The following is a 144,179-nucleotide window of genomic DNA, read 5'->3' as shown; positions in this document are numbered from 1 at the left end:
ATGGACTTTGAAGCCATAATGAAAAACAGCCAGCCTCTCCACGTTTATTGTGTCTGAACAAATTGTGGGGATGGTTTCCACCAGGAATGTCCCCCTCCGGCCGCTGCAGGATGTGGTGATGGAAAAACAAAAAAAAGATAAGATTTTGGTGAGAAGTCTTGTGGTGGTTATAGAGAGGTCAGCGGTCAAGGCTGTTTATGCAGAGGCTGAGTACCATTCAAGTGTTCAACAGGAGAATATCTACTTTCCATAGGGTCAGATGAATACCTGTAGAGGATCATGAATCATCTGCTCTGTCACGTGTCATCAGCTTTTACTCTGGTCTCACCAGCTCTCTCCAACTTTCCAGGAAGGTGATCGAAGTGAGATATTGCTCTGTGCCAGGAGTGGAAATTACAGCAGGATGTCAGCGCCAGTACTCTGGGCTCATTGCTTTACTCACCTTGATGACTTGTGTCTGGTGCCTGGCAGCACCATCAGGACCGGGTCACAGCCAAAGGAGAGAAGTTTTAAGACACATGCATCTACTCCCAATAAAAGTCTCAGTGGCAGGTTTACGTTGCATTAGTCCACAGACTATTGCAGGAAATAAAAGCCAGTAGAGGGCAGAGTGAGGACAACGCATAACGAAGAGAACTTAATTCGTGTTTTTCTTCCTATGATCAGTCACAGTGAGAGTCCCTCATCTTTAGGGGTGCAAATAGCACCATCATAGCCACATGTTAGCATCTCTTTTTTTCTTTTCGCTTTGTTCTTATTGCTATGGACTACACCAGCTGCTCAGAGAATAGTTTTTTACATACAAGAAACAAGAGCAAACCTCCACTAAGAGCTAAATATCATCTTAGACAAATACTGGCAGTTATCTGGACCAGTGATAAAGAATTGTAAGAAATTATTATCCAACGAAAATCTATAGGCACTCATGCTTTTTTGGAACGCTCAAGATGAAATGTGCAATCCGGATCCAATCTGGATAAATCTTGATGGGGTAATTAAGGAACCAATTTGACATAATTGAGTAAAATTTCATAAAGATCAGTCTTTTACAAACCGAGATATGAATTTTTGAAATTTTGCCGATGATGGTAGATAGGAATTTTTCGATTTTTGAAACCGATCCAGGATCAGTATATTGATCTGGATCCCATCCAGAATGTCATGGAATCTTCCATGTCGTAGGGTCTATGTTTGGTTAAGATTCTGTCAAAATCCTTTAAGTATTTTTGACGCAATCCTACTAAATATCCTGATAAATATACTGCAGTTAAAATATTACCTCTTATATATATTCTACAACTTTACATCGCACCCTCACTGTATAACAATCTATTCTTCCCCCACCCTTTTTATTTCCTATATTGAGTCTCTCCTCCCTGCTCCCTTTTCCCTCCCCCTCCACTTAGGTGTAACACTGCTCTCCCTTTTTATATCCTCCCTATAATAAAAGATTTCTTAATCCTTCCTTAGGGAGGGCTGGTGATGGTCACAATTAAGCAATAAAATAAATCAATTTATTTTATTGCAATAACAAAACATGCGTTGCTGTCTCGTAATGATTGCACTTCTTGTAGTGTTGACCTTTGACAGCATGTGCAGACAAGGAGAAAAAATAAATAAAAATATTACCTCTTAGACACCTTTCAATAGTATACATTTAAAGGTGCGTTACTATGCTATTTTTCACCCATCACCATTTGTTCTAAGAACCCAAACAACATAATATTTGAGGTGTATTTTCCCAAACTCGCCTGTTTTCTGGAGTTTTAACCCTGTGAAAAATCCATTTCTGAGCAGATCTAAAAATGGGCTGTTTTACTTATACATATTCATGAGTAGGCGTGTCTGTAGATGCTATCCACACACTCTTTGTTATTGTTTTAAGCCAAAAGAAACCCTGCACCTTATAGTAAAACACATGGCTATTTCAGCAGCTGTTGTGATTGTGAGTCAGAAAAACAACGGTTTCATAAAGCGTGTGCTCCAGCAGCAGCAGCAAACGCAGCGGAGTTCAAGTACTTCAAACACCGAAGCTGCTAAGTCGCTTTCTTGTCATCATCTCCTCTAGTGATTACAGGAATAGTCCACTCAAGGTGTTTTGTCCAACTGCTGCGTGTGTCACTAGCACGTCAGTTCCCAAACTAAAGGTGATGTCACACCGGGCAAAATTCAACTTGCCCGTTTGGAGGTGACTTTTTACAAAATGTGGAATAACAAAGAAGGGAGAAAACATAATTTTTTCAACTTTGGCCCTCTGAATGAGGTTAAAGGGATGTATATCACTGTAGCAAACCATTATAAAGTGATTTTTTCCAATACTGCCTCTTTAAGGTATATCTGTTTACTTCTTTTGAGTTTGAGTGACACAGTAATGTTTTTACTGTTAATGTGTCAACTGCATATTAGACTCCCACATTAGGAAACCATCAAAAGCGCTTACCTTTTATTTTGTTGTCCTCCCAAACTCCTCTCCCCTTGTGTCACCCCCACCCCTTCCCCCACACTGGTGTAACACTACCCTCCCTTTTTATATTGCTCCTCCAAAAAAAAGTTTACCCTTTGGTTTGGTGACGATGCAATGGAGCAAAATTACACAGTATTATGTTGGTGGTTTTTTGCAAGAATTTTGCACTTCCTATAGAGTTAACCTTTGAAGACATATGCAGACATGTTAAAAAATACAGCCTGTCGTTTGTCAGTGTCCCTCCCAGGTGAGCTCATGATATAGGCCTCCAGCACCACCACCTAGGATGAAAAATGGTGTCCTCAACTCTCATATTTGACTCACATAACATGTTGCAGGTAGTCGAAGCTAAACAATGACTTTCTCTGTCGGTTCTGCTTAGCACAGTCATGACCCCGAACTTCAACTTTTCTGGGAGAAATGATAAAATGTTGTGTTGACAGTGACAAATTTGGGTTTTCTTAAGGATTACTTGAAAAAAATATATGTATAGGCTATAGTATGTTTTAGTTCAACCTTACAGTATTTGGCTGGCAGAATAATAATAGATGTAATGTTTGAATGGGTCAAGTAGCCTAATAGTGTCGTTGAAATCAACTTCAAGCAAGAATATGAATTTCCTCATGGAAATCATATAATTTTTTGCCAAAAACACCTACGAAATCAAGGCTCACCAGCTTTACCAATGGTATTACTGGGCTTTACATGTACTGAAGGATCATAACCATCTCTTCAACTCACTTGTATCTTAAAATTGATAAAACAACGCCCTCTAGTGTCTGAGATTTTCACTGATTTCTAACAAAAGCTTCCAAACCCCACCAGATGGGATTAGTAATAATAAATTGATTGATAGATTGATATTTTAGCAGCAATCAGAACACGTGTGTGGGGCGTTTTGCCTTCCAGTGTCATTTTGAACAGTCAATATCCATCCATGCAGACATGGCTAGAAGATGCTAACACCAGCCATTGCTAACTGTATCAACTCAAGGTTCAAGGCAGAGTACAGCCTGGTCAGTTTGCTAGTTCTTTACATTAACAAAGGCAATTTAGAGACTCCAGTAAACCCACTCTAAAGGGTTTTGGACAGTAGGAAGAATCCATTAGGCTACCCTGGAGAATATGCAACCTCTGCTCAAAGACAACTGGGCTGTGTTCAAAATGGCATAGTAACGTACTACTAAGTCTGACATCAAAATTAGTATGTACTGTGTTTACATTAGATAGTATGAAAAGATTGTGTACGTGAGGTATACTATATTGGGACATTTTTAAGTATGCACGGTGAGGCACACTAGTCATACTCGACCGCCCCACGAGACATGTCATCGTCCTGGGACCAGCTTCAAGCTAAAAGTCAAACTTCCTCTTTTAAAAACAAAAGCATCTCTTCTTGTCTCCCATTAGTTTTATTTAACACTTTTGTAAATAGGGCTCTTGTTTTGAAGTTAACCTGCATGTTTTGTCAGTAGCACAATAGAGGGTCTCCGAAAATCTCCAAAATGTCGGCATAAGATGTGTTTCTGTGAGTTTTATGGATCAAATTACCACATGTTGATATTCTACTTGGTCACTTTATCATTTAAAATGCTTTCAAAACTTTCAAACGGATATATTTAGCCTCAGTGTGCTTCCGATTTTTGTCGTTATAGGTTCAAAATGCATCTTGGGAAACTTATACGTATACTTCAGCGGGAATGGCCATCATCAGTCAACATCCTAATCATATTATAGTAGCGTATATAGTAGACAGTATATACTCATTGAGTTTGTAGTGCAGAGTGTGCCATTTCGAACACAGCCCATGTCTTACAGCTGAGAGAGTATTTTCCACTGATCTTGTTTGCATATTCACTAAAACCAATTGGGATTTTCCTCACTGATCTCCTTCCTGATATCCCAGAGGATTGTGAAACTGTCACGTTGTTTCATCTATTGTTTCTTGCGTGCCAACTTGATATGACTTCCTAGTTTTGTTTTGTTTTTCCGTGCTACTTGGAAGGAAAATATGTGTCAGGTGGATAAAAATCACACCAGGAATCAAACCCCTGCATTTTATATATATAAAATGCTGGAAGGTTTTGCTTCTTCCATTTAAAAACTGCTTTATTTTAAATTCATAAATACATCTTTATTAATACACACATAACAATGAGGTAGACAACTTACAGCAGAAAGATGTGTTGTTTAGGATGTGTGTACTTCTGTGAAGTTTGTTGCTGTTTGTTTGGCCAGTACATCAAATCACAGAATATTTACACAAAAAAAATCTAATGTAGGGGATTTTTGTGAAAGATTCACAAAGTTTTTCTTACGCACACTGTATAATTCGGCGAGGACAATCAAGGTTGCATAAAGTTCGTTATTCTCCTTGTTTCAGTTTGTTTTCCAAGTCCATCCACCTCATCTGCCACCCTGTTCTTACCTCTGGGGTGCAAAAGGAAGTAGTACAATAGGAGACACACCAACCCCAGCACCAGCCCTCCAATGATCAAAGTACTGAGCGTCAAAAAGAGTGTAGTCATCTGCAGTTCTGGCTTCAATAAAGCCAACAATAAAAGAGCTGTGAGGTTTATGATGAAGTGAAGACTGTAGTACAGGAGCATGGCTGCTTTTGTATCCTGTCCTTTCACATTGAAGAAGGTGAAGACGAGGATGACCCCGATGACGGCTCGGTAGAGAAGCTCCAGGCTCTTTGATGAGCAGAAGTTGGTTTGAAGCAGGTGTGCCCATATTGTTCCTATCAGCCAGAGGACGATAAAGCCTACTGTGGTGTATGTGCTGAGCAGGAGCAGGAGGCTGTAGCTGAGGATGAGGCTGGTGATGGTGCAGAGTTTATATATGAGGTAGATAAATGTGGGGATACCAGAAGGCATCTCTCGAAGGTGGGGAAGAGATCTACGAAGGCAGCGACGATAGTCCACGAGCCCCCAGGCCACGCTGAGGAAGGAGAAGGCCAGAGATATATCTGAAAGAAAAGTCTCATTTACTTCTGTTCCTTATCACCTTTTCCATGTTTGGTGTTTACTGACTTTTACAAGATTAGTCTTTTTTAACCTATTTTAATATCTCTCCATTCCTTATATTTTCTATCTTTGAACTTTAGAAAAAAAAGGAGAATCATTTGAGGTTATTGTTAAAAAATGGGACAAAATTGATGATATGGTTTTGGGTTGTTGCCATGGAATTCATATGGGGCGCCTATTGTACAGCAACTTTTTGCAACATTTAGCAAAAAACAATTTTTTTATGTTACTTTTGACCAAATTTACAGCAATATTTGTGAAATTTGTGATATTTACTTTTCTCGTAAAAATATAATGTTAAAACTAAATCTAAATGTCAAATATTACTGTAAATCTAAATGTTAAATATGAAATCTAAATATAAATGTTACATTTAAATATTAATGTTAAATCAAAATCAAAATGTTAAATATAAATGTTATGTCTAAATTTAAATCAGAATGATAAATCTAAATGTTATGTCTAAATTTAAATGTTATGTCTAAATTTAAATGTTATGTCTAAATTTAAATGTTATGTCTAAATTTAAATGTTAAATCTAAATGTTACATTTAAATATAAATGTTAAATCAAAATCTAAATGTTACATCTAAATCTAAATGTTACATTTAAATATAAATATTAAATCTAAATGCTAAATGTTAATCTAAATGTTGAATGTAAAGCTAATTTACATTTAACATTTAGATTTAACATTGATGTTATATTTTACGAGAATAAATATCACAAATTTCACAAATGTTGCTGTAAATCTGGTCAAAATGTATGCTGTGTGTTTGGTGTTTGGGGATTTTCTCTCCATACAGCTGGTTTGCTTCCATCAGCCCAAAAATTGGTGAGACTGTGAGATTTTTAATCTGCAATGAACTCTAACCTGACTAGAATATAGCTCTCTTGTGTTATTAATAAGCTCCCAAAGTCACCAAGAACTGAAGACAGGGGACAGGTTGATGGCAATAATTAGGAGTAAGATATATCGTGTGACAAGATATCACAATATTAAAACGTTGCAAGATATATTGTCAATGGTATAGATTGTGTTGCAATACTGTAAAAGCTCATACCCAGAGTAAGTATATAAGCATGGCCAGAATTAAAGTCAAATAAAAGCCTGTGAATTTTTTCAACTTCATTATATTTTTATGTCTTTTTTCCCTTTCCAATATATCGTCTTGTATCATTATGATGAACCCAGTATTGTACAACGTCCCACCCCTAGTGAGAATAGGTATTTCTCTTAGTTAACATACAAAAAAAAAACCTTACATTATCATATTGGTTCATTTTGGACTCACACTGCATGTACGAGCCCTCTCCGTGGCACAGTTGTATGTAGAGCTGTAAAAGAAGCTGAGGAACACTCTCTAGAAAGGCCTTGAACAGTTTGAGCATGCTCAGATCAGCGGCTGCACAAAACAGCTTGTTGTGCTCGTTTCTAATCTCCTCTGCTGTGCAACAGTTTCTCCTTATCCAAAGGACTTCAAATCCTCTGTGTAGTAGGTGGAAATACCTACCAGGAAGACAAACACACAGAGAACAAAGTCAAACACGTGCAGGGACATCCAGCACAACATTTCTTACTCGGTTGTTGTTTTTTTTTTTTTTTTTTGTCTTCTCTTTCTCTCATTGGTGCAGGACCATATTGTACAATCTAGGCCTTCCTTGTCAAGCTTCATCCACTTGTGACTCAGCATATTTATTAAGCAGCAGGGTTACTCCATTAGCATAGCATTATTAGGTTAAGGTGTTCACTTCTAGAAGAAAGCATGAAAATACATATTTTTGAGTATGCTAAATCCATTTTTAATGGGATCCACGATGGCAAACCAACGCTTCCCACTCAAAATCAAGGAATCCGAGATGGCCACCATCCGTATTGCGACTTTGGATATTTTGTCAGAACTTTGGTTCTTTGGCCATTTCATCACAATGCTTGTCCTCAGACACCTACATTTTGCCACAAAGATCTTGTTTTTACGTCATACAAAACTGAAGTTAATGTAAGATTGAAATTCGCCATTCGGATGGGGGCCTTCTTGGATCTTGCTCTGAGCGCAATTTACGGTATTTTAATATATATTATTGATATCCTTGACCAGGAAAACCTGTAATTCTTCACTGAGTTTATGATTCTATGTAAAATACAACCAGAGTGGTTACAAAATATACAAATTGGCAAAACAGATGGTGGCCATCTTGGATCTGAGCACAATTTACGGTATTTTAAGATATATTATTGAATTCCTTGACCCTGAAAACCTATAATTATCCACTAAGATCATGCTTTTATGTCAAATAGAACCAAAGTTATGACAGAATATCCAAATTGGCAATACGGATGGTGGCCATCTTGGATTTCTTGATTTTGAGTGAGAACCGTTGGTTTGCCAGCATGGATTCCATTAAAATTTGGATTCAGCATACTTAAAAAACAAAAAATACATGAATAAATTGACATGCTTTCTTCCAGAAGTGAACATCTTTTTGACATGTCAGAATAGTCATTTGGTTGAAATGTTACCTGGTGAAGACGCCTAGCCCACAGGCATGTAGTACAGCCAATTCTCTCTTTGACATGCCCGACTGTTTTGTTTTCTCGTCCGGTTTCATCATAAGAACATCATTTATATCGTCCCAGTACCAGGAACAGCTGAAGATCTGCGTTACCAGTACACCAGTAACAACAAACAGTAGAGTCAGTCCACACCAGACATATTGTTCCTCTAGAAAATAAGTCAAAGCCAGGCCGATGTCCGTCCAAATGTCACATACGAACAACAAGAGGCCAGCTATGGTTAACAACCACCGTGGCTTAGAGTACTGACTGTCCAACATTAGCGTTATGCTACTTTAGCTTCTCTAAGAAAAGGTTTAGACTTTGTTGGGTTGTGCTCAGGTATGTTGAGAAGATTTATCCAGAAAAGCTGATGATGATGTATTCCTCAACGTCTCCTTTTGATAATCTATAAAAAAAGAAAAAATGTTATTCAAACTTTAATCACCATTGTATTCAGGTTGTATTTACCCCTTTGCCACTTTATATTTAAAAATGTATTTACAATACTAAGTAGAAAATTTTAATTAAAAAAGGCCCTTTGTAAAACCATAACATCAGCCCAATGAGACATTAAAATAAAAATAAATACATGTTAAATTTGTGTATTTAATAAAAAAAAATGTAAATTGAATTAAATGCACAGAATTTCAAACATTAAAATAAAAGCAAACAGTCAAATAAAATAAAATAAACCCTGTGACCCTGAAAACAGGTACAAGCGGTTCAGAAAATGAATGAATGGAAAACAAAATGAAATAAAATACAATACAATACAATAAATATGAAATTAAAGACACAGAATTTGGGGAAAAAAAGGCTTTATGTAAAACCATAACATCACCCCAAAAGCATAAAACATTCAAATTTAAATTAATTTAAAAAAAATATTCAATTAGATGCATTACATGACATTCAAATACATTAAATTAAAACAACATTTATAGTGACAAATGACACAGCAAATCAAATACAAAACGAGACATTTGTTGATTTCAAAATCCTACGTCCTTATGAAACACATATACTCAGACACACATACACGCCCATCATTGTTCACAATGTTCCCTGTCACACCTATTCTAACAGCACGTGACTGCGTCTTGATCAATAAAGTTAACCTTTAGAAATGAAATCAAACAAACATTTCATCATGACTTTAGACTTAGCAGCTTATTTTCAGTAGTATTTCATTGACTCCATCTGGAAATGCAACTGTCATAAATTAAAGCAAATTTACACCGTGTACACTCTGCTAAGGTTAGAAACCATCAAGTCCTGAACAAACCATGTCAGAAAAGTTTTTTTTATCACGTCAAAGCCTGTTAAAAAGCCCACTCCTATGTTTAAGATAAGCATTATCAACACAGTTACCAAACTCTTACATAAGCTGGGTAGTGTTACAGTATTTACCCCTGGAAAACAGAATTGCATCACAAATTTGACACTCAAGTAGAAACTAATACTTGCTCACATTAAAAATGATCAGGATTCAGTTATCAGTTTTGTATTAAATGTACCATTTAAGATTCAGCTTCAGTTATGCATTATAAAATCAGATCTTGCCTTGATTAAACACACTGTAATCATAACACACAAGCATACAAGAACAATATTCAGAATGTAGTTCCACCTGTAATTTCCTGATAGTGTAGATCAGTTAAGTAGTCACGGACGCATTCAGCACTGCAATCCTCCTTCTCTTCTTCCTCAAAACCAGTGAGAAGTTCCACCAACAGCCCAGACACACTGAGCTAACATTTCCATAAGAGGAATGTAATTACATAACAGTGTGTGTTCCTGTCTCTTTGAACCTGCATGTGACTGCTGATAGATTACAAGTGACTGTTTCCTTAAAGTATGCCAGTTCACACCCAGGATTTCCCGTCATTGCTTGGAGATTTGCAAAAGAATTGACTGTAAATACCTTACATCTGTAACCCAGAATACATTGATTATCAATTTTATAATAGTTGGATTTTTTTAAACTATGTTTTCTGATTACCTCATCAGTGTGCAGTGTCATACACAGTACTATTATGGACTTTTTATATTGATTAGATTGATTTCTTTCAACCAACTATTTTTAATCTATGGCTATAGAGTCTTTATTGTCATTGTATCAATTTGTATAAAGACACAGTAAACATGTAAAATTGTAATAGTATTGCAATGTTAGTAGCAAAATATCAAACAGCAAAATATGAAATACTATTGTGAAGTATATTCAAGAGGACGTGAGAATTATGTACATGAGAATTGCATTTTTCAGTGGCTCACAAACATTTAGGTGGTGAAAAAAAGAAAAGAAAATTGGATTTTCTATCATTTTTGAAGAAGACATGCAGAAATAATGTTTATCTATTCACACCAGCCAAGAAACCTTTGTTAACTAATCATTTTCTAAAGCACAAATATTTTTAGTATATAATGACTAGGCCATCAGGAGAAAGCCTCATTTAGTGTACTTATATTGATGAACATTGTATTAGTTACAATTTGTTGTGCTTATGGATAAAAATGTAGGGAAGCCCTAAGTGGCCATGCATTCATTCTTCTTTGTTCTTTTTTCTTCATGAAATCAAGATAATTTTCTGCTGATCTATAGTATATAAAACAATATATATATACTATAGTATATATCTATAATATATAAAACAGTATATATATATAGTATATATCTATAGTGTATAAAACAATATATATACTACAGCATATATCTATAATATATAAAACAGTATATATATAGTATATATCTATAGTGTATAAAACAATATATATATACTATAGTATATATCTATAATATATAAAACAGTATATATATATAGTATATATCTATAGTGTATAAAACAATATATATACTACAGCATATATCTATAATATATAAAACAGTATACATATTATAGTATATATCTATAATATATAAAACAGTATATATATAGTATATATCTATAGTGTATAAAACAATATATATACTACAGCATATATCTATAATATATAAAACAGTATATACAGTATACTATAGTATATATCTATATTATATAAACAATATATATACTATAGTATATATCTATAATATATAAAACAGTATATATACTATAGTATATATCTATAATATATAAAACAGTATATATCTATATTATATAAAACAGTATATATATATATATAGTATATATCTATAGTATATAAAACAGTTTATATACTATAATATATAGTATATAGTATATATCTAGTATATAAAACAGTATTGGGAACAATGGGCAACTGGATTAATTTTAGCAAAAAAAAAAGGAAAAGTATGAATTCCAACATGAACATCAGAAGTAGATATGAAAAAAAAAAATGCTTAAATCCAAGGTTAATGTTAAACCAGACACATTCATATGAACCTGCTGACACAAATAAACAATGCATAACATGAACTAAGGCACAAACTTTTTTCTGCTGTGCCTCCCATCGTAAAGAAAAGAAGAAAAAAAACTGGTATAAAAAGTGATACCTTTTTTGAAAAGGATATAACAATAAGGGTGAGAGGTAGGTACTGCTTCCCTCTAGAACTTCACCCTCGTTTTGGTTGATCACAAAACTGCTTTTTAAATGTTGCTCTACTGGTATTTTCTCTGTAACTGGCTCATTTAATAAATATGAGACTATTAAAAATTCTCATTGATTTTGGTCTGAGCTTGTTAAATAGGACTTTATACAGAACAGTTGAAAAAACAAAAAACAAAAACAATGTTCTGTGCAGTATTAAAGTAAAGTGATGTTTTCCTCCAAGCCTGTAGGGGGAGTCAGAGAGTCTCTGTGCTGTGGTAGGTGAGGCGTAGAGCCGGCTCTCTGTAGCTCCTCCCTCTCTCTCCACAGAGTGACACGCCATTCAATCCCTGCTGCTACTGCATGTAGGAAGCAGTCGGTCACTTTTCCACATCACAGCCTCACTACACCCTGAAAAAAAGGAGTGGAACCAAACATGGGGATTAGAAAGAAGAGCAACAAGAACCCGCCGGTGTTCAGCCATGAGTTTGTCATCCAGAATCACGCAGACATAGTATCATGTGTTGCTATGGTGTTCCTGCTCGGACTGATGTTTGAGGTGAGGACTTGTTGAATGGCTTTGCTCTCTTCCTGTCTTCTTTCTCATACATCTTTGCTTTTATGCACTTCCTACAGTCCCACTAAGTTTCTTCCGCTCTTTGGCCTCATTTTTTTCAATTCAAACCGCTGAAATATCAACTTAAGTTCCAATTTGAACCCGAAATGCATTATTCTCACACAGGTTGTGTTCGCTTTCCGTCTGTCTGCTTCCCCATCTTTACTATTCCCAATTGTTTCAGGTCGACGCTTTTGTCTTCGTTAAGCTTTAAAAAAGCTGCAATTCCCTTTGTCTTTGTTGATTTTTACCGATGCGTTTAAAAACTGCAACATTACATCGAACTGCTACATTTTGTAACCCGATGCTCTCAGTTAGTTTGGACGCAGATGTGTTACGTGGCAATCACACAGCGACTGTCATCAGCGAGTCCCGCTTTTTTTTTACCACATTTCACTTTAATACGGACTTCCTAAAGCATTTCAGAGACAATTTATTCCTCAGGAAAGCATTTAGTATCCTATTATTAAATATATTCGTCTCTGGGTTACACTGTGGTCGACTTTATTTCAATTTAGTTCACATTTTCGTGGCGTATTTCAAGTGGACACAACGTCCAGACGTCTTAATTAAAACCTCTTCCGCTTCCTGTTTTTCAAAATAAAACACTTTAAAGAGACGCGTTCATTTAAGGTTAATGATCAAATCTAGTAATGATGAATTCCGTAATTACGATTTATTTTCATAATTTCCAAAGTAGTTTGCCATATTTTCCCAAACATAACTGATAATTGAAACAAATCAGTTGTAAGTAGGTGCAATTACAAATACATGTGCTGTGGGCTCAATTCTTAATGTAACATTATTATTATCATATTATTTTGTAATAAAAAATTAATTTTCTTAGATAAATATGTTATTAGTTCCATTTGTCTTTGGCTTTTATTTATACTTAATTTAGCACCATGCACATAAATTACAAAATGTAAAAAGCTCAACTCAACCATATCAAATAGACATTGACACAGCTGATGTTTTACCCCCATTATTTTCCTACCAAATAACCAAAGTTATTTAAAACTTAATGTTGGTCCTGAAAATAAATATTAGATGTGAGGCATAAGCTGTTCTGTAATTAATTCATATAATTATTTGATTTGTTTTTTAAAAAAAATTTGACATCTTTGAAGGAAATCTTTATAATGTTACAAACAGACACAAAACCGACTTTACACTGCATGTTTTATTTTTAAAATGCCTTTCGGGGTTTTATTTTCAGATTTTATTATCATTTGGAATCTTTAAATGAAGTTCAAGTACGATTAAGCCAACCTATTCCTAAATTTATTGTGAAGGGCGGATGTGTTTCACTCCTACTTTCAATCTTTACTTTGTAACTTGATGCACTTCTTTTGATCACTACTACATGTTTCATTTTCCAGTTCATTCTTATTATTAAAACAGTGATCAGACACAAAAATATCCAAACAACATTCACATTTTCTTTAAACGAACAATTTCTGTCCATTTCTTTTCAAAAACAAGGACCGTGTTTCCTTTTTTGTGGTGACATATGGTGTATTCTGTATTCCACCATATGTTAGAGAAAGAATGTATCAACAAAGTGTTGTAGAAAAGGCATTCCTGCAGTATGAAATAATTGTGGTTTGGTTCAACATTAATGTGCTTTTTTTTTAGTTTGCATGACTATTATAATATTCTTTTTAGTTCCCGTACGATGTAACTTAAGTTTGCTTGTATTTTTTTCTTACATGTGCGCAGGTCACTTCCAAGTTTGCAGTGTTGTTCATTACTGTGCAGTACAACGCCAACATATCAACTAATGGTAAGTCAAACGTTTCAAGGTGACGTGTTGAAACTTTGGCTTTAACAGATGTTGCAATAGTTTAAAAAAAACTTGCTGGAAGCCACTCATTTGAATTCAGTGCTTTCGTGGCCTTAAACGAACCCATTTAAGAGTGTTTTTCCCTCTGTGGAGCTAAATTTAGTTGGTCTATTAGAACGTCTCTGGTGGTGAGGCAAGGTTGTGTCAGGGAATTGTAGGTCTTGAATGTCAAATGCAGCTTCCTTAAAGATGAAGTATTCACTGTTCAAACAACTTAAACAATGTTTAGTGCAGGATGCCAGCAGGTGATTAGATTTATATTTATAAGCATTCGTCACTCACTTCATCTTATAACAAATACCAAACGGCACTTAAAATCTTACTTAGAAAAAGATGTTCAAATTTAATTTTGATTTATTAAAAAAAAAAAAATCATCTCAAATTGACTCTCTAATAAAAACCAAAGTGTATTACTGGGATTAGGGGAGTGGCTAACTACAAGTTTTCATTAAAAAAAAGAATGTAAAAAAAAAAAAAATTATATAAAAGTACAAGAAAACTCTCAAATGATTAAAAATTCAAATAGGATAAACGATGAGAATAAAAAATAGAATTAAGAGGAATTAACTGATTTAACTACAAAAATAGATTAAAATAGTGGAAAGGTAATTATTGATGACAGGTCAAAAAAATATTTACTGAAATAAAATAATCACTTTAGTTAAAAGACAAGTACTCTCTATTGGAGCTCTTTAACCTAAATGATGATTTTAAAAATCAAATATAACTAAGTGTATTATTGTTATTAATTGATTCTCAAATTTACTGTTTACCAAAATAAATAATAAGTCAATGATTTATTTGTATTACTAAGCAGATTTTGAAGTTTTAGTATTTTTTTTTTTTTTTTTAGAATTTAAGCTTGTTTTTTTGTTTTCTAAATCATTGAGTTTTTATGTCGGGTGGTCAAATGAATGTAAGTACTGTTTATAATGTTCACATTCATCTGCATTGCTACCCTGGAGCTAGAAGGTCTTTTTTGAAGCTTTTCTGTGCAAAGATTGAATTATGTGTGTATGTGGGGGTTGTGGTCCTGATAAACTCTTCAAAGTCTATGGCAATAGTAGCCGAAAAAAAACTCCTACAGTCAGTGAAGAAAATTGAGTGTTTGAGTGGGAGGAGCAAACAAAACGAGGACCACCATCTCCTCACGATTAGTGACCTGAACAAGGAAACAGTAATAGTTATAAAATCTAAAATTATAAAACATGTTTCCCTTTTTTTCCATGGTGCCTATTTTGTAGAAGGTTCAGAGGAGGTGCCCGTGAACCTCTTCCACCATGGATTCAAAGACCTGGCCACCATCTTCTTCTACATGCTGGTGGCCATCATAATGCACGCCATCATCCAGGAGTACGTGCTGGACGTGAGTGCGACGAACACTTTTACAGCATCTGAACAGGCCCTGCAGTGTTTACTGTTGTTTGCTTTGAATAGAAAATCAACAGGAAGCAGCACTTCTCCAAAACCAAACACAGCAAGTTTAATGAGTCGGGCCAGCTCAGCGCTTTCTACCTTTTCTCCTCTGCTTGGGGCGCCAGCATCCTGCTTTCTGTACGTACATTTGTTTTCCTTTATTTCAAAGTCATTTGTGTGGGATGAAGACTTTATTGAATGCGTCCTTGTTCTTAGGAAAACTTCCTGACCAACCCCGTGTCTCTCTGGGAGGAATATCCACACACTCTGATGCAGTACGTAAGGCACAAGTGTTGGGAAAATGTTTCATTTTATGGCTCCATTTAGACTGATTTTTTTCCTTCTTCTTTTGCGTCAGATTCCAGCTGAAATTCTACTACATCTGTCAGCTGGGCTACTGGCTGCATGCGATCCCTGAACTGTATTTCCAAAAGACAAAAAAGGTAATGTCTGTTCTGGGGGGACGACTTTTTCCTTACCCGAGGCTTTTTTCCTGTTGACTTCCTCAGTAATTCAGCATTGTTTCCCAGTTCTGCTCCTCCTGAGTGGATACGCATACACACGGCCTCCCTCTGCTGTAAATATTTAAAAACTCTGTATATGCGTGTGTGCTGTGTAGGAGGATATTTCACGTCAGCTTGTCTACATCCTGTTGTACCTGGTTCACATCGCCGGCGCCTACATTCTCAAGTAAGAAAAGCGACTTTAAAAAAACAGAGATGCCCTGTGTTTTTGCATGTGTTGTAATTAACATAAATCCCCCATTTCTCCCAGTCTGAACCGTCTGGGTCTGGTCCTGCTGGTTCTGCACTACTTTGTGGAGCTCCTGTTCCACGTCTCGCGCCTGATCTACTTCAGTAATGAAAACAGACAGACAGGGTGAGAGCTCGTGATCGACAGCAGGGTTGGGGTCAATTACATTTTTCAATTACAATTAAGTCTTCAATTATTCATGTTCAATTACAACTCGGTTAGGATTACAGTTTGACCGGCATATTTCCAATTACAATTATTTTCCACCTGAAATTCATTACAACTATGTTCTCATTACAAATGTAATTAATCACAATTATTGAACCCCATAAAAAAAAATTCTGCCTGTTGATAGCCTTATCTCAGAAAAATAATTCAATTTTTTCCCCCATTTTTTGTTTTTCAAATTTTTCTCATTTTTTATGTCATGGATTTTCACCCTAGTTTAAGTGTGCGTATCATATTTAACTGCTGTAGTTTTTAAGTTTTTATTCCTTAGCCTTAGGGCAAGGCATATGTATTTGTATAGCACATTTCATACACAAGGCAACATAATGTGCTTTACATGAACAAAAAGTGCAGAAAACATTCAACAGCTTAAAAATCAATAAGAACATTAAAATCAGCAGCAAAAACATTTAATCAACATAACATGACCAAAAATACATTTTTCTGCTTTACTATAGCGTCATCTAAAAAAATTCTTTTGCACTGACAGTTTCTATAGAATTTCCATGACAATTACAAATACAAAGTAACTATGATATGGACAGCAACAGATTTTTGTTCAAATAAAATTACAATTATAACTACACCGTAATTGTAATTAATGATCAATTACGCGATTACATTTATAATTGACCCCAACCCTGGTCGACAGTGCACTTTTTTTCTGGATGTTTTACCGCGACACAGAACACGTTCTCACAACATTCTGCTCCACTCACAGGTTCACCGTGTGGGCCGTCCTGTTTGTCATCGGAAGGCTGCTCACTCTTTCCCTGTCAGTCCTCACTGTGGGCTTTGGCCTCTCCACGGCGGAGAAACAAGGGCTCGATTTGGCAACGGGAAACTATAACATTTTCTTTGTTCGGTAAGTGTGTTTAAGAAGAAAAAAGAGAGAAACAGATGTCCTTTTTACTTTAAAAAAACAAACAATTGTAGCAACATTTTAAGCTACAAATTAGGGATGTAACGATTAATCGTAAGGCAGTTAAAAATCGATTCATAGGTGTCACGGTTGATATCAATTTTCTGAAAATTGAATCTCAGAGGGCGCTATATATTTATCCTTTTCTTGTCCAAATTCTGAGGCTGCGGGCGGAATCTGCTACTACTTTCTTTCTGGCCGCCTTATACTCTTAAACATGTTCATAAATGATTCATTACCCCTTTAGCACCGAAAGAATATCTGTAATATTACGTGAATATCTGTAAAAGTCACGTTTTTCTATTAGCTCTGTCTGCTAGCATAGCATCTCTTCTTCACTGCACAGAATATCTGCATCCCAACCGAACACTGGGTTACCAGCGCCCTCTGCTGGTCCAAATAAATATCTGACGTGAATATAGGGCAATTACTTTTTTTTTTTTTTTTAAGTCCAATTGTTAAGGCACAAAATACATTTTCAGTTGCACTTTTAAAAAGAAAAAGAACTATTATCCAGTTTTGCATTGTTTACTATAGAACCAGAATTTAAATTAATAAGCTTCTTCATTTGTATTATTCCTTTATTTGTTTCAATAAAGATTTATTTTTAGTTAAATTGCATTGTTTTGAATAGTTTATCAAGGGATTCTTTTGACAATGAAAAATAAAAGGAAAATAGTACAGTATTTTCTATTTTTTTTCCCAAAAAAAATAAAGGAATATTTTTCAATCATCATTTGTCTACAGTCCCATTTTGTAAAATAAATCGTGAGAGAATCGTATCATGAACCCAGTATTGTGAATCGAATCGTATCGGGAGTTGAGTGAATCGTTACATCCCTACTACAAATGAAGGCGGTAGCTGCAGGATTAAAGCTTTAACAGCAGTTTTCCTCAAAGTTCATGAGCAGCAGCCGTCTCACTCTAGCAGACCTAATCAATCACTTGCAAAAACAGCTTAATTTGCGTAAAACCTTACATTACATTAGAAGTAGGGGAGTTAGTATTGTACAAATTATATATTATCATTGTCGCTAAGCAGCAGAACATTTTGATCTTTGAATGGTGTAAATCAGTTAAGATTTGCATGCAGCATGACAAACAGGGTCACTTTAAAAATTCATATACATTCATTTTGTCAGAGTGCAACCTGTACAAAATATATAGATTTGTAGATTAGAAAGTGGACACCATTTTGGTGCTAAAATTGTGTCTGAAATATTGACAGAGATATAGCCATTTACAGTAAAGTCATAAAACCTAATATTACATTAAAACTAAATGTTAGCATTGATCAAGAATTGGCAGAGTAATGGCAGTTAAAACTAGGTAACACCTGTTTTCGCAAGGAGAATAAGTATTTGGCAATTGAAAAAATAGGCAAAACCTTGACATTTTGGCTCCAAAAAAGGTCAAATATCATACCTCTATTACCAAATACAAATATGGTCGGAAGAATAAGAAAATGTGCATTCCCACAATTAGAAATACATGGCCATGGCTTCAAACCCGTGACTACAAAGCTTCTTATCTCTGCTTATGTGGATTCACATGGATCTCAATGGTTGGCTGTAAATAACACTTCTCTGTTGCTCACTGAAAAGAGACACTAGATTCTGTGATGTCTGATGACAGATTGTTTTCTAAGAATCCCACCCATTGATCACCGCTGAAGCAGACGAAGTGAACATGATGTTGAATGATACTTCTGACCTGTAGCCTCAGTACTTTGGTATGAAGTGTATATGTATGCTTTAAGGCGCTGACACTTTCCACTGCTCTCTAGGATAACCGTGCTGGCTGCCATCTGCCTCACACAAGCTTTTATGATGTGGAAATTCATCAACTTCCAGCTGCGCCGGTGGAGAGAGCACAGCCAGGCTCAGGTGTCGAAAAAGAAGCAAGTTCCCTCCAAGAGCAAATCAAAGAAAGACAAAGGTATGGCAGTGTTACTACTTAAAGCATTAATACGGTTTACAATCAGTAATGCTGGACAATCAACATGGAAAACTGTCATGGAGACATTTAGGATCTCTTTCTTTATGTGTATATATATATATATAATATTTTTTTTTTTTCTATTTATTTTTTTAGAAAAAAAGAAAAATAAGGAGAAAAAAAATAGGATCTCCTTTTTAAAACATATATATATATGGGTTGGGGTCAATTATAATTGTAATTGATTATTAATACAGTTAAGACGTAATTGTAATTTTAAACAATCTGTTGCTGTTGTAATCATAATTAAATTGTAATTGAGTTCAGATGATTGATGTAATTGGTATGGAATTTTTTTATAAAAACTGTAAATTACAATTTATTTAAACGCAAACCTGTGAAATGATGTTACAGTTCTATAGCTTATAAATTAAAATATATTAAAATATGTTTCATATTAACGTTTCCCTCTACCTGTCAGGGAATCTTAAGGATCATTTTACAGTTTAAATAATCTATAAATCCATGGGTAAACTGACAGAAAAAAGGCTTCAACACCCACACCAAAAATATTAACACCAATATTTTAATTGATTAGGAAGCCTAACAAGATACCCAATAGATGAGAAACAAATCATATGATAATATATTTTTGTGTATTTTTCAGCTGATTTAAGACATGGGTCAAAACGACTCGTTATCATAAGAGATGCTAACAGAAAGCTAACACAAGAGGAAAGTTATGTTTTATGGGCTTATTTATTAAAGGCTCGGTAATAGTGATGAATTGTAATTGAACTTTAGTAATTGAGAACGTAATTATAATTGACTTTATGGGGAAAATATTAATTGCAATTTTTATTGTAATTAAGAATAATGACAGACGTAATTGTAATTCAAAAATATAATTGACCCCAACCCTGTCCAAGTGTTCCCTTGTTAACTATGTAGTGAATAAAATGTAAATGTTCAATTAAATTGTAACTTTATTTATATAATGCTAATTACAACAGTAGTCATCTCGAAGCACCAATAAAATATGAAAAAGAAAAAACCAAACAAATCCACAGGAACATGCAGAACAAGCAAATGTTGGATAAATAAAGAAGTAATAGATGTTAATGGTTAAAATTAAAGAATGATGATGAGTGCATATTTGACACGTATTAACCTGGATGTTTGTTTGTGTTGTTTAGCTAATGGCGTTAATGGAGTGAGCTCTCACTCAGCGGATTCACCACGAGCCAGAAAAGAGAAGTCCTCATAAAAACATTCCCCTTCGCTCTTTCACCACACACACACACACACACACACACACACACACACACACACATACATTTCAGCCTCCACACAGGACTGAACTCCTTGCTGGACTTTAAGGACCAGAATGCAATCGGCTCCACATCTTGCCATCCAGGACCCCTTTCATTTCCCACTTTTTGCTCTGCTGTGCCATTTTCACACTTCAAAATAAAAATAAAAAAAAGCTACAAAAGATAACTTTATTTAAAAAGTGCCTATTGAAACGATTGTTTTGTACAGCGTGTAATTTTAACATCAGTGTTCCAATCATTTCTTACGTTGACTTGATCCTGCATTGTTTCAGCTTCCTATCGCTTTATATTTATAACAGCTGGCTAAGCTCCGCCTCTTTCTTCGCTGCTGACCTTTGACCTGGGAGACGTTATATGGAGTTTATAACTTTATCGATAAAGCCTCCTGTTTTTTTTCCCAGTACATTGCTTTAATGTTTTTATCCACGTGTAGGTGTGATTATGTAGTGCGCCAGAAAAAAAAAAACCCCTTTTTAATGGAATAATTATGAGTGCTGAGGAGGAATCGAGGTCGATGAGTGTTTGTGTGTAGTATCGGAACGTGGATTCACAAATTGTGCAAAGCTGCCAACAAAGACGTACTATGATGTAGCAATTTACTAGAACATGTGTCAGGAAATGTCTTGTACTAATCTGTATCACTGCTATGGATAAGAGCACTGTGGGGGGGTTGATTCCAACAATGCTATTTTGTTATGAATAAAAATCACTATCTGATACGTTCTGGATTTCTCCATTTATTTTGAAAATCAATACAAGGGAAAAGTAATCACTTTTGGTTGCATGTTCAGAGCATGCATTATTATTATTTTTTTTTTTCTTAACGCCACTCCTGAAGACGTCACGTGGTGATCAGTGCCTCTAACATTGTGTTCCTTTGATTTGTCCTGAGTTTATCCTGCACAAATGGAAATAAACTGTTCAATAAACACATGATGGTGCTGTGAATACTTTGCATGTGTCGTGATTAATATTAGTCCTTATTCCTGGGGATGCAACCATAATATTAGCACAGCTTCTCCTACAATAGCTAAACTAGCAAATTGTTGTTTGAGGGATTTATTTATTTTTTAAATAAACGTCTCGTGCATCTTATTCACCCTGTCTTTGTTTCAATCAAAAATTATCATCAGTTTAAGAGTTTAACACAGAATAAAAGATAAAATTGGTAAATATGTCTATAGTAAAATAACAAGGCTGTTTAAAAGCAACTAAAGGTTCAGATTCTTCTTGTTCAAAGACACTTCAACACATTAATAAACTTAAAAAATGGTATATATATTAAAAAAAAAATAAAATAAAAATACAGAAAGTTGGGAATAAAATCACAAATATAACTGGACTGTTCTACAATCTACTACAGGAGCCAAGCCTGGGAGATAGATAAAGAAAAGTGGCTTGTTGATTTCTTTTCATTTCAGATTAATCTTTTATTCTCACAGCGCTGACATTTCCTTTCACAGAAACATAAACTATGGAGAAATGGTGGATAAACTACGATGCATGGCTTTCAATCATGCAGCAATATTTTATCCAAATGTCCGCAGTGTTCTCTACTAATAGCGAGTGTAGGACAAAAGCTGTCAGAACCTTTGGTGAGGAATGATTTACTTTCTCACATGACATTTCCACTGAACGTTTTGTTCATCTTTCAGCTTTCTACCACTTGGTGACGCTGTTTTATAGCTTTTCAATGACATTACTTTCATCAGAGACAAGTAGATATTTGGGGTACACTAGTTTTGACCCGGTTGTGTTAAGTTTTTCCAACATGTCATCACAAATTTTCTGTTTATTATCAAGTTTATAAGTTAAAAAGTACAAGATGAATCAAAACAATGTGGCATAATGTGCATGATTAGTTCTAGTGAAAAATCTTAGTATTTATTAGATCACGATTCGATAGACGATAACGATATAATATCGTGATATCTTGTTGCACGATATATCGTCCCACCTTTAGAATGTAAGTATGTTATGATTCTGATTACATTTAGTGGGATCTAATTGTATAAATGTAATTCTTGTACAGGATATTAATTTACCAAGGGATCAGATTTCTATAAGATAAGTACAGGTTGAGTTGGTGATGGTTACCTATTTACAATTGTTGTGTTTTTTTCCCATTAATTTGATCCATAAAGTTATAGCATTTTCTCAGAATGCTGTAAAGCATTATTATTATTATTATTATTATTATTATTATTATTGTTATTATTATTATTATTATTATTATTATTATTATTGTTATTATTGTTATTATTATTATTATTATTATTATTATTATTATTATTATTATTATTATTATTATTATTATTGTTGTTGTTATTAATTGTATCTCACTTCATTCTTTGCCAATGTGATGGACTGGTGAACTATCTTCGGTGTTTCTTTCTGCAAAATGCTCTGAAGGTTGTAAGTAATAGATATATGTGGTAAAGAGCAGTAATACATGTGTCTGAATGTTTTATCATAAGTCCATCATGAACTTTTGCTGGCATATGTAGAGCAGGAACATTATGCCATGACAGCACAGTTGAACTTTACTTTAGTTTCCTCACTTTCATTTTTTTTTTCCCACTTTTGCATAATGAAATTGTAACACTTCACATATATCTTTATTTTGACCAGAACAGTCATAAGCAACTGGTGGTCCAGGGGCCACACGCAGCCCTCAGTCTAATTCTGTGCGGCTCCTGAAGTACACACGCAAAAAATAACTCAGAAAACACCAAAAAATGACAGAAAAATACACCATAGGGCATCAGAAATATACAAAAATGACAGTAAATTGAATTTCTTTATTTAGAACAAGTAAAAAAACAGAGATAAACAAAATACAGTCAACCATGTGAAACTTTTTTTTAAAAAGAAAATGAAAAAAGGAAGGTGAACAAATCGCAAACTGTTCAAATGTCAAAGTAAAATAAGTTGGAAGAAGTTTAAACATATTTAATCCTATCTCGTTTTAACCCACAAAATGATAACACAAATACACGAAATGAGTTAAAAAAAAAACACACAAAATCTAAAATGACAACACAACTACCCCACATTAGTTTACAAATACATAAAAAAGACAAGAAAATGACAATTAAAACACACAAATCCTCTGTTCTGTAATGATCAGATTGGTCATTATTCAAAATGCTGATATGATTGATTTTTGATAACGTGGCCGTCAGATCAGGTACAATTACATTATTGTGACCCCCACTGTGATAAAATATGCCCATCTCTGCTATAGAATATTAATACTGTATTGATCACGTAATATTGGAATTTATTTTATTTGACTGCAGTCAGTAATGTGTGGAAGTTCATTCCCACCAGTAAAATAATAATGTCAATATTATCTCATAATTGTGAATTTTTTATCATTAAAATAAATCTAGGAAAAGTAAAATAATAATAATAATAATAATAATAATAATAATAATAATAATAATAAATAAATATATATCAGTTTTTAATTATGAGATACTAAGTCATACTTATGAGATACTATCTCATAATTATGATACTTTTTAAAATTATTATTATTTTACATTTCCTGGTTTTGTTTTTGTTTCTTACTGGCGGGAATGGGCTTCCACAGTAATGGCCAAAATACATTAATAACGTTTTAAAATAAAATAGTCACATTTGATAAATACTAAGTACGGACAAGTCACCCGGCGGTGACCGGGTGGATAGAGCCGGAGCCCCGTGGTGTGCCTTGGTGTGGGGGAGGATAGAGAACTACCAGCCAGATAAACACTCAGCATTGGTTTGCAGAGCAGGACTAATATGGCGGCACGGTTAGCCAGCAGAAATGTTGTTCCACTACCGCGAAGGTCAGCGCTGCGTCGGCTAAAGGGAATTTAACAGCAAAGACACGCCTGAAACAGTAAGTAACCACACGGGTTGGTGTCCACAGCGGGGGTGCGACGCTGTGTTTTCGGGGGTGAAATCCTCCGTCCGGTGCGAGGGCTTCAAATCTCGGTTGAGGCTGGCACAGGTTAGCCTGTTAGCACAGCAGCGTTAGCTGGTTGGCTAAGCTCGCCGTCTGTCAATAGTGTTTTCTGCAGCAAAGTTAACGAAGACTGCGCGGACAGTGAACGTGCAAAGCGAGTAGTTGCAGAGTAGCCTTCTGACAAATGTGTTAGGTTGACTTTAAGTGAAATAAAGTGATATGCATTGCACTTTCGCGTGTTATTGTTTATTTTTAAGTGCTGAGTGAGCGGATGACCGTGACTACAACACCGGGCGAAGTTCGTCTGTGTAGCAGGAGTTAGCAGCAGCTAGCTGGTTAGCTTCAGGCTAGTCACGTCGTGTTTTTGAACTGTGTCAGAACACTTCTCATCAGCGTGGCTTTAAGCGGGCTGTGAACTTCATTTGTTGTTGTGTTAACAAACAGCACATTTGAACCATCACCTTAATAGGTAAGTGGACAACTGTTGTGGGTTATATATATATGAGAATTAAACTTTTTCTTTTTTTTTTTTTTTTAAACAGCACTTGTAGTTGCTTTGGATTATCGAGGTGCTGTACTAATGAGCCTGAGCACAATCTAAATACCTTTATAGCTTTATGAAAGCCACCACAGGAACTCATGCATTTATCAAATTAATGAATGTTTTAAATTGTGAATTAGAAAATCACATTAAATGACATTTTACACAGTTTGCCACTATAGATTAGTCACTAATGTGCATTCTAGGATGAGATCAGTTTACTTAAGACCTTTAATTTTACATCATATCTCAGGTTTAATGACAATACATTTTAACAACTGTTATTTCACTATTGTGTAATCTCAACCAGAATTGCATAGCATTTGAACTTCTTTTCAATGCTCTGCAAAAAAAAAAAAAAAAAGTATTTGCACATCTAAGCCCTGAAGCCTTGCAGTCAAGGTTGTAAGAGAAATGTTTATGCAATTCTTCTGCAACCTTAAGAGAGATTATCTCTCAAACTATGCTTTAACTCAGGGAAACTAAAGGGTGGAGAATTAATGCATTTGTCCTTGTGAATATTTTTGACTGAGATTTTTTTTTTTAACTATTTTAGACTAAACTTGCACGAAACCAGATAAGAAATGGAGTACATTAGTATGGGTGCGTGCAGTGATAATAGTTTTCAATGCTGTTTAAAAATGTGTGTAAAATGGTTTAGAAGAAAAATATGCCTTTTATTATTAATAATAATAATGTTTTATTTGAAAGAGCTTTTCTAGAAACTCAAAGACACCTTACAGCAGAGGTGGGCAACTTTTATTACAGCTGGGGCCGCAAAATGTGTTGTTTGATCATCGAAGGGCCACATTATGTTCATTCATGTCAGCATTTAGAATAATGACCAATTAATACAGGAAGGTATTTTAAGTTTTTTGAGTAACTTTGTGTGTTTTTTTTGTCATTCTGTTTATATTTGTTATTGTTTTGCTTGTTATATGTATTTTTTTTGCATTTATGTTGTCTTTTTGCATGTTTTTCCTATTAATTGTGAGTTTTTTGGAGTCATTATGAGTTTTTGTAGTCCTTTTTTGTGTTTTTTCGTCTTTTTTTGTAGTGTTGTCATTTTCTATAATTTTGTATGTTTTTTTTTTTTTTTTTTTTTTTTTTTTTTTGAGTCATTTTGTGTATTATTGTTGTCGTTTGGAGTCATTTTGTGTATTTCTGTTGTCATTTTGTTCATTTTTGTAGTAGTTTTGTGCATCTCTGGAGTATTTCCTGTTTTCTCTTGTTTTGTTTTTTTTTACTGTGTATTTCTGTAATGTTGTTTTTTTTTATGGTATATTTTAGTGTGTAATGTATTTTCTGTCATTTTGTGCCTTTACTTTTGGGGGGCAACACAAAATTAAACCGAGGGCTACCAGTTGCCCATGTCTGCTTTACAGGTTAAAATAACAACAGCAAATACACTGATTAAAAAAAAAAAAAGAAAAAAGAAATTTAAATCAGAAAAAAAGAAAGAACATCATTAAAAGGCAAGAAATTAGTGGATGGTTAAATATGTTGAAGAAGAAACTTGATTATTTATAATTGCACTTTTGCAATGTGTGTGTTTTGGGAGGGGGAAGTCACATGATGAATGCATTGCCGTCCTGGTAAAGGTCCCTCCTTGCTTGACTGATCCAGGACTAAACACTAAACAGCTTCAGCTTGTACCATTTTCAAAGACTCGTCATCAGCTCCTCCACAGTAATTCCGCAGGAACGCATACCGCCGAACCAGTTGAGCAGTTTCTGTTGCATCTCTCTGCCCACCTGATGGTGCGCGGGTGCTTGTCACGTCAACCACATGAGATTTAACATGACATGCTGTTCGGCTGTGGTTCCACTGCAGGATTATCATGCCTTCATGAAAAAAAAAAAAAAAAAAAAACGTGATGCGATGGTTTTTTTTGTCAGATCAACCTGCAGATACGGATGCTTTTGTGGAAACATACATGTGTTTATGAATCAAGGCTGTAGGACCAAGTAGCAGAGGTTTATAGGTTTATTTAAAGTGCATGGAAATGCTGTTTAAATTCAGATGTATAAGTGCAACCACAGCGATTTTTTTATTTCCCCAAAGCTTTCCTAAATTGTGCAGTACCTACTTTAAGAACATCCTCCTTTCATGCCATGGTGTCAGTAGTTAGTGTTGGTTGTAGTGAAACAAAATTTGTGCCGTCTACATCAGAGACGGGCAACTTTATCACAGCACAAAAATGTGACTGTCTGATCTGAGGGCCACATTATCAACATTTATGTCTGCAGCATTTAGAATAATGAGCAATCTGAGCACTAGCACAGGAAAGAACAAAGGCTTTGTGTTGTTTTGTTGTCATTTTGTTTAATTTTCTTTTATTTTGTCTGTTCGTTGTTTTGTGGTTTTCTTTAGTCATTTATTGTGTTTTTGCTTTCATTTTGTATATTTGTCTGTAATATTGTCATTTTCTCTCATTTTGTGTATTTTTGTCAGTTTGTATATTGTTCTGAAATTTTCTCAATGTTTCTCTCATTTAGTGTATTATTGTTGTCATTTGCATAATTTTCTTTCATGTTGTCTGTTCATTGTTGCTTTGTGGGTTTTCTCTAATCATTTAGTGTATTTTTGCCTCTGTTTTGCATATTTGTAATGTTTTTTTCTCTCATTTTGTGTATTTTTGTTGTCAATTTGTATATTTTTCTCTCATTTTGTCAATGTTTCTCTCATTTAGTGTATTGTTGTTGTCATTTGCATAATTTCTTTTGTGTTGTCTGTTCGTTGTTGCTTTGTGGGTTTTCTGTAATCATTTAGTGTGTTTTTGCTTCTATTTTGTATAATTGTCTGTAATGTTGTTGTTTTTTCTCATTTTTGTATATCTTTGTGATTTTGTCAATTCTTCTCTCATTTAATGTTTTTTTGTTGTTGTGATATTGTATGTTTTTCCTCTCCCTTTGTGTGTTAATGTTTTTTTGAGTAATTTAGTGTGTTGTTTTGTGTTTTTGGAGGTATTTTGTGTATTTTCGTTTTGTGTGTTTTTCCAGTCATTTTCAGCTTTTTGGTTTTTGGATTTTTGTTGTCTTTTTTTACAATTGTGTGTACACTTGTTGTCACAGTATGTTTTTGCTGATGTTTTATGTATTTGTCTGTCATTGTTTGTTGTAAATTTTTTTGCGCTTACCTTGAGGGGTTGCACAAAACTAGAAGGGCCAACCGTCAATGTCATATCTACGTGCACGGCCATCTGTGGATAGATAAAAAGAGATCAGAGTGTTCATCCTTGAAACTTAAAGATATCCACCTGTAATGACCTCATTTTAAAGATAAGAAAGTATCAGATGAGGACACAAGGGACACATGTGATGACTGTTTATGACTTAGAGAGAATGTATTCTTGTTTATATGCAAGCATGCATTCCTAATGTATGGATAATTCATTTCCTACGTGTAAGGCTTTGTTTTGCTTTAAATCGGAGAAGTAATAAATTATATTAAACGTATATACAGGCAAAAACAAGTAAGTAAATGGTCTTATGTGGTTTTAGGCCCCAGGGTGCACATAAGTTGTTAAAAGTTCAGTTTATGGATGTTTTTACAAGCTTAACTGGCTGGAAATGTCTCGCATTCGCTTGGCACAGTCTGCGCAATGGGTGTCAGCTTATAAGTTCAATAATTCGTCTGACCACATAGTAAACTACTGTTACAGCAATAGGTGTGTAACATTAGTAATGTGTTGTGTTTTTTTCATAATGCTGAAAGAAACCACCTCTTACTGGTATGTTTGTCTTCTCTCTTCACAGTTAAGCTCCCTCTGTTAGTTATACACCTTTTTGGCTTCCAGACATTCTTTGGCGTGTGTTTAATGCCTTTTAGAACAAAGAAACTCATAGCAGTGCCATTACAGAGCGATTCTACCCCAGTATTAGGGGACTTTTGCCCTCTGATGGCCTGTTTTGTTACATCACCTGAGTGATACTATAATCTTTTGACCCTTGCTCTGTTGAAAACTCAGACAGCTTATAAGATCTGGATGTTTTTTTTTAATTTGTGTTTCTTTTATTCTAGCCTCACAACAAATAAAGTATGCTAACAGGGTACATGTTATATTCTATGTTACTTTTGAATGTTGACCCAACAAATCCTAAGTAAAAACGACTAATTTTCTATTGATTTAGCTTTTTAGTCACCATCGATTGAGTTTTTTCTTCTTTTTTTTGTTTTTAATAATTAAACTAATTTGATTCAGTTCCTGAACTCATAGTGAAAAGCAAGACATTAGCAGGTGATTACTTATTGTAAAATAAATCTTCTTGCATTTTCTTGAACATATAATAACAAAGTGATTACTAGTGGATTGTCTACCATGACTATAATAGTTATTATCTTATGAAGAAAAGTGACGTCTCTTGTCTGGATGATTTTTAAGGTCTAATTATTAAAATTACCACTTCTTTTGCTCTGTCCTTTCTTTAATTATAACTTTCTTGCACTTTTGAGGTCTAGTGGTTATACTTGCAATGTTGTTTTTTTAGTATAGGTTTGTCATCTTTTAATTTGCATTCATTGCTACATTTTTTTATAGATCAAAATGGCATATTGTTGAAATTTGTAGGCTTGTTTATAACCAGGTGTAATAAGAACATTAAGGTGTTGACTTTTTTTCAATTTTTTTGTAATTAAACTAGCGCAGTGCCCGTAGGAAGTATGTATTGCTATAGAAAAGTGGGAGGTTAAGTAGCTTTTTCATGGATGGCCAAATGAGGTTGTGTTTGAAGGTGGAACGTCAGGGACATTTAGGTTTGTTGTGAAATGTGTAGAGTAATAACTATTGTTTTCATATATTTTGCCTTTTAGCAAGGGCACTGTAGGGAGTTGAACCCCATCTATTTTGATTCCAGTTTGTTGTCCTCGCTGATCTGGATCTCCTCAGACTGGAACAGGCTCTGTGCGGACTCGGTTAGTGTCATTAATCCACATCAGTCAGTTTAAATGCACACGGTGTTTGTAAAGCGTTTATGAAATAATTTATTAACGGTATCATTGCAGTCCAAACAAATCTGACGATGCACACTTTTGAACCAAGCAGCAGCCATGTTGAAACTCTCAAGTTAGTCTGATCCTGATCTGCAGAGATATTTGAGGAACACACACACACAGACAGACAAAGATTACTTGCTTTTATATAGAGATAGTGCTTACATTTTACACAGAGTAGCTCAGGGTGCTTTCATGTTCCTGTTTTTCATGCTGATTTTGTTTTTGGTCCGCTGTCTTGCTGAACTTTTATGGATATCAATCCATGGAAATATCTTATTAATTTGTTATCCACGCTTACTTCTCCTGTAGTTTTTTGTCAGCGTTGCTGTTTATTTACCGCAAATTCTATTTTATTCAAAATGAAAAAGCCAGTGGTCGAAATATACATTAAAACATTCCGCTAATCACTGACATTTTATTCTATTCTAAGGTTAGTTTAAATGCAACAGTAAACGTGTACTTAAGCAATGATATTACCTGTGTTCAATCTAAGATACTTTAAAATATTAACATTATATGTTTCTGTATGACTTGGCAAAATAATTTGGGGGCAAAACTTACAAAAATAAATCAGAAATAATAAGTTTTACTTTTTATCAGAATAGAATCAAATTAATATAACAGTTGAACTCAAACACAACCCTAACCATGCTGTATTGCATTTCAAATATGCTATGGGATACTTTACTTCGAAGCCGAAGCCGACTGTTGGGAGTCACTGCTTGGAGCCACGTACCCATTGTTTACACACATCAGCTGTTAGCACTCCGTGCTAATGCTACACTAGAATATGCAGCGAGACCCGGTGTAGTGTAAGCAGGAAACGATGGGGATGTTTCTGGATTTGTGGCTGACAGCGCTAAAAACGGACTCGGTTGTGGAATTGGATGGTTTCCAACTTTTACGCGGTGACGGACGACGGAGAGCGGTAAGGAGAGAGTCTGGCTGTGTTCGTGTGCAGAAAGGAGGAGCTGTTGCTGCTGCTCTGCTCCTGCAGCAACACGCACACACTTTTCTGACTCAAATTCACTGCACGTTGTTTGAGTCCTTGCGTCACACGCTACTATTCGGCCTTGCTTTTAACTCACTAAACCAGAGGCCGACAGTGGCTTTTTTTGCAATATTCGGCCGAATATATTTGGCCACCGATAATTTGGTGCATCCCTAATTTTACTAAAACAATGTTAGTTAGATTTCATTCAATTTGGTTGAGTAATCTGATTGTTCTAATTAGAGTTTGTTCCAGTCAGATTGGCCTGATTTGATCAGATGAAGTTGGTTTTATGACAATTTAATTTGGCTTTTAATATTTAATATCTATGTAGCTACTATACATGTCAAGCATGGACCTGTAGGCATTAAATGATGCAAACAAACTTCTTATATTTGTTCTACACACTTTCTTCCATAAACTACTTGGCTAAAGTAGAAACTTGTGTCTCCTTGTGCTACTTACAATACAAATATTGAAGAAGAGCTTTGAATGCTGTAACTTTATTAGCATGCTTGTTGACAGGATTGGTCATGGTGTCTGATCAATGTACGATAATTAGCTTTGTACATTTGAGTGTTTAAATCTGCAACAGGGTTATTTATCCCCCCTTATACCCTTTTTTGAAAACCAGACTGCAGCAATGTTTACAGACACCCAGTAAGTGTTTACTCAGGAAGTTAGCGCAAGTTTATCACTTCCCACTATGTACTACGGCAAGCTAGTGGAAGTTCGAGACCTTTTTAAACAAAAAAAGTCAAAGTATTTTGTGATTTGTCGACTGCATATTTTCAAACTGAGTTGTTGGTTGCACAACTATTTATCATGCATCACTTTTCACCCATCTATTGCACTACACTACTACATACCCCCCTTGTTGTCACCACCTGCTTCTCGTTGCTAAAACAATGAAGTTGACTCATTTGAACTAGGCTGGAAAATGACATTGGGCTCCTTTAACTGCAGCATATGTCTCTTACACAGGGGGATTTAATGTGGAGTATCCTTTAAACACAGTGTCAGATTACAACACCAAGCAGGCAGGGGTTAACCGAGTGTTGAGCTTTAGTTTACGATGCATGGTCAAATCGGCATGTTCCCTTCAGTGAGATTGGCACGTTGTTACTTTATTCAAAGCTACTTTAGAGGCCAGTAAGAAGGGATATATTGTTGACGATTAAAGAATTATCCTGAAAGACGAGCATTTGTTTGCAAGTACAGACTAGGAAAAAGCCAAGCCTGGGCCCACATGTTGTGTGTTCTAGTTTAAATGTAACTGATCAGACGACTTTGTGTTTTCTGTCCATCATGCTGCATAAAAGGACTGCCGTGTATTCTTGACATGATGCACCCCTCCCCCTGGTATCTGTTTGCCTTGTCTCTCTGGGCATCTCACCCTGCTATCGCTGCGTTTGTGTTGTCATGGAAACAGCAGTGTGACAGGTCCTGGGTGGGCGTGAGGGATGAGCTGTGGGGTAATGGCCAGGTTTTTACAGCAGAGGGAGAGAGGATGGCGAGGAAGCTTTGGGTAAGGCATGAATCGCTGTAGGCAGACGTGGTCGATGGGATGCTGAGAGGGCTTTGCCTCCAGAGGAGAGGAGAGGAGAGGGGAGGGTTTCCTCCCTCTTTGCTCGCAGCCTTGTTGTCATTGTGCTATTAGTTGACTTCAAGTTGGCCGTCCCATCTGTTCACAACAGAAAGAACTTGTCAACACCAACCTGCACAAGATGTGTTTTTGGGGTTTATTCCAGAAATGATTTAAAAGCACTCTTAAGCTGACATGGTTCAAGACGTGTGTTCCAGATGATGCCTTTCTTTTTTAAATGTCTTTATTTATGTTGCTGTCTGATGTTCCACCAGACCAAGTGGGATGGACGTCTGCCCAATTTTTGTGAGAACATTAATAAATATTAGTGATACTACTAGTCTGCCTTTGATGCCCAATGCTAAGGAATTTTAGACAGGGTACACACATAAAGATCAGGCTGATTTTTCGTCCTGATTTCCCCCTTCCCAACCAAGGATGGCAAACACTATATAATTTTATGTCTTTTCAGATTATCCAGTGGTCTGAGGTCTGTTAAGAGTGAAATTGTCCCTGTAATTGGCTCCGAAACGTGTCGGGGTTGACGATTGTAATTGTTCAATATTCACGACCAAATGTCTTTGTGTGGAGAAAGACAACAACTACCGACTCATGACCTTGTGACTTGTGACCTGATACGTTATGGAGCCAATTTAGAAGCAAAGTTGTTGAGATAAACGTAAAACAGCGCTTCAGGCAATTCAGGTATCGGAATTTCCGAGTTATAAATTCTGATCTTTGAGGTGAGCAGAGTGCAGCAGCAGTACGTAGACATGTCTCAAACATGGCTGGCAAGTTTAGATAGTTGCTGGATTTGTAATACAATCAGAATTAAAACTGGCAGCATCACAACAAAGCCTGCCTTATGAATATTGAGCCTCCTGTAAGGGCTCTTTCTGCTCACAGGCAATTCAATGACTTCAACCGTCCACACTTCCACTTATGTAGGTCAGCCACAGTAAAGTGCATATTGATCTCAAGCTAAATGATATTGTGGGTAGTCTAAAGCTCATTGGTAAGAAGGTGCCCTCCACCAGTTTGGCTTAAACAGATGAGACAGCAGAGGTCACATGATTGTGCGACAATGCTTCTGCAGCTAATTTCCTCCATGCTGCAAGTCTGCTTTTGCTTAGTTGTTCAATATGTTAGATTGAATAACTGATACAATGTTGAACATATCAGTGGCTGGTTTTTCTCCACACTCCAAGCTTTTATTAGATCTTTTCGCAGTCATTGTTGCTTTAGCACATGGTGGGGTGTTAGCTATGAAATAAGAAGTAGCGGTATAGATGATGAATCCTGAGCTTTGGCCAGCTAAAGATAGGGCTTTCAAACTTTTGAAAGCCAATTAGTGTGTTTGGCTGAATTGCAGTTCCCACTGCCACATTGTGTTAGAACCACTGGATGATAGTGAGGATGCTAGCATGTGGTTGGCACCCATCCCACTGCCCAGGGTGGAATCCTTGGCACTGGAGGAGGGAGGAAAAACTTGGACAGAGCAAAGCTGCCTGTTGTAGTGGGTGGATGGTCAAGAAATCAAGCCAAGTGAAGCAGTTCAGAGGAAGCCTTGTGCACACTCTTTTTTTTTTTTTTTTTTTTTTTCTCCTCCTTCTCTCTGGGAGGGGGTATGTGGCATGGCCCATTTCAGATGCTGCTGCACCATGGCTGAAGGTAGCATGGAATAACATGTGCTGAGATGCAGCATTTTTCACTAGCCTGTAATAAAGCCAGAGGAATGCGGGGGTTTCAGTTTCAAGCTTTTCTTTTCTGTGCACACTAAGGCTCAAAACCCTGACCAATCTCTCTTTCTCTCTCTCTCTTTCTATTTCTGATGACTAAGCAGTGATCTCTTTGTGACCTATAATAAGACTGGATGCTTTATCTGTTCTTGAGTGGGTTGAGTAGAGTTAACAGACCTCAAGTAAGTCAATATTAGAATTATTTTGATGTAAATCAAAGTGCAAACCAGTCTGTTGTCCACTTATTTTGGTGATAACTATTTAACAGTTTTCATGTTTAAAAGCCTTGTGTGATACTCTCTCTCCCCTAGTATAAAGTGAGTGAAAATATCTTATCAGAATAGGTGAACACAATATACTGTACATAATAGCTGAGGTGCATATTATTAATCTCCTTAGCTACATGGTACAAAAAAGCCAGCACCTCTTGATGGAACAATGGCAATAACTGGAACTAATCATGGCGCTTTGATTTAAGGATGTTATGTTCCGAGTAGTGGTCATGTTATCCTGTGACTGAAAAGATGCTGTTGAAGATACAGTATTGTGTTGTAATGAACAAGTAGTTCAGATAATTGATTGCATTCAAATCTAAATAAGGCACGGGTACAAATACAGGTTTAGCTGTTGATGTATTGGTACGAATGGTGATAAGTTTACCTGGTGACGCGTCACAGCAGCATTGCACCTCCAATTACACTGCTGCTGTGCAGGGTTTCATGCAAAACTTGAGGGTGATGCTCCGGTTGGCTGTAATTAAAGATTTCTCTAATTATGTTTTGGGACCATATCAAGCATTTCCATGGCCTTTTTCCCATTAAGCAGGTGTTTTATGCTGTAGCATTGTGGCTAATGTTGTTCCTGCTTGATTTCAGCGTAACTATTGAGCTTTTGTAAATCATCTGAAGCATAAAAATGCAAAATTAATATTAGTTGACCCTATTTAGCATGTTTGGTACAATTTTAGGAAATTTAATTGACAGTAGAGTCATCTAAACAGAGGATGATGATGAAACGGAAACAAAACGGCAAAGTTTAGACTGACGCGGAAATAGGTGTACCTGAAACAAAATTTGGGACATTTTGAAACAGAAAATCTCCCATTTAATTGTGAAAGTGATCAGCCGTTTACCTTTTTTTTAATTTATTACAGATTATAAAATCTTTCTAACATAATTCTCAGTTGGCTGGCTACATGCAGACCTTTAGTTTAGCTGACAAGAGTAAACGGTTTCTGTTGCGTGGAATACACAAAAGTTTAATGTAACGGTTCACTTTATAAACTTGGATTAGAGTCCAAAGCATTTTTATAGGTTGGTTAAACAGAAACAGCTTGCACGTTGTATAAATATGTCACTGGGAGTTGGTTCTTTCTGCCAGTAGCAATAAGATCAAAGATAGTAATGACTGTACGCTACACATGCTTTTGAAAAAAACTCTCTTGGCTTCTTTGATATTTTGATATGAAAAGCCCCGCATACTGTACATCCTAAGTAAACTCACAGATCACTAATATTTGTTTTTTTTAATCCGGTGAACTGCCATGTGTTTGCATGCTCATTTTCAAAGTGCTTTCATTCATACATATTTTCTGTCAAGGTTTGCGGTTTTGGCACTTGTCAATGAAGGTTGTCAAAACAAACCTGCTTCCCATCAAGTCAGACATTGGAGTACAATAGAAAGGCACTTGTAAGACAGGCTAGTAATGGTCCACCAATGCTTGTGCTGCTTGAGCTGAAATAACATCTCCGCCCTAAAAATATTTATCCAGATAAGATATAAAAAAAATAAGTGACGACAGGTGTAAAATCATTACGTTATCTCTGGTGTAACAGAACTGTTAGATGTTGGAACAGTTAGGGCTGAAAATGTATTTCTAAGAATACAATTCAGTAAATTGTTTTATTCTGGAAGAAAATAGAGATTTTAATTGTGTGGGAACAGATTCATTTAAGCACCAATGTGCCTGTTAAATATGCATGTTGTATGTGTGGCAAGAAATTAGCAAAATTAGCATGTGTTGACCCCATGATCGTGTGTTATCAAATTGAAGTTGCTTTATGTAGCCTTTCAAATACATTAACAAAAAAAAACTTCTTTATATAACATTGTGTTCATCTAAACTGAGATGTTTGAAGATGAAAGATACTGTTTTGTTTCTTGATGTCAATTTATTTTATTTTCAACTATTTTTAAGTTTCCATTTACATGATCATCATAAATCACATCAAATTAAATCAAACATTATTCTATATAATTTTAACTGTATAGAATTTAATTCACTATTGTCTTCACTGAGAAGGTATTTTTTCGGCTCCAGGTGAGATGAGGTTAAATGGTTCCTTGTAGAGTAAAGGTTGCAGACCCCTGACCAGGGGAAGGGGGTTAGGAGACCCCACTATAAGAGCTGGACCCTCTGAATTTAATTCCATAGGGTGAAACAATGCAGATGCTAAGTTTGTTATGCTACTATAACTTAATTCCAGTACAGCCTTTCTGCAAAATAAAAAAACAGAATACATGTAATCTGTTGTTATGCTTTTCTGTTATTTTAAAAAAATGTTAAATCTTTCAAAATTATATAAAAGAAATGACCTGTTATTTCAGCCGCTGCTCATTGCAGAAAAACTTAATATTGACGCAAAAATATTTAGCAAATATATCTCGAGTCATTGTCAATCTTAACTTCTTACGAAACTGCGGTACGCCAGTTAAGTCAACTATTCATTAGCATGCATGGCTATGCTGTACACACTCCCCGCCCCTGCTCAAAAAAAGGAAAAAAAAGGTGCAACCAAATCCTGTGCTGGTGCGACCAACTGAGAAAGTTAGTCGCACCAGTGCCACCACTGGAAAAGTTAGTGTATAGCCCTGCAACTAGTTAAGTCAATATAAGATTATGTTTATTAGTGCTGCACATTTGCTACATATAAGTTGTGGCACTAGGTAGGGCTGGGCAATATATCTTGATTCAAGATATTACTTTTCCACTTCTGATATGATACCGATATTGCATGCAGTCTTGCGTATTGGCCGAAACCGATATTGATCAACGATATCAGCACGAGTCATACATACCTTTATTATTTATTTTGTAGTGTGGAATGTTAGAAAAGGCTTGATCAAGTGATGTTACTCAAACAGAGAACAATAGTCAGCAACAGAAGGTTACTTGGTTGGAGTGCGAACCACAGCCACGATCAAGTTCGATATTTTTTTCTGGCTGATATCGGACCGATATCCGATATCAATATCGGATCGGGACACCTCTAAAAAAAATAACTTACAAAATGACATAAACAACCCAACGACACCAAAAACACACACACACACACACACACACACACACACATCAGAGAGAGAATATATTCAATAATACCATCAACACACATAAACGACAACAAAAATACACAAAATTCAGAGAGAAAAATATACTCAATAGAAATAACAGACAAACAACAAGAAAATACACAAAATGACACAAAAAAACCCACAAAATAATGATGGAAATTATCTTGATTAGAACATGAACTGAAAATACAAGAGTCAGTCTTGGTCTCACATTAGGAGGGAGATGACCAGAAATGATAAAAACTATAGAAATACATATATCCAGGAGGCTCTAAATACTGTTTCATTCCACTTATTTACAAAATGTGATTCTTTAAAATGTGTGTTATCACTCATTCATTCCATCATTATGCTCCAAAGTTATTTTTTCACACAATTCTGAGGAAAATGTTGCAGTCGGACAGAGGGGGTACTTGCATTAAGAAATAAGAGAAAGGGGGTACTTGAGCCTAAAAGGTTTGAGAACCACTGTTCTACAGATTATCAGCCTCTGCATGTGCATCACTGTGAACTGTACCCAGTCACATTGTCTCACTCTTTAGCTGATCCAGTGACATAGTTGTGTCAGCTGATCTCCGCTCTCTCCCTCTGAGTTAACATGGCACCTTATTCAGAGTTTGCTTCCACTGCACAGCCTCAGGCCCTGCAGGAACTAATTCCACATAAACTGGGACAGACAGTACAAGGGGAAAGACACACAAACCCAATCTGAAAAGACACACAGCTGACAAACTAGCCAATTAAAATACAAGCACGATTAATCAGGGTTAGCTTCTCTTGCACATTTTTTTCCTCTCGTTCTCACACCTGTTCTTTCTGCTTTTCTGTGATTGTTGCAGTAACACATTTGCTTTCACCTTTCGTTGTGACACATGGTTTACAACAAAACTTAGCGGTCTCATTTTGTTAGTTACACATTAGTGTGTGCTGATGCTGATGCTGCAGCTGACTGAGTTGGTTGTTGTTGCTATAGGAGCAACAGATGTGGAGGCACCTGTTATTAGGCTGCTGTGGAGGAACTCAGTATGTGCACAAATGACCAACTTTGTTCCTTCTTTCAGATTTTCTCAAAATACAAATGACTTTGACTTATATGGAGGATTGACTAAATGGTGTAAATGTTTTTGAGATTAGAAACCAGGGGCGTCCCGATACAACTTTTTAACTTCAGGATTACTGTTACCAATATTGCAGCCTCGTGTATTTGCCAATACTGATACTTAGGGCTGGGCCAAAACAAATAAATTTAATTGATTTATCGAATTTGTAGATAAGAAAACTTTTTTTTTTTTTCTTTGCAAATTCGAGTTTAAAAGATACTTGTTTTTACTTATTTTGTTTTGTGGAATTTTGGAAAAGGCTTGATCAAGTGATTTTGAAACAGAGAACAAAAGTAAGCAACGGTAGGTATGAGAAAAATGGACCCATTTATTAGTAATCAATACACAAATTTCAACATTAAACATTTACAATTTAAAATAAATAACAATTTAGAAGACCCTTAAAATCCTTCAAATGTCCTAACCCTAACCCCGAAATCATTTGATACTCGTTTTTTTTTTTTGTTTTTTTTTTTTTTTTTTACTGATATCACACTTAATAAAGCCTTATTTTCAATTTCATTGTCCTGACCCAAAGAGGCATCAACAACATACAGTATTCAAACACTTGCAGACAAATTTACAATGAAATAACAAACAAGCTCTATTGCATTATAGCGGAACCATTGGCAAAATGATTTAGGTTCAATAAAGCAATAACATTTAAGGCACTCTTTGTGTTTTTCTTCTTTCTTAATATCAAACCAATAAATAATGAATTCAGGATGATCAGTTTAGTAAGTTTTAAAACCCATTGCAGTGTTTTTTCTCTCTAAAAAACAAAAGATTTTCTCTCACTGATATTCTTAATCAGTGGTAGTTCCGGTCTCGATCTGTGCCCGTAATTTATGTAATATTAAAAATACCTGAGCAAAATAGTGCTTTATTTCCCCTGTTTGTGCAGTGAAACCACCCTGCCAATTGCTGTGCACCACAGAGAAGCAACTCATTCTTTTAGCATTAAGACACGTTCTTACTTTCAACAAACATCACTCATTTATTACTCAATGTGCATCCTTTTACAGTTAAACTATTAAAAGTGCCGGTATGAGGAAAGTCTGATTTGTTTCACACAGCTCTAATAAGTAGATCATCGCTTTAAGCTGCTGCTGCTCATGTTTCTGTAACCTCTAAGCTGCCTTTAGCTCCACACCCTCAACCCTGTGGGTGGCAAAGCTGGTAGACCTTGGTCACCCGGTTTAAAATTATACACTGCAGGATATCTGTTGTCTGAATAATCTGATTTGGTCATTTCCATTACATCCTCCACTACTTTCCGCCCCCACTGAAGGTATTGATTTTAGGTTAAAGACGATAATCTTGGTCAAACACCAACATGACTAGAACTGAAAAGGCAAGGTATTATCATTAGGGTAGACATCATCCTGGATTATTATTGAATTGATGGCCATTAGTGGGCCATTCAAAAGGCACCCAGAAGGAAGTCCATTGGTGTTTGGCCTCTTTGTGACCTGGCTATTATGTTCAATTTCTAGCACATGAACTATCTACCCTTTGTCTTTTTAGAACCTGATTAACTGGCTCATTAGTATTGTTAACCTAGCCTGGTTGACGAGGCCTTGTACTGCTCAAGTTTCCGCTTCTCACTCCTTTTCCATAGTACTTATTTACCTTTTTATTTTATATTTATATGTGTTTGTGAAGTGAACTTGAACCATTAAAATACCAAATTGTTTGCATCAATTGCATTAAGGTTAGTGTAAAGTTCTGGTCTACGTAATAAAACTCTCTATTACCAGTTACACTCTAACAAGCGATGGTCCGTGTAAAGGGAGCTTGAACTTTTAACCTGGTGAACTTTGACCTCTGTAACTACCAAACAGATGGTTTTGACTGTGAGTGTGTCGTACAAATCAGTTGTCCTCAACCACCGAGCTGGACCATTTGGTACCAGGCCACCAAGGCAATGTAAAGTTAAGAAAAATTCATTTACGTCATTCTAATGTATGTTCAGGTAGACAAGTCTACCAAATGCTCAGATTTTCCATTTCAAATTTCTCCAATTTTGTTTCAGGGTTTAGCAATTTTAGCGTTACGTCCGCATCACTTTACACTTTGCTACTTTGTTCCTATTTCATTGTGTTTCCCTGTTTAGATGACTTTACTGGTGATTAAACTTCCCGAAATCGTACCAAACATGCAGAATTGGGGTAATAAAGTCCACTACTGTTATTCATTTTACATTTGTTCATACGTAAAATGGAACAGGAGGGTTACGCTGAAATCATGTGCAAGTGCGTGGCCGGAATTTAACTTGTCCATTAACTGCTTGCTTTACGTGGAGAAATGTGTGATATGGTCACAGAATCATTTTTGTGAAACCTTTTACTACCAACCGGTGAATCGCCTTCAAGGTTTGCTCGAAATCTCAGAATCCTGCTACACATCGACTCACCATATCTCCAGTAATAAAGCTCCAATAGAGTTTGATCACTGAAATTCCATCACAAAAAAATATGAATTTTAGCAGTTCCAAATTCGGATTTATACCATAAAAGCATCCACACAATAATAATATTCATTTTGGTGTCCCACTGTAAACTTCTGTAGTAACAGTGTTGGGCTCTTCCACTGGGATCCTGAATGCAAGTTTTCAGATGCTTTTACAGTCAACTGCACCAGTTATACCACTTTTATTTAGGCTGCGCGGTACTGTATACCGGTTCATACTGAATACCGGTATTTATTTTTGTTATATGAAGTTTTAATATACAGCCGTACCGATGTATTTGATTGCACAACTTTTGTAGCGCTTTCAACGTTGCTCTTCTAAATAGGAAGGTAAACAGTAGCGCACTGGTGTTAGTTGTGGTGTAAATCATACGTGTAAATGGATAAGAAAGACTCAATTGAAATCTCTGATGCTGCATGTGAGCATGTGCCTGCATGCGCATGCCTCTGCTACAGGAGAACAGCACTCACGGACACAGAGGCACACTTGGCTTAGCATGTCGGCAGTTCGGCAGCAATACACAAAAAAAAAGGAGCAAAGGATCGCAATTTGTAATTCCTATAACGTGGAAATAAGTCCTGGTGGAGCTTCAAACATAACGCTACCTTATTCATCATAACAAACCACCACACCAATGAGTATGCAGCATTTGAAGCTAGAAATCAAGCTAATGCTAAAGCTAAGCTAGCGCGGCAAAGAGCCATTGGGCTGATGTTGCAAACTTGTATTACTACTAGACCATCTTAAGTCAATCTACTGCAGTCATTCCTCTCTCATCTTACCTTTATTTATTTTTATCCTCTGTTCTTTATTTATCCCTTATCCTTATATTTATCATTATTATTATTATTATTATTATTATTATTGCTGCTGGCTTGTGTTTTTTGTTTTTTTGTTCCACGCACCGACTACTAAGTCAAATTCCATGTGCTGTTTTTTGTTTTTTTTTTTTAAAAACTGTACTCTGCAAAATAAACGATTCTGGTTCTCAACCAGTAGAAAATGCTGTGAACACCTGATTATACATGAATAGAAAAAACATACCGTGAAAATGACAATATATATGATATATTTTTGGTCATACCGCCCAACCCTACTTTTATGTTGTTCCTCTAAAGGAGAAAAGCAGTGGTTTTACTGATGGTTTAGGAGGGATTACTTGATCTGATCTTCTTGACATATATTTACAAACATAGAAAAGATTCATTTATTAGGGTTTTTCCTCTGAGCTACTTAAAATAGACGAGTGTTTGTTTGACCAACTTGGTGGAGTTTGCTCACACTTTTTCTGTCACTTGGTCTGCAGATCAAGGGCTGGACTGAAACCAAGGCTGAGCATGTGATGGTATTAAAGGTCAGAGGAAATCCCTCCAGAGGATGGGAACTCAGAGCAATGGAGAAAAGGGATCCAGAAAAAGTGCAAAACTTGCTCAGATATAATGTTATAAATGTTCTTAAAGATCAGAATAATTGGAGGGATTAAAAGCTCAGCATCATTTACAAGTGCCTACAGTTTCACTATGGGTTCTCTTCAGGATTAGATGTGATAATGATTTCTAAAGTTTTACAGGTTTGACTTATTTGTGTTGATGTAAAGCAGCTCAACATACTAGATTTTCCACATTGCACTTATTAGGTTCAGTCAGTTTATGCTGTTATGTCACTTTATGACATCACTGGGGTGCATTCCTCAACTAGCTCTCTTCACATGTACTTTTGATAAATACTGTTTTTTTTTTCTTTTTCTTTTTTTTTTTAAACAAAAAAACAGGTTTGTGTTTTTCAGTTGGTTTGTGCGAAGTGCTTCTGTCCTGCAAAAATTAGCATTTTGCAATTACTGTTTGAAATGAAAAGGTTTTTTTTTTCCTGGTCTAATTAATCTCGCACTATGATTAAAAAGGCATACGGTGTTCTACAAAATAATATGCTTTGAGATCCACTAGACTGAATTGTTGAACTCACACAACCATGATGTCGATACAACTTGTGACAGTTCACTGTGAATCATAATATGACAAATTGTTATTTCTCTACCTTTGAGTCATTTTGATGAAGACTTATTTATTATTTATTTATTTATTTATTCAGTTCATTTCCGACATGGTTGCAATCACAGATAATCACATCATTGTTTTTTTTGTTTTTTTTTTTGTCCTTTTGCATGCTGGAAAGGGCGATGGAAAAAAGCATTTTGCTTATCCAGATTCGTCCCCTGATTTGAACACAGATAATTTTACATCAAACCTCATTCTCATCTTCTTCATACCATAATTTCATCTTTTCATTAACGTCTCTTTTTTTTTTTTTTTTTTTTTCTTTTTTATGTGATGTGTTCTCCTCTGCAGTCATTGTTCCTGTTGTTACTCCTCCTCACTGTCCTTTTTCTCCGTATCTCCTCGAGCTTTCTTTTCCAGTCGTTGTTTACGTTCCTCCAACTCTCCAAACGAAAAGTTCTTCTTCTTTCGGAGTACCTTCATATCCTCGGAAAGTCGCCTCAGCATACGATGCATCAGAAAGGCACATGCACATACACATACCCCCATCATTAGCAGGCCAAAGCTCATGACCCCTAGCAGATAGATGTCCTCCACATCTTCCACTGTCAGAGGGGAGAGACAGAGCATCTGGCTTCTCCCTCGTGCATCCATGACATATCCACTTGGGTATGTGTCCTTTGGACACGCTGGTTCGTGCTGTAGTAATTGCCTCGTCGTGAAGATTTTGTTGATGGCGCTCAATGACCAGTTGATGAGTTCCCTGTCGTCGCTGTATAGTTCGATGAAGAGTTGACTTGAGACCTGTATGCGTGTAGAAATATCCTCCGTGTTTTCTCCTTAAATCCTTTCAGATTTACGGATTGTTGTCTCTGCGTCAAGGCTATTCCAGAGGTTCATGGCTCTATACACAGTACTATGTTTGCCAACGTTCGATTTGACCCTGTCTGGTCTGAGCACATTATTATGTCTGAAGTCGTAGGAATTTTGATTGTATGTGAAACGTTTTTGTATTTGATGTGGTAGTTTTTTAGATGAAGCCCTAAATGCGTGTATTTGTGTGTTGTAGTGTATTATTTCTTGCAGTTTTAGGTATTTTGCCTTCTCGAATAATTCGTTTGTGTGTGCGTTGTGTGGTGCTATATGTAAAATTCTTATAGCTTTTTTTTGTAGTTTAAATAGTGGTCCAAGATACGTTTTGTAGTTATTACCCCATATTTCAGAGCAGTAAATTAAGTGCGATGCTATGAGTGAAGAATAGATTGTTTTAAGTGATTTGGTATGTAGGATTTGTTGAAGCTTCCATAGGATGTAACTGCTTTTGGCAACTTTGTTTTTAACTATTTGTATATGTTTTTTCCAGATCAGCTTGTCGTCCATCCACACTCCTAGTACCCTATATTCTTTTTCTTGTTCTATTATTTCCATGTTTAGTTTCAGTCTTATATCTCCTGTTATTTTTCTCTTTCCGAACTTTGTGTAAAACCTGAGTAGAGGTGGAGATGATCCTTCATTGTGGGCTGTAAACTGGTTGAGTGTTAAATACTGCGGAGCGTCCATTCACTTTTCTGCTTTTGTATAATGTTTGAATCCTTCACTCTGCATCTGGTTGCCCTGATGGCGTAGAGACCGTGTCGAAAACAAGATGACATGATGGTACACGGCTGCACTGACACGTTAGACTTTCTGTAATGGATATTTGCAAGCAACAGAGCCTCTGCCAGGTTGTTGGAAGTATGTGACCTGATGTCTTACAGACACAGGTGATTAAGGCACTATGGTGTCATTATGATATCACTGTAATAAACAGCAGGAGAAGCTGTCCATTGAGGACTTTTGTGCATATTTTGATCCATATTAGGGATGTTCAATATTAGCTTTCTTTCCCCCAACATGCAGATATTGTCCTAAATTTCCATTATCAACTAATACCGATATATACACGGACCCCTTCCCTTCCCCCAAAAACTAATAAATCACATAATATATCTCTCCATTGAAATATTAGGTTAGGCTACTTACAATGCAATGCACCACTGGATGTATTCTATAAATAAACATCATCTGCAAAATAAGAATTCTTATTCAACTGTAGTCACGGAAAAAGTGCCGTAGTCACATACTCAGATTTTTCAACATCTGTGGAAAAACTGATACCGATGTAAACCGATATTACAGTTTATGCCTAATATCGGGCAATATTATTGCCCATCTCTAATCCACGTCATATCTGTTCTAGAACTGGGCAATATATCGAGAGTCGAGATATATCACCAATTTCTGTTTTTGCTATAAAGAAAATTACAATATTGCCTATATCTATATTTTTAGTTTATAGCTTTTGAAAAAAAAAATACTAATTTTAGGAGTCTCTGCATGAAAAGCACAGTTGGATGGATTGCTGAGTGCATTCTAACCCAGACTTCCCCTTAAACAAGCCACACTCACTCACACATGCTGTCCCTTATAGGAGAAAAAAGACTGTTTATTAATAAATGTGCTTGTGTGGCATTTTGCATCAGCAAATTTATCCCTGAATTGTATTTCTAATAAGACTTTATAGAGTTACAAATATTGAGATTTATATTGTATATTGTCATTTTGACTAAAAATATTGAGATATGAGCTTTGGTCCATATCGCCCAACCCTAATCTGTGCACACAATGACATCATGAGCTGGTCTTGCTTTGTTGCATTTGTCGAATTAGTTTTTTCATTTTTGAAAATATTGCAACCCCCCTGCCATACTACTTGTCTGTGGTTAATTCATTATGCAAGTAGAGGCTTGTCCTGTGTTTTTATTTACATTTTTTTACTTGACTGCAGGTAAAGTAAAAGGCTCTGCACCATTGGGACTTAGTGATATAAAAACTTGCAACACAACGAATAGATGCTTCAAAATGTTGGCAATAATCAATTGTATTGGTTTGTTGCTGCAGCCCTATAGTTGGGTAAAGCAGTTCTACAGTCTTATACAATTCATACCTGGTTCACAGGATCCACAGTGAAAAGCATTCATATAATAATCCTTTAGTATGAAGTCTGGCTGCAGTCAGATGAGGGCAAATGCATCAAGTGTTGCAAAATAGGCCTTGCAACTTTTTATAATGGCTGTCGAAAGCGTGTAATTTTCATGACATCAGTAAGTACAGTTTGAAATAGTTTCTGTCCTTCTGTTGTGCTTTAAATGTTGTGGCATGATAACATGTAGGAGAATGCTGTATGACATGCTGAATGTAAGGCTGTGCGTGTAGCTTTTCTGCCCTGGTATTTTTAACAGCTGAGAATTCTCCATGGCGGCACAGCAGTGCAGTGGTTAGCACTTTTGCTTCACAGCAATATGGCTCTGTATTCAGTTCCCAGGGTGGAAACTTGATGCTTTTCTGTGTGGAGCGTTTACATGTTCTCTCCATGCTTAGTTTCAGCAAGATTCATTTTGTCTTCTTTTTGATGAACAGTATGTTAATTTGAGGTTTAGTTTATTCAGACAAGGTTTTTTTTTAATCTTGTCTGAATAAACAAAACCTCAACATACTATTCAAAAAGAAGGCAATGAATTACACTGGAATATTACACGGAAGTCAAGTGAAACTTCAAAGGAACCATCAAAGGCAATCAGCAGAACTCCTCTGACGAAGACTGGCAGTTGAAAGTCGAAACATGTCAGGAGATAAAAATTTCCTGAAAAATGTTGTCTGAATAAACGAAACCTCAACTTAACATACAATTAAAAAAGACAATTAATCTTGCTGGAACTATTGCATGGAAGTTGAGTGAAACTTCAAAGGAACCATCAAAGGCCATCAGCAGAACTCCTCTGACAAAGACTTGCAGTTGAAAGTCGAAATATGTCGGGAAATAAAGATTTGCTTTCCTGGGTTTCCCTTTAGTACCCTTTCTTCCTCCTACAGTCTTAAAGAAACAAGTTAAATGGAATATCTGAACTGAATACATTAATAAACTATTCTATCACGTAAAAAATAGCTTTCTTGAAGCACAATAGCATAGATCTTTTGTCCACTTGATTGTTTTTTGCAGCAGTTTTGTAATTATTTTAACTTCTGTTTTTGCAACAACAAAAAAAAGTGTTTGACAAACCTCATAACTGTGGGATCATAATTGTGTCTTTCTGTAACAAAACAGGCAATAACAGTCTAAAATGTCCATTGTTAAAGAACCTTTAGCCTCACATTGCCACCCTGAACACAATGCAGCTGTTAGTTTAATAGAATGTCCTCACCAGAGGCTTTTTCACCTCTGTGCTGAGAGGATGTGCTGCGTTACTCCATGTACTGTACATCACATTGTTGCTGTTTTCTTTCTGTAGAGATAAGTGGATGATGCAGAAAGGTTTCCTAACATTAGCAGCTAGCAGAGATGGCCTGAGGGAATTACTGGACTGAAACCAAGGTGAGACACAAAACCGGAGCCAGAGCTTTTCTAACTCTATTGGGCTGTGCAATATGGCAAAGACACTCATCGCCCAACACCAAATGTTCTGCTTTTCGACTGAACCCAGCTTCTGAATGATGATAAATATGCCTCTTTGAGTCATACCCAAGAATTATTTTGGGGCTCTTCTTGTGATTCTGTGTAAATTTTTTTCTCACAATATGTTTTTGTTCATGTCTTTTATACATGCCCTGGCATTTCTATTGCACGATATATCAAGATGTGAACTAGAAAATACACCTTTTGAAAGATTAGTATATCGAACTAGTGAGAAAGTGAAGGTTCAGTTCCCTGTGCGCGTGTAGCCTGCTTTCCCCTGACGGTCTGAAACGTGTGTTGGGTTAATTGCATTGCTGTCTCTGAGTGAATGTATGTGCCCGTGTTTGTGTGGGAGTTGTGACGACTATTGTTGCTCTGGGAATAAACCATCGGCATTTGGCAGAATCGATCTTACCCATGCGTTGGCTGTTTGCTTGATTGAGATGCTTCTTTACTGCAAAAATAAAGGAAAAAGGTGAAAATTGTAGTTTTCGTCTAAACCGTGAACATGTGGTTTGTTGAAATTTTTGTGCATTGCATTGTGGGATGTGGAATCGCGGAAACAGGTGCATAGAGGCGTTTTTGCTTTTTTCTGATGTGACGGGGAATACTGGAAACAAACTAGAACAAAATGAAATTGAGGTAAGAATAAAGTAAAAACACTGTATGCATCTATTTAGGGGACTCGACATCCCACAATACAATGCACGAAAATGTCAACAAATGCCGTGCTTTGGCTTCCACTATTCACTTTTTGCCTGTTGCTGCTCTCCGTGGAACTTGTTTTCTCAGATTACCTTTTACCCTTATCATTGTTTAAGATGAAATACAATGATTCTGTCGTGTTGTTTATCTAGGATAACAAATACAAAATGAAACCTGATTGAAGCATTGCTCAGCTGCACTAAAAATAAGTTTCTATTGCATTTTAAACTTAAACATGCTGGGTTTTTTTGTTTTTATTAAATAAAAACATATTGTATGCCTCTTAGATCAATGAATCCAACAGCATTTACTCCAAACATAAAGAAAAAAAAAGATCAAAATTGCGGCTTGAAACAGAAAGTTTGTTTTTATCTTCACCGTAAACATTTGTTGACATTTTTGCACATTGCATTGTGGGATGTGGAGTCTTATAAATGGATACATAGAAGTGTTTTTACGTCATTGTTCCATTGATATTAGAATTAAATGAAAACACTTCTATGATTCTGACTCTGCAACTCCAAATCCCACAATGCAATGCACAAAAATGTCAACAAACGGTGTTTACGGTGGAGATGAAATCAAACTTTAAAGCAGCAATTTCCACCTTTTTTTCTTTTCTTTTCAGGAGTAAACAATGTTGGATTCATTGATCCATGAGGCCTACGCTATGATTTTATGTAATAAACACTTATCGAGGGTAGCAGCTTTAATCATAGCTTAGTGAACAGTAACTTCAACCATATGGAGTGCTCAGATTGGTAGAGTGATATGTCAAAGTTCCCCGGCAGCGCTCTCTATCTCAGATGAAGTGTGGACTAGATTGTTTGTCAGGAGATTTTTTTTTATTTTATTTTTATACCAGTTAATCAACTTTGCCATCCCTTGGTGGCTGCCACTCCAGTTCACCTATCCCACCAATCTTCTCCTTCCTGTGTTCTCCTGACAGCCAGAGGCCGCCGCTCTGTGTTCATTATACAGAAAGCCCTCTCTCTGCCGTCCTGTGACGTCCCGAAGTGACTGCCAGTGTAAAAGATTGATGAGCATTATCAGCTTTCAGTAAATGGGGGGAGGGGGGGAGCTGGCTCTTGGTTGCACTCTGGCACTTTAGAGCCATTACCCTGCAGTGATTCCAGAGTAGGAAGACTCTTGAATAGCACTTGGTAGAAGGTAAATTGTGTGGCTCTCTGTTGACTAAATCAGCCATAGAAAATTTGAATAATGTGACTCTTTTTCAAAAAAAAAAATATTGGACAAGATCATGATTTGCGTTGGTACAAGTGTGTTACAATCTTTACTCTGAGTTAGCATATCTGTCTTGGCTCATTAGTGTTTGAAGGTCACTGGTTTGTGTCCATTCTTTTAAAAATTATTCAACCCTCCATCCAGGGCTGGACCAAATTTCATATGTCAATATTTGTATCTCAACATTTATTTTCTCAAAATGAATGTAAAGACCTTTATTAGGAAATTTGCACAGTTTCAGCAGCAGATAAATAAAATAAAGTAAAACAGCACAAAATGGAAATATATGATATCTTTTAACTCAAAGTATGACCAGAAAGACAATTCTGGGTAAAATTTTCTTCTTTCTTGGTTATTGGCATGTTGCAACCAAGATGAATAGGTGCATACCGCCAGCTACTGTACATGTTTTATTTCATTACTTATTGGTACCAAATTTTGGTGTTTTCTCCTATAACTATATATATATATATATCTTTTTTTTAAACCTTTATTTAACCAGGAAAGTCTCATTGAGATTAATAATCTCCTTTTCAAGAGAATTCAAGGGGACTTGTTCAAGGTTTCACAGTGATGGGAGTGGATTTGAACCTGCAACCCTCCGATTACAAGCCCACATCTGTTGCCACTAGGCCACCACTGCCTAATATATAACTATATGTCCTATGCTGTTCAGATAAGTAGAGAAAACAGCAACTCCTAAAACAAGTATTTTAATAAAAAAAAAAAAAAAATGCTATAAAATCAAAATATTTTTATATAGGTGATATTGTAATTTTCAATATCACCAAAATGGAAAACTCGATGTCTTGAATGTCTATATATTGCCCAGACCTAGACAAGATCATAGTCTCTGTTGGTGCAATCTTTACATAGGGCTGGCCGATATATTGTTATTCAAGATATATCCAGTTGTCCATTTTGGTGATACATAAAATTACCATATTGCCTGTATCGATATACATATTTTTCATAGCTTATTTTGTTTTAAAATACTCGTTTTAGGAGTTGCTATTTTCATTACTTCTCAGAACTGCATGAAAAGCTCAGTTAGATGGATTTCTGGGTGCGTTCTATCCCAGATCTTCACCTAAACAAGCCACACGGCAGAACTCACTCACACGTGCTGTCCTTTTATAGGAGAAAAAGCCAAAAGTGTCACACATTGTTCAGCTGTTTGTTAATAAATGTCCCTGTGTGGCATTGAGCAACAGCAAATTTAAACCAGAATTGTCTTTCTGCTTGGAATTTATTGAATTGAAATTAACGAGATTTATATCGTATATAACTGTTTTGAGAAAAAATATCGAGATGTGAGTTTTGGTCCATATCGCCCAGATCTAAGTTACCATATATGTTTTAGCTCCTATAGATTAGTCCTCTCAGTGTTTGAAAATGATTCAACCCACCATCACTTCTCCTTTGTCACCAATCCCCCGTTTATCTCTGACTCAAACTCTGATTTTGCAACATGTAGATTAAGCTAAAATTAGCTGTCAGCAAGGCCAGAGTTCATCACACACATACTCCACCCACACTGCCTTCCGTTGTGAGGTTTGCGGCATCATGTTTTACCTGTGTGTAAGACAGAATATTGTTTTGTGTTTTGGGACTCTCCGCACTTTCTCCATACTCTCAAATATTGAGATGTAACCTAAGAAGACTGGCAGCCCTCCGAGCTCCTCCCACCCTTTGTGGGAAGTAAACAGTCCATGTTGCAGGACTCCAGTAGCTGCTTTTATTGGCCCTTCCTGGTTTTTCCCTCCCTCTCTTTTCCTGTCCGTCTCTCAAACGCAGAGAAGCCATGTGAGGACAGATTACAGATTACACACTAGGAAGACGTTGTTCAGTGCTCCATGCAGGTTTCTGCACTTTCTGGAAGCCCCCCCCCCATCACTATCATTATAGCAGAGACTTCAATCACTCTGTAGTTTGTGATGCAGTTAAATGCACAGTCATGCCCAGCACTCTGAGCAATAGAAACGGCTGGGTGTGTTTCTATAATCAAAGCCCTGCTAACCCACATGATTACAGGAATGGTGCACTGACACATGGCCTCTCTGTTTAGCAGACACAAGAGTGTTCCCTCCATGCTGCTATTCTTTTCCACTCCATTGTGCTAGAGCGGGAATGACTGATTTATTCATAGCAAAGATGATGTGGCCATCTTTTTCTATTTAGACATGTGTGATAGCTGCACAGTTGGAAAACTTAAATGGTTTCAACTAAATTTACTTTACATATCAAATAGTAGCTCTGTGCATTGCCATTAATCTGACGATACAATACGGTTCATGGTTTGTATGTCACGATATGATATATCCTGACACTAAACAATACGATATACAATGCGATATCAGAATCTTAATATTTACAAGTATAAAATGGTATGAATAAAGTATTTCAAATTTTTTAAATAAATTATCAAAAACAAGTGATATGTTTATCAAACTGTGAAATTACATTTTTCAAAAAAGTTTAACTGTAGCTTCTACAACTCATTCTGATTTCGTTAAGTTCTTAAATTCTTAAAAAAAAAAAAGTAAGCACATACATCTATAAAAGTGCCCCGTATGTATGAAAATAAAATGACTTCCAAGCTAAAATGCATTGAGCAGTGAAGTAATTTAACTAGGTCTTATGGTGCGTTCACTGACACCTAGCGATCGTGTGTTTACGTGCTATGCATATGCGTTAAAGAAACATGGTTTAAAAAATTGATTTGGACATTTTTTGGATCGATACAATAATTTTGTAGTGAAATATTGCCAATTTAATTTTTTTCTTACACCCTTGAAGCTGAATCTTGCTGTTTACAAATCTAATGTATATTTTGTTCAACAAAGTAGAGCTGGATGTGGAAAACAATAGTGTCCATCCATCCTGACATATTTGGCAAATAGTGTTGTGTAACGTCACATTTGGTCAGCACTGATCATTCCCTGTGTGATAATTCATTCCTTCCCTGGCTGAATGCTGCTTGTCATGTGCTGGTTGAGTTTGACTGGAGGAAATGCAGTCGTCTCCAGCCCAGTGATCAGCAGCAGGCCGTCAGTGCCAGACTGGTCGGCTCCAGCTCCGTCCTATAGAGTCTGCTTTAGTGACAACTAAGATATAAGCAATGACACACACCTGATCACCCCCCCACCCCCCATCCTCAAGTGCACCCAGTGTTTTCAAAGTCAGTTGATTTCTCCAACTTTGTCTTTCCGTTCCAGTGGTGTTGTACTACCACTAACTTAGAGTGTGGACTGAATGTGTCCCTGAAATGACCTGCATGTGCAGAAGAGCTCCTGATGTAACATGTGACCACGCAGGGCCGAGGGGTGGTGAAAAAAACGGATTAATTTTTGATTCTATTGTTTATGATTATGAATCAACCCTTAAATTTCTAAAGATTGATTAATTACATTTTTCAAAATTGTAATGCAATCCAGGTGAGTCTTCCCAACAGGGATCGACCAATATGGATTTTTTTAGGGTCGATACCGATTTTTTTTTTTTTTCTTCTTCTCATCAGCTTTAGCCAATGACCGATGTGGACTGTCGATATTTGGAGCCGATACTACTTTTGCTTCCTCAATTTACAGCATAAAAATTAAACAATGATGATAACAAATGGTATGAGTCTCAATTTTTTAAAAAGGAACATTTATTGAAATTAACAAAGGTGAGGTAGAACAACAAGTAAAAAATATTTCTGCCCTCTGAAAATAATGCGGATCGGCGAACGCAGCAGCCCACATCAGCCGATGCCGATACACGTAAAAAATGCATATGGATAATCGTTAATAATCAAAGATCGGTTTGTAATCCAATCGAGACGTTCAATAATCAAATCTGTAAATTGGGATGATTAATCACCCTTAGCAGGCACGCACTGTTTACACCAGTGTTAATCTGTTGTCATAGTTATCATGAACTACTACTTTTTTGTGACAATAACTTGACTATGATAATTTTTTTTATTTTTTTTTGATGAAAACTATATCAAAATATATATTTTGTATTTGTGTTATACATTTGTCACATGAGGTAAAATCCAATCTGAATCCATGTCTGTTTATTTATTAACATTGAATAATACAGTTCAATATCAGGTTGATAAATGGTAATTAAATCTTTAATAAATGTATAAATAATAATTTAGTGCACTATATCTGTAGCAGACTTGGTGCACTAAAATCTTAATGTGATTTAGTTGAATAAAACTTGACTGAAATAGTCCTGATGAATAAAACGGACTTGCATTTTAGTCAAAAACACTAAAACTAAATCCAAATTTTCCATCAAAATTAACACTGATTTACAGATGTATTTATGGAGGAATCTCCTCTAGGGGTGTGTGTTTGGCACTGATAATATGTATATTTAAATATTTATTAATTCTAAGACTTCACTACTTCACTTCCTCCTCCACCATAGTTAGTTTTTTTTACCCCACGTCCTCGTCGAACGCAGAATTGTTGCATTCCAGTGATGTATAGATGTGATCGGATTAACCTGGTCGTTCAGACAGCAATTTATCAGATTAGTATCCGATTTTGGAGCACATATGAAAGTGGCATGTGAAAAAAGAAAATTGGACTGTCTTCAACAGATCAGATACAGGTCGCATATGTGCAAAACAAACAAATAAATAAATAAATCAAGTGGGCCACATTTGTCTGCAGTCTGACAGTGACAGTAGTCTGGTCTAGTCTAAGCTTGTCTCTGTGCGCGCGTGTGTCTGTGAGGGAGACGAGATCGTCCCTATGGAGGTGTTTATTTATGTAAATAGAGACCTGAGACCGTCTCAACTTTAAAGCAGCAGAACAACTTCACAAGAAGGTTTTAAGCCCTGATAAAGTTTACGACCAGGCACCATTTCTGTCACTTCTTCTTTTCAGTGACACAATTAGAAGCTTACCAAACAAACATTGTGAGATCATAACTGGAGTATAAAAGGTCTCCTCTTTCAAAAAAAAAAATATCTCTCAAAGAATTACAAAGTATGAGCTGACTGTTTATTAACATTTGATTGTTTCATGTAAATATTTTATCATCAGGGAAATAATGTGCTTAGGATTTTGTCCTTTTTTCCCCCTAATGGACGTGTTGTGGCTTTATTCTTGCCTGAAAGAAACTCAGTAGCCACGATTTAGCGATGACTAACATAAGGTAGCAGTAATGACACACAGACCATATGTCCCAGCTTACAGTACTAATGAACTTAATGAGCTGACAGCTTGATGAACTGTGGTTTTGATAGATGCCTTCCAGAAGATGCCAATCACTTCTATGCATAATGAGGTTATTTATCCAACCCCCACTTACCCTACATTTCTCCGGGTCATTGATGTCCTCAGCACAGCGGAAGTGCAATGTTCATGCATCGTCTCATTACATGACCTGCATTAAAATGTAATGCAGGCAATTAAAAGGATGTTTCTGTTTCCGGTTTGATGGTGAACCGCAATGAAGTTTTAGACGGTTGGAGTCGGTGTTTAAATTTTTAATTAATATTTGAACACAGTGTGCTCACAAGACGGAAGAAAATAGTGTATTAAGTATTAAACTTCTGGTTTTAGTCTGAGATGAGTGTTTTTTGTTGTTGTTATTTTTTAAAACCTGGATCTGATCCAAATGAAACTCAATGGTATAATACAGTCAAGTTCCATAAAGATTAGTTCATTACAAACTGAAATTTCACCAATGATGAGTGAGAGGGGGTTTTCAATTACATTTAAACCGATCTAAAATCAATCTATTGATCTGGATCCCATCCAAAATTGAATGGAATCTTGTAAATACTAAATACTGCTAACAGACAAAACAATCAAATAAGGACACAACGGTGAACATATGACCTCCTTGGTGCAGGTAATACATATTTTTGCTGCTGTTGACCCTGTTGTTCTGCTAGTTGTTATATTTGATCACTGTGTTGAGAAATTAGAAAACAATGTTAGGAGACATAGATACAGTATGTGTGCATTAACAATTTATAAAACCACACCTATCAGTAGATTTATTGATGTCCTGATGGACTAGTGAGGCCTAAACCACATTTGGATTAAGAGTGTGTGTGTGTGTTTTATTTGAAAGTATATTCTGGTTTGATAATTAAGATATTTCACTTGTAGAGAAAACTTTGCTTTATCGTGCTTCTCCAGCGTCCCAGGACTTTTAATGTTTAAAGAATCCTCCCCCAGTGGCCAATGTTGATAGTTAACTAGTGATTACAGCCTCTTTAGAGCGAGTGCCAACTTTAATGCCCTGCTGTTTCAGACTCAGTCTGCCCAGGGATCCAGTGAATAAATACCCTTGGGTGAGAAGTCTCCTGTCAATTCTCCCACTGGAAGATGATGATCATAGATCCCCAGCAACATAAAGGGCTCACCGCACCAGTCTAGATGCGAGTAGCCCCGTCTGGTCTGTGTGTGTCTGTCTGTGTGGGTGTCATTGAGACGTGCCTGGTACTTCCAGTTTCTCTTATTTGTCTCACCGTACAATGACCCATCATTACTGCCATGTCAAGGAGACAGAGGCAACCAATCATATCTGGGCCCGGCAGGACGGGCACGGCCAATCAGGTCTAAAATCCCCATGGTAACTTGTCCTGGAAAGCTCAGTCACATCCAATAGGAGCCGAAAGCAATGCTACTTAGCTATTTGAGTTTAACGGCCTGTTTCTGTTGTCATTGATACAAGTCTATAACCTCTGATAATATAGGGACTTTTGTATTGGTGGCAGACGAGATGGAGTAAAGAGACCCTAGACTAGATACTGTACAGCAGTGGTTCTCAAACTTTTGTTTCTCAAGTCCCCCACTTTTCTTCAACTACAACATTTTACTCTGTGAAACGAAACCTATAGAGCAAAATGATGGAATGAATGAGAGATAAAACACATTTTAAAGAATCTCATTTTGTGAATACGTGATGAAACCGTATTATCATTTCCTGCCTTGTGTGGGACCAAGACTGACTTTTGTATTTTCAGTTCATGTTTTAATCAAGATCTTTTCTATCATCATGTTGTGTGTTTTTGTTTCATTTTGTATGTTCTTGGTGTCATTTTGTGTATTTTGTTTTTGTTTTTCTGTTCTTTTTTTTAATTCGGTATATTTTTCTCTTATTTTAAGTGTTTTTCTTGTCGTTATTGTGTCTTGTTGGTATTATTTCAATTATTCTCAGTGTGTGCGTTTTTGGTGTTGATTGGTTGTTTCTTAGGTCGTTTTGTATGTTTCTCTTATTTTTGTGTGTATTTTTTCTGTCATTTAGTGTCTCGTTGTTCTCGTTTTGTGTTGCTGGTAATAGTACATATTTTTTTCTCTTAGTGAGTGTGTTTTTGGTGTCATTTTGTTGTTGTCTGTTCTTTTTGTTATTCAGTATTTTCTCTTTTGTGAGTTGTTGGTCATATTTAGTATGACTATCATTTTTAACTAAAAATAAACATTATAAACCCCATTTTTTTATGCTTCATTTGTTAATTTTCCCCTCTCAAGTACCCACTGTAGAGCCATCGCGTACCCCAAGGGGTACACGCACCACCATTTGAGAAACACTGTTGTACAGGTTCAACACGAGACATCAAGCCTTTTATCAACAGTGTGTATTTTCACTGCTTTGAGACCTGACTGTACCATTAACACAAAGTATGTTGCTTCAGGCCACACTCAAGTTTTCATGTTCACGCCGTCTGTTTTTTTCCTTCTTTACTTTACCCCGCTTCTGCCAAGCATTCTCTGTTACACTGTGTTCTACAGTGTTTTGTGCTGTGCTCTGTTCGTCCTTATGTAACGGCTGAGCAGTGAGCTGTGTGGCTCATAGCGGTTTCCATGGTTAGAGTGGCTGCCTGAGAGTGGATCACAACACAGCTAAGCCCGTACTGTGGGTGTAGTGCTGGGAGAGACTTTCATTTTATTCTTCCAGATCTGTTTGTCCATCTTTCTCTCCTCTGCTTCTTTTTTTTTTTTTTTTACACTACCTCCATGAACCAACAAGTAGTTGAATTTTTTGTCTTCTTTTTTACAAATACTTTTTGCCCTTTTTTGAAAAAAATATTTTGCATATGAAATAAAAACATAATTCACCTGATTAAGGACCTTTTGCTTGAAGCTAAACGTCTACTAAGGCTGTGAAATTAATCGAAATTCGATTACGATTTCGAATATTACACTTGACGAATAAAAAAATTACAAAATTGAGGAATAACTATTCTTTTTATTTTTATTTTTTTATTATACACGTTTTATTTGCTACATAAAAAACAAACGTCCACGATTTAGGATACTAAATACTATACTTGATTTTAGTGTTTGAAAGATTTTATTTATGTTTAAAGAACATAAATTACATTGTTTTGTACAAAAAATAAATAACTTTTTGGTTGACAAATAATCGTTTTAATTATCGTGAATTCAATTATGACGAAAATAATCGTGATTATTATTTATTTTTTTATAATCGAGCCGCCCTAACGTCTACACTTACATATCATCCTGTTGGTTTCATTTAGAAATATAACTATACTCTGGGTATACTACCCTCTATAACAGTGTTTCTCAGATGGGGGTACGTGTACCACTATGGGTACGCAATGGCACTAAAGGGGGTACTTGAGAGAGAGAGAGTGGAAAATTAACAAATATATCTGCTCAGGAGAAACTAAATCTGGGTTTTTCAACCTTGGGGTCTTGGCCTAATGTGGGTCACCTGAAATTTCTGGAAAATTAAAATAGTTTTTTTTTTATTTTAGATTATTCTTTTTCTTTTTTTTAATTAAACACAATCTTAAACGACTATATTCCTATACTTTCACTTTGTGAAATATAAATCTAGTTCAACTAAAATGCAGTAATTCTAGAAAAAAAGTCGTTGGGGTTGCCAGAAATTCTTGATATCAAAATGGGGTCACGATCCCAAAAAGTTTGGTAACCACTGCACTAAATATTGTTTCATTTCACTTTTAAACTTCTTTAAACTGTGCGTTATCACTCGTTCCTTCTATCATCATGCTCTATAGATGTTTTTAAATAGTTTTCTAAGCAAAATTTAGCCAGACAAAGTGGGTACATGGATTCAGAAATAAGAGAAAGGGGGTACTTAAGACAAAAAAGTTTGACAATCACTGCTCTAAAACTACAGAATTAAAAGGCGTTTAAAGACTGCAACCCCTTGCGTTTAGACAATCATGTCATTTTGAATCATAATTTCTGTTTAGGTTCAATCACTCATTTCAATCCACAGGATGTGCTCTCATGTTGGTGTCCAACTCCATTAACCACCATCAGGATTTTCAGATGATGGTAGTAATTAATAAGACATTACTTTGATCAATAATTGATTATCTTCCATTTAATGGCATGGAGCTCATCCTGTACTGGATGTCTGGGTTAGAAGAGGAGGAACAAAGTGAAAAGCTGTATTGATGTCAACACTTGTACTACTTATTCTAACCTTTGATTTATCGCAAATGGTTAAAAAAAAAAAAAAAAAACTCCATCAAACCGGTTTGAGCGAGCCTACTGCAATGGCATGATTTCCTTCTTGCTGAAATTATTGATTTTGTTTCATAACCACACACACAAAAGCAAACAAGACGATAAGATATGTTTAACGATGCTTTGATTTTTAGGTTACCTCCACTAAGTGTCCGTAAAGGTGAACACATGCCAACTTTGAGAACCCACCGTGCTTCTGCTTGGTTTCTTGGTGCACACGGTTGAGCACACAGTCTGGTGCTGTGGGCAAAGCGCCGTGCTCTCATTTCAGCGTCTCTGGGGAGAGCCGCGCCATCAGAGAGAAATGATTGAGCCTCTTTCTTCGCTCCATTTTCACTCATTTCACTCCCCGTGTGGATCAACCCCCCACCACCACCACCACCCCCACTCCCCCAGCATAGGATGGTGTGTGTTGGACAGCCTGTGCACAGATCTGCAGGAGGGTTTTTATGGATCTATTATGTCATGTTTAACTCAGCCTTTGCCTCTGTGCTCATCTTGCAGACGCTGATATGCATTGAGGATGAGCGGAGTTGGAGAAAACTCATCTGACCCTGCAAGGGCAGATGCACGAAAACGTAAAGAATGTTCTGGCGAACTCCTGGGACCAAGGTAATACTGCATAGGCTTTAAAACAACATGTTGCAGTCAGTGTGATTAACACACTTTAAACACATTGCCCCGCATAGATAAGGAACGGTCGCATTAACACCAACTAAATAAGAGGATAAAAAGATTATTTATCTCTAAGATAAATTCACATTTCTCTATTCTGACAGCTTATAAATTAAGTCAGTGCTTAAAGTTTTTATAAATATATAAACAAAATATGACTAATGCATATTTTTAGCACAATTTTGTCATGCTTCCTTCAAATTATGCTTGATATTGTGATTATTTTATTTTTTTATTTTATTTTGTCTGCACATGCTGTCAAAGGTCAACACTATCAGAAGTGCAATTTTTTTAAGACCGCAATGCATGTTTTGTTATTGCAATTCAACAAATCAATTTTATTCATTCAACAAAACACTTAAAAATATTTTTTTTTATTAAAATAAATACATAATTTGGACAAATTATTTTTATGCTATGCCTGATTATTTTTTACTTGCTAAAATCAGAGTATATGTCACTACTTATGTTTTTTTTAAAGTATTATTCTGTTATTTAATTATTATTTTTTTAAATAAAGACATTAATCTGTCAATCAATTAAAGGAAAAGGGTTGAAATTGCCACTTGAATGTTTGTCTTTATATCCACCGTAATTGACACATTGCATTGCATTGTGGGATGTGTAGTCAGAAGTATTTTCACTTAATTCTTAACGTGATTTTTTTAATTTATTTATACATTTTTTGCCAGACAAGGTGGACAGTGATTTGTTTGACACCATTTATGTTTTAGTTTGTTCCCAGTATTTCCCGTGATATGAGAATAAAGTAGAAACAGTTCTGTGCATCCGTCTCCAAGACTCCACATCCCATAATGCAATGCATGAAAATGCGTTTACAGTGGAGATGAAAACAATCTTTCTCAAGGCAATGTTGACCATTATTTGCTCCTAAAAGAAAGAAAAAAAGGTGGAAACTTTAAAGTTTGTTTTCATCTCCACCGTAAACACTGTTTGTTGACATTTTCATGCATTGCATTGTGGGATGTGGAATAGAAGTGTTTTCATTTAATTCTATTATCACTGGAACATGGAAGTAAAAACACTTCAATGTATCCGTTTAGGAGACTCCACATCCCACAATGCAATGTGCGAAACTGAGTGTTTACAGTGAAGATGAAAACAAACTTTGAAGTAGCAATTTTGACCTTTTTTCTTTTTTTTTTTGGAGTAAATGATGTATAATTGAATCTATGAGGCATACATTATCATTTTATCTAAAATAATAATAATAATAATCGGGGGTAGCTGCTCTAACTTTGGTACTGACTGTTTAGTAACTGACTGCTTCCTGCTACTGTCTGTGTCTCTTCAGTCCCAAGCGAAGCAACGAGAAGCGCAACCGTGAGCACGAGAACAAGTACATCGAGGAGCTCGCCGAGCTGATCTTCGCCAACATTAACGACATCGACAACTTTAATGTCAAGCCTGACAAATGTGCAATCCTGAAGGAAACTGTGAAGCAGATCAGACAAATAAAGGAGCAAGGTACAAGTGGCAACATGTCGTGTTTGAGGCACTCGGTGCGTCGGACAAATTGGTTTGCGATCGATTCTCGAGTGTAAGAAAGGAAAGAACATCAGGTTCCTTTGATTTTGGGATGTTGTGTGTGTGAAGCTGTGTTGGTATTCTCCTCAGGGGGTTTTATTTTTATTTTAGACAAAGTTCTCAGTGTATATCCTGAGTGAACAGCTGCAAATGCATTTACCTCTGCTACAAATAAGGAGTTACATAATCATCAACCTGCTGGGTTGCTTGATGTCTCACACAGGCCACAGGTGGGTGGGGGTGTGTGTGTGTGTGTTATAAGCACACATTACAATCCTGGTTAGAAGGGTAGCATAATTCATTTAATATATATTTCCTTTTATTATACGCCAGTTATGATGAGCACAGTAGAGTCATTGCTCTTGTATAAATTTACAACTTCTTTCACATTTTGAATTTACCAGATTAAGTTTTTTTTTTTTTTTTTTCATAAACTCAGAAATGGAGGCATGAGGGCAGGAAGTAAAACGCAGCATTGTTGATACACTCCAGAAAAGCAGCTGAGTCTCCCTCTCAAAGAGAACATAAATCACAGCAGCTGATGATGTCCTCGTGTGACTCACTAAGGCAACTATTATGCAACATTAGGCAATTTCATGTAAAGCTCTTTTAATGAAGCCTGCACCTAACTTTCCTATTGTAGCGTCTTTATCCGTGTGTATGGAAAAATATAAAGTTTTTAAAAGTCGTCTGAGGAGTACAATAACATTGTTGTGTCAGCTGCAGCTAACAGTTAGCCTTGTTATTTTTTTTTTTTTTTTTTATTTCTCCTAGTTTAGTGAAAGGTTTGATTTATGAAAATACTTCAAATAAATACAATGGATTCCTCTAGCAAAGCAAAACTTTGAATTAGCTTTTCAGCAGCATTTAATAAATAAACTTTCCAAAAACAATCAATCAAACTGATCTCGTGTTCACTATGGGTTTGTTTGTTTTAAACTGACAGATGAACTATAGAAATGGAGACGAGGTGGCATCATTCCTGCAAATAGAAATGACTTGAGATGCACAAATTCATGGGATTCGAACAAATTGCAAATGCAATAATACAAGAAACAGTATTACAATAAACACAATATTTGATGCAGATGGCTTTCCTTCAGAAAAAATAAGAATAATTACAAATATTACTGCATTATTTGCAACGTGCACGTCCCTCATCCTCTGTCGTATCCCAGAGACCTTAGAGCAAGTGTTTGATTCCCCTTTAATGAGTTAATGACTCAATGACTTAATGACTCAGTTCACCCACTAAGAACTGCAATGGTGCGATGGTGGCCTTTGAACAAGCTGTTCATTCCAGTCTGTTAACCATCAGTCTTTCTTATTCCTGACTGAAATCATGGTGGAAATTGATTGTTCGGATTAGGATTTTTATTAAAAAAAAATTCATTTTGCACTTAATTTTGTTAATAGTCAACATGTGGAGCAATATATGTAAAAACTTCCTTTTCCCTCAGTCTTGGCAAAGACAAGTGAGCAAATAACTTTTATTATTATTATTTTAATTTTGTAACTTAAATTGCATGTAAAATAAATAAATGAATATCATACTAGGGCTGGGCGATATGGAGCAAAATTCATGTTTTGATATTTTTTCCTCAAAATGGCAACATTCTATATAAATCTCGATAATTTTAATTCAAAGAAAGTCTTACCAGGAAGACAATTCAGGGTTAAATTTGCTGATGTAAAATGCCACACAGGCTAATATAACATCCCAGTGCTTCAAGTAAAAAAATAAAAAATGACTACAAAAACACAAATTAACAGAGAAATACACAAAACAACACCACAAATACTTAATAAAACAACAAAATACACAAAAGGAGAAAAAAATGCACAATGGAACGACAAAAAAACATAAAAGAACAACAAAAATACACACAAATAAATGGAGAAATACACGAAAATAACAAAGACACAAAAAGAGAAAACAAAATGCCCAATGGGACAACAAAAATCCAACATTATTCATACCTACTAAAAAAACGCCAAACGACTCAAAGACATTCATAATTACCAAAAAATAAACAAAAGAACAACACAATACACAAAAGGAGGAAAAAAAATACACAATGGGCCTGGAACATTTATTAACAAATAGCTGCACGATATATGCCACTTTTGGCTTTTTCTACTAGGGACAGCACGTGTGAGTGTAGTGTGATTCATTTGGGAGAAGGTCTGTGTCAGGACACACTCAGTGATCATCTAACTGTTCTTTTTATGCTGTTCTGAGAAGTAGCGAATGCAGCGACTCCTAAAATGAGTATTTTAATACAAAATAAGATATAAAATGAAAATATATTGATATAGGCGTTATTGAATTTTTCTATATTGCCAAAATAGAAAACTCGATATATCTTGAATTTCATTATATTGCCCAGCCCTATACCATACACACATTTTCAATTGTGGGAGAATAGACAGAAGTTAAAGGAGCATATGCTAGTGTAATGCTATGTAGCACAATGCTTTGAAGTGACCAGTCCCTGTCTGTGTCTGTGGCACTGCTCCACATCTCTTCAGCCAGCACCTCAGTGACAGTGAGTGATGGCTCTTTACCCAGGGCAGCTGTGCTGGTCTACTGGACCCCGCTGGGCCCCAAAGAGATCCCGCTGATGCGTACATCATTAAGGCTGAAAGAGATGAATATGCATCTCGCTCACAGCGCACACGCAAACCTGCGCGTGTGTTTTCTCCTGCACATTCCCACCAATAAAAAAACAAAGAGCATGAATTGCTTGGCTTTTTACACTAGATTTTTAACCATATGGTCAGCTCTCTTCCAGGCATGGTGCGGCGGTAAAATTGGTCCCCCCCCTCCTCCTCCCCCTCCATAGCACCACTCCTTTTCCTCCTCTCATCATTTCTGAAAGTAGGGCAGCCTACGCTCTGAACATAAGGCTTCTCTGCATGGTTATTAGCCCTCTCACATGGACCAATACATAGCTCAGGTACAGGAGATACACAGCACAAATGTTGACCTAAATGTATACAAAAACTATATATATATTAGGAGTTGAAATGCAGAAAATATACGTGTTTTATCCTGTCATTATCAGCATCTTTATAAAATGCCTGTAGTGTGATAAATTATTTTTTTTTTTTTTTTAGTGTGCATGCATGCGGCTTATTGTCTTTAGTTACACTGAGCTCATAGTTCAGGACCTCAAAGATTAAAAAAAAAAAAAAGAGAGAACAAGCTTTAAATGTTATTATTTATTTTATTTATTTCAAGCAAACAAATACAATAGATAAATACAAATAAACAAATCTCAACAAAAATCTCTCTTAAAAAAAATAAAATAAAATTTTAATATAACACATTTGAGTCATTAGACAGGGGATAAGAAGAATCCTACTCTTATCAAGTCCTACCCCCATTCTTCACCATTAATAAATAAATGCAAAATCCAATAAAATAAACTAAATAAACAATACAAATAACTCAAATTGAGCTATTAAGAAAAACAGAACAGAAAAATACATAGGCACCATCAACATCTGTGAGATTCACGTTCTCCATCCTCATTTCTGTCCTTTTAATTTAAAGGAGAAAATTCTGACATGAATTACTAAAACTACACATCTTATCATACAATTAAAACTTTAATTTAACTATTACCACGAATAATCACTGAATTTACCCTTTTTTTGTCCGCTCAAAGTTTGACACAACTATCTATACAGTTGTATATATAAAAATACATTAATAAACAACAGAGAACCTTTATATGAGATAAAAGTTTAAATAAACTAACTAAATCTATTTATATATATATACAATATAGCTTTATTTTTAGTATGTTAATTACTTTAACAGGGTTTCTAATGAAAGTGCTGTGGATAATTTACTAAAAGCAAAAGTTTCTCATTGTTAAAGTATCTATAATGACCTTAAACACACACACACAATGAACAGGCGCCATCCACTGTGAGATTCACATGTAATAATTTAAAGGTGAAAATTCTGACATAATTTCAAAAAATTAAACACTAGAACTACACATTTTATCATACAATTAAAACTTTAATTTAACCAGCACCATTAATTATCACAAAATTTACCATTTATTGTGTTCACTTAAAGTTTGACATATTTATCTATACTGGTAAACCTTTTTTTATGAGAAAAAAGTTCCAATAAACCAACAAAATCGATTTATATATACTGTATATAGTATAGCTTTATTTTTTTTATTTGTTTATTACTTTAACACATAGTCTCTAAGTAAGACAAAGTACTGATTAATCTTTTACTACAAGCAAAAGTTACTCATTGTTAAATAATAATATAATAATAATTATGTTTTTTAAAGAGCGCCTTTCAGACCACCAAAGAACACTTCACTATTAAAACAGAATAATAAAAACGGTGCAATACAAAGGAAAATAAAAGTATTTTAGGTTTTTATAATCACCTCTTTTTAAACGTATTAAACACAGTCCATCCAGATGGAAGCACCTGGATGTGTTTGCTGTGCAACAAGATGGACCTCTTTTAAAAAATGTGAGTCATTCATGGAAAAATGGTTTGTTTGGGCTTCTTCTTGTTGCTGCTGTGACCTGTGACGCACAATCACAGTAAATGACGGTCAGCACAGGAGGAGGGGACCAGAAATCCAGATAGTTAAAATCAATGTTTTTTTTATATATATATATGTATATTTGTTTGTTTTCTATATTCTTGTTATCTTCTCATTACCAGAAAAAGCAGCTGCAGCGAACGAGGAGGAGGTGCAGAAAGCAGACGTCTCATCAACAGGCCAAAGCGTGATCGACAAAGATGCCTTGGGTCCGATGATGCTGGAGGTCAGGAGAGATTCTTCCTTCTTTTACTTACCGTACTTTCCAGGCCAGGGTTGGCGGCAATAGTAGCTGTAGTTGTGTAATTGATAATAAATTACAATTATGGAATAATTAGGGCCTGAGCACAATAGTGCATAGGACCCTATTCTAATGCACTTCGTTTTTATTATTATTATTATTACAAAAAAGTGATAGCATTTTTGAGGGCTTAAACACGTTTAAAAACTCATGAATATTTTAACGCATATTAGGACTGGCACGTCAAAATGACTCAATAGCGCCCCCTTGAAAATTGTATTTGCTCCCAGCTGGGACTGATGACATCATCACTGTGAAATTTGTGATGATGTCGTCAAGAACTTTTACTCCCGTACACTGAGGATTTCCCTGATCTGGGTAAGTACTGATAAACCTAACGCAGTGATATGACAAGTTTGTGCCGTTTATTATTAAATTCTATTAAAAACTGGCTGAAATATCTTCCTTTTTAAACCTAATTGTACTTTTTATTTGCTCTTTTAACTGTAAATGCATATGAGCATCCACACATAAAGCGCACCGTCATATTTGACGCACCCTCAACTTTAAAGGAAAAAAATGGCGTCCTATACGCCGGGAAATACAGTATTTTCTTTGCTGCACTTGAAGGAAGAGCATCTTCTCAGCACTAAAACTGAAGTAGCCCACTCTCAACACTCAACCTAACACTTTATCCACAACTGGCACATAATGAAGAGTGTCATCAACGCAGAACTATGGCAAATAAGCCCAGTATTAGTGGCTGTGGACTGGTTTAGCAGTGAGGAAATTAAAGTGGGCTGCATCTTGTATCAGCCCCTGATTAGTTGTAAATCACAGAGTGCAGCAATGGTGGCGTTGTAACGCAGAGGGCCGACTCAAGTGCTTACATATAATGGGAAAGAAAGCAACAGCCTGGCGAATGAATCAGTCTATTGAGCCTGGGCCCTCACTCATTTCCTCCCTCCTTTTCTCTCTCTGTCGTACTTGAGTTCTCTCTTCTCCCTCCCCATCTTCTCTTTCTCTTCAGTCGCCTCTAGATTTGTCCTGTCATGGAATATTTATAGCTCTCCTGGTCCAGCGTCACTGAATCGACATACTAACTTGTGGCTAAATATAGCCCGACGGAGCCTGCAAGCTTTCCCATCTGTCAGCAACCGCCCCCCCCAAAAAAAAAACAAAACAAAAAAGACACAGCAATCGGCCATTCATGCCCGTCCTACTCCAGCCACGTCCCTTTTCATCCGCCCACCCACCCGGGTTCATTACAAGATGCTCCGAGGCGAATGGCTGTCGGCAGGAAATGCAGCCTGCTCAGTCCATGACCATGACCCTCCAACAAGGCACTCCGCTACGCTGCCCACTCTCATGCAAATGCAGACGGGGCTGTGAGGCAAACATTGCTGCACTGTTGTTTTAACCTCCAGGGAGCAGCCTTGTTCTGTCACATGACTCCCGTGGCACGTAGCTGGCAGCGGACATTTCCATATGGTCGCTGTTTACTTTGCTCACAACTGATGGCACATTCAACAGACAGTGGGATGAGCAGATTCACGTTTTCTTTTTTAAAACTGTTGAATTTCTACTTAATGTGTTCCAATGTGAGGTACAACCTCCAGCTTGACCACAGAAATGTATAAACAGACAGTTTGAGTGGCAGGAACACTTGGGACCCAAATGTGACGAGAGAAAGGCAAAACTCGGCTATTCATTTCAAAGTAAGCACAGATATGTGTTGTTTAGGTCAGTGTTTTTCAACATTTTTGAACCAAGGTGCATCTTGGGGGACCGCCGCCCCCGCTGTCTGAAACTCACTCCCACAACCCATCAAGAACGCTGACTCATTACAGAACTTTAAAACACTCCTCCTAACACACCTTTTCAAACCAGCTTTTCCTTAACCTTTCTATTACTTTTATTGTTATTTTTTTATTTCTTTATTTTTCTGTATTCTGTAAAACGGCTTTGGGTCCCAAAAAAGCGCTAAATAAAATTGATTTATTATTATTATCTTTTCATTTTAAGGCACACCACCAACCAAAATTGCAAAAGAAAAGTAATTTTAATTTTGTAGCTTATTATAACAATATACAGTCAGCCTTATCAAATAAACACAAAGAAAATTGTTTTTATGGGTTTCATATTTCTTCTTTGCAATTAATAATCTGCAGTCATTCTTATAAGTGTTCTGAATAGGAATCAAACAAACAACAAAAAATCTATTATGGTCTTTCATATTTTATTTTATTTTTGAATAATGAATGAATAATATGCAGCCGTTCTTATCCAAGTGTCTTCAATACAAAATCAAAAAATATTTTATCAGCTTTCATTATTTGCATACTTAATACACGTCACGGGAGGGATAAAAGTACGGTAAGTTTAAAAAAAAAATATATATATATATATATATATATATGTATGTGATTAGATAGATAGCTTTATTTCAGATTCGGGGTCCATAAAAACCATACAAACATACAAAAAATACAAAAAAAAAAATTGTAAATGTGAAAGTGAATGTAGCCATGTCGAAACTAAACTGAATAAATAAAATAAATAAATAAAAATATACTGTCAAAATGTAAAAGATACTGAGATATGCAGCGGGTGTTACTGTTTGCAATGTTCACCAGATCAGAACTACAATTGAACTTTATTCTAAGTATTGTTTTGTTTTCTATTTTTTACATCATGATTAATGTATGTATAATATATAAATATATTATTATTACTATGTCTGGGCGCTTTGAGATGGGGAGGGGCTCACAGCAGCATAATGGCATATTTGCAGACAATAATTCATTAGTGTTTTTTAGAACAATTAGGTGAAATTGAATTATTTCCCACGGCACACCTGGCCATCTCACAGTCGTTGAGAAACCCTGGTTCAGGCTGAAGTAAGGAGTTGGACCTCTCTAGGAGACTCTTGAATCTTATCTTGACACCAGCTCTGCTTCGTCAGTCCTTCCTTATAAGGGCTGGGGGTGGTACGGTGGCCTAATTGAGACCATCTTGTGTGTAATGGCTGACCCGGGGCTGTATTCCTTCAATTAAGTGCTGCTCCTCCCTCACATCCTCCGCTCTCTGCACATGCACAGGCTTTTATCCTGCTTTGTATCTGCCACACCGACCGACGGACGTGTGTGATGTTTAGTACTGTGTGTGCCTGGTACAATCAGCTCTGTTTGGACACAGTGTAGATACAATAACCCTATTGCTCTAGTGCAATAGTGCCTCTATCCAGCATGTTTTAGATGCCTTCCTGTTTCACCACACCTGATTGTTAGAGCTCAGTTATTCTAAGGCTCATGTGTCAAACTCAAGGCCCAGGGGCCAAATCTGGGCCTTTAGATCAGTGTTTCTCAAATGGGGTACAAAACGACAACAAAAACACACAAAGTAAAATAAAAATGTACTGAATCATAAAAAGAACAAACAACAAAATACACAAAATGAAACCAAAAACACGCACACTGAGAAAAATACTTACCATTACCAGCAACACACAAAACGACAACAAAAGCACACTAAATAAGAGAAAAAAGATCACAAAATACACAAAAGTAGCAGAGAAATGTACAAAATAAACAACCACCTGACACCAAAAACACACACACACACACCGATAGAGAGAATAATTTAAATAATACCAACAACGCAACAAAAACACAAAATAAGAGAAAAATAAACTGAATAATAAAAAGAACAAACAACAAAATACACAAAATGGCACCAAAAACACACAAAATAATGATAGAAATGATCTTGAGTAGAACATTAACTAAAAATACAAGGGTCAGTCTTGGTCCCACATCACGAGGAAGATAATCGGAAATGATAAAACCTATACTTCTGATCAAAATGTGGTAGTCAGACAAAGGGGGTACTTGGTTTCAAAAGTTAGAGAAAGGGGGTACTTAAGCCAAAAAAGTTTGAGAACAACTGCTTTAGACCATCCAATTCGGCCCACAGGAGAAAGAAAATAAAAAAGACAGAAAAATACATTTAGAGGATTGCAAATTTTCCTGAATCCAAAATTTGAATAAAAATGGTCACAAAATCAATGACATTTTAAACCGAAAATCCTGCAGAGACTGATATGTCACATATTGCTTGGGTTTTGTCTGCTCCTTACAAACTGTATGTATCATTTACACGTTGAAGTGCAAATTTGTGGAAATTATTGTTAAAATTGCTCGTTTTCCCCCCTGAAAACTGTGGCCCACTTAAGACCAAACTACTTCATATTTGGCCCCTGAACTTACACCCCTGTTCCAAGGCCTTCTGTAAAGCGACAGGAATACACATAATTATCCCCCGCCACAAAGTGGAAGGGGGATATGAGTTTGGGCTCCGTGCGTCCATTCGTTTGAGTTAAAGGGGACAGCTTTTCTTAGAAACTGTTTAAGATAGGATAACCAAATTTGGTGCGTGGCTTCACGGCATCAATACCTTGATGGAATTCGAATATAAGAAGTGCGCAATTAATTTTTCCAGAGTTATTGCCCTTGTTCTGTTATTTTTACCCTGGGTGAGTTTCTGTGTTTTGACTTACCCCTGTTGCCGTAGTAGTCGGAAGTCGCCATCTTGAATGCCCATGGCCTACTGGTCTCTATTAACTAAGTTCTTGTATTTTCTGCTTGAAAAAACATGTGCTTTTGAGTATGTATAAGTGTACTATTTGATAACACTCCTAAGACTGTGTTTGTGAGAGTTAAGCATAAACGGAGTGTTATATAATTCAATGCCGATCACGGTAAATGTTAGCATGAGCATATACATGGGTTTTCCCATAGACGTTAGCATGACGCTAGCGGACTTTTTGTATAGTGGTATTTTTTTATCCCCCGCCACAAAGTGTGGAAGGGAAATATAGGTTTGAGCTCCGTCTGTCCGTCCAAGTTAAAGGGGACACCTTTTCTTAGAAACTGTTTAAGATGGGATAATTAAATTTGGTGTGTGGCTTCAGGGTATCAATATCTTGATGGAGTTCAAAAATGAGAAGCACGCAATAATTTTTTCTGGAGTTATTGCCCTTGTTCTGTTTTTTTTGGCAGGAGATGTTGACTGTCTTCTTGTTATTTATTTGTGCATTATAGTTCATAAACAGTGTAAAGGCCCAAATAGCATTAAAATCCCTATGAATTAGGTTCAGTTTGGCTTCAGCAGTTAATAACCTACTCTTATCATTTTAAGAATGGTTGTGAGAGAAAAAAAAGCACAAATATGCATTTTTACTTTGCACAGTAGGCAGCCGATCACTTTCATACCTTTTTACCCCCGTGTGTGCACTCAGGCCCTGGACGGCTTCTTCTTCGTGGTGAACATGGAAGGCAACATAGTGTTTGTGTCTGAGAACGTGACCCAGTACCTGCGCTACAACCAGGAGGAGCTGATGAACACCAGCGTCTACAGCGTGCTGCACGTCGGGGATCACGCCGAGTTCATCAAGAACCTGCTGCCTAAGTCCCTCGGTGAGCCCTGGAAGGATTTGGTTTTTGGAGTTAACCACATTTCCTGTTACTGTCATGGTTTTCTTTCCTCTTATTGGTGTTCCGCTTCCAGATTCCAGTTAAACAGCTGTCATGTGTGTGCGTGCGCTAAAGCTTATTAGTCCAAAGTGAAAACTTGTTTTCCTTTTGCTGACTCTCAGGCCACACATTTGCTTTATTTCTCCTTCTCTTCCTCCTCCCTCCATTTTCTGCTAATTAACGTCTTTTTTTCAGCCTCCCTCCCCTGCCAGCAGCACCGTGCTCCCTCCTATCCCGATATCATGCTCTTCCTTTGCCTTCTCACTTTTTGTGTGATTCACTCTCTCACTGCCACTGAACGTCACCAAGTTCCTTTTTTTTCCTTCTTTTTCTTCTTCTTCTTGTTATCACCTTCACTCTTTCCAGCCCTGTCATGTGAGTCATTCTGCATCACGCTTCTCCTGTTTTTCTAAAGAGAAACTGCATTTTCTATTTGATCTGGTTTGCCCTTATTTATCCTCATCATCTCCTACATACACCTCCCCCTCCCTTTTCATCGCTCATCAGTGGGTTGTGTCCCGGATACTGGGAGATTATCAATGCACTGAATGAGATCACAACCCAGATGGAGTGTGATGGAACTTTGTTACAGTGGGATGAGTTATGTGGGTCCTTTTTTTTTGCTCCATGTTTGCACCTGGCTTATTACTGCTCATTATAACCGATCTCTCCACACTTTTGACACTCTTTGACCCTAAACATGGCCATCTTACTTCTCTGCTTCATGTATTCCGCGCCTGTTGTGTCCCTTCTCGCAGTGAACGGCGTCCCGTGGTCCAGCGAGGGTCCGAGGAGAAACAGTCACACATTCAACTGTAGAATGCTGGTCAACCCCCACACCGACGATGAGCAGCACGAGCACGAGCCACAGCAGCAAAAATATGAAACTATGCAGTGCTTTGCTGTTTCAGAGCCCAAGTCCATCAAGGAGGAAGGAGATGGTATGACAAATGTTGTTTTTGGAAAAAACTGAATGTTTGAAGGAGCGTTCTTTATTTTATGAGGTAGAAGTGAAATTCTTTGGAAATGCAAGAATGGAAGCTACTTTAGAGAGAGAGAGACAGAGAGAGAGAGCAGGTTAGTAAGGAACTACAGTATATATTAATTCATTATATTTTTTTTATTAATTCTCATATAATTTACAATATATTTATAGATTAATGTATTTTAATATAATATACAATATATTTATATATTAATTTTTTTTAATATAATGAACTATATATTTATTCATTAATTTTTTTTAATATAATTTGCAATATATTTATACATCAATGTATTTTAGTATAATTTACAATATATTTATTTTAATATAATTTACACTATATTTATAAATCAATTTATTTTAATGTAATTTAAAATATATTTATTTTAATATAATTTACACTATATTTATACATTAATTTATTTAATATAATTTACAATGTTTATAAATGAATTTATTTTAATATAATTGACAATATATTTACAAATGAATTTATTGTAATATAATTTACAAAATATTTATAAATTAATTCATTTTAGTATAATTTACCATATATTAACAAATTTATTTATTTTAATATAATTTACAATATATTTATAAATGAATTTTGATATATTTTGCAATATATTTATAAATTAATGTATTTTAATATAATTTACATGAATCAATTTAGTTTAATATAATCAATATATTTATACATTAATTTGTTTTGATATAATTTACAATATATTTATAAAGTAATTAATTTAAAATACATTTACAATAAAATGAAAATAATTTTTTATCTGTTTTGAAATTTATGTTAATAAAAAATGTTTCTTTTGTAATTTTAGGCTAAAATTTGCATTTCTGTCAACAATTTTCTTTAATAGGGCAAAACAGTGGTGTGCTAAGCAAAAGAGATATCTTTTTACATATGAGTGAGTATTAAGTCCTAAATCATGTTTAGACTACTGGAAACCATGTGCGTTTGGGTTCTAAGATGCACCACTGGCATGTGTTTGAAGTCGTGGTGAGAACTGCTGATACCACTCAGTGTAGATCCATAAAAAGTTAAAGAAGTTAAAGCAAAGTGGAGGCAATGCAGTTTGTCATTTGAACAACTTTGTAATTCATGCACATCCCTCACCAACATGGGCCAACAGCTGGGAGGGAGGGGACGCGTTTTAAAGGAGAGAAAACAATCTTTAGATCATTTTAAAACTTCTTGGACAAATTAGTACAAACAGTGAAGTAGTTACAGACCATATGAGACAGAAACAGCAGGGCTGCATCTGTGTCAGTCGCTGGTTCAAACATCTGGGCTCTTTTTTTCCACATTATTCCTGGGAAATTATTTGAATTGCTTGTTGCCTCTTTTTCTCAGTGCTCAGTCACTGAGAGGTCCCTCGGTTTGTGCAGAGCTCGTCATAGCGTTAGAAAGGTCATTCTTGCAGGAATCTCATATTTTCTCTCATTGAAATTTTTTTTGCTCATACTTTTAAAGGAAGGTAAAAAATTCCCCATTGTCAACTTTGAGGCAAATGGAAACCATAAGTGATTAACAATACGCAAACCAGATTTTCTCTCTTTTTGTGCCCTTGCCAGCTTTCTTTGTGCACCAGCTGGTTGCCAGCAACACTCTGGCAAATAGACAAACTAGAACTCCTGTGTGTGTGTGTGTGTGTGTGTGTGTGTGTGTGTGTGTGTGTGTGTGTGTGTGTGTGTGTGTGTGTGTGTGTGTGTGTGTGTGTGTGTGTGTGTGTGTGTGTGTGTGTGTGTGTGTGTGTGTGTGTGTGTGTGTGTGTGTGTGTGTGTGTGTGTGTGTGTGTGTGTGTGTGTGTGTGTGTGTGTGTGTGTGTGTGCGCGCGCGCGAAGAGAAAGGATCAGCAGCTACGGAAAATCTGTCCGTACACAGGCAGAATTAAGAAATGTAACAGATTCACAGACTCTTAAAGGCGGACCACCCAGGCATCTTTCTACAAGCCAAAGTGAAGAGTGTTAAAGTGTGCCTCTTAGTTTCTTTCAAACACACATGGGATTGTGGGTATTCACGGGGCCAGGGGCCGTAGATGGCAGACTTTTTTTTGGGGTCATCCCAGGGCCGGCTTTGGCTGCATCGTCTCCCCTTTACGCGAGGCGACCGTCACGGATTGAGCGATGGTAATCTTTAATGTGTCGTCATTGTGGGGACGGGATGGCACTCCAGGTGAGACGAGGCAGAAACGCACGCACACAGGAGCACACACACCAATTTCAGAGCTCACACTTCATCATTTCCCTCGCCAGTGATATCGTCTCCTCCTCATGAAAGGAGCGGAGCCCTGATCCCCATGCTCATTAATAACTGTATTAATTATGCTGCCGGGGAATAACATGCATTTCATTTTCTTACCCTCCCTCTGCCTCCTTCATTTACATCCCCATCTACCCTCCTCTCCTCCTCTCCCCCCTCTTTTATTTTCTCTTTTTCTACCTTTTGTTTCATTCCCCACCTCCTCTTCTCCACGCCTTTTCTCTTCTTTGTTTTTTGTTTTTGTTTAGACTTTCAGTCGTGCCTCATCTGCGTGGCTCGCAGGGTGCCCACAAAGGAAAGACCCATGCTTCCCACGCATGAGAGCTTCACTACACGTCAGGACCTACAAGGTACAGATCAGTTTGGAGCAGAAAGATGGAAAGTCATTTGTTAAAGTGACAACTACACGTCAAATATTTAGCAGGGTTTCCATAGTCTTTGGATAAGCTTAGAAAAAGATCCAAATCCAACGTTTATCTTGCATAACAAATCTTTGTGGTTTAATTTCAATGATTGTTTTTACACTCAGCAGTGATGTTTATCCTGAAACTAAAAAGAGTGCCTGAGTTTCCTTTTCTCTCAACTTATCCAATTAATAATTACAGCAATGTTCTTTTAATGTTGGTTTTGCACTAAAACAACATCTGAAAGGAAATGTATCCCTCGGGTCTTGAACCACTGGGCTGTAAAAAGCCTCCTTTAGTTTGAGTTTAGTTCATTTACACTGGCTTTTATTTTGAAAGCATAAACCATCAACAGACTATTTTTTTCATTTGAAGCCTTATAATGCTCATCTCTTCTTTGGTCTAACCCAAAAACCAGTTTCACCAGTCTATAAAACGGCTCATTCAAAGCACTGTGGTTACATTTTAAAGCTTCAAATCTGGTGCAACTCATTTTATTCAATGAGACCAATTTCTAGTTCAAATTTGTATTTATTCCCCTTTTTCCCTCGGCCTTTTAAAATAAATGTTTCCTGTTTCAAACGTTTTTGTCACATGTCTGGAGTGAGTCAAACCAGGGTATGTTTGGCAACCCTTCAAATGCATCGCCGGTGCCGCCTCTTTATAAGTTGCTAGCAAAGGACAATTATTTCTTTAGTGTGCACGTGAGCTGTCCTGTTGATTTCATCAAATGTTCCCGCCTGTTGCAAGTATAACTTTGACTTTTTAGTATTTTTACAATCGCAGGATAAACGTCTAACTCCAGCGGTTTGAATATTGTAATTGTAAACAGGATATTTTCAGGGTTCCTGCGGATCCTTAAAAAGTCTTAAAAGGATTTAAATTCATGAATCTAAAAATAAGCCCTTAATTGTCATTAAAATGTCTTAAATTAGTGTTTCAAAAGTTTTAAATCTTAACACATAAGTACGATTTTATGATTGTAATTAGTCTGTTTCAAAATAAATGATAATTGATTTTAATGTATAATTTACCGTAACATCGCACAATCAAGACAAAGGAACCAACTACAAAACAGTGACGTGGAAATATAAATTTAAAGAAAACTGGCTGTCCAATGAAGATTTTTCTTAATGGTTTTTATTTTTTGTATTTTTTTGTTTTCATAGATTTCTCTCTATTTTTGTAGTTGTCTTGTGTGTTTTGAGTGATTTTGATTATTTTAGTCTCTTTTTTTGTGTATTTTACTGTCATTTTGTGTATTTTTGTGTGTTTACTCTGGGGGCCACCAGTTGTATGTCTGCACTAGACACTGAAAAAAATGTACCCTAACCCTATGTAATTGATGTGGCATTTTTTCGCCCTATTGTGTTTACTGTGAAGTTGGTCTTAAATTGAATTTCAAATGGCAATAAAAAGTCTAAAAATTCTTGAATTTAGTTTGACTGAAGCTGTCGGAACCTTGATTTTAGTATCTTTTTATCAAACTAGAAGTAGTTCTGATTCTTGTTGAATAGAAGGATGTTAAATCTAAACTCTTCATACAAAGCGGGTTTATTGATGTATATTCATTGTTACGTCTACCCCGACTAATGTGGTCTGCTTTGCTCAGGTAAAATAACATCCCTCGATACCAGTCTGCTGCGAGCATCCATGAAGCCAGGCTGGGAGGACCTGGTGAGGCGCTGCATTCAAAGGTTCCACCTCCAGAACGACGGCGAGATGTCTTTCGCTAAGAGACACCAACAGGAAGGTAGTGTCTTCGTTCACGAAGGCCGCGTTGTACATTCACTAGCAGGGTTGGGTTCAATTACAATTTTCAGTTACCCATATTCAATTACAATTACTCTGACCAGCAATTTTTTATCATCAGAAAGTCAATTATAATTATGTTCTCAATTACTAAACTTCAATTATAGTTAATCACAAGTACTGAGCTGAAATACATATCCTACACCTTTCTGTTAGCATCCCTTATGATAATGGGTCCTAAATCAGCTGTAAAATATACGAAAAACAAATATCTATCATCTAATATCTTTCAATTTGTTACCTTGTTAGGCTATCTGATCAATGAAAATATAGGTTTTAATTATTTTGTTGTGGCCGTCTGAGCCTTTTTTGTGTCAGTATATCGATTAACTTTTCTTTTTTAATGGTAAAATGTGGGAAAGCTTGATATGGAACATATTTTGATAATTAACTACATATGTGTAGAACTGTACATAGAACTGTAAAATGTTTGTGTTAAATTATAATTGACAATTTTTTATTGAATTTTGAGGGCAATTACAAAGTCCATTATTTGAACTCAATTACAATTTAATTACGATTATGACAGAAACAGATTTTTAAAATTACAATTATATTTACGCCATAATTGTAATTAATTATCAATTGCACGATTACAATTACAATTGACCCCAACCCTGTTCAGTGGTTCACCAGGGACAATTTCTTCTATTTGTGTTTTTTTTTCTCTTATAATGATTTGTTTTATAGTAACAACAGGTTGGTAAACTATTCTGTGGACTTTCTGACCTTAAAGGTGTAGTTGGTAAATTTCAGATCCCTCTCTCCTACTCCCTCCCCGTTGATGTAAAGTTGTCTTTACATAGTGACAGCTTTAGCAAATATGACAGTCACTTTTATAAGAGTTACAGACTGCACCTTTAAAGTGTGTGTGTGTGTGTTCACAGTGCTGAGGCACGGCCAGGCGTTCAGCCCCATCTACCGGTTCTCCCTCTCCGATGGAACCATCGTCTCGGCTCACACCAAGAGCAAACTTGTGCGCTCGCCCGCCACCAACGAACCGCAGCTCTACATGTCCCTGCACATACTGCAGAGGTATGTCTCACCATCTACACCTGTGTCAGAAAGAGCCACTGAGCTCTGTGAGCCTCTGCTGACGTGTCTCAGCGTGTTGGTGCCCTGTAGCGATCCATTAGCTACATGCGTTTACTGTGGCGTGTTATGCTTGAATTCAGACATAATCCTTTGCTTCAAAATCTAATGTTAGTGAAGAGTTACAATAGTATCAATAGAGGCTTGTGATGGATGCAAGTAGTTGTGATTTCCTCATCATTTTTGCACTTACTTTTCACATTAAGGAGTATTTGTAAATGTAATTAGATTCCAGGGTCCGGGTCAATTATAATTGTAGTCATGTAATTGATAATTCATTTCAATTATGGCGTAATTGTAATAAAGAAATATGTCTTAATCACAATTAAATTGAGAGTTTAAATATTTGACTTTGTAATTGTCATTGCCATGACAATTTTATAAAAATTGGCAATTATAATTTAACGCAAAACTGGGGAGCCATGTTATAGTTCTATGTACAGAACTTTAAAATATGTTTTATATCAAGCTTTCCCACATTTGATCAGTTCAAACTGATGTTTCAATCAGTCTCTAAAGAGCTGTCGTTTTCATCTTCCAGGGAGCAGACAGTGTGTGGATTAGTGCAGGACATGGGTCTTGGCAGTCAGGCCACAGGGATGGCTCCCAAACCAATGAACTCCTCCACCCCCTCCATGACTCCTCCAACCCCAGGCAGCCTGCCAGGTTCAGGGCCTCAGGGCCAGGACACCACCATTAGCAGCAACAGCACGCCTTTCTCTCCCCCAGGCCCAGCTGGTCCCCGAGAACCAGCAGCCATGGGGGGTCATATGCAGAGCTATCGTTTCGGCTGTCCCCCTCCACACAACCACACCGGGGGCATGCAGCCGCCACAGCAGGGCCCCAACTGGAGGATGAACAGCCCTTCCCGCGCCAGCCCGAGTCCAGCCGGTGGGCCTCATCCTCCTCAACAGAACTCTATGCTGTCACCCAGGCACCGAGGTAGTCCTGGGGGAGCGGGCAGTCCTCGTGTGGTGGGGGGCCTGCACTCTCCTTCCCCAGTGGGGATGTCTGGGGGTCCAGGTAGCAGCACGACTGGCCCCCACGCTAACAGCTACACGAGCAGCTCCCTGTCTGCTCTGCAGGCCCTCAGCGAGTGTCACGGTGTTGGACATGGACACGGGCCCCCTCATGCACACACTCTTGGGTCACCAGACCGGAAGATGGGCTCCCCTGTAGGGGTCACCCAAGCATCGGGGGTAAACACTCATCTAATGTCAAAACTTGGAGGCAGCGCCGCCGTTAGCGCTGGAGACTCATTCGGACCTCACTCAGACGTGTGTCACACACAGAGCCAAGCGGAGAGCAATCCACCTGAGCCCAAAGAGGAGAGGGAGGGGCCCATCGAGGGCCAAGACTCTCTCAAAGGTGTGCACGACAACAAGGGCCACACAAAGTTACTTCAGCTTCTCACCACCAAACCAGAACCTCTGGAGACACCGCTTTCCCCCGGAGCTGGGGCAGAGGGCAAGGACCCGACGGGGGGCGGCGCTCGTGGCGGCCACACAGGAGGGAACACCCACGCCACATCCCTTAAAGAAAAACACAAAATCCTCCACCAACTGCTCCAAAACAGTACGTCACCCGTAGACCTGGCAAAACTCACTGCTGAAGCGACGGGCAAAGAGCTGGGCCAAGACCCAACGCAGGGGGCCGCTGGTACAGCCCCAGGGGGGGAAATCATCCCAAAGCAAGAGCCATTAAGTCCCAAGAAGAAGGACAACGCCCTACTGCGCTACCTACTGGATAAGGATGATGCTGTATTAAAAGATAAGGTGCCCAAGTTGGAGCCTGGGGAGGTGAAAATTGAGGGCTGTAAACACCTGCAGGTGAAGGCGGAGAAACAGGACTCTGGATACGACCGAGCAGAACAGGTCAGTCCCTTTTTGTTGGTTTTTATTCATATACTTTCAAAAAGAAGCTGAATTAGGGCTGCGCGATATGAACCAAAATTCATATCTCGATATATTTTTTTCTCAAAATTGCGATATATACGATATAAATCTCAATAATTTTAATTCAAATGAAGTTACTGAACTAATCGCTTGGCCCGCAGGCCCCAAATTGGATGGCCCTGAATTATAAACTTCACATCCCAGATCAAGTTATCCTGATCAACCAAATCAACTGTTTGATATTAAATGTGCACGTGTGGCATTTTGCATTAGACTTCATTTGAATTAAAATTATCACGAGAAAGAAATATCTGAGTTTTGGTCTGCATCGCCCAGCTCTAAATAGGCGATATTGTATCTTTCTGTATTGCCAAAATAGAAAACTTGATATATCTTGAATCTCAACATGTGGTGTAGGCCCTAAGCTGCATGAACACCTAAAGTTACTCATCACAGAATTTAAACTCGTCTACTTGACTTTGCTCCACTTGTCGCTTCTTTCTTTTCAAAAATTGATCTAGGTTAGCTAACAGATGTCTTCTACGTGCACACACACGCACGGCGTCTGTATCTGTGACATCTATGGATTCAGATTTATAGTTGTAATTTCTACTTAATTATATGCGTGTTCCTATAAACACATCTGGTCCTTTCACTGACTGTGTGCTGGCAACTCACACTGAGGGAATCCATCCACTAGCTTCAAACAACTGTGACATTTGGAAGCAGCCCCTGTGGTTCTCCAGTCATTTGATCCTGGTTGCATTTGGCCTGGATTTCAGGTTTGGCTCGGCGCTCCGGTCAGGCCTGGCGCTCAAAGACAGGAAAGAGAGTGAGAGACTTAGAAAGAAGGAGTGATGCGAGTGAGACGCGTAAAGTTTCTGTGCCCCCGTCGTCTCAGCAGAAGGAAAGTTTTTTTAGATAACCTGCCAATGGCTTGAAAACGCTCTGCACCCAACAGATGTTCAACACGCTAATGTGCAATGGGTTTTATCTGGCACTCGACTCTGGGAAAATCAAAGACTCACTACATTACATAAACACTTTTCCACCTGTTTCTGTCTATACCAGTCAACGTCACACGTGTGTTTTAAAGCCACCGACGCTGAGGGAAAGCGATATCCCCTCGTAGAAATGCTCAGTCATTGTTGGAAAGCTGCAGTTTGTGTTTTTGGAGAGGAGCGTTGTTTGAAAGCACATACAGTACCTAAGTTTGGTAGTCTTCCAATCGAAGCAATTTGGGGTTCTTTCTTTTGCCCACAGAGGAAAAACTCAGCCTTTTTGCAAAACTGTGCCCCCATTTTTTTACATGATGCAAGTGAAAGAGTTGACGAGCCCTTGTTGATACAAGTACCATGTTAATGACTGATTTGAATGTTGGCAATGCATCGTAAACAAGAGCACCAAAGCACCAAATCTCACATCAGTGATCCTGATCATTCACACTTTAAAACAGTGATTCCCAACCCTTTTTTTGGATTGTGACCCAATTTTTATATCACAAATTATCAAGACTTTTTTTTCTTTCTAGAATTAGTTTTTGATCATGTTTGTTTATACTGTTACAAATACAGAGTAGTTAGCATTAGTGACCAGCTCAGAAATTTTTATACTGCATTTTATTTGAATTATTTATTTTATTTAAATTGATTTATATTTGACAAAGTGAAAGTATAGAATACAATTGTTTAAGATTATATGTAATATAAATATGTATAAAAAATCTATTTTTATTCTGTAATTATTATTATTTTTAGATTTTTTTATCAATTACTAGGCATTTCAGTTGACCCCATTTAAACTCCAGGCAACCCTGCATGGGGTCCCGACCTCAAGGTTGAAAAACACTGCTTTAAAGGCTTGTTATGAATCTCTATCCTCAATAATAACATACAGTAGATCCAAATGTAGAAACACCACCATTAAAAAATGAAAAAAGAAAGAAACAAAATGAAATATGATTAATTGTACAATCTGTATTTGATCTCAATAAAACTCAAGTGGGTGATTAAGGAACCAACCACACATATCTGAGTCAAATTTCATAAAGATCGGTCAATTACAAACCGAGATATGAATTTTTAAAATTTCGTTCAATGAGGGATAAGGATTATTTATTTTATTTTTTTCAAACTGATCCATAATCAGTATAGTATATTGATCCGGATCTTCTTCAAAATGGTAGAAATCTTGTAAATTTTTATCTTTGGTATATAATCAGTCGCTGTAACCTTGTGGTTAAGCGATTAAAAATATAATGCAATTGCATTTGCATAGGATTAAATATTTCTAAATATTAAATTATGTAATTTATTTGATTGTTGAGTTGATTAAATCTAGGTTCAAGTGTGAGTCTTTGAATAAATTGAACAATAAAGTCCAAAAAAATTCTCTTTAACACTTTTGGAGAGATTTAATCATGACAGCATCATTTGATTGAACTGTTCTTCTCTCGTCATCTCCACGAGTCTTTCCCTTATGTGAGCGCATTCTTTCAGTAACCAGTTTTTAAAGACAAAGGATGTAGGATGGGAACTATCTCGCTGGGCTGTGTGCGTTCGGCGCCTATGTGCAGCATGTTCTCAGTAGCCTGAGTGAAAACAAGCAGCAAGAAAAGGTGATTGGTTGGATAATAAGAGCTTCTGTTGAAGCGAACAAAGAAAGGGAGATGAGAGAGGTGTATATACCCCCAGGAGAGCCCAGCGTCGGCAGGCAGAGTGAAAATGATGAGCCATATGCTCCTGCATGTCCTCTCTGCTGCCATGGAGATAGTAGAGGTAGAGGGAGTGGTGTGTTTGTAGAGGGAGCAAGAAACAATAAAAGATGGAAAATAAGGGCGCTGCAATAATGCAAATATGTTTCAACAGGTTTTTTAAAGATGGATTCTTGTAATTCAGTCAAATTGCTTCATTCGTTTAGTTCTTTTTTGCATTATAAGACAGTATGTAGTAGTATAAGTGTGCGATCAAACGTCTTGTTAAACTCTTAAGAGTATCACACTGTGATTCTAGAGCGAGGTCGTTAGCAGTGACTTCATTACAGTTATTATGTGAGTGAGTGGGTTTTCAGTTCCTTACTCGTGAATTGCTGCTCAGCCACGTGTGATAGCCAAGTGTACTAGTTGAGTCCGCACTCATTCTCCTCTCTACTAACCTCACTCTGCGTTTTCTCACCAACTCCTCCACCCCCCTCGTCGTTGTCCTCCTCTTTCTCGTCCATTCTCATAATTGTTTGAGGGCTGAATTATTGATGGCAGGTCGGAGCTGAGCAAAATGAGAAATCAGAGCAGAGCTTTTAAAGAGCCGAGGGGGCGGAGCTACAGGCTACTGTAAGGAAGGGTTTTAGGCTCAGATTTGCACTCTGACCTCACGTTCCAAAGATTACAATCAAGCGCTACTAAGATGCTGTAGATGTAGCTAAACCCATCAACAATTTAACTAACGCAAATGACCCCTGATTGGTACATTATTATCCACCGCCACAAAGTGTGAAAGGGGATGTAAGTTTGTTTGAGTTAAAGGGGACAGCTTTTCTTAGAAACCGTTTAAGGTAGGATGACCAAATTTGCTGTGTGGCTTCAGTGTATCAATACCCGGAAGTGAAGCGTTACACATTCCGCGATATCTTTAGCTCTGCAACACTTAGGAGTCTTTAAATCCTCCGAAATGTCCGTGAACAGGTTCTGTGCCCAACACCAGTTTGAAGCAGCGATCTTGTCATGCCAAACTGCCATTAGCATAGCCGTTAGCGTCGGATGAGAGTACACTTCCAGGTCACGTACTTTGGCCAATCGGTAATGGAGAAAACGAATAAAGGTGTTCGTTTTCCATTTTTTGTTTTTTGTACCGAAGCAAAAGAGCCTGAATTTGAAAAAGAAGGCGTTTTCCATTTTTTCATTTTGGTTTTGGAAACAAATATCAAATAATGAGTTTTTTTTTTGTTTTTCACGTTTTTGTTACATAATGAAAAACAAATGATACACGGATTATTCTGGGCACTTTGATAAATGTGTGTGGTTACTTTTTTAAAGAGTTTAAGCACTTAACAGAATCAGAAACAAAAGTTTAACTTTTTTGAAAGCGTTTTTGTTCTCGCAAGTTAAAAAAAAAAATTAAATAAATTGTATTTCATACCATTTAGTACTTTTAAATCATAATTATTGATATTGCAATGTATGTCGTATTGTTTAGTATCGGAATATATCATGTCGTGGCATGCAAATCCTGAATGCACACCCCTAATGCAAATATCTTTTTGCTGAAGGGAATAATCAACCTCTGGTCCACGGAGAATCCATAGATTAATGTGCATCACTCAACAATGGCTTAAAAATCTGCTTCACTTGAACAGTTTTGCAAACAAACAAGCTTATTAAGCTTATTAATGTGTTTTTTTATTTTATTATTAAACTACTCAATTTAAAATGTGAAATAATTTGAATTTTTGGAAAAAGTCTTCACATTGAGAATGTGATTAATGTAATTCTAGATTTAGTTGTCTTTGTTAAACTGGAGTCGGGTTAAAGTGACATTGACTCTTTCCGACACTTGACTCTGCTACTTCTGCTTTGCCTGCTCCTGTGCCAGTTTCCTCTTTTCATTCTTAAACGACACGGGTCAAAAAGACACAGTTGTCAACCAAAACAAAACACGACAAGAGCGTGCTGAGCCAGGTGGTTAACCGTTGGATCAGGAACGAGTCTCGGGTTTAAAAAAAAAAAAAAAAAAAAAAAAGGAATCCTGACCTGCTCAGTGCTCTATTCACTGCCTGGTGGATCCTGAGCTGCAGATAAGATGGCACATTTGGCAGGACCGTCGTCACGACCCCGCGCTGTGAGAAAGTGAAGCCTGCTGTTGCTAGGCGAGCTAATGTCTTCCAGTGAGTGCCTTCTGTATCAAACATGATTGAGATGTAGTGAGTTTAAATGTGCTTTGAATTCAAGTGTGGCCATTACCCGAGAGCTTTATCTCTGCAACGTTTCTAATGAGTTTGTCTGTAGTTTAGTCTTTGTCAGTGTTGTTGTTGTGTGTTTACTAATTCAGTGGGTATCAAACCACATCCTAATGGGGACAATACATCATGCATCTGGGTTAATTTCCAACAGTTTTACATACAAACTACATCAGCGTTAAAAGGTTCTATCTATTTGATATGTGTGTGTGTGTGTGTCTGTGTGTACATGTGATACGCAGAGAAGAAGTAAACCACTTCACATGCGACGAGGAGACTAAGAAGAATTGATAGAAACAGGATCCATTAAGGTTAAAAGCAACGAGAGAAGTCCAGAGAAAAGAAAGTGGGAGGAGAGTGAATTGTCGAGGAGGAGGAAAGCAAAGAGTGTACAGAAGCATTACATCACTCCTGACCTCATTAGGGCTTTTCTCTCTCTCCCACCATCCGAAACCACCATAACAACCACCCTCCCCACCACTCACTGTTACAGCTCTCCTCCATATCTCGTCCACTCCTTCCTATGATCTGTTTTTTAGCGTGGCTAGTACCCATTTTTGCGAAGGCATGGCGCAAAAAAAAAAAAAAAGATGGAAGGATAAGAGGGGAAGTGTGTGTAGAGAGAAGCCAGATGAGGGTCCTTGAGTGCTGCAGATAACTCTCCTGCCAGGCATGTTAGACAGACACCTTATCTTTAGCGGCCACTGCATGCCACACTAAACTCCTGCTGTTGTCCTAAGCCTTGAGGTAGAGCAAAGGAAAGCGTGCAGCCGTGCACACGAGCCATTTTCCTCCCTTTACTGTATGTCAGCAGTAGACTCAAAGATGACACTGCATTCAGGTGTGCTGCACTCTGGTGGACGATACGAGCCAGTGCAACTTATTTACTTGCAGACCCTCAGGTCTCTCTGTAGGACAAGCTAAGAGTTCAGTTTGATATTTTATAATCAGGGTCCCCATGGTCATTAAAAAAACAATTTACCAGTCTTGTTTAATTTAAGTGTTTTGGAAATATAGCGTATTTTATTTCAGTGTTTAAAATCCAACCTTTGCTATTTCTATGGCAATGCAAGGGAAATGTATTTGAATAGCGCATTTCATACCCAAGGCAACTCAATGTTGTGTACATGATCAAAAAGTTCAACAGAAAACATTCAACAGCTTAAAATCAATAAGAACAAAAAACATTGTCTAACGTTAAGCAAGTCCCCTAACATACTGTGTCATACATCACTATAGATAAGTGTCTTCTAAATGAAATTGTAATCTCATAATTAAAGGTTCCATATCATGTCATTTTCCACACATCTTCATTTGTTCTAAGAACCCCAAAAACATAGTATTTGAGGTTTATTTTCCCAAACTCGCCTGTTTTCTGGAGTTATTGCCCTCTGACTCTGGCTATTTAAGCTTCTATTGAGTGTGAGTCCGTCTCCCCTTCCCGCACGGTGACGTAAGGCCAAAGGACGGCCCGCCCTCCTCCCACCCAGTTGACATGATAGCGACAACATGTATCAACAGCGTCGGTAGCAGAAACAACAACAGCACTGCGTGAAGGATGCTGACATGCTCACCGCTGTGGGCGTGTCTATTTACATGTCAATCACGGCAGATGGTGTAAAAAGTAGTGTAATAAAAACAAAGTGTACAGTTTACGGTGCAAAATTAAGCTTTAAATAGCAACTATGCTAAAAACATAATGGAAAAAAATAACCTAAGAATTTCAAATGTACCAAAGACTAACTAAATAAGTCCACTATTATAGAGTGCAGAGCCCATATTTTAAATGTAAATATAGCGGTTGATCAGGTGAATTTAATCGTGACAACAAAAATCGTGGTCATGGTTAAAATTCAATTAATTGTGCAGCCCTAGTATCAACTTCAAAAATAAGAGACCAAATCTTGCACAATTGGAATTTAATTCTTTTTCTACAAAGGCATCTGTATAAAATAAAAGATTTGTCAAAATGTATAATTCTTTGGTCAAAAAAAAAAAAAAGTATAGCTACATTTATGAACTCTAAAACTGAGAAAATAACTGGCATGCAATGCTGTTTTGGAGCCTTGCATTAAAATGAATCTGGTTGGTGGTTGATGTCGAAATGGAACAAATTACTTCTTTTAAAATGTACTTAAGTACAAGTAAAATTACTAATTTAGAAAAGTACAATTACAGTAATGTGAGTACTTGTAATCCAATTAGATTCTTGTTTGTAGTAATCTTGTGAGCTTTGCTGTCGTTTTCTGTCTGTGGTACTAGTTTTTAAACCTAGGTTACAGATTAGATTAACGTAGTATTGGTCAGTCACAGTAAACTGTTCATATCAGTGAAACAAAGCGAGTCGTGCTCTGAAACTGAATCCACAGCTCAGCGTGGCTCCGTATCTGTTTGTGATCGTCTGAGGAAAAACTAAACCAATATTGTCTACATAGTCAGAAGCCCAGTTGTGTGTGTGATTACAGCCCTGGGCTGGATTGGTCCGACTGTTTGTTTACAGGACGGCGGCAGAAACGTTGGCTTCCACTCCTCACTTTCTTCCTGTTGCTGCTCTCACATCGTGGATTTCAGCAGCTTTAGTGGCCTTGTGTTTTTTTTTTCAGATCACCCTTTTACCCCAATAGATAATTGTTTAGGGTAAAAAGCAATGATTCTGTCGTGGATGACAAATACAAAATGAAACCTTTTTTTTCCGTCTCCAAGCTTAAAGCAGCTCTGAAACATTTTTATGAGATAAAATCATAACGTAAACCTCATATATCATAAATCAAACATCTTTTACTCCAATAGAAATTAGAATTTAGAAACAAAATTGCCACTTTAAAGTAGGGCTGCACAATTAATCCAACTTTAATTGTGATCATGATTTTGGTTGCCATGATTGTGATTATAATCGTGATTACATTATTGATCAAAATAACCGTGATTATCATTTTGGCCATAATCGTGCAGGCCTACTTGAAAGTTTGTTTTCATCTTCACTGTAAACACTCCATTTGTTGACATTTTTGCACATTGCATTGTGGGATGTGGAGTCCCGTATATGGATACATACAAGTGTTTTTACTTCATTCTTGTGTTGATTTCAAAGTGATTTGCTTGACACCATTTTTGTTCTAGTTTGTTCCCAGTATTTCCAGTGATATTAGAGTTAAATAAAAACACTTCTATGCATCTGACTCAGAGACTCCACGTCCCACAATGCAATGCACGAAAATGTCACGTGTTAACGGTGGATATGAAAACAAACTTTCAAGCCACAATTTTCACCTTTTTTCTTAATTTTTTGAGTAAATTGTGTTTTATTCATCTTCTTTTACGCATATATGATTATTTCTGATAAAACAATTACTTGCCTAAATTTTCTGTTAGTGCATCTACTGTTAAAGAACCTTCATGCCCACTCGCTCCATTGCACACTCGCTCATTTCCTTTCTCTTTGTCTTTCTCCGTCCGTCCTCTAGTCATCAGAGTTGGACGACATCCTGAACGACCTGCAGAATGCCCAGCCGCAGCTCTTTGGTGAGCCACGGCCGGTCTCATTGCCCAGTCCCATGGACAAACAGAACATCATCAATGACATCCTGCAGATGTCAGAGGCCAACCCTGCCATGGCCGCGCAGCAGCAGCAGCAGCAGCAGCAGCAGCAACACAGAGGGCTAGGACCAGGCATGGGCCCCACAAGTAAGTGTCGGCACTCGCCAGGGTTGGGGTCAATTATATTTGTAATTGGTAATTAACTACATGTTTGGCATAATTGTATTTGGCAATTTACCATGTTCTGGGTGTTCTTTTTATTTTTCTTCTTCCGCAACTCTTTTGTCCTGGAACTCCTCCTAGGCTATTAATGCAGCACTAATGACACGTATGTCATCTCATAGAATCAATGTCAAGGATGTGCAGTCAACCTTTTTTGGAGCCACAATGTCAAGGTCAAGTTCACGTCAAGTGTCAAAACCCCAAAAATTCCAAATCTCTACGAATATTTATCGTACAAGTTCGCTGCTTACATTTCTGAAAAGCTCGTCTCAAGTGGAGTATTTTATTTAATTGGACCAAAGCTGTACCACCTACCAGTAAAAAGATCGGTAGGGGTCAAAATTTCATGACATCACAAAAAAAACACTTTTTTCTCTATAACTTGGCCTCAAATTGAGACACAGTGCTCAGACTGGTACCATTAAACAACATTTCCTTTCAATGTGTGACCTTGACCTTCGCTCAAGATCAAATTTAAGGTCCAGGTCAGTCTTCTGTTTTTGCTGCATTATTTCAATTTAATTAGTAAAAAGAACAAACTTGTCAAGAAATTCAGATACAGGTCGTCATTTTTGCCAATTATTTCAAATTGCCAAATACATATTTAGATAACTGACTTTGTAATTGTAATTGCCATGAAAATTCTATAAAAACTGATCAATTCAAAACTGGGGAGCCATGTTACAGTTCTATGTGCAGTTCTACACATCTACATCTACTACAGGCTCAGTAATTGTGATTAATTGTAACTGCCATTTAGGGATTGTAATTGACTTTCTGAGAAAATAATTGTAATTTGAATAGATGTTGGTTACTGTAATCATAATTTAAATTGTAATTGAACATGGGTAATTGAAAACGTAATTTTAACTGAAATACGTAATTGACCCCAACCCTGGTGCTTGCAGGTGAAAAAGGAGAAGTCATCATACTGTGTTTACAAGTAGATATAAATGTACATTTCCATTCATTCTCACTTGTTTCTCTCAGGTTTTGCGGGGGTGCGAGCAGGTCAGCCAGGCAGAGTTCTCCCTGTGAGGAGTGTGTCCCTGGACATCAGTGCGTCCCCTCAGCAGTCCTCACTACAGTACCCCATTAGAGCCACCAGCCCATACGCTATAATGCAGCAGCAGCAGCAGCAGCAGCAAGGCATGGTGGGAAGTCACGGCATGATGGGGAACCAGGCTGGGATGGTCAACGCAGGTGTGTGAGGGTTTGGTTTCATTTACCGCTAAATGATGTGCTTACGTGGTGGTGGATCACAGTCAGTCTTAGTTTAGTTATTATAAAGCTGGGGCCATTTTTTCTTTTTTTAAACTTTGTGTTTATGTGCAATTTATACCCAGAGTTGGCAAACGTACTAGTTTTCAGTACTCAAGTAAAAGTATAGATACTTAAATGAAAAATGACTCTGGTAAAAGTATTAAAGTTGCACCCTTATTTAAGTAAAAGTTAAAAAAAAAAAAAAAACTACATGCTACTAAATGTACTTAAGTAAAAATGTAAAACAAACGTCCCTTCAATAAACCACAAAATTCCATATGTATTTATTTTTTGAAGAACTTTTTTTAAGAAAGCAAGTTAAATCTGTCCTGGATGATCTCAAACCAGTGCTCTTTCTTTGGGGATTCCACATTGTATCAATTTCTGGTTATGGCTTTTTTGCTTGCTAATGCTATCAGTAAAGTTTTAACCAGATACTTGTCTTTTATTTGTGCAGCATGTTCAGTGTTTCCTCTGTACTTTACAACACAGTTATGTCATTTATGGTTGTGTTCACCATCTTCCAGAAAGGTTTTAGCTTAGCACAGCTCCAAGAAAATATGTGTATGAGACCATTATTTTTTTCACCTTTTTATAGCAAACAACACTATCTTTACTTCATGTTCTTAAATTCATTCTTCAATATTTGCAAATGACCAACAAGTAGAATGTGTCTCCATCAGGTTTGACTTCCTGTTTTGGCTCCCAAATCTCCAGCTGTTGGTTCATGCTTTGAAAAGATGGCAGAGATTAACTGCACAGCATTTTCCTGTTTATTCTGAGCTGTGTTAAAACTTCAGGAAAACCCCTGATTTAATCACAATACGGTGAATGTCTTATGTTGGCACAATTAATTCAGACTATTTCCCCTTTCCTAAAATGTAGTATTTTTAAATATGTTGGATATGATGGACCCATTGGCATCATTGATTATTAAAAATACAATTTTCATTTAATTAAAATTAAATTGAAGTAAAAAATACAATACAATAACAATAAATTAAAAAAGATCAAATCAAATAAATTACAAAAAATGTTAATAATAATGTGTTTGTAGCAGTTTTTAGTAATTGGACACTTTTGTCCTTGATGGATCAAGAGATTAATTTAGTTTTATTTCTATTTCACAGAATTCTGTTGGTTTGGAAAGAAAAATAAAGCCATGATCACTAACAAAGCAGAAAGTATTTAATGACATTCAAGATTTTAATTTTAAAGATGGACAACAATTTCCAAAAAGCTTCTTTAAAGTTGATATTGACAATATTGCGACTGTAGCCGAAAATATTTCTCTTTCAGATGATCTCTGAAAGTAATCTGAAAGTCTTCATTCTCGTGAATGAATGCAACTGTATAGTTTTTAAACCTTTTATTTACTGTGAAACATTTAGTAAAAAGCTACTATGAAGCACGATGTGACCTTTATCTCTCTGATAACAACAACCAGCCTGACATTTATCTGCTCAGCTGCGTTTAAACTCGTCGCTGATTCCAAGTTACGGGGATGGACTTCCTCCGCTCACATGTCATGGCACAGTGACTCACTTCCTGTAACAGGAAGCAGTCACCCACGTTGGCAAAAAAAAAAAAAAGTGGTTCTCGTTCCCCCGTCGGTACTCGTCCTCAGACACCCACCATCCCTGCACTGCTCTGATCAAAGTTCTCCACCAATGTTTCCTCGTTACATCACTGAGTCTACAGCTGTGTGTTTGTGTTTGACCCTGTAGGACTGATGGCTCCCATTGGTCCACGGCCGGGCATACAGCAGCAGCAGCAGCAGCAGGAGGGCTGGGTGGGCTCAGCCTCTGCACCCCCCCTGGGAGCAACTGGTCCTGGGCAGCGAATGGGACCTGGAAGTGGTCCAATGAGGCCCAACAGCCAACCAGGGCCACGGGCCATGCTCCAGTCTCCTATGATGGCCAGTGGTAAGAGGGAAAATACAGAAACCCACAAACTCCTGCTCACACATTATGCACATGTCAACATGTTATCGCTAAAATATAGCTAATGTCTAAAAGACCCCAAGGTTGACAAACCCTTGTCAACTTTGGGGTCGTGACCCCATGAAATGTCCAGTAATGATAATAAAAAAACAGTTTTCAATATTTTTTTTATTATCGATTGTGCACAATTAAAAAAAAAACAATACATAATGTCACAGAAAAAGATATACAGTGGCAGAAAGCCCAAAGAGCTTAAATAATTATTCTTTTTCAAATTAAAACACCACACACAATCTCAAACAACTGCATTATATACTTTCACTTTCTCAAATGTAAATCTAGTTCAAATAAAATGCAGTATAAAGATAGCTGAGATGGCACTTATTGTTACTTTGTGCACTAATCCTTACTACTCTGTGTCTAACATCTCAGGGGAAGTGATCCATTTCTCCCTGTTTGTTACACCAATATGTTCCTTTTTTAAATATCGCCACCTTGTGGTTACCCACAGAAAGGCAATAATGTAAGAACTAAAAACCAGGATTTCTGCCAATTTTCTTGATATTTTTAGCAAGTTTTTTTATTTTTTATTTTAAACTTTTAACACAAAGCACAAAACCCAAATTTGCAGATGTTTTAAGACAAAAAACATAAACAGCAAAAAAAATAAAATAAAAGTAAATTATGAACACTTTAGGAGACGTTTGCTTTGAAAGACGGTGTGGTTTGGCCAAAAATTGTGAAAAAGTGCCAAATTTGGCCCATTAAATTCAAAATTGCAGACTTCCTGTTGAATTTATATTGTAGGTCCAAATTATATTTTTGCTAGTCTCAGTCCAATGCTTATTATTACTTACCGAATGCCATCCAGCTAGTTCAAACCAGTGGAGAGTTACAAACCTTGCATCAAAAAACTACATGTAAAATTTTTCACCTAACTATAGCCTCCTGCCAAATTTCATTACATTGCACCCCTGGGAAGAGCCTAAAAAACAATTGAAGTGTCATAAAAAGGATAATAATATAATAAGAAGAATCTGTACAGAATCAATAGGGAGTTTGCAGTGCCTTTGGAACTCGGGGCCTAAAAAGGTACATTTACAAGGTTTTTATTTGTTGCCTGTTTGGTTTCCTCTCTGTTCAGCCCAGCAGGATATGGATATGGACATGGCTAATATGGTTAGCCACCATTTCCCACAGCAGCAGGCGCCGCCAAACCAAACGGCCCCGTGGCCTGACAGCATGATGCCAATCGATCGGACGGCTTTTGTAAATCAGGGCAGGTAAGTCATCCAACAAAATTTTTAAATTTAACTTTCCCCTTAAATGATAACCCCCTCCCCTCCTCTCTCTCTCTTTCATAGAACATGTTTTGGATATTTTCTGGCAGTAGATTAAACTTCTTTTACACAAAGAAGTTTAAAGTTTTAGACCACATGTCAAACTCAAGGCCAGTGGGGCCTTTATTACCAAATAATTCAATTGTAGAAAAATAGTCTCAGATATCTAAATTCATAAATTCAATGAAACTCCACATTATTTGGAGGATTGCAAATTTCCCATGCTTTTCTCACATGACTGAATAAATTGAGGTTTAAAATGACTGCATAGAACTCAATTTTCCTGAAATTGTGTCACAAAATTTCTGCAAATTAAATAAACATTTGTCACAAAATCAATGAAATTTAAAAGAGAAAATTCTGCAGGGACTTAAATTTGTCACTTGTTGCTTGGATATTGTCGGCGCCTTTTGTATTTTATGTATCATTTATACTTCAAAGTGCACACTTGGGGAAATTATTGTTGAAATTGCTCCTTTTCCCACTTAAAGTCTGGGGCCCACTTAAGTACAAACTACTTTATATTTGGCCCCTGAACTAAAATGAGATTGACAGCTCTGTTTTTGGCAGTAGGAATAAGGTATTTATGTGTTCTAGAAAACCAACATTGTGAATTATTCTCACGCTAGAGAATGATGATCACTACTGTATCGTGTCACCTGTTTGTTCCAGGCCTGCTCCACAGGAGGAGCTACTGTGTAATCCAGGCCTGAGTTCAGGTGAGGCCCCTGGAGTGGACGAGGGTGTTCTGATGTCCCAGCTTTACACGGCGCTCAAAGACTTTGATGGTCTGGAGGAGCTGGATCGAGCCCTGGGGATCCCTGCCCTGGTAGAACATGTGAGATCCTCCTGGGATTAACATTATTCTGCTTTGCTTTTATGTGATGTTTTGTTTTGTGATCGTCTGTTTTAGAACCAAACTCTGGAGCCAGAACAGTTCCCACATGACCCGTCTATGATACTGGACCAGAAGCCACCGATGTACAGCCAGCAGTTCGGTCCCCCACCGTCGCACATGGCCCAAAGAGGCTACCCCGGCGCCCCCATGCAGGAGCCGGGTTTCCAACCAATGCCCGGCCAGATGGGCACCCGGCCAGGTTATCCAATGATAAGAATGCAGGCCCGGCCCGGGCTCCGGCCCAACCAGCCCAACACACTGAGGCTGCAGCTCCAGCACCGGCTCCAGTCTCAGCAGGTGAGCATGTGCTCGCTGACGGATAGAATAATGTGATGCAACATGAGTGTTTTATAACAGCTATGGCTGCTGTTGTGCAATCATCATAGTTGGTAGACTTTAGTTTAACCACAGAGTCAGACCTCATGTTTGTATTTTATAACTCTCCTCATAGACAAACATTTATTTAAATTCAACATGAACATTTACAAACTAGTATATAATGGCATCCATTTTTTTTAGCAGGTGAAGATAGCAGTAAAGTGACTTTGATTTTTAATAATTTGATGATTCTGAAACACATCCCAGGTCATTGAAACATTAGTTAGGATTCATTTATTCAATTTGTGAATGAGCTCATAATATAGGAAAATGTTTCAACTGCTCGCACTACATAATTCATAAAGTCCTGCTGTGTCTCCATTACAGTTTTTCGCAAATTAAAAGCGATATTTCAAAAATTTTGACAAAGTATAAACACACTTTGAACATGTTTCCAATGAAGCATTGTTTTGGTCGTGACCCCATGTGGGGTTTGCCTGAAATGTCCAGTAATTGTTAAAATAAATACTGATTAGAATTAATATGCTGTCTAATATGGCAGTAATATTTTTCTCAAGTATAACGCTGATAAATGTCACGTCTCCTCCTCCTTTCCACACGTACCGCACCACGTTTTGTCGGATAGAAGTGGTCATGTGACCAGGTACGTCACGTTATGAAATGTGTAATAAAGTGTTTCCATTGAGCATTTGCCAAACACTTCAATATCGAAAAATCTGAAAAACCTCCTCATGAAAGCGTAAAAAACTTTTTAGCGATATCAGTGTTTCTGTTTTTTTAATTTGGGTGTTTCCATTACCAGTTTTTATTGCTCTATTTAGATTTTGCACATTTTCAAGGGTAAACGCAGCTTGTTACAAACACAGAATCTGAACAAAATAACAAAAGTGTAAGAAAAAATGTATTTTGTGATATGTCGCAATATTTTACAGCGCAATTTTTTTAATCATGTTTAATTGCGCTAAAGTATGCATAGCACGTCAACCCCCGTTCATTAGGTGTCAGTGAACGCACCATCAGACCTTGTTAGACTCCTCCTACACTCCTCAATGCATTTGAGTTTGGAAGTTGATAACACTTTATTTTCATACTGGGCACTTTTATAGATGTATGTGGTTACTTTTTTTGTAATTATTGATATTGTGATATATCGCAATGTTTAGTAGCGGGATGTATCGCATCGTGACGTCAGATTCATGGCAATGCACACCCCTAGAAAATAATGCTGGGTTTTAAAGATGTTGTGCTCGTCTCTTTTATTGAATGGTTCTTTTTTATTTTCCACAGAACCGTCAACCAATGATGAATCCAATGAGTGGGGTGTCAAATTTGAACCTACCTCTTAGAACCAACGCTCCAAACCAGGTAGATGACTCTGTCACTGATGCTTATTGGATGTTTGGATAGCATCCCTAACCCCCACCGTCTGTCCTCTTCACCTTTAGGGAACCATCAACGCTCAGATGTTGGCTCAGCGGCAGCGAGAACTGCTGAGTAATCACCTGAGGCAGCGTCAGCAGCAGCAGCAGCAGGTGCAACAGGCCCAGCAGGTTCAGCAGCAGAGGAGCATGGCCATGAGGGCGCAGGGTCTCAGCCTGCCCCCCAACATGAGTACCCCACGGAACCCCCAGGCCAACCCCCAGCAGTTCCCCTACCCGCCCAGCTACGGTACCAGTACAGGCCTGGCCTCGTCGCCCCCTCCCACCAGCCCCTTCTCCTCCCCTCTGTCCCCCAGCCTGCCCTCTCTCCCCTCCAACCCCCAGCTGCACCTGCATGGCTCCTCCTCCTCTTCCTCTACCTCCTCCTCCTCACAGATGATGATGGGAAACACAAACATGATGGGCGGACAGTACGGGGCCGTACTCAGCCCCCAAATGCAGCACAGTGCCTTTCAGTTTCCCAACTCAGGTACTGGCCTCCCTCACCACAGCCCACCACACACTCCACCTATGTGTGTGTGTGTGTGTGTGTCATTGTCTGTGCTGAAGTTACCGTCCATACACCACATCACATGCTTTTTAGCAGGGTCAATTACATTTTTCAATTATCCATGTTCAATTACAACTCAATTATGATTACAGTGACTGGCATTTTTCCAATTACAATTAAAATTACAATAAATAACCCCATAAAACATTTTTATGCCTTATGATCTTTTGCCTTTTCTCAGAAACAGATTTCCATTTTTTTTCTCCCCACTTTTTTTGTCTTGTCCCATAATTCAGGTGTTTTTATAATAATAATACATTTTATTTGTATAGCGCTTTTACAGTGCTCAAAGACGCTTAACAGGGATAAAGATGCAGTGCGTAAACAATAAGTAAAAATACAGAGGCATAGAAATGACTAAAAACACAATACAATAAACAATAGATAGACTACAAGATAAAATGGCTATACATTAAAAGCACATTTTTCAAAATGTTCATGCATTTATGCCCCAGTATAAGTTTATTCTTCATATTTAACTAGTTAAGTTATGATAGCCTTATCTAAAAAATAATTGAAAAAATGTTTTCTATTTTTATGCCTTACTTTACCCTTATTTAAAAAAAAATGCCTTGTCACTGACTGTATTTGTAATTTTCATGGAAATTCTATTAAAACAAAGTTTTTAGCTCGAGTACCCCCTTTCTCTTAATTCTAAGTCCAAGTACCCCTTTGTCCGACTTCAACATTTCGCGGAGAATTCTGTGAAAAAACAACTATGGAGCACAATGATGTAATGAAGGAGTGATAACACATTTAAAAATATTTTTTGTAAATAAGTAGAATTAAATTGTATATAGTGTCTCATGAATAGATTTATTTCTATTGTTTTGATCATTTCCAGTCATCTACCACCTGGTTTGGGACCAAGACTGACCTTTCTATTTTCAGTTCATGTTTTAATTGAGATCATTTCCATCATCATCATCATTAGGATTATCAGAGTAGCGCCATGACGTACCCCTAGGAGTACACGCACCCCCATTTGAGAAACACTGCCGTAACGTAATCAGTTATTATTGGGGTGTGATCAGATGTCTCAGCACACAAGGACACCATTTTAAGCCCAGTGGTGTTCTGTTATCTACCAAAGTGACAGCAGAGGGCGCCACAAGCTCAACAAAGTCAGGCGGTAGAGAGGTCATCTTCTGATCAAGAGGTTGGGGGTTTGATCCCAGTCCGTACCGGTCTATGACTCGAAGTGTCCTTGGGCAAGACACTGAACCCTAAGTTGCTCCCAGTGGTCGACCAGCGCCTTGTAAGGCAGCTCAGTCCCATTGGTGTGTGAATGAGCTGATATATTGTAAAGTGCTTTGAGACTACTTCATTATAGGGATAAAGCGCTTTATAAATCAAGTCCATTTACAATTTTAAATCTGGATCTGACTTTGTTTTTGAGAGCCACAATCGTACAGGTTGCATTGATGCACATTTAGGCTGATAGTGACGTGTCCTCCTCAGGTATGAGCCAACAGGCAGACGGGAGCTTCGGAGGCCCCGGCACACCACAGAGCCCCCTCCTCTCGCCCCGCTTGGCGCACACGCAGTCCCCCATGATGCAGCAGGGCCAACAGAACGCTCCATTCCAGGGGTCCCCCGACATGAACGGGTGGCCACAGGGGAATATGGGAGGCAACAGGTAAGTGACAAGAAAAACCTTTTTTAAATGTACCTTTTGATTTAAATAATTATTTTTTTCTTTACACGGGTTGGAATTCAACCATTTTGGCTCAAAAAGAAGAAATAAATAGTTTTTTTAATATAATTTGACAAATTGTACATGTTAATTTATCTTTGTTTTTTTTTAATTGTATTTTAAACTGCCAAATAAAAATAAATGACATTAACAATAAGCGATTCCATTGATGAGGAAGAACAACATTTGTTCATCATACTTTCCATCAGGACTCGTTGGCTGTTTGATGTCTTGTCCCAGTCTACAGACTGTACAAAATGCACAATATAGATATAGAGGCTTTATTGTTATTATAGTCTGGTGCAGTATGTCAGAAATATGCCTAAAATTAAAAAGTGCTTGCTGAAAATTATTTTGTTAGTTTTTTTCGGCTTGTTTAAGGGTCAAATAAGCCTGAAATATCAGGGATACATTTTTCCCGTCCATCAACCTCATTTTATGACACCCTTTTTAAAATGGCCGCCCCCAGGTTAAATGTGCAACACAATGACCCTTCTAAGTTACACACAATCAGAAACTTGGTGTCTAAACCTGTGTTTTTGAATATAGGTAACATTGTTTTATATATTAAAATGATAATGGAGTGGCTGCCATCTTGCACTGATAAGACGATACAACAAAATATTGTTGGCAGCAGTCAATCAAACAGTGGAAAGATTCAAATAGACAATGCGTGCCAAATTCTTCCTGTCCAGAATCCATACCATAATATTCTGAGTTTGTGTGTCCTCTCATAGTGTTCCTGTCTCTTGTTTTTTCAGTATGTTTTCGCAGCAGCAGGCGTCCCCACAGTTCACCCAGCAGAGTAACAGCAACATGTACAACGGCAGCGGCATGAACCTCAACAACGTCTCCATGGCAACCAGCAGCATGGGCCAGATGAGCGTCACGCCCATGGCATCGGGGCCGTCGCCCGGCCTGCCCTCCATGGGGCAGGAGCAGGTAAAAAAAACAAAAAAGCAGCGAGATCTGAACAGAGACATTTGTTATAATATGTTAAGGTTTCATTTTTTCAGACAAAGTTTTTTCAGGAAATTTACTTTGATCTTCTTATATGTTTTGACTGCCAACTGTCAGTCTTCCTCAGAGGCATCTACTGATTGCTTTGATACAGTATATCCCTACGAGTTCTTTCATAAGGAAAGCATCAAGGCATCTACTGATTGCTATGCTGTATCCCTACAAGTTTTTCGATAAGGAAAGCGTCAAAGCATCTACTGATTGCTTTGATGCATCAAAGCAATCAGTAGATGCTTTGATGCTTTCCTTGTATAAAAAAAACGTGTCTCTAAGGAAGACTGACAGTTGGCAGTCGTGTTAATTTAGTTAATTTTTTTAAAACAGTTTGTCTGAATAAATTAAACCTTATCACATTATTTTAGAAAAGAAGACAAAATGAACTTGATGGAATTATAGAGATCTTTGTTTGAGCATTGACGATACGTCACACAGACATGAAAAGTTTTGTGTTCTCGTTGAACCCTGACCGTAGTTGGCAAGAAGAAAATGTCTCATCTTTGCGTTTTAATCAGTGCACAGCGGACGTCTAAAGAGCTTTTCTGCGTCTTTGTTATGATAAGACTCTAAGTGTTTAGGCACACTTACCGATCGGCCGCACTAGTGAATAATTTACTCCAAAGTTTACGTAACTTGTCTGAGTAGAGTTGCGTTGCAGCTTTGACTAGAACTTAAAGGACGCTGATGTAATTAGCGTCAGGCCACCTGACGAGCTGCTCCGTCTGGAACCACTTCGCTTCATATTTCTTCTCCCGAAGCCGCGTACGTGTCAAAGCTGCGATACAAGTGGGACACTTTTACACCCACCTAAGGAGTAAAGCGTTGTGCACTCCAGGAGCTCCTGGTGTGTTTAGTGTCATCAGAGTCCATCCGTCTTCCTTCGTCTCGCTGGTATTGTTAGCCTGAAACGTTGCTGTTGTGGACCGTGATGCTTTTAGGCCAATAAAGAGGCATGAATATTTAACCAAGGCAGTGCAGTTTGATCGCCAGCACTCCAGCCCGCTGTAACACACCAGTATATCTGTCACTGGCTTTACACTCCCGCCAGGATTATAGAAAAATATCGGCACTCAGATTATTTCAATTATTCACTGTTAGCCCATTAGCACAGGCATTTGTGATTCACTGGTGTGTTTTAGACCTGATGGTGTGTGGACCGAGATGGTTTCTAATTGTCTCGCGAAAAGTGGTCAATTCACTCCGGGCAAGTTCAAGTTAACTAGTCAGTGGTGCTGTGGACGTGTTGTTCTAAGCTCTGTGTGTGTTTGTGTCAGCAGTACTTTAAGACAGGCATACACTGTGAGGTTCTTGACCCTCTTTGAGATGATTTTTTTCTATTCGTCTATTTTTTGGGATCGTGCGAGTCTCTGCTAGATCGTGCATCGTGTAGTATACATGGGGTCACGAGAAGAGATGAACACCTCACGACCAGCTCCCGATCAGCAATCGTAGGTCGTAAGGAAATCAAACAAGTTTGAAATCCAGTCGCTCCTCGTGAGGGTATCTCACAGATGAAGCAGTGCCATGGACCGCTCATCTTAAACTCTCACACTGTGCATGCGCGAACACCGTAGGACCGCTGTGAAATTTGACGGACTTTACTGACCACGTCTGTCCATCCAGCTCCTGGTCCATCACATCGCCGTCTTTTCTTTTTTGAAGCTCTTTTTGCTGAGATTTGCGAGTGTCTCTCCACTTCCTGTTTTAATGGCGACGTCTGTGTTCTTCTTCTTCTTCTAATTTGTACATTGCATTTCCGGAAACAAGACCCCGACACGTCGTGTATGAAAGTATAGTGTGAGCAGTCTGACGTACTGTATATACAAGAAATAGCCGGATGTAGACTATATCGGGACATTTTTTTAAGTGTCAACCGCCCCATGATGCATTGCAAGCGGAATGTAAAATTGTCCTGGGACCGGCTTAAAATCAAACATGAGCACATGTTGATATTCTACTTGGTCACTTTCTGACTTAAAATGTTTTCAGAACTTTCACAGGTGGTGAATTAACAGATATTTAGGCTCTGTGTGCTTCAGTTTTTTGTCATTGTGGGTTCAAAATTAATCTTGGGAAACTTAGACGTATACTTCAGTGGTAACGCTCATCATCCTAATCATATATAGTAGATAGTATATACTCATTGGGTTTGTAGTGCATAATACTACAGAGTGTATTATTTCAAACACAGCCAATGACTAATTAAAAAAAAAATGTATGTCAACAAAAACTATGTGAAAATATATTGATATTTTCATCAAAACCGGAACTTAATTACAGGGGTAGGATTAGATAAGTTTATACTTCTTCCTGCTTCTTTTCGTTGTCAGAATAAATATTAATCTAACTAAATATAAACTAAGAATTTGACAATGAAAGATGCTGTTTTTTTTATCTGTTTCTAAGTTGTTTTTTACATGATCGAAATGAAGCTCAACAACAAACTATAACTTCATCACATGGGACGAAGTCATGGTCACGTCTTCTTATGCATTGATTGCATGAAATCTGTCTGTGTATTTACAAACTTTAATATCATCCAATATTAGGGAATTCAATGGTAATGGTCAAAAAAATAATGCACACTTTTGTATTTTAGTCATTACATCTGTAACAGATTTAGACGACTTAAATATTAAAGTCATTTAGTTAAATAAAACTAGTCGGTAATTGATATAAGCGCTTTGAAATGTCTTTGTTGTAATTTGCGCTGTATAAATAAAGTTGAATTGATATAATCCTGATGACTCAATTTTGACTGAAACTAAGTAGCATTTTAGTCAAAAAGACTAAAAATGAATCAGTCTTTTACTTAATTATGTACATTTTTCTTTATCTAGTGTATATTCTTTTCATTTGTGATGTTTCTTCTGGCTCTGGAACAAAATAAAAAGTATTTCTGATTCTTTGTGTCACTCCACAGAAATACTGTTGACCTTCACGGAGCCTCTCAGCCTGAAACGCAGCGATCCGCTGGCGAAGGAGCGCGTCGGCCCTTTAAAAAGTCAACAGTCACCTCCCACCCCCCTCAGCCTGAGGGGTCCCCCCCCCCCCCACAGCACGGCCTCTGAATGGACACAGCAGTGCCAACGAGGAGAGGCTGGAGGACCTGAGCCCGTCCATCCGCCTGTCCAGCTGCATTCACCGTAGTGTGACTTACTGTGGGCCTCCTCCGGGTGGGGCGCACCGACACCAGGGTGGGATCCTTTTAGTTCTGATGAATGTATTCTATTCCCCTCAGCGGACAGCGGCCATTAACAATCTCATCTCAACAGTGACGCACGAGACGTTTCCACGCGCAGTAGCTCCAAAAAAAAAAAAAAGAAAAAAAACAGCATCAAAGACGCCAAACGACAACGCGCTGGATCATGGACGAGGCTCAGACACTCAGCCGCTTTTGCCTTTTTGTTTTGTTTTTTTTTTTTGCTGTTCTTTACTTTATTGTTGTCGTTTTAATTTCCTGTTGTGTAGAATGAAAAGATGGTGGGAACGTTGATGTAGAAAAACACTGCAAAGGAGCGATTGGAGCAGGAACAGTGAATTTTATTAGACTAATTTAGTCCAGAGGTTTATATAGTGTATTAAATTAAGTTTTATTTTTCTGTATAGATATGTTTGACAAAATTGTAGATGATTCTTTATCCTCGTAGCAAGAAGAGAGAGAGATATTTGCTAAAAGAAAAAAAAAGTGCTAACGGCACTTTTTAATCATTTTAAAGCGGCGATGGTTTTCTCTGAGAACATTCTTCATGGATTCTGCTTCGGTCCCTGTCGTTTCAGATGATGTCCGAATCAATTGTGGTTGAAAATGATTTGCAACAGATTGTATATACCGACGCGTGTTTTTTTTTTTTTTTTTCTCCTCTTCTATTTATTTTGTTTCTTGTGGAGCAGAGCAGCGTTTCTTCTTTGGTCCTCTTCAGTTGTTTGTTTTTTCCAGGAAGCAGGAAAGCTTCCTTGTTCTGGTACGACGGGTTGTAGAGTGGGAGGGCGTGCTGTGTATACAGTGTACAGATTATCGCTTGCTTCTCTGCCTTTAGTGTAGAACACGACGACATAAAAAAACATTGAGCACAGCCATACAGTAACTCAAAAAAAAAAAGAAGAAAAAAAACCAAGTCTAAAGTGTGCTTTCTGTGTTGTCTGGAGTGAAAAAACCCGCTTCGTACAAGCTGCTAGGTGCAAACTGTTCTGGTGTGATGTAAACAAGCAATAACAAGTACTTGAGAATCTGTTTTTTGAGGGGTTTATTTTGTAATTTTTGTACAGTTTCCTGAAAACAAAAAGGACACCTTTTTTTTTTTTGCTCCGTGTTTGGATGCAGTATTAAAAAAAAAAACTAGTTTTTGTTTTTATTTGTTTGTTTTTATTGCAGTTTATACCAAGAAAGAAAGAAAAAGTCCACATCCACACACGCAGCAGCAGCTAGCGCTCCTGTTAAATTATGCAGCGTCGGTTCAGACCTGGACAGGGAGGCAAGTTTGCGATTTTCCCCAGAAAAAAAAAAAAAAAAAACCCACGATACATTTTCCTCTCAGTCATTCTTCTTCTTCTTCTCCTCGGTCAGAGTTAAGACTGCACGGTTCACCAGACCTGCTCTGACAGACACTTAGCCATATTTTATGACCTCAGGCAGTTAGTTGAGCTATAAAGTGTTCAGTAATGACGTGCTGTCGGGATCTGCTTGGACGTCTTTTCTCTAACCTCAAAGAAAAGTAGATTTTTTCCTCCTCCCCCCCCCCCCCCCCCCAAAGAAAAGAAAGACTTTTTCTACTGCCTATTTTAACCCAGGACGCCAAATAATCCTCACCTTTTCAATCGGGCTTTACTTGCTTGCTTTCTTTACCTCTAGGCCCGCCCACATTTATATTTGCATACTGTAAGACCCTCGGGAAAGAAACAACCTGTCGTGATGTCACTTAACAGGGTCTGATGTAAATGCTTTAGTCATCCAATAGGAAGCAGGAGACTCATTATGATGAATGTAACATCTTTAGAGGCCTAAGGATGTGACTGATGATGTTTCTTGTCTGAAGTTGCCCTTTTTTTTTCCTCTTGAAGCTGTAGCACGTCACGTCATCAACTTTAGGACCTTCTGTGATTTGTCCCGCAGGAGATCACACTTTTTTCCTCTTTTTTTAATTTATTTTTTAGGAATGCTGTTTACCCTGTGCAGGATTTTTTGAAAAAAAAAAAAAAAAAAATAGCCTTTTGAGCCATTTTAAGGAACGCATTCACAGCCCTTTGCAAAATTTCCAAAGATTGTCAGGATTTTAAAATGACTTAAAAGCCATGTGGTAGCAGTGCATTTTTAGCATTTATAATGAGGACAAGGTGCAAATCATGGATTTTGCCCCTTTTAAAGAGATATTCAGGCTTTGAATCGTAACTAAACAGAAATATGTTATGTTTTTTTTTTCTTCTCTCTTCAACGTGTAGTTTTGAAGAACTTTAAATGCCCTTTTTGTATCGTCTGACAATTTCATAGAGCTAAGATGCAACCTTGAAATGCTAAAAACCCTAGCATAATGCCTTAGATTTTGTCCGGTTTTCTTGTACATTACACTGCTGTCTGTATAAATTTGTATAATGACTTGTGTACAAATACTGAATGGGTGCATCATCTCTTCTCAGCTGCTGGGTCACCGTCTGCAGGTGTCCCTCCATCCTCGCTCTCTGTTCTGTGTTCTTTACTCCGCCCTCCGTCGCCTCAGCGTTTTGTTTCTGTAGGGATATTGAAGCAATATGTATTATTATTATATTCCACAGCTTTTCAAAAAGAAAAGCTTAAAGTTGTGTTGTTTCCCCATCTGGGATGTTTTTTTTTTTTTTTTTTTTTCCTCTCCGCGTTGTTCACAGGAGTCACACTGTATACCCGCATTGTTCCCCTAGTGTGTGTGTGTGTGTGTGTGTGGTGTGTGTGCGCGTGTGTGTGTGCGTGAGCGTTTTATGCAAAGTTAGATATACAAGAAAGGTTAAAACCACAGTTATGCAAGTTGTGAACTAATACGGCTTCGCTGATGCTATTTGCCTTGTAAATAAAGATTTCTGTTATTGCAATATTTACCAGCGTGTCTCATTTCCTCCTAATTAAAGAGAAAGTAGGTTATATTTATTACCTCACTGGCATTTTTTTTTTTTCTTTTTTGTTTAACAGAAATACATCAAAAGTACTTAACAGATTTTAACCTAAGATAGACCTTACGCCATGGAAGATTCCCATTAAATTTGTAACGAATCCGGATCAATTTAGGGATTTTGGATCAGTTTAAAAAAAAATTAAAAAATCCCTATTATTAGAAAAAAATAAATACATTAATATCTTGATTTGTAATTGTTTTCTAAATTACCTCGAGTTTCATCCGGATCTAATCCGGATTATGCATTTCATTGGGATTTTTTGAGAAAAAAATCTGGGATTCCCCGTACATATGGACCTAATATATCATCATTAATGGGGATATAAATGTATTGCCAACATTTAAAGTGTGAATGATTATATGAACTGTGAATATCTGACTAAGGATATTTAGAGCGTGACAATGGTTTGCTCCTAATATCTGTGATTTTTTTTTTTTTTTTTAAGCCTGTTAATAATTCCAGATTGTTAATTCTGTCTTATTTATAAAATGTTATGGTTTCATTTATTCAGAAAACTTTTTTTCAGGAAGTTTGCTTTGATGTTTTGACTGTCAACTGCCAGTCTTCTTTACAGGTGTCTGCTGATCGCTTTGACTTCTGCGTAATAATTCTAGAACGTTTATTTTGTCTTCTTTTTGGATAATATGTTGTGGTTTCATTTATTCAGAAAAAAATTTTTTTCCACGGAGTTCACTTTGATCTCCTGAGATGTTTTCGACCGCTGCCAGTCTTCTTCAGAGGCGTCTGCTGATCACTTTGTTTTCCAATGCTTGGACACCATTTTGTGTCCAATAATGTGTCCAAAATAAACGTTCTAGAACGTTTATTCAGAAAACATTTTTTTCAGGAAGTTTACTTTGATCTGACTAAGGCTGAACGATATGTCATCAAAAATATAGTCCTTGCGATATTGGCACGTGCAATATTCCTATCGCAAAAATGTGTGATCATTCCTAATTATTAAATGTATTAATTGGGTATTTTTACACATGCACTTTAATTAATCCGGCGCCACCTTAAATGTGTCCCAAGCAAGATGCCGCTTTCAGTAGAGGCAGTATGAAAACAAGCATGGCGGGAGGCGAATGAAGAGGAAAGTAGAGACAAACTTGTTGCTAAAATTTGGGACTACTTCAGTTTTACAACACAAGACGTATCACAGACGCAAGTACTTTGCAGGTCGTGCCGAAAATCAGGGGCGACATCGAGAGGAGACGCGACAAACCTCCACAGCCACCTTCAACACAACCACAAGGAACTTTATGCTGTATATTTACAATCTAAAACTCCACAGACGACTCCAGAAGAGTCAGGCAAACGAACATTAATGCAAGTTTTGCATCTGTCGCTCATTATGAAAATCTGAAGTAGTTTACTTTTACTATTGAGGTTTACTCAAATATTAGAATATTTCAGTGAAGGCCTGGACACTTTACGTTTATTTATATATATTTTTTGTTTAATTTAGTGAATGTCTGGTCATGTTAAGTTCACAGATATTCAAATTTCGGTTCCAAAATCGCAAGGGAATGTTTTCAATGATTAGTTGTAAAGCTCTTGCTTACAAATTGCACTTTAAGTTTACAGATTTTATTTTTCCAGGCACAAAAACTGAATGTTGACGTTTGAGATTTGTTCAAGCTTTTTTAAAGCTTCAGAAATAATTGCCAATTTGCATGAATAATATATGTGCACATATTAATGTGTTGTAATGCAAATAAAATGTATTTTTTGTCTGTAGAATATAGTAAAAGACAAGTCCAGGTTTTAAGAATTTAAAGGTCAACAAGTGTAAATATATGTATCTTACTATATTTGGTGGTAATTGAGTTTTGATCTAAATTGCTATCTTTGCTTAATTTTTTCATATGATTTATGCAGATTACATTTTTAGGTGAAAAAAAAAATAAAAAATCGCAATAATATCGTTATCGCAATACTAGACACCCATATCGCACTAATTTCCAATATCATGCAGCTCTACTCCTGACATGTTTTTTGACTGTCAACTGCCAGTCTTCTTCTACTTCTGATCGCTTTGATGTTTTCCAATGCTTGGATACCGTTTTGTCCATGACTTCTGCTTTATAATTCTAGTCTTGTCTTATTTATAAATAATATGTTAAGGTTTCATTTTGTTCAGAAAACTTTTTTCCAGGAAGTTTACTTTGGCAGCTGACAGTCGAAACATGTCAGGAGGTTAGTCTTCTTCAGAGGCGTCTGCTGATCAATGTTTTCTAATGCTTGGATACCGTTTTGTCCATGACTTCTGCGTAATAACCCTAGAATGTTTATTTTGTCTTCTTTTTTAATAATATGTTGTGGTTTCATTTATTCATAAAACTTTTTTAGGAAGTTTATTTTGATCTCCTGAAGTTTTCGACCATTGCCAGTCTTCTTCAGAGGCATCTGCTGATGGCTTTAATGTTTTCCAATGCTTGGATACCGTTTTGTCCATGACTTCTGCGTACTAATTGTAGAACATTTATTTTGTCTTCTTTATAAATAACATGTTATGGTTTCATTTACTCAGACAACTTTTTTTAGGAAGTTTACTTTGATCTTCTGACAGTTTTTTTTAAGATCAGACATGGTGCAATCTAATTGCTACATGCAAATCATAGTATATATAGATTTTTATTTATTTTTTTTAATGGCAAAATTAATTTACTATATTAAAACAGCCAGTATTTGCTATACATTTTTGCATTTATCAGTTAAAAGACTCCAAATTGAACAGTTGAACGTGCTCTCCAGTGACTTACAATGAATTTAAGGAATGTGTAAACTGTCATCTTACAAATAATTACATTTAAAATCTACATGTACTGTATATCTGATTAATCCATTTTATTTAGTAGTTTTCTTTCATTATTATGATATAAACTTCTGCATAAGGCAACCTTTTAATATACTGTAGATATTTAAAACTTTTCATCACTGTTGAAACGCATCATTTTAATGGTTAAATCAGGACTTCTGCTTGTGGATTTTCATCTGACTCTAACATTTGATGATATAATCTTATGCAACAAACATTTAAAGAGGATTTACAGTATTTATTTATTGGTTTATTAACAGGGACAGTGCACATTAATATTAATTAGGGGTGAGTATTGGCAAGGATGTTGAAATATGATACGTATCACGATGCGATATCACGATATATTGCGATATTCTACCCAGTTCATATCAAAACTTAACGTAGAAATTAAAAATCAAGTTTCTAGATATTGATCATTCAGAGGACAAATTCAGTTAAAACTATTTGCTTCAAAACATCCTGTTTATTATTGTTATTGTTATTATGTCTACGACGCCATCTACTGGAGTGGGGGTGCGGAAGTGGTACAATTTTCAAGGTTTTTATGTCTCCAGCAGTAGAAAACGCGGACACAAAAATGTGAAAAATATTGATGAAATATCAGAAAAAGAAAAAATATATATATTTTTTAAATCTATTTAAAATCGGCACCCAAAAAATCACGATATATCGTGAAATCTGATTTTTTTTTTTTTTTTTTTTTTACACCCCTACTATCAATACAGAAAATGTACCAGCTTTTGCCAGAAGGCTGTTTTTCATCTGTAGACCATGGGCAGAATGTTCAATCATCACCTTAAAATAATACAAATGATACAATGGAAAAATACATAATAACATATCACACTTTCATTCCACCTTCCCTCCTTTCATTGTTATAAATAAAAACCTTGTAAACCAATGTGAGGCCTGTGTAGATGGAGGAGGGGACGCGTTTCTTCCCTCTGTGGTGGAAAAGTTAAGAGTGTGGGGGGCCGTCCCTGGTCAAACGTGGGCTATTCATGGATGGGAGGGATTGAGATGTATGAGGGTGAGGTTAGTGGGAGGAGGAAAGAGCATCTCCAGCAGACCTGTATATGTGCTCTAGTGTGTGTGTGTGTGTGTGTGTGTGTGCCCTCAGATGACCACAGACACACACAGGAGAGGCTTTTACATGGGAACACAATCCAGTGTTTTAACTCTTCTCATATTTGGTGCGATGGAGAAGAAACGGGCACAGTGAGGTAAGCGTCTTTTCTTTCACTTTGCTGACAAATCATCATAAATACAAGATTTTGCTGATTCGTTTTTTTCTCCATTTAAAGTGAATGTTACAGATGTTTAAAGTGGGATTTAAAGGCTTCATTAAAGCTGACCTCTGAACTCTTCTATAAGTAGTGTCATGACCCTGATTTGTCTTTGTATTGCTGATTGGTGACACTTCCTAAACACACACACACACACACACACATATTGTTGACCAACATGTGATTTGTGGCGTGCGTGTCCTCTCAGCTGGAAATATTGCTAAACTGTGAAATGCTTTTCTTTGGTGTCAATAACACTTTGACAGATGTTTTTTTTATTATTATTATTATTATTATTGTTATTATTGAAATCATTAATTGTTTGTAATTGTTGACTTGTGGGGATAATAATAAAAATAATAATAATAATAATCAGAAAAGTTTTTATTCAGCAAGTACAGTTTAAAAACAGTACAAGGAATGTAACTTTGTAATTGATGCAAAGAACAAAAAACAAACTAAAAACAATAATAATAATAATAATAATAATGATAAATATAAAGTATAGATATATGCATTTGATTTTATATGCTTTTCATACACAAAGCACTTTACATTGATGTGCATTATTATGTCACTCTACACACAGTGGTGGTAAGCTACTACTGTAGCCACAGCTATGCCCAAATAGATATATTGTTCTTATTAACCAATGTTAAATTTGCTATCTTGAATGTGATATCTGTATCTTCATAGAAGTTAAATAAATAGGAGTTTTATTTATTTTCTGTTCTGGATCATTTAAAAAATAAATAAATAAATTAAAAAAATAAATTACCATCTCATTTTAGGGAAAAAATAAATAAAATTATATATTGGTTCGTAATTGACCAATTCTATGTCAAGTTGGTTCCACAATTACCTCAGTTTTGTGTTTCATCCTAATCAGATCCAGATTGTGCATTTTATCAAGATTTTTTGGGAAAAAATGGGGATTTCTATACATTTGAACATATTGTATTTGCAGTCTGTGTGTAATTTTGACTTCATGGAAGTTAAATAAATAGTTTAGGAGTTTTACTTGTGCATTTAAAAATAATAATAATAATAATAATAATAATAATAATAATAATAATAATAATAATAATAATAATAATAAAAGAAAAAAGAACAAGTAGTTTAATTTCAGATAAAGTTTCACGTGGTAAAACTTTAAGTTTAGGCTATTGTAAATAGTAAATATAGTGTATAGTATATATAGTGTAAATAATAAATATAGTAAATAGTATATATAGTATAAATAGTAAATATAGTAAAGTATAGGCTTTTGTGTTTTCTGATGTTTCCTATTTTAGAAGAAACGCATTAAACTTTAATAACACGCACACAAACACATGCACGCTCTTCCTCTCTCCTCTAAAGGATCACATCTCCACCTCCATCCCAGTATGTCCCTGTCCAGCCTCCCGGTGATGCTGAAGGACCGGAGCTACCAGGCCGGCCTGCTGAAGGCCAGTCCCGCCCGGGGCTTCTTCCCGGGCCCTCCGCCCGCACCCACCCCGTACACGGAGCTCTTCCACCGGACCCACGGTCTGCTCCACCCGCTGAAGTCTCTCGGTCGCCTGGTGTCTGAAGCCCACCTCCCGTTCCCGTTGCTCGGTGGGACTCCTCAGTTCTTCCACCACCCCCCGGTGCTCCACGAGCACGTGCTAACCGGTCCCGGTGTGCCGTACCTGAGCCAGGTGTTGCCAGGGCAACCACAGGAGCACGCGGCCGGTCCGCTGTCCTCGGACTTCAGCAGCAGCCCGAGCAGCGACAGGTCCGTCCCGACCTCTGACAACAATACGCCGCACAAAGACGAGCCGTGTCGGCTGAAAAGAGTCCCGCAGACCCCGGACAGAGAGACGTTCGCCTTCAGTGAGGACGACCTGTTCACGGTGCTCTACGGGTATTCCCGGTACTCCAGCGGCAGACAGCGCAGCGTGGGACACGCCATCTCCGGCCTCATCCTCCCGGAACACTCAGGTGAGCTGACTCCTTCACAATAAACTTCATTACTCTCTTAAAAAATAAAAATAAAAGTATTTTAAATTAAAAAGGAAAAAAAATCCAACAAATATATATATATATATATTTACAAATAACTATAAGGCTTCAAATCAAGTTAAGGAAAAAGTTTCTTTTGTCACTAAAATTGCTCCAAAATAGGTCAACCTAACTATTTCATTCTGTAACTGTTAATATAACCTTAATAACATATATAATTATTTTCAACCCCAAAACTAAAAACTCTCACGCAAAAAGTTATATTGACTTTTTTTTATAAATATATTGTTTAGTTTTAGTGGCAGTGACGAAAGAAACTCTTACTGTACCAACATAATAACCAGTTTGTACAAACAATATAGTTATTTTGTACAAACGTAATATTATATTGTACTACTAACAATATAATAATATTGTTCTTACAATATAGGTAATCAAAATGTAATTTTTCCTTGTAGTAGATCTACGCTTCTGTAATCTTCTTCCTTAATAATCAACATTTAATGGTTTCATTCGTACAATATGAACTCATGTTTGTACAATGTAATCATATTGTTCATATACAGTTAATTATCATGTTTGTACATTATAGTGATCGAAAGTACATTTTTGCTTCTGTATTTTGAGGTTATAATATTATTATATATAATGCACATATAATTCACATACCTGGCTTAGTGTCTGGGAATAAAATAACTGCCTATGTTAAGGATTTTTGTAACTGACGTATCAACAATTATATCTAGGTGAAATTAAGGAGAATAAGTTGAACATGAAATATTCTGCAAATGTAGAAAAGTGATGTAAGTTTTATTTTTAAATTTTATTATCCCTAACTGTGAATGTTTTTGTTTCCCTCCAGTTTCTGATTCCCACATCCTGCCACTGGACAAAGAAACTCTTGAACTTCCAGAAGGTAAAGCAACATGCATTGGATTATTATGCCACAATATCCAATGTATTGGATTAACACATTGTGTATCAGCAAATCAGTAGTTTTTGCTGTTGGTGAATGTGATACAGGAACCATAATATCATATTGTAATCTGTATTCTTGTATTTCTTCAGGACACTGTTGGTTATGTTTCTGATTATTGAATTGTACGCTATGTGTGGTTGACAGGGTTAACGGTCCTTCAGGCTGCTTGGGCAGACACAGCTCACTGTGGAGTATTTACAGAGAAAAACAGCATTTCCAAAGGCACTCGCTTTGGACCTTTCCAAGGCAAACTGGTCAACACCAGCGAAATCAAAACATACGACGACAACACCCTGATGTGGGAGGTAATGAGCTGAATCTGACCCTCACACTCGCCCTGCAGATGTGCACGGATTTCTGTTGGATGAGCATCTTTTTCCATCTCAGGTGTTTGAAAATGGACGCCTGAGTCACTTTGTGGATGGCAGAGGATCTGGGAACTGGATGTCGTTGGTGAAATGTGCTCGTTTTCCTGAGGAGCAGAACTTGGTCGCCGTGCAGATGCAGAATCAGATTTTTTATGAAGTCTGTAAAGAGATCACACCAGGCCAGGAGCTGCTGGTGTGGTACGGAGACTGTTACATGCAGTTCCTAGGGATCCCCCTCACCCTGAAAGTATCCAAAGAGGACAGCAATGTGGTTTCTATAGCCGAAGGTACATCTAGAACTACTTTTCTTTTGCTTTTCTATCATCACCCACACTAAACTAAACACATTTTCCTGCACTTGTCTTAGATTCTGGTGAAGGGTTCAAGTGTGACAGATGTGGTAAGGTGTTTGCCTACAAATACTATAGAGACAAACACCTGAAGTACACACGCTGCGTGGACCAGGGCGACAGAAAGTTCCCCTGTCACCTGTGCAACAGGTCCTTTGAGAAAAGGGATCGGTTACGGATCCACATCCTGCACGTTCATGAGAAACACAGGCCACACAAGGTATATATACAGTATATATACGCTTTATGACCCTTTTCCTGCATGCACGATTCATGCATTTGTTGTATATATTTCCATGTATTCCTAATATATATTGAACGTCCTATTCTGTAGTGCTCTGTGTGTGGAAAGAGTTTCTCACAGTCTTCAAGTCTGAACAAACACATGCGTGTGCACTCCGGGGAGCGACCGTACAAGTGTGTCTACTGTAACAAGGTGATTTATTTTTTTTTAATTATTTCACCATGAATTATAAATGCTGTTCTATACAGTAAAATATTTTTAAAATGAGAAGGAATTCCAATTTTAAAACAGTAATTAAACCAATATATTTAAAGAAAACAAAAATAAAGATAAATTAAACAAATAATCAAAGAAACTCCAAAAAACATTAAATAAAAAAGACAATTTTATAATCTAACATTAAAGAAAGTAATAGTAACTTAAACAAAAAACAAAACAAAACAAAACAAAAAAAAGATGAATAAATGAAATGACAAAATTAGTTTTCCATCTTCTGTGTCGCCACTGGTCTCCTCATGTTGGGGATCCGTTTCATGGTGCACATTTGGAGGCCACGCTTCACACACTAATTATGGGCAGATGTGTCCCCTCTCCCAGTTTATTACCCTGAAATGAGCAGAAGTGTTTTGTCCTCTATATCCCACCTCCCCACCCCTGAAGAGAGGTTTTGTTTAACCTAATTCTCTTCCCTTCAATTTGAATTATTTAAACCATGAGTGTCAAACACTCGGCCATTAATGCAGTTTGGTCTGATGCAGATACATTTAACTGCTTTTAAAACATGTAAAAGATCAATTCAAAGAATGTTTTAATTATTGAATTTAAATACAATGATAAAAAAAAAAATCTGTAATTACAAGGTGAAAATGTTATGGATATTTTAAATATGCCTGGAAAAAGATATGAATATAGAAATTAACTGCATTTAAATTTGTGATGATTTATTTTAAAAATTAATAATTAATTAGTAAGTTGATTATAACACACTTTGTGCATTTAAAAAAATATGTATAATGTTTTTATCTGTAAAAACAATAAATGTAGTATTTATTTTTCGCTTTAATTTTAGGGTAAAATCGTTTTTTTTTGTTTTTTTTTTACCCGCTTCTTCTCAGGCCTTCACCGCCTCCAGCATCCTGCGGACACACATCCGCCAGCACTCCGGAGAGCGGCCCTTCAAGTGTAAGCACTGCGGGAAGGCCTTCGCCTCCCACGCCGCTCACGACAGCCACGTCCGTCGGACTCACGCCCGGGAAAAGGCGTTTCAGTGCGGCCTGTGCGGGGCGACTTTCCAGGACGAGCAGGAGCTAAAATACCACGCTAAGAATCACCAAAGTAAGAGTTGGAGATCTGAGTATTTCGTTTCATTATTATTATTATTATTATTATTATTATTATTATTATTATTATTATTGTGAAATGCCAGATTTTTTTTAATTTTCCTTTAAAAAACAATTTCATGGAATCAGTTATTTACCCCTTGAAATTTTTTTTTTTTTTTTTAACTAAATGGTCCTTTGATAAAAAAATAAAAAAAAATAAAAAAATACGGCTTCATTAGACATTATTTAAATAAAATTGTACCTACAATAATGTTTAATAATTCAGAACAATTGTAATACAATAATACATGTTACTATTGTTGAGTTTTACATTGCAAAGTCACTCACAGACTGATTTCGAACCAGACTCAGACAGTCAAAAAGTTTGACAGTAGCCTAAATTATTTAAGCAATTTATTTTATTTATATTTGTTTTTATTTTTCGATATATTTGTTTTATTTAGTTTTTTTGGTTTTTTTGTTGTTGTTGTTTTTGTTTCTTCTTTTAAAAATCAACGATTTTTTTTACAATGACAAAATATCAAAATTTTTTAATCAATAAACAGATTTTAAAGCTTGTCTTCCTCACTACAAGGGTTATTTATTTTCCTACTCCCTGCCTCTGTTCAATGCCCTAAATTCTTTAAGCTATCTATTTGATTTATATTTGTATTTTTTTTTCCCCTATTTTTCATCTTTTTAAAAAAATAAATCATTTATTTAATGATAAAGTACCATTTTTTTATTATTATTATTATTAAACTTATTTTAAAAGCCAGTCCTCCTCACTTTGATTATTATTTATTTTTCTGCTCCCTGCTTATGTTTAATGTTCTAAATTCTCCATTTTTTGTTACTCACCTTGCTGTATTTTCCACAGAGAGACTGAGCTCGGACCCTCCTGATGAGTGCATCCTTCCCGTTAAGGAGCTCCAAGGCTCCCAGAGGAGCTCCACAAACTGTCCTTACACTGACCTTACAGTTTTAAACCCTGAGTATCGGCCCTGGAACTAAATTACTACACAGTGTTCAGTAAATACGGCTATATTTTTAAAGTATTTCAATTACAATGTATTAAAAATCACAGAAAGACTCCCACTATGACCATTAAATATGAATAATCGTTTCCTTCAAGGAACCACAATCATGCTTTGTTTTTAACAGTTAACTATTTATTTAAACTAAATATGTATCTTTGTGGCTTTAAGCTGTCAGATTTTAGTTGTTATTGCCTAACATGACTTATTTATTCAGTCTCTTTTTCATCCAGCAAAGCTATTTTGTAACTGTACATTTGAACCCATCTTTTAATATTTGATGTATAGTTGTTTTATTTTAATTATTATTATTACTGTATAAGGAATGGGCTGACAAAGGCAATGCAAAGTGTTGGTTTTCTCGATGCATTTTCACATTTATCAAAAAATAAATCAACGCATGGAAACAAGAGTCGTCTTTTAGCATCAACCAAAGATGAAATATTTATGTTTTCATAGTTTTTTTTAATGTATTCTGATTTTAATCACTATTTTTAATTCCCTGACAAGTCCTCTGTGGCACACTTTCAGTAAATGCACGACCCCACCCCCACCCCCCAACCCCCAGACTTAATGAATGACAATGGCGAGCAGCAGCAAAGGTGGTCCTTTTGCTCTCAGTACAAAGGAGCTCATCTTGACTGACATCTGCCTGCACGCCATCACCAACTGTCCACATGTGTTTCCCCTGAGATCTCACAGACAGACAGATAAAGATGGATGGATGGATGGATGGAGTGATGTATGGAAGCGTGTAAGAGCTCCTGTGTGTTAATCTGAGGAAAACCTCAATTGGTTTAATGGTGGTGGTGGCAGCATGAGGTCTGACAGACAACACCATGTTAGCTCTTTGTTTCTGTGCTCCGTGATGCAACCTTTAACCTCGGGGTCACTGTAGTGCAGAATGCATGGCTTGCTTGAACAGCATCTTTAATATGTACTGTTAGAATAGAGTGAAGTTACTCTATAGTGCATGGTTCTCAAACTTTTTTTGGCTCAAGTACCCCATTTCTCTTATTTCTGAATCCAAGTACCCCCTTTGTCTGACTACATTTTAAAAACATCTATAGAGCATAATGATGAAATGAACAAGTGATAACACATCATTTTGTAAAGAAGTGGAACGAAACAGTATTTTGTGGGGTGGTTCCCATCCTTTTTTGGATCGTGACCCCATTCAAGAATTTCTGGCCACCCCAAAAACATTTTTTTTTCTTTTCTAGAATTAGTTTTTGATCACGTTTAAACTCAGATATTATTTTTTTTTACTGCATTTTAGTTAAACTAGATATATATTTCACAAAAGGAAAGTATAGAAATACAGTTGTTTAAGATTGTGTTGTTTACATAATAAAAAAAAAAATAATGATTTTTTTAAAATTCAGGTGACCCCACATGGCTTCCCGAACCCAAAGTTGAAAAACACTGATTTAGTGGCTCCTGAATAGATTTATTTCTATAGTTTATTCATTTCCAGTCATCTCACGCCTGCTGTGAGACCAAGACTGACAATTCATTTGTTAATTTTCTACTTTCTCTCTCTCTTAAGTAGCCCACCCACTTTAGTGCCATCACGTAACCCTAGGGGTACACGTACCCGCATTTCAGAAACACTGCTCTAGCTGTTCAAACCTGAGAAGCATCAGAGAGACGGAGTGAGAGATTTTGCTTTGCTTGAATCAATCAATCATTTATTAACATATTTTAAACGAACAAAATGAATCAACAAGAATATCAAATCAATAGGAAAACACAGCTGTGGTCTACAGTAGACCCTCTTTCTGAATACACAAAGACATTGTCCAATTAGTTAATTAAAGATGACATTTACTGCTGATTTAGAGCAATACAAATTACATACAAGATTATCAACTGATTCATTATTTATCGTTGAGCGGTCTAATGTGTGTGCTTATTTGATTTATTTGGTGTATATGAGTTGTTTAATGCGAATTAAAGCTGATATTTCGAGTTTCTGAGAAACTTCTGGATGTCCCGCCCTAGAGAGGCCTCACTTTCTCCCACTGCCTCTGCCAATCTACCAGAAGCCACGCCTCTGCTTTTCTGCACGCGCATCGCGGAACATAACGAGGTTGCATCGGGTCGCATTAATATAGGTCTATGGGTCAGATAAGAGCCAAAATTATATTTACCTTGTTTCTTTGCACAGTTCCACATTCACTTTGATTGACAGTCTCAAAAACAAGAAGTGGAAGCCTATTGGCTGGGTGCACTCACTGATCGTTTGCATTTGTATATAGGGGTCTATAGGACGAAGGAGATAATTATATACATTAATGTATATAAATGACCACCGGCAGTAGACCATAGTAAAAGACTAGTTAGGTATTTTTTTGCATTTCAAAAGAATCATACATAAACATAGATTTCTCCGAAACTCTGGATATCAGCTTTAAGTTTGATTTTTAAAAGAGAAGGCAGACTTTTTATTTGTGGAACGAGAGAGAATAAAGTCGGCTTAGTGAGTAAAAACAGTCAGTAGCTCAGCTCCTCTCTGTTGTTTCACAATAACGGACGGGCAGCAGGCTTTAGGATCAGGGGTCACCTCCCCTCTGAATGTTTAACAGCCTCCTCCTCCCATCAAATAGCCAAGATATGGGTGCTTGAACAAGTGTAGATCAACCATCATTGAGCCATGCCACGCCCATTTTTACAACCCCGAGCCACCGCAGGGAGCCATGCTGTGAAAGGAGAGGAAACTCCCTCTGTGGTCCTTATGGAGCAAAGAGGTGGAGAAGCAGGATGGCACGAGAACGAGCTGCTGCCGGGGTTGAAATACTGCGATTGTTAATGTCCCTCGCTAAAAGGCTGCGTTTATTAGCCTCTACCTCAAAGCTCCAGCGACGAAGAATTTCTTTATTCAAGTCTCGGGCTGTTCAAACTAATTGATTATGCACTTCACTTTGTGGCGAGTTCACAAGTGCTCCAAGGAGACATCCATCAGATTCCCATTCATATCGCTGCAATATTAGAGTTTGGGGAAATGGCTTTAATGGCTGAGGATTTTAGTGGAGCATTAACAAAATAGTGATGATATATTAATTCATACGGATTAATTTATAACTCGCACAGTTAATGTCAAAATTAAACTTGTGATGTGTTTAATCGAAATTGTTTAATACGTCTCCTGTGCTTCTATGATCCCTCCTCAGTCTGAGCTGAGTGGTAAAATGCTCTGATGTATTAGCTGCTATTGATTGCCTAATAGCTGCCAGTGTGTGTGTGTAGCTGTTTAAAATTCATTCTTACACGTCATCTTATTATTGACCTAAATGCAATATTGTATTAAAATTAAATGCAAATATTTGTAGAAGTTCAGGTAAAGCCTATTTGGAGGTTATGGTAATAATATACAGTAAAGGGAAATGAATAACGTATGTGTGTTTGTCCTTGTTCCAGACAGACAGGTCTCAGACGTTGAGCTGAGGAGACTCATAATGTCCAACCACACCAGGCCACTGTCCATCTGTGCTTCTGTCTGCCTCAAACCACATGAAAACACAACAATGCCGCTGCGCTTTCCTTTTAGTGCTACTGTGAAGTCTTGAAATGTGGTTGAAGGAAGATGTCTATGTAGATTCCAAGAGAAAACCAAAATAGCAGGTATGAAAAAAAGCACTCCAAACTCAGACTTTTCCAAAATGTCAGCAGATGATGCCCTGACCTGTGAGAGAGACCAGAGGAACTCAATTTGTTTTGGTGCAAATAAGGAAGACAAAGTTCTGGAACTGCTTGAGTATTGGTCTATTCTATAATGACTGTATAATTTTTCGATGACTCAGCAAGCATGCCGTGTTAAAGCACAACCGAAATAGTGCAGGGAGGTAATCAGGAAGAGTGGGCACACCTGGGTGGAGACAGAACTGAGGAGGAAGCTCCTCATTTTTCCAATACACACATGACCAGACTGGGAGTGTATAGAGACTAGGAGTGTGTAATGCCTGGCATCTGGCGATATGATTAATATCCCGATACATAGGTCACGATACGATACGATACAACATATCCCGATATTAAAGTATAAGGCGATTATTGCGATTTTTGTTTTAATACATGACTTAAAAAACAACTAATCTGTAAATGTGTACACCTTCATGAGAACATTATGAATGAAATATATTTTATTGGCATATTTTACACTCAAAACATTGCCTTTAACATCACATGTGCCAACAAGTCAAAATAAAAAAATAACATACAATCTGCCTGTGGCTTTTAAACTAACTTTGACTTTAGTGCAACATGACTTTAGTGCAACTTAACTGAGGTATTTATGCCTAGAGCAACAAATAAATGCAAAAAGTTAGTATTTTTTTTTTAGATTTTATTGAAAAAACACAAGCTGGTCAACATGCCCAGGTTTCAGCACTTCTTTGTGTAATTATAATGTCTCCTGTAGTGGAAAAGACTTTCCTGGTTAAATAAATAAATAAATTAAAAATTAACAAAAAAAATTGATATGGATGCATTTTGAATCGATCCGAGAATTGCGTGACGTATTATCGCGATATATCGCCGAATCAACTTTTTTTCAACACTTCTAATAGAGACACATTAGGGAACCTATACAAAAAAGATAGAATCTAGCAAAAAATAACAAATAAACCCAAACAAAGTTTAAACGAACACCAAGTAGCCATCTTTAAAACACGGGAAAAACTCAAATGCCTAGAAAAGTAACAACAAAGCAAAACAAGAGCCACAGATCCTGACTAAAGGAACTTGTAATAGTAAGCCAAAATATAACCATATAACCCAACATGCTTTAATAAACCAAAAGACCAAACTGAATATAAACTAAACACTAAGTAAAACCAACACAAGTTGGAACAGTCAAGTTTTTAATTTCTCCCAAAAACTCTGGCAAAGTGACTTTCCAAACACATTTCTGGTGTTTTCACAGACTGAAAGTTGTGGCAAAAAAATGACGAATGTTTATTTTTTGGGCTTACACGGAAAGATTCAAATCTCGCCAAATGAAATGTCTTGCAGAGTGAGATTATATCATGGGGAATGCAGGAAACAAACTAGAACAAAAATGAAGTCAAACAACTGTCTTCCATGTCTGACGAAAAAAAACAAGAAATCAGGATAAGAATAAAAAAATTAAATACTAACGCATCTGTCTACGGAACTCAACAACCCACAATGCAATGCGCAAAATTGTTTAGAAGGAGATTAAAATAAACATTTGAGTTGCAATTTTAACTTTTGCATCTTTTTTCCTGAGCAAACTATCTTTGATTTATTGATTGATTAATATTTACAGTAACTCTTCCTATAAGTGCCTCTGATGAGCCACTTAAGTTAAGATGTATCAATTTGAATGGATGGCGTGTGGAGCCCCCACCCCCTGTTCTTTTACTTTAGAGATGATCCTGATCCCAGCCATTGATGCCTCAGGTTGGAGCTGTTGTTAGCAGCCAGTGATTTCCACTGGGACGACAGGGTAGGAGAAGGGAGGGGGGAGTGAGTGTGTGTGTGTGTGTGGGGGGGGTTAGTACAGCAGGAGAGGGGCTTGGATAAAAGGCAGATCAAACACTGTCCGCAAAGCCTCTCCATATTGCTCCTGAGTGTGTGTACCTTCTAGGTGGGATTGATGCTGGAGATGGGCAGATGGCCTTATCCTGCTCCTGGGGGGCTGGACTGAGGATCCACTGTGGTCCCTGGGGGGCAACACATTTGTGGTCACACACACACACACACACACACACCCAGGTCACATATCCTGCAGCATTCTGGGGGTCTCTCTTCATCAATCTATCTGTTCACCTGAGTATGAATTCTTCTCGAAGCAAAGACCATTGATAATAGTGTGACGACGGAGGCTGAGCTGATTCTAAACCTGGTTGTTGGTTGATGTGCGTCATTGTTATTCGGGTTGTTTGAAAGTCACCCTGTGCATTGCGCTTGACAAAAGCCCCCCTGTGTGCTTTCTGTGTGTCTTTATGCACAGGGCCTTTGTATGCACCTCTGTATTATTCTTTTGGGTGGAGAATCCAATAGTGAAGGATTACTGGTACAGTAGTTTTTTCACCCCCCCCCAGCTATCCTACACGCTCCCCTGTTTCTGTTCCTTGTACGTTTTTTGGATTTCTTTACACCAAAGACTACTGTATAAGTCAACACTTCTTTGTCAACAAAAAGCATGCTCTTAAATATAATGTACAATATTTGTAGTTCTTTGGTCAGGTTTTGTATTGTTTTCCATCACTGTAGGGCCAGGCTTGATTTCTAAAGTCTTTCTCTGCAGGATGGTGGTAGTCTTAAAAAGCCTTGTGATGTCCTACACTAATACTTTTGGGCTGTAAGGCCTCATGCTGCTGTTTGACACACTGGTGCATGCCTATAGTGATGCTAAGAGGAGGAACCTCAAGAAAAAAACCAATGATTGGACATTTTCTATTATTAGAGTCATGCTCAATTTGTTAGAAGAAGTGTTTTTGATCAGAAATTAAACATCCTGAGAAGCTTTTTCTTAAGGAAAGATTTAACTATTCAACTATTTTCTGTAGTCACTGATCCATTTTGGGGTTTATCTGAAAAATGAGAATGCTGATAAAAGTACAAAGTAGACAAGTCAGTCTTTAGAGTATTAAACTGTGGGTCAAAGCCCTGTCGGCAATAAAACTACAAACCCACAGTATTTAATTTGTGTTATATGATTAAGCAACAAAGTGATCTAAATGATTTGTTGAAAAGTTTTATCCATAGAACGGATGCATGCAAGAGTTTGTATTTCATTCTTACTGTGATTTCTTGTGTTTGCCCCCACAAACACTCCAAACGTGACTTCCCAACACATTTCTGGTATTTTCACTGACTGAAAGACAAAAATGGTGTCAAGTGAATCACTGTCCTCTTTGTCTGGCCAAGAAACACAATCATTGACAGTAAGAATGCATCCTGAGGGAAGGATTTTCAACATATGGATGCTGTATCCCTGACACGTGCACACTGAGACCCTCCTTCCTGCCTCTGAGGATGTTTGCCGTTGATCCCAGTTAATCCCAACTAAGCTGTTCACTTAGAGAAACACTCAGATTTGGAGCTGCTTTCTTGTCTCTTTTTATTTGGGATTTTTCTACTACAGTAAGGTCTATTTAGGGACTTTATACAGTTGTTCTTGTGTTCTGTGGGGAATATGTATTAAAAAAAGGAAATCAGTGTTCTGCTCTGAGGTTGATTAGCTCATCAGCACTCATCAGTACGTCTTTCCCCCGTCTTTCTCCTTTTTGTTGGAGAATGCACAGTCACTAGCCGATAACTGATTCCCTCTCTCATCCCACCATCACCAAAGCACTGCCGTGAGCTTCCCAGGTTCTCCAACTTACTGTAACCCTGAAAAACCACTAAGCGGCTTTGTGCAAAACAAATGTACATGAGCACCCAAGTGAATATGGTCAAGTGATGGACAGAGGGTGGGTGTGTTTGTGTGTGTGTGTGTGGGGGGGGCATCTGCTTCATCAGCTTGTTAATTTTCAATCAGAGTGTTTGGTTTGGGTTGCTGCCTGACAACCATAGATACTCCAGCTCTTCCACATTCCAAAAACGTCAAACTTTTAGCATGTTGTACGTGTGAGAGAGATTCTGTGGTAACACTTCACATTCATGGTGCAACTCCCTCCACCTTGCATATTGAAATTAACAGAAGGATGGACGTTGATCAAAAACTTTGGTCCCAATGTGCAACATGTACAGACGCTAATTCATTCATCAAGGGCTACAAAAAGCTCGTCATAGAGACACACACAGAGCAACAACAAATATTTGTCCAATAATTTTGGACATCTTTTAAGGAAACGTGAGATATGCTCATCTTCTATTAATTGCAGACATGTTTTGCCGATCTTTTCGTTTTCATTCAATGCTAATGTAGCATTAATGGACATATCATCTTGTAGATTTCTTTCTCGGTGTTTCTGCACCGGATCCTTTTTGAATCTGAATAGGATTCAGTAAATAAAACACTACAGCGTGTTGTAAAACCCAGCTTGTGTAGAGTAGAGCTAGCTATTCTCCAGTTTTCTGGCTTCGCTCCCTCCTTCATTGACTTGTTAAAAGGATTATGCAGTCCATGATGTTATCACAACTGTATCCTATTGTTTAGTGGACAATTGACCCTGACCTCAGGCACCTCTCAACCGCCTCTGAGGTCAAAGGGGCAAAAGAAAAAACCAAAGGGCCCAAGGGTGCTGATGCTTAGCGGATATCTTGACACTAGAATGACTGTTTAAGCACATAATGCTTTGAAGTGGTGCTAAACGTTAGCGCACACGGAGCTGGAAGGTCTTAAACGTGCTAGTCCAAGAGACATGGGGCAATGATTCAACAGAAAGCTGGACGCTGAGTGCACTACCACAGCTGTGTGTGCATCCTCTTCCTCAGTGCTTGGTCTGTCCACATCTATGACTGGGCTCTTCTAAAGGAAAATAGAGTGTCTTGACCCCAGAGCCACAAACCTCCACCATTCCCCCCGCCCCCCGGCACTGAGTCATGATGGCTTTTTGACAGTAGAGCTGGAAGACAAATGCCCCCATCCTGCTGAAACATTCATGAAGCCTTATGACCCTCTTCTTCACCTAATGTACCCTAACAGGCCTTTATGGCTTCCCTCTAGCCTAGCATCACCTTAGTGCTGCTTCCCGGCATCTAAATTCCTAATCCCCGTTTCATCACTGCCATTTATGCCCTTTCACCAGTTTGATGAAGATGTCTTGCGTTGGTAAATGACTAATCAGCTGTGCAGACATTTACGAGATCGAGCTTTAGCAAAATGTTGATTTGCTTTTGCTAAAATGTAAAGCTCACTTTGTTCCTTCAGGTCTCCAAAGATCCTTCTATAGTCCACGTTTGGTCATTGATAGTCTTTGTAATCTGAACCCTAAAGACTGCATTGATCTGTTAAGATTGTCACTTTTAAAGAGCCCCATTAGGGTTTAGAGTTGGACAGTTGATATCAACATCCTTAAGTGTTGTGACAGGTTTAAAAACACAATGACCCCAAAGACGGAGGGTAAAAACCAAACCTGAATGTCTGTCAATGGACAGACGGTGAATAAGGACCCATGATAGAGTGAGTGCAATGATTTACTTCTATCAATAAAAGAAAAAATTTAATCACGGACAAATTTCAAACAAAAAACACAATAATCTCAGTTGTACCTAATGTGACCTCAGCTTGTCATTGGACCGTGCCCGCTGTGTGTGTCCACCCTGTGTGGGTCCATAGGGAGATCTGGCCTGAGCAGTGTGTTTTACTGCTCCCCCGGCCTCCCCACTGTGTTTACCTCTTCGTGGTAAAAACGCCATATGCTAAATGGGTTTTTGTTACGGCTCTGGTTTCCAGGCGGCCCATAGGCCTCACACACACTGCAGCATCCGTCCCAATGCGTATCTACACGCCACATCTAAGCCTATAAAGTGAAAATCTATTGATCTGTTTATGCTTTTTAACAATCTCCAACACACGAGATTCATCTCAGCCGCAGACAATTTTCAGATGGTCATTGATTCACCTTGTAACACCAAACCAATTAATTAGCGGTGGCAATCATTGCTGTTTTTTGTAGTCACTTTGATGATGCATAAGCCATTACCATTTGCCATTTCAATACAGCAACCTCATAATTACTCTTTGCTTTATTTAAACTAAATAATCAGCCGTAAACCCGTACATTACACAAGCTATACATTCCAGGCTGTTATTGACAGCATTTTTATTGACTGGGGTAATAGAATGAAAGCAAAGGGCTCGGTATACGGTAAGAGTCAGTCTATATTTCTGATAATGTATGTTCATCAAGGGAAAACTGCACAACTCTGCAAAAAAAAAAAACCTTTCTTCACTTAAGAGTTTGCTTACTGCAATGATAAATGCTCAGTGCTTTAAGTACTGCTACATCCCTGCTGCCTCAGAAAAGTCCCTTTTCTTAATTAAACATTTTGTATTGTTGTGCAACAATGACTCAGCATGTTTCAGTAAATATAACACATTATTGTACCAGGATCAGGTTTGTATTTTTAGTTATGTTTGTGGGTTGCTATGTTTGAAGTTGACAATACCTTTTCTTCTTATTTTTTGGCTAATTTGGTCCAAATTAGCCCAAATAAAAGGGTTAAAATTGTTGAACTACTTACCTCAAATGAGAAGTCCTCTTACCAATGACTATTTTTTAACCAAACTTGGACCAAATGTGCTAAATCTGGACCAAGTTGGACAGTCCAGTAACAATTTCAACAACTATGTTGGGGAAAAAATTGGACCTAGTTGGTCGGCCCAATAGCAACTCAATTTCTACGACTATAATTGGGCTAAATTTGGAGTACGTATGTAGGACGGTTTAATAACAACCCAATTTCACTATAATTGGACAAAGTTGGATGATCCAATGACAACTAAATTTTAATGACTATATTAGGAATAAATGTGGACCAATTTTGACGGTCCAAAAAACCCCTCAATTTCCACAAAAAGACGTTGGGTGTTTGGTGGGGGATCAAATGAAGGTGGGACTGTTTAGTAAAGGCCATTGTGTCTCATGACGAGGGCAACACAATCTCGGGGGCAAATGACAAAAATGTATGTTTCTATTTTTGTTAGTGCCGACACGGCTTCCGCAAGTTATTTCATGGAATTACAAATAATTTGAACATTTTATCGGGGTCAGGGTAAGGGATGGGTTTAGGTTAAATTGATAAATCCCATTGACATACATCAGTTTGCAGTTCATTCCAAGCAGCTTGACACACCCAAAGAAAAATGTTCCCTGCAGCACGAAAAACATGAGAACATTGTGTTGCAGCACATAAAAAATTCATTTTCGTGACAGTTTCTTAATCCCTGTGAGACTGGGCTGGAATTGTTTCATTATTCTGTCTTAAGTTTGCATCTACCTACCTACCGAACAGCCAAAAACTTTGTCAAGGCACAGACTTCACTTGAGCTGTAATGTGTGAAGTTGTATCTGGCAGATGTTTGCAGTGTGAGAACGCATCAGATGTTGGAAGCTTGATGTTAATACATATTAACACCAGAAATGCATGTGTGGCATCCAGAGTCATTTGATGCCTGTCATTAGGCCTCAGTAGGTAGCTCAAAAATGCTAACATTACACTGTTGGCACATAAAGAACACATTTCCATTTTCAGGAGCACTCTGCCTGAACATCATTTTAATATTAGCAATGCTCTCCTCATATTCCCAAGATATTTGAAGAAAATACTGACATGGAAAGGCAATCCTTGCTTTGCTCAACTTGCCTTCTTCCTCCACAGCTTGAAGGATAATTTAAGACAGCTTTCATGGTATAATACGGAACTGAGCGCTGTATTTGGTATCAGGACTTTTAAACGTTAACTTTTTTTTAAACAGTCTTAGGAAAATAGATTTTAGCTTCAGTTTGTAATGAAATGGAAGTATGGTAAAGTTTACAGACTGATTAGAGGAGTTAAATTTAAAAAAAAAGCATTGTATGTGTTGAGAGAAAACTCTGTTGTGTACAGTAACAATGCTTAAGAAGCCACACCCTTGGAACATACTTGCCAACCCTCCCGATTTTCCTGGGAGAATCCCGAATTTCATTGTACCTCCCGAAAATCTCCCGGGGCCACCATTCTCCCCATTTTCTCCCTATTTCTGCCCTGACATTGTCCGGGCGGACCATCCTTCACTGAGCGTCATTTACGGCCGGACAATAATAACGATTACACCGCATAAGAAGAGGAAGAAGAGACATGGCGGCATGTAAGAAGAAGAAATATGCCTGCAAATTCCAAAATGACTGGAAAAAACAATATAACTTTATTCAGGACAGCTCAAAAGGGAAGGGTTATGCGGCCTGCAATGTGTGTAGGTCAGACTTCTCGATTGAACACGGTGGCCGAACGGACATCACGAGTCATCAACGGTCAGAGAAGCACAAGGCTGCTGCAACGCAGCACCGTTCACAGCCCAGTATTTCGAGCCATCTGGCCAAATGGAGAGCTGAGGGAGTTACTTTTGCTGAGACAAAGATGGCTATGCTGTTAGCTACAAGTAACATCCCATTTACGTTTGCGGATGTTTTCAACAAATCCGTGAAGGATATTTTCCCGGATTCAGAGATCGCTCGCCAGTACGCAAATGGCAGAACAAAAGCTACTCAAATAGTGAAAGGTAAGTGTATATAAAATAATATTGTTTTCTAAGAGTTAGTATTTTAAGATTAAATTGTTAAATATATATATATATATTTTTTTTGTGTGTGTGTGTGTGTGTGTGCGTGTGTGTGTGTGTGTGTGTGTGTGTGTGTGTGTGTGTGTGTGTGTGAGCAGAACGTACAGTTAGTAGAAAAACAGTTTTTACATTATTATGTACTTTGATAGGTGCCATTGCCCCGGGGAGTGACAAGGGAGTGATCGAACTGTGATCGAACTGTGCCAAAACCAACCCTTTGGTTTGATGTGTGATGAAAGCACAAGCCGAAACATGGATAAAGTATGTATTTTGTATTTACACTTCTCTTGTAAAGCAATTTGTGGGTGCTGTCAGTGAAAATTGCTTTCTAAATAAATATTCTTTTTTTTTTTTAAAGGAGTTTGTGATATTGGCCAGGGTTTGTGATCCGAAAACTCGGAAGGGGGTGACAAAGTTTCTGCACATGCCAGTGTGCAACATTGGCACAGCACATAACCTCTTTGAGTCCCTGAACAGAGTGCTAAGGTAAATGTAAATGTCACTAATGTCCATGTAAATACATTACAATATGCTAGGAGACAGACCACTAATAAGTAATGTTGTACTGTATATTGTTTATTCCTAGTGACAGAACAATTGATTGGAGAAATGTTGTGGCATTTAATAGTGATAATGCCAGTGTCATGAAGGGGAAGCACAATTCTGTTGTCTGCAGAATCAAAGGCATGCAGCCATCCCTAATTGACATGGGATGCATCTGTCATTTGGTCCAGCTAGCCACAGGATGTGGCATTAGGGCTCTTCGCCAGCCTATTGAAGACATCCTCAGCAGCATATATGCTCACTTTGACATCAGGTAATCATATTGATATTTCACATGTTACACTTGCACATGTTTTCATTATTTAACAATCTCTTCGCTTTAAAAAAAAAAAAAAAAAAAAACTTTCTCAACTTCAGCGCCAAACGTTGTGAAATCTTCAAAGAGTTTGTGGAGTTCACAGACTCAGAGACTCTGAAGATACTTCGATACTGTGCAACCAGGTGGCTCAGCTTGCTGACTTGCATAAATCGGGTGCTCTGCCAGTGGGATGCACTGCAGGCATATTTTGCCAGTCATGAGGATGTGGAGAAGCCTGGCAAGGTGAAGCTGCTGGCAGAACATTTAACCAGCAAGAAGACAAAGTTCTTCTTCCTTTTCCTCTCCCAGGTTCTGGAACCACTGGCAGAGTTCAATGTTATGTTTCAGGTCAGCCAGCCTATCAAAAGATAAACTTACATAATTGTGATAATAAATAACGCCGTTATAATTTTTCATAACTGATAATCCAATCATGTGTTTCTAGGCTGAAGGAGTGATGGTTCATAGGCTGCACCAGGAGATGACCAACCTGGTGAGAAGATTCATGGGAAGATTTCTCCCTGCCAGCCTTATCGCTGACATCCCACTGAAGGACATCAAGTTCAATAATGCCAGCCTACAGTTGCCAGACAGCGAACTCTTCCTTGGAGCAGCTGCACAAAACCTCTTGGAGGACAACATGGATGACCTTTCCTCCTCTGTCCCAATGATGATCAAGTAAACATTATGATTATTGTGTTATCCAAATAAGCTTACCTCCCAAGAGCTAACTGACATCCCATCATGCAATGCCTGTAATTTTTTTGATCTGATCATGTGTCACAGGGCAGTTAGAGACTTCTTTGTAGCTGTGACCACAAAGATGAAAACTGCATTCCCCCTCGACAACATCATCCTCCAAAACCTGTCCGTGTTGGACCCAGAGTCACGGCATCAATTTTCTCCAAACTCAGGTGCACCGTGCATCCCCATTGATTGATGGTGGTAGTTGTTTAAGAGGATAACAGAAAGCAATTATATCCCCAGCTCACTTATGCTAAATTTGCTCATTTTCATTTGCAGTTATAGAGTTAGGGAAAAGTCTGCCGCAGCTGCGGTTGGACCTGGATAACCTGAGGGAAGAAGTAGTGGAATACCAGGTGCTTGGCAGGAAAGATCTTCCTCAGGAAGCAAGGATCGACAGGTTTTGGGCCATGCTAGGGAGAGATGGAAGATTCCAGACTCTGGTACATTTGATGAAGGCACTTTTGTGCGTGCCCCACAGCAATGCGTCATCATAGAGGGTGTTCAGCATGGTTAGAAAGATAGTGACAGAGAATAGAACAAGGATGGACAATTCAACCCTTAACGCACTCCTTTCCTGCAAATTAAATTTTGAAGGTCCTGCCCATACCTACGCTCCTTCAAGAGCTGTGTTACTGGCTGCAAATGTGTTTTTCAAATAAAAGAACACTGTGAAATTGAATTATTTCATTTTCTCTTTCAAAAGCAAACTACCCCCCCCCTGCTCTTTTGAAAATCTCCCTAATTTTGAGGTCTCAAGGTTGGCAAGTGTGCCTTGGAAACAGAAGCAGCAAAGCATCCCACTACCTCAGCTGCCTTGCATTCTTCCCTTTGGCATCTTTGGACGTCATTTGTTCCCTATAGGAGACGCACGTGCGCTGAAAACTTTAGAAACTCACAGGGCTCCATCACACAGTGTTTAGTGTCCGACCCAGCTCTCCTCTAATCTACCAGCAGCAGATCAATGCCTCTGAAATGGAGCTGACCTGCAATAACATTAATGGTGCTCATCCTTAAGGGCTCTTCCCAGAAGACCTTGCTACTCACCCATGTTCCAAACACAGAGGTCAATACGGGGCATCGTACACCAAGTGTCTAGATTCAGGCTTACATTGCATTATAAAGTTGTCTTCATTATAAAATGAGACTGAAGCAGATATAGTTTTCCGACTTTACAGTGTGCAGGAAAATATTGTATGATGTGCGTTTTCCCTGTGACACAACCATCTGTTTTCTTGACATGAGAAATGAATCTGCGTTCTCCTGTACATGTTCAGACTCAGTAACTGGACCATTGACCACACTACATCAATACTGGAAGGAATGACTCCTCTGAACTGAAAAAAATAAATCACAATCTTAGAAAGTGATTAAAGGGAAGCATCGTGGCACACTCGAGGATGAGGACGGACGCATGGGAAGAGCATTAGCCGTAATTCCCCAATGTAATGGTTTTCATTGGAGGTGTCACCCAGAAACAATATCCCTTCAGCACTTTGTCACCCACTCACATGCTCACTGCTTCCATTGGAGGTCAAATTAGTTTCAATGATAAGCCTCTGGTTTCCAAAGCCCCAAGTGGAGCTGAAATTCCTCTGGGGAGTAAGTGTTAGATGTGAGCCTTTTCTTAACTTTCCTAAAGACATTGTGAGAAGGTTTCTGAAAAGAGGGAATTTTGTGCAGGTGATGACAAGCTTTGAATTTTACAAAGAGATCTTGGTTTTCAACATCACAAAAAATATTTAAGGGAAATAAGATTTCTAGATAGATAGATAGTCTTTGTTTTAGTTACTCTAATCAAAGCACCAACTGCCGTCCTTGAGAGGATTCTTCTACCACCACCGAAATGTCTCAAACTAATACTGACTGACAATAATTATAAAACGTGTATACTGGTATGTATTCATTTTTCGTGTGTATTTCTGCTGGTTTTGTTGAAAAAAAACCTTTTTTAAGGCTGTGTTGGAAATGGCCCATAAACTTAATAAGGATATACTGTCTACGATCTACTTTAATCAAGATTATGATGACATACTGAAGTATACTTCCAAGTTTCCCAAGATGCATTTCAAACCTAGAAGAACCTGACGCACACTGAGTCTAAATATCTCCGTTGATTTGCCACCTATGAACGTTTTGAAAGCATTTTAAGCGAGAAAGTGAATATCAACATGTGGTCATTTGATCAATAAAACTTGTGTACATACATTTAATTCTGACATTTCGCAGATCACACATTGTCCGCCATTATGATACTGACAAAACGTCACTTAGCTTCAAAACAAGAGCCCTATTTACCAAAGTGTTAAAAACTAATGGAAGACAAGAACAGATGCTTTTGTTTTGAAAAGGGGATGTTTGATTTTTAGCTTGAAGCCGGTCCTAGGATGATTTTACATGCCACTCGCAATGCATCATGGAGCGGCTGAGTGTGACTAGCGTGTTCACCGTACATACTTAAAAAATGTCCTGATATAGTATACATCGGGGTATTTCTTGCCTCTTCAATCTTTTCATACTATCTAATAGTTGTGTGTATTGCCTGGCATCTGGCAATACGATTCATATCCCGATACATAGGTCACGATATGATAGGATACAATATATCCCGATGTTAAAGTAGAAGGTGATTATTGCGATTTTTTTTTAAATATATGACTTAAACAACTAATCTGTAAATGTGTACACCTTCATGAGACCATTATGTATGAAATATATTTTATTGGCATATTTTACACTCAAAACATTGGCTTTAACATGCCATGTGCCAACAACTTCAAATAAAAAAATAACATACAATCTGCCTGTGGCTTTTAAACCAACTTTGACTTTAGTGCAACATGAATTCAGTGCAACTTAACTGAGGTATTTATGCCTAGAGCAACAAATAAATGCAGAAAGTTACTACTTTCTTTTTAGATTTTATTGAAAAAACAAGCTGGTCAACATTTCAGTGCACTTTTTTGTGCAGTTACAATGTCTCCTGCAGTGGAAAAGATTTTCCTGGTTAAATAAAGGTAAAATTTTTTTTTAAAAAAATCGATATGATGCATTTTTAATAAATCCGAGAATCGCGTGACGTAATATCGCGATATATCGCCGAATAGATTTTTTTCAACACCCCTACTATCTAATGTGAACGCGACTTGAAATCGACTGCATTATCCATGAAAGTTGTGACCAACACTAGCCCCTCCCACAATGGCTCCACTCGGTCCTCGTTACTATGAAATTAAACCTGGTTAACCACATCATTTACATTCCTAAAACTGTAACTTTATGTCATCAAAAAGTTGTTCTCATAAGGTAAAAATCACAACTAGGAAATTTGTTTCTGACTCCATCGATAACTTTAATTTCGTAAAAGTTTTGTGCATTAAATTGTGGTTACACATCTATAAAATAAGACAGTGTTTCATTTCCAGGACCTTTGGTATAAGACTATTAATGAGTTATCTTGTTTGAAGTAGTTAAAAACTTTTAAGTGTGGTCCACTCTCCTCACAGAGTTCAGCGATTGGTTACACATGCTAATCATGTGTGTTGATTTCAGCCCAGTTTCCAGCGTGCAGGGCTGCAGTTTCCCTTGATGTCCTTGTCGCGTTCAGGCCCAGCTCCTTATTGATCCCAATGAGTAAGTTAATAAGCTTTAGAGTCATTCATCAGCAGGGTAGAGACTGGAACTGCACACGGCAGGCTTAATCAAGTCATCAGCACCCGTCAAGCATGAACACAGTAATTAAAGGAAGAGGGAACACACAGAGAGAAGCTCGGGGCTCTGTAGAGTTCACCCAGACAAGAGATAGAGAACTTCAGCGCTTCATTTAAAAAAGCACCGATTTATAGAGACAGCGGCTGAGCAATGGTACGGCAGCAGCCTTCACTCTTTCCCTTTGCCCCGTGTGTAGCTCTCACATTAATCCAGCCTTAGTTAATCAACAGCTGAAGCACAATCAGCCAAACGATCCAAACAGTAACCTGAGGACAGACCATTCATAACACCCTGAACCAGGCCGGAGAACACACACATAAACAAACCAGGGACATCACAGCCAGCTTGGTCTGCACACTGCTCTTAGAGAATCACCAATAATCACAATGACTATCATATTTGACATTTGCATGATTCGCATTTAGACGAAGTGGAGTTTCTACAGAATGAACTAAAGGTCGTAACGGTTCTTTCTTTCTCTTTGCGCTCAAAGCTGCCAGTTTTCCTGCTTTCTAAAATGCACAAAAGAAAACAATGTTGAAAACTACTGTTGTACAACACGATTTAAAATAAATTACAGTCACACAAGAGGAACAGATGTAGTTGAAAAGGTTTTAGCCAAAATAGAAGCTAATTATGATCAATAGGGACATCATCTTAGAGAAAATCAAAGATGAAAATAGTGGAGCAAAAGAATCAGAAGTCTGTTAAAACATAGATAAATATAGCAGGAAAAATGTACATGGCAATAGGTTCCAGTCCCCTTTTTTATTTAGACTGTGGAGTTTGCATGTTCTCTGTCATTTACCGACCAGTCAGAACACATTATGGTAATTGGGGTGTGTAAACTTTCTGTAGCTGTAGATGAGTGCGTTAGTTGGTTTATGTTTCGTCGAAGGTCAAACTCAACTTGCACGAACTCGGAAAGCAAACGTCTACAGCTGTAAACTGGTAAAGATACGTGTTGCATCTTTTAAGACTTCACAAATGTCATCAATTGCAATTTAAAATTCTTATAGAGTTTATGCTATTTTTTGAAAAACACGTATGAAGCATTTCTGATAGTTTTATTCCAAAATTGAAATTGAAACTCTTTCCTGATATCTTTCTTATCAGTGAACAACTTTCTCTGAGAGACTCAATCACAACATAAGGGTCTCATTGATATGTTGGCTTATCTGAAAGCCAGATCACCTAATCGATACGTACCAGCAGCCACTGAAGGTTTATTTATGATCATTAATGTTGGTTCTTCTGTTAGTTAGAAAATGAAATCTTACATTGTTTTGTTAAGTGGCCTGTGTGGGCTCTGAATGTAGTGTATTGTAGAAATGCCCGGCATCTAAAATAACAGTTGTTCACATTGTATTGACCCTCAGATAATCATTGACAGAAAATCTCTGAATGACTTCAATGGGTTTCAATTATCAGCCTGGCCTTCTGATGATTTCTTTTCTTTTCATCAATCTAGTGTTACAGCATCTTCCTCCATGCTTCAAAAGCATCTCCTTTCCCCCTCAATTAATGGCTAACTAATGAATGAAACTAATGGCTGCTTGTGTGTGTGTGTGTGTGTGTGTGTGTGTGTGTGTGCCACAAAAGCCTGATGTGTGAGAGGCATGAGGCAGCACACTCCACTGTTTGCATTTCAGCGTCGTATAAAAGTTGTTCCCATTGTGCAGCGTGTTCCCTGCCCCACGCGGGGGCTTACTGTCACTGGGCTAATTGTGCATCCGTTAAGTCCTTTTGTGGAACAGCACACTTCTGGTGTATGAGTGAAAGAGAACACAATCTCTGGGTGGGGTCTGAGATGGGAGAGTGATGTAGGAGTGGGCACGTGTGACTAACAATGGCATCCCCGGGATTATGGTCCACACAGACAGTGCTGCAGTAATTACAGTGCAAACAACAATAGCAGCTGCTATCTATCTATCTATCTATCTATCTATCTATCTATCTATCTATCTATCTATCTATCCATCCATCCATCCATCCATCCATCCATCCATCCATCCATCCATCCATCCATCCATCCTCATCCATCCATCCATCCATCATCCATCTATCTATCTAATCTATCTTATCTACCAATCTATCTATCTACCTACCTACCTACCATATCTATCTATCTATCTATCTATCTATCTATCTATCTATCCATCCATCTATCGTATCTACCATATCTATCTATCTATCTCTATCTATCTATCTATATATCTATCCATCTATCCATCTATCTATCTATATATCTCTATCTCTATCTCTCTATCTATCTATCGTATCTACCATATCTATCTCTATCTATCTATCTATCTATCTATCTATCATATCTATCTCTATATATCTATCTATCTATCTATCATATCTATATATCTATCTATCTATCTATCTATCCATCTATCTATTGACAAAAAAAATAAAGCTTTTTTTAGGGGTGTTCATTATTAGCGTTTTGCCGATATCTGATACTCTGATAATGTCCAACACTAAATTTCCGACATTAACCAATACCGATATACAGATCCCCTACCCCAACTAACTTTTAGGTCACACAATATTTATCTCCATGGAAACGACAGGTTCAGGTTACTTTTAATGCAATGCCCCACAGCATGTAATCCACAACTAAACATTATGTGTGTGAAATAAAAATACTTAATCAGCTTTTGTTAAGGAAAAAGTGCCAAATTTGTTTTTAATATGTTGTCCTAAACAACAGCACATATTGGTTTTGAAATATTAGTGGAAAAATTGACATTTTGTGGCCGTTATCGGCTGATAATATCGATAGCCCAGCTCTAGTTTTCATACTGTTTATCCATCCTGATAATCAACTGTTTTTAACACGCATGCAGATGTGTTTAAACACATGCACAACTTGAGAGCAGAAGTTGTTTTTTATGCTAAATGACAGTTTGTTCATTAATATTCAGTGCAAATAACCATTTACTGTAAACATAATACTTTCCTGTTTTAAGTGTAAAAGGTGACGTTCCTAGATTACTCATCACTTTACTGGTAAGAAAAAAAAAATGGCAAATTTGTGTTGCTGCTGCTATATTAACACTCAGGAGTAAATTGTGCAAGGTTTCATAATAAGGCAGTTTAAAATAAGGTGGGTATGTGCAAACCAACCCTGGTGCATGGCTTTAAGGTCACCAATCAATCACTAAAGAGATGGAAATGTTGCTTTTAACCTTTATTATTTTACTTTTATCTTTATTGTTTGCTGTTTTCTTTATTTAAATCATAAATTAAATGCAATAAAGTCCAATAACCCAAACATACATGTTTCTTCTTTAACACCAGGTTTAGATGTCTCCTTAAGGAAGGTGGGTGCTAATGTTTTCCTAACAAAGCACATGTATTATTAGTTAATGTCCCCATGATTTATTAGATAAGGGACCTTCAGTAAGCTTTTCTTATGCAGGGTGAGTGGAACAGAAGAGTTATCTGATTGGCTTTAGGGGATCACACTTTTTAGAGGGGCTACCTTTGCATAAGGATGGGAGCCAATCTGCTAGTATTGCTTCGCACAGTAAGGGAGCCTCCACAGGCTCAAACTGGGGTCTTTATTTCAGGCCTTTTACACCATTTTAACACAATTACAACACCCCCTTCTGCCTTGACCAGCTACCGTCCTTTTCATATGCATCGCCTGCTGTCTCTTCTGCAAAGTCTTCACTTGCAAACCTCTCCGCAGCAAAAGCGACAGAAAAGGAATGGATCATTTAAAAGGGTGACCTGGGCAGAATGTGGTAAAACCGTGACGGGTTCAAACATAGGGCCCTTGGTCATGTTTGAGTGCTGTTGTAAACCCATTAGTTAATGAAACCAACCAACACAAACAGTTGTTACGTTTCTATTGAATCTTTTAGGAGAATGAGATAAGTGCATGAACAAGTAAAGTGTTCAGGGTGAAGAGAATTCGTCAAGGATCTTCCCATCATCCCCCAACTATTCCAGTTACAGCAACACACACCTCATATTCTCCAATTATTACATTTTCCCGTATGTTCGTAGAAGGACGTGATAGTCAAGGCCATGGAGGATAGACGTAGTTTAATCTATGGGGGATGGGAACATACAGTGTATTTATGCTCTTTTGTAGCATATTCCCTGTAATAGGTTTACAGGCAGACGAAGCGAAGGAACAGACAGACCTTCATTAGTGATTCCTGTAATGTCAATAAGGTAAGAACGGTTAACAGGAAGAGTGTGGGATGGCGGAGGGCTAGACCGACCCAAGGCCATGAGAAGTGTTGAAGTATCCATGATGAAAACAACAGCTCCATCAATCATCTTTTGACAAAACAGGATCAGACTGGTCCAACATAACCAGGAAAGAGTGCTACAGTAAAATGTTGGACAGACTACGTCAGTATTAAACTCAAATTTTTAATAAAAATATCTGATTTTGAGTGAAAAAGCTCAAAAGTCAGAAAAACAGATGAAATCAATATTTTAACTCTAACTTTCACTTGGTTCGTTGACCATTAACATTTTAAATGTTCTTTATCCCTTTTTAATTTGGCTTCGTTGTTAGTGTGAAGGCTACTGTGTTTTTAGGTCTGCCAAACAGCGCCCCCTAGCGTTCAATATGGGCCAAACACCCCTAACAGGCTTGGAGTTAAGTTAGTTAGTTATTTAGTTAATCATTTATTCAGTTAGTTTTTAGTTAGTTAGTTAATTATTTATTTATTTATTTATTTAGTTAGTTAGTTAGTTAATTTTTTTTAATTTTTTTTTATTTATTTATTTAGTTAGTTAGTTAGTTAGTTAGTTCAGGGGCCAAATACAAAGTAGTTTGATCTTAAGTGGGCGATTTAAGGCGAGAAAATTAGTCATTTCAACATTCATGTCACAAAGTTTGCACTTTACATGACATATAAATGATACATAAATTATATAAGGACTGTAAGTTACAGATATCAGTCCCTGCAGGATTTTCTGTTTTACATTTCATTGATGTTGTGAGCAATTTCTATCTAATTTGGGGAAATTTAATTATTTGAACAATTTGAAAATTAAAATGACTGCAGTCATGCATTGAATTTAAATCTACAAATTATTTATTTGGTAATTTGGACAATAGTTTTTTCTGTCATTCCAACTGTCTCCTGCATGCCAAATTGGATGGTCTAAAGGGCCAGATTTGGCCCCAGGGCCTTGAGTTTGACACATGTGAGTTTGTTTTGTAGTGTAACTCAAGAATATTAAATATTAAAGGGGAACCAGGCAAAAAGACAATAATTTGACTTTGTTGATGTTAAAACAACAGGATTGTTTTAGAAGAAGTGACCAACCTGAACATTCTGCTCTTATGTTTATTCTGCTGTGCTTGTTTCTTGAGGCTGCAGCTCATAATGCTGATGAGGACAAGGCACCATCTGCTGGTCAGCACTGAGCATTCAAACATTCTGCAGGTTTGGCTTTCATTGAGTAAAGATGTGCACTAGAGGGTGGTGCTGTATCTCTCTCCCCCTGAGGAACCATGATGATCCAAACCAGCTAAACACTTCACTGGAAACTGACCAGTAACAGTCCCTATAGATCTGATTTAATGTTTCAATAATAAGCAGTTGAGCCCTTTACTATCACTATGGTGAACAGCAGTGCATTTTAAAATGTGATATACAATACTATATCATCTTATTGTGTAGCTCAAATTGCAGGCCTGGTAAATTCAGTGTAATGGAATATACAACTCATTTTGTTCTCACAGCAATAAACCACAACCCAGTCTCACTGGCTTTTATGTTCATGTCACATGATTTTATCAATTGTTTCCCACATGCCACCACGATTTCCTGTTTTTTGTACTGGCTCACTTGAATTTCCAAGTAATGTATTTCAATGGAAGTTTAGATATTAAATACTGCCCAGAGCAGTATACAAAGTTGCGAGAACAGAAATTCAAAATGCTTGATCCATTTATACAGTACACCGTCATATGTATTTGTATATACAATATATGTTTATATAGTTCCATAAATAGTTTTTTTCCTAACGTAAATTCATTTTAAAGATTAGTGTAAACAGCTAGTTTACCTGCTTTTTTGACATAGTTAAGGCCAACATTAATTTGGTTAAAAAACATGTTAATATGTATTGTATACAGTATGTATTGCTTTGAATTTTCTTTATTGTTCTTAAACCTGTACGGTATTAAGAGCAATCACATCCCAATGTTCATGGACATACTAATAGCCATACAACTTTTATGCATACAACCAACTTCTATTTAGAAGAGGGTTTTAATAAAAAATCATACTAGTTTACTTTCTTCCATTTCAATAATCCCATGGTAATTAAGGGCCTATGTAGTCTTAATGATATAATATAACCTTTGACTTTCAGATATCATTAAAAAAACACACCACACCCAGACAGGACACATTAAAAACATATTTATTATGTTTATACATATTTACAAATAGACATTAGATTTTTACTGTGCATTTATGTACAAAGATGAATTCACTAAATAAATGTCTAACAAAGTCAGAAACATTAATAACTTATACAGTTTGTCTGTGCCTTTCATACATGGTGTCCTTGCATGTGGTCGCCACCATGGGATGCTCCAATCGCTCCGAAAAAGGAGTGAAAATGTATGGCATCCCAACCGAACCAGAGAGGAGAAAGAAATGGGTAGCCAAAGTCAGCAGGAGCGATCTCAAAATAAATCAGGATTATAACTATAAAAAAATCTTTGAGCTAATCTGTTCAAACACTTAATTTGCACTTTTCACAAATAACAGATAAAACTGAGTTGTGTGTGTGAAGTAAACTCAAGTTATTCTGCAGGCACATTTTCAGGCATTAAATAATAATAAAAATAATAATAATCATAATAATAATATTAAATTCATTAATTTAATTTACTACAGCAAAATAAATCACGTTTTTCTAATTCCACATCGTTGGATGAAATGGCATTCATAAAATTGAACTTTGTGGTTAAGGCTGTGTGTTGCTAACTTTATCCAGTAACGTTAGCAGATCCTAGCCTCATCTGTTATCTTCTAATGATCCCTTAATCTACTAGTTTAGCGGAGAAAAATCCACTAACATGCCTTAATGCACACGTTAATGGGTTTAGATAATAATATCCAACATGATTATTTCAACGTCTTACCGTTCAAAAGTGCATCACAAACCTTCTACTCCGCTCTATTTTCATTGCACTGCAATAGTCAACTGCTCACTTCCAGAATGATTGTGAGGCTCCATGAACTGCCATTGCTGTAAAAACAAGTTTGGATGAACTACGGCCGGGCCCGCGGAACGTCTCCACGCCGAATAACACACACCATGTTCCTGAGAATTCAGTCAAATGACTCAGTTCCACTGTGTAAAACCAGCATTAACAGAAGAGTAGTCATTTGAGGAGAAGTCATTTGCCACGGGCACCCCTGTGGCACATACGGAGTAATGGGTCCCATTCATATATTGGTATGTGTCAATGATTCGGTACCACCAACTGTTGCAATATTTGACTCACAAATAAATGAGAAAACGAATTCAATGGCCCCTAATCGAATTGCGCAAGGCATAATCGTAATCTACGTTGATTTACCTTTGAAACGATATATCACACGACTATGTTCCTATAAATTTGGAAATGACCGGAAATGGGGGTTTGGCCACTGGGCCCCATTTGAAAAAAAGGGCTCCAAGTAGTAGTCATTTGAAAAAATTACACGTACGGGGTAATGGGCCCCATTTACATATTGGTATGCGCCAATGATTGGGTATCACCAACCGTCGTAATATTTGACTCGCAAATAAATGAGAAATCGACTTTCTTTCACATGGGCAGAAGCTAGCTAGCAGCTATGCATAGTTAGCGACTTGTCAAACGGCAGTTGAAGTAGAGTCGTTCTCACAGACAGGGGTCATGTTAACTCTCCTGTATAAAATATATAAAATATTCTTACATTTTACCACATTTATTTTTTGTTGTGATGTATTTAATAGTTGTCCAGAGGCTAGCATCTGTATGCAGTTAGCCCCCAATAAAATGGTGCCCTTTTCAAACCATTTATTTTCAATGACAGCTAGTGTAGCATAGCCTAACAAGCAATGTTAGCTAACATGCTACATGAACATCTAACTATCTCACTGCCAGTAAATAATAAAGAACCCTGGATGTAGCTCAGTGCTAATGTGTATTCATGATGGTTAGAGATATTGATTCAGCAGCTATGAGCAGACAGCCAGAGATGGAACCTTTAGATCAGAGGTGACAAAGGTTCCTGATTGAATACGAAGCCTCGCATTGATCCAGAGACACCTCAAAGATCCCCTTCCTCTTGAATATGGAACAGCAAACACAATATGCTTTCAATAAGTACTGAATGCTCATCTCATGCCACTTTGAGATGTTTGAGATCAAACAGCTTTACAAGAGTTAAGCTTTCATCATAAAAATAGATAAATATTTCAAATAAAACCATAAATGTGATGACCTGCATTGTGTAAATGAACTTTCTTGATGGTTTTGTGTTTAGTTTTCATGTTTGTTTCATTGGGATGTGTGGTGTTGGTTGTTGTTTTGTACAATTTTAAAAGTAAATGAAAAGCTGGTTGTTGGTACAAGACAAGTTCTGTGTGGACTCTTTTTTATTTGGGTCTTTGTTTTGTTTCTGTTTATTCCATTTTAGTAGTTTTCTATTTTATTTTATTTTTTTAGTTGGTCATATGAGTTTTGTCTTTGTTGGTAATGGTTTCTTGTCTCTTAATTCACTTTCTATCTTGTCAGTATTTTGTTTGTGTGAGAGTTTGGCAAATCTTTGTTTCTACTGATGAAGACTACGTTGCTTCTATCTCTGGATTGCCATTGTTGCCCACATGGTCATAAATGCGTCATGTGTAGGATTCACCAGTAATTTTTTTTGTTTAATGTGCGTGCTTTGACTTAGCTATGTTTTGGGCTTTTTTTTATTGCGTTTTTTTTTTTTTTTTTTTTTTTTTTTTAATTTTATCATTAAAAATGTATTTCAGTAGAACTCTTCTCAAGTCAACACCTCACATCCCATAGTTTGTGCATTGTTCTACATCAATCTTTGAATTTGTAATGAGGGGCTAGACACGGCCAACATTTAGAGCATATATCACAAAAAAACCAAACCTTCCAAACACAACACCTTATCAGAGGGGATGGTTTTCCTAAATTGACTAAAAAGAAAGTGGGAAAAATACATTATCCATCACTTCATCATGACCTTATTAGATATTAATGAAGAATTGTGATCAGATATTTATTTTCGTAATTGCCAGCTGTGGTGGAATGTGCCATTTTCTCTCTGACCCAGTTAGTACTGGTTACCTTATCTACCTTTGTGTGCCTCACATAAATCCATAGCTGTTTTCTATTTAGATTATTATGCAGCAATTTTTCCAAATTTTATATTGTTGTAGATTGTGAAACTTGCATGTTTTGCCTTATCATACTCTGCTTTTAATACAAATTATCTTCAGAAAATAGGTTTTTATTAAAGTAGTTAGTTGGTTTTAATATTAACTGTAATTAATCTCCTAATAGCACATTATAATCTCCTTCAATAAAAAAAATTAAATAAAATATAAAAATATAAAATAGTTACCACACTTTATGGATTCACCCTTTGGTCAGCTGTCTTTTACAGTTAATGTGGAGAATATCCTAAGACAAAAAAAAAAAACACCCACAAAACAAAATTGATGTGAAAAATGAGTTAAAATCAAATCCCTCTTCAATACACACAAAACACTCTTTCAAAAACATTAACTCAATAAAATGAAAAAAATTAAAATGCCGTTTTTATGTTAATGTAAAAGAAAATGCAGTTATTATTCCTGATTATTTACTTATTTTTAATTCAGTGGCTAAACGCGTGTTGCAACATTAGTGTGAAGGATATGCCACATAAGCCGTGAGGCATGCTGGGATATGTAGTCCAAAATTCAACGTAATTGACTCTAGACTGGACGCAGCACGTCTTAAAGATCCCTTGTGTTTGAATTTAATAAATTTAAATTATTCGTGTAGCCTATTTTCTTAAAATGTTTCTATTGGTTAGGATAAAGTCAGTAAGAATTTAAAAAAAACAAAAAACACAAGACTACAAATCCTAGAAATCCGAGCGTGGGAAAAACAAATCGCCCACTATTTTGATGCGTTCCAGTTCGCCGCAAAATTGTTGCTTTTGCTAGACTCACACCACAACCAAAACCTCTCCACAGGTTTTCGATTTTTGTTCAAATATTATCATTCAGTAAGAACAAAACAAACAAACAAAAAATCCCTATATAAAATTAGTGTTACTCATGTTTGGATAAAACGACAAGATAGTTCATCTTCCTTTAACCAGCTTGTTCAGTTGTAAACGGAAACAATTTGGGAATATTGGATTTAAAAAGCTGAATCTGTTGAGGTTCTTTCAGGAATAAAGTGGGTTTGTTATATGAAGGTTGGACTACAATCATAAATAAAGTATTGATAATTCATCACCCGTTCAAAAGCCTCCAAACATTTGCCATTTGTAATAATATAAACTGTTCTTAC

General features: G+C 37.2%; 4 protein-coding genes across 7 annotated transcripts; 3 read left to right on the top strand and 1 right to left on the bottom strand.

The window, feature by feature from the left end:
• Window positions 1-4,658: 4,658 nt before the first annotated feature.
• xkr9 (XK, Kell blood group complex subunit-related family, member 9) lies at window positions 4,659-9,846 on the bottom strand. Its single transcript, XM_028434612.1, has 4 exons — window positions 9,681-9,846; window positions 8,015-8,456; window positions 6,789-7,003; window positions 4,659-5,435 (listed from the first exon to the last, which is right to left on the bottom strand). The coding sequence occupies exons 2-4, from the start codon at window positions 8,326-8,328 to the stop codon at window positions 4,810-4,812; spliced, it is 1,155 nt and encodes a 384-aa protein (XP_028290413.1). The 5' UTR covers window positions 8,329-8,456; window positions 9,681-9,846; the 3' UTR covers window positions 4,659-4,809.
• A 2,065-nt stretch (window positions 9,847-11,911) lies between these two features.
• Window positions 11,912-21,353, top strand: tram1 (translocation associated membrane protein 1). The gene is made up of 11 exons (XM_028434388.1): window positions 11,912-12,140; window positions 13,920-13,983; window positions 15,288-15,409; window positions 15,481-15,597; window positions 15,676-15,734; window positions 15,818-15,902; window positions 16,079-16,149; window positions 16,234-16,338; window positions 17,162-17,305; window positions 19,149-19,300; window positions 20,497-21,353. Exons 1-11 carry the CDS (start codon window positions 12,018-12,020, stop codon window positions 20,565-20,567), a joined length of 1,113 nt encoding a protein of 370 aa, XP_028290189.1. The 5' UTR covers window positions 11,912-12,017; the 3' UTR covers window positions 20,568-21,353.
• A 3,014-nt stretch (window positions 21,354-24,367) lies between these two features.
• On the top strand, window positions 24,368-104,278 carry ncoa2 (nuclear receptor coactivator 2). Of its 4 annotated transcripts, none has more exons than XM_028433940.1 (22): window positions 24,368-24,523; window positions 47,687-47,769; window positions 59,793-59,900; window positions 61,279-61,451; window positions 66,226-66,329; window positions 71,644-71,821; window positions 72,637-72,819; window positions 75,387-75,488; window positions 77,155-77,295; window positions 78,242-78,389; window positions 78,988-80,320; window positions 88,756-88,975; window positions 90,041-90,253; window positions 92,041-92,238; window positions 93,401-93,539; window positions 94,269-94,434; window positions 94,510-94,791; window positions 96,121-96,198; window positions 96,279-96,501; window positions 98,284-98,461; window positions 99,280-99,460; window positions 102,459-104,278. In XM_028433940.1, the coding sequence occupies exons 3-22, from the start codon at window positions 59,812-59,814 to the stop codon at window positions 102,468-102,470; spliced, it is 4,341 nt and encodes a 1,446-aa protein (XP_028289741.1). In that variant the 5' UTR covers window positions 24,368-24,523; window positions 47,687-47,769; window positions 59,793-59,811; the 3' UTR covers window positions 102,471-104,278. The 4 variants fall into 4 exon arrangements, with proteins under 4 accessions (XP_028289741.1, XP_028289738.1, XP_028289739.1 ...); XM_028433937.1 differs by having other exon boundaries at window positions 96,279-96,741; XM_028433939.1 differs by lacking the exon at window positions 24,368-24,523 and adding an exon at window positions 24,816-25,058 and having other exon boundaries at window positions 96,279-96,741.
• Window positions 104,279-109,708: 5,430 nt separating this feature from the next.
• Window positions 109,709-116,128, top strand: prdm14 (PR domain containing 14). The gene is made up of 9 exons (XM_028433941.1): window positions 109,709-109,723; window positions 111,149-111,751; window positions 112,635-112,688; window positions 112,896-113,056; window positions 113,139-113,406; window positions 113,487-113,689; window positions 113,804-113,905; window positions 114,829-115,048; window positions 115,916-116,128. The coding sequence occupies exons 2-9, from the start codon at window positions 111,175-111,177 to the stop codon at window positions 116,047-116,049; spliced, it is 1,719 nt and encodes a 572-aa protein (XP_028289742.1). The 5' UTR covers window positions 109,709-109,723; window positions 111,149-111,174; the 3' UTR covers window positions 116,050-116,128.
• The last annotated feature ends 28,051 nt before the right edge of the window (window positions 116,129-144,179 follow it).

This window comes from Gouania willdenowi, chromosome 20 (genome assembly GCF_900634775.1).
Source record: "Gouania willdenowi chromosome 20, fGouWil2.1, whole genome shotgun sequence".
In the NCBI taxonomy this organism is placed as follows: domain Eukaryota; kingdom Metazoa; phylum Chordata; class Actinopteri; order Blenniiformes; family Gobiesocidae; genus Gouania; species Gouania willdenowi.
The sequence above is the reverse complement of the archived record's forward strand: the minus strand, read 5'-3'. Positions and strand labels throughout refer to the sequence as shown.

Excerpts from the sequence above, each read along its gene's own strand:
- xkr9 (XM_028434612.1), bottom strand. The coding sequence starts at position 8,328 with ATGTTGGACAGTCAGTACTCTAAGCCACGGTGGTTGTTAACCATAGCT. Across the intron at positions 7,004-8,014 it reads GGGCTAGGCGTCTTCACCAG|GTATTTCCACCTACTACACA; the intron begins GTAACATTTCAA and ends TCTTCCTGGTAG. Across the intron at positions 5,436-6,788 it reads AGAGGGCTCGTACATGCAGT|ATATATCTCTGGCCTTCTCC; the intron begins GTGAGTCCAAAA and ends CTTTTCTTTCAG.
- tram1 (XM_028434388.1), top strand. The coding sequence starts at position 12,018 with ATGGGGATTAGAAAGAAGAGCAACAAGAACCCGCCGGTGTTCAGCCAT. Across the intron at positions 16,150-16,233 it reads GCCGGCGCCTACATTCTCAA|TCTGAACCGTCTGGGTCTGG; the intron begins GTAAGAAAAGCG and ends CATTTCTCCCAG. Across the intron at positions 17,306-19,148 it reads TATAACATTTTCTTTGTTCG|GATAACCGTGCTGGCTGCCA; the intron begins GTAAGTGTGTTT and ends ACTGCTCTCTAG.
- ncoa2 (XM_028433938.1), top strand. The coding sequence starts at position 59,812 with ATGAGCGGAGTTGGAGAAAACTCATCTGACCCTGCAAGGGCAGATGCA. Across the intron at positions 61,452-66,225 it reads CAGACAAATAAAGGAGCAAG|AAAAAGCAGCTGCAGCGAAC; the intron begins GTACAAGTGGCA and ends TCTCATTACCAG. Across the intron at positions 72,820-75,386 it reads CATCAAGGAGGAAGGAGATG|ACTTTCAGTCGTGCCTCATC; the intron begins GTATGACAAATG and ends GTTTTTGTTTAG.
- prdm14 (XM_028433941.1), top strand. The coding sequence starts at position 111,175 with ATGTCCCTGTCCAGCCTCCCGGTGATGCTGAAGGACCGGAGCTACCAG. Across the intron at positions 113,407-113,486 it reads TGTGGTTTCTATAGCCGAAG|ATTCTGGTGAAGGGTTCAAG; the intron begins GTACATCTAGAA and ends CACTTGTCTTAG. Across the intron at positions 113,906-114,828 it reads AGTGTGTCTACTGTAACAAG|GCCTTCACCGCCTCCAGCAT; the intron begins GTGATTTATTTT and ends GCTTCTTCTCAG.